General features: G+C 44.1%; 7 protein-coding genes across 15 annotated transcripts; 3 read left to right on the top strand and 4 right to left on the bottom strand.

Annotated features, from left to right (window-relative positions):
* Positions 1 to 17453: 17453 nt before the first annotated feature.
* Positions 17454 to 19460, top strand: prph2lb (peripherin 2-like b). The gene is made up of 3 exons (XM_018727400.2): positions 17454 to 18034; positions 18660 to 18906; positions 19188 to 19460. Exons 1-3 carry the CDS (start codon positions 17454 to 17456, stop codon positions 19458 to 19460), a joined length of 1101 nt encoding a protein of 366 aa, XP_018582916.2.
* A 3121-nt stretch (positions 19461 to 22581) lies between these two features.
* On the bottom strand, positions 22582 to 46072 carry ubr1 (ubiquitin protein ligase E3 component n-recognin 1). 2 transcript variants are annotated; one of them, XM_018727749.2, is made up of 47 exons: positions 45992 to 46072; positions 43042 to 43298; positions 42617 to 42695; positions 42081 to 42191; positions 36884 to 37014; positions 36118 to 36256; positions 35965 to 36027; positions 35491 to 35614; positions 35107 to 35214; positions 34924 to 35012; positions 34674 to 34772; positions 34416 to 34573; positions 34211 to 34310; positions 33216 to 33344; positions 32804 to 32984; positions 32566 to 32627; positions 32305 to 32415; positions 32028 to 32093; positions 31828 to 31929; positions 30718 to 30781; positions 30222 to 30346; positions 30075 to 30127; positions 29874 to 29976; positions 29738 to 29786; positions 29483 to 29637; positions 29212 to 29311; positions 28906 to 29009; positions 28716 to 28796; positions 28426 to 28619; positions 28084 to 28283; positions 27759 to 27852; positions 27497 to 27649; positions 27300 to 27400; positions 26821 to 26917; positions 26593 to 26741; positions 26431 to 26486; positions 26214 to 26310; positions 26052 to 26119; positions 25781 to 25928; positions 25534 to 25621; positions 25302 to 25438; positions 25055 to 25163; positions 24807 to 24863; positions 24632 to 24709; positions 24170 to 24340; positions 23969 to 24070; positions 22582 to 23872 (listed from the first exon to the last, which is right to left on the bottom strand). In XM_018727749.2, exons 1-47 carry the CDS (start codon positions 46034 to 46036, stop codon positions 23731 to 23733), a joined length of 5229 nt encoding a protein of 1742 aa, XP_018583265.2. In that variant the 5' UTR covers positions 46037 to 46072; the 3' UTR covers positions 22582 to 23730. The 2 variants fall into 2 exon arrangements, with proteins under 2 accessions (XP_018583265.2, XP_018583266.2); XM_018727750.2 differs by having other exon boundaries at positions 22583 to 23872; positions 28426 to 28604.
* A 355-nt stretch (positions 46073 to 46427) lies between these two features.
* atxn3 (ataxin 3) lies at positions 46428 to 52424 on the top strand. Of its 2 annotated transcripts, XM_018727814.1 has the most exons (11): positions 46428 to 46494; positions 48500 to 48664; positions 48846 to 48890; positions 49066 to 49151; positions 49416 to 49482; positions 49624 to 49711; positions 49912 to 50050; positions 50308 to 50471; positions 50673 to 50838; positions 50926 to 50990; positions 51120 to 52424. In XM_018727814.1, the coding sequence occupies exons 1-11, from the start codon at positions 46471 to 46473 to the stop codon at positions 51170 to 51172; spliced, it is 1062 nt and encodes a 353-aa protein (XP_018583330.1). In that variant the 5' UTR covers positions 46428 to 46470; the 3' UTR covers positions 51173 to 52424. The 2 variants fall into 2 exon arrangements, with proteins under 2 accessions (XP_018583330.1, XP_018583331.1); XM_018727815.1 differs by lacking the exons at positions 49912 to 50050; positions 50308 to 50471.
* A 3694-nt stretch (positions 52425 to 56118) lies between these two features.
* Positions 56119 to 59424, top strand: serpina10a (serpin peptidase inhibitor, clade A (alpha-1 antiproteinase, antitrypsin), member 10a). Of its 3 annotated transcripts, none has more exons than XM_018727845.1 (5): positions 56119 to 56136; positions 56942 to 57558; positions 57848 to 58121; positions 58309 to 58456; positions 59185 to 59424. In XM_018727845.1, exons 2-5 carry the CDS (start codon positions 56970 to 56972, stop codon positions 59374 to 59376), a joined length of 1203 nt encoding a protein of 400 aa, XP_018583361.1. In that variant the 5' UTR covers positions 56119 to 56136; positions 56942 to 56969; the 3' UTR covers positions 59377 to 59424. The 3 variants fall into 3 exon arrangements, with proteins under 3 accessions (XP_018583361.1, XP_018583359.1, XP_018583360.1); XM_018727843.1 differs by lacking the exon at positions 56119 to 56136 and adding an exon at positions 56224 to 56305; XM_018727844.1 differs by lacking the exon at positions 56119 to 56136 and adding an exon at positions 56585 to 56601.
* Positions 59425 to 59714: 290 nt separating this feature from the next.
* Positions 59715 to 85624, bottom strand: ppp4r4 (protein phosphatase 4, regulatory subunit 4). 4 transcript variants are annotated; one of them, XM_018727839.2, is made up of 25 exons: positions 84696 to 85624; positions 82856 to 82929; positions 73361 to 73463; positions 73115 to 73262; positions 71745 to 71821; positions 71508 to 71614; positions 71067 to 71174; positions 70196 to 70317; positions 69691 to 69813; positions 68694 to 68857; positions 66702 to 66821; positions 66537 to 66614; positions 66331 to 66414; positions 65841 to 66023; positions 65373 to 65478; positions 65029 to 65176; positions 64805 to 64949; positions 62764 to 62802; positions 62597 to 62668; positions 62048 to 62111; positions 61775 to 61855; positions 61091 to 61181; positions 60870 to 60931; positions 60451 to 60610; positions 59715 to 60193 (listed from the first exon to the last, which is right to left on the bottom strand). In XM_018727839.2, the coding sequence occupies exons 1-25, from the start codon at positions 84783 to 84785 to the stop codon at positions 60148 to 60150; spliced, it is 2595 nt and encodes an 864-aa protein (XP_018583355.1). In that variant the 5' UTR covers positions 84786 to 85624; the 3' UTR covers positions 59715 to 60147. The 4 variants fall into 4 exon arrangements, with proteins under 4 accessions (XP_018583355.1, XP_018583357.1, XP_018583356.1 ...); XM_018727841.2 differs by having other exon boundaries at positions 65841 to 66020; XM_018727840.2 differs by having other exon boundaries at positions 71745 to 71818.
* A 12364-nt stretch (positions 85625 to 97988) lies between these two features.
* LOC108919435 (ubiquitin thioesterase OTUB2-like) lies at positions 97989 to 101345 on the bottom strand. Its single transcript, XM_018727398.1, has 6 exons — positions 101147 to 101345; positions 100941 to 101057; positions 100633 to 100748; positions 100411 to 100495; positions 100075 to 100266; positions 97989 to 98195 (listed from the first exon to the last, which is right to left on the bottom strand). Exons 2-6 carry the CDS (start codon positions 101007 to 101009, stop codon positions 97989 to 97991), a joined length of 669 nt encoding a protein of 222 aa, XP_018582914.1. The 5' UTR covers positions 101010 to 101057; positions 101147 to 101345.
* Positions 101346 to 107444: 6099 nt separating this feature from the next.
* Positions 107445 to 113749, bottom strand: ddx24 (DEAD (Asp-Glu-Ala-Asp) box helicase 24). 2 transcript variants are annotated; one of them, XM_018727327.2, is made up of 9 exons: positions 113641 to 113749; positions 112255 to 113087; positions 111368 to 111820; positions 110683 to 110836; positions 109883 to 110398; positions 108695 to 108770; positions 108427 to 108615; positions 108162 to 108291; positions 107445 to 107807 (listed from the first exon to the last, which is right to left on the bottom strand). In XM_018727327.2, exons 2-9 carry the CDS (start codon positions 113081 to 113083, stop codon positions 107557 to 107559), a joined length of 2598 nt encoding a protein of 865 aa, XP_018582843.1. In that variant the 5' UTR covers positions 113084 to 113087; positions 113641 to 113749; the 3' UTR covers positions 107445 to 107556. The 2 variants fall into 2 exon arrangements, with proteins under 2 accessions (XP_018582843.1, XP_018582842.1); XM_018727326.2 differs by having other exon boundaries at positions 113652 to 113749.
* Positions 113750 to 118986: the final 5237 nt, after the last annotated feature.

The following is a 118986-nucleotide window of genomic DNA, read 5'->3' as shown; positions in this document are numbered from 1 at the left end:
CACCCTCGATTACACTCCACATTAAACTGTGCTTCTCGGGAAGAGCAAGAGATTTGATTCGTTCCTCTCACTGCAGATGAAGAAATATTAGCTGCGAAGGGGTGAGGGCGATCAGGTGGCCATTGTCGCCCCACCTTTGGCAAATCAAGCTGATGCTAAACTTCCCTCGCTAGTTTGAACCATTTCAACACGGAATTCGACCTTGAGACGTGCTAGGGACAAAATTCACTGCTCCACATGAGTTCCTTTCCCCAAATATGGGGGAGATGACTTTGCCACCCTCCATCAGTTCCACCTTTAGTCCAGACCCCCCTTCATCCCCACATAATAAATTCTCCCTGATCGCTGGAGCAGAAGTGTGTCAAGTTAAAATGTGTGTTAAGTTATTCAACCCAGTGAGGGATGCAGGGAGGGGGGCTGTAACCTAAATGGAGTCCCTGAGCTCTGTGCAAATACAAGGAGAGATGGCCAGCAGGATGTGAGTAAGGACGGGTGGTGGTGGTGATGGTGGTGGGGAGGGGGGTGCTATGTATTTTTCATGAGCGAGCAAACAGAGCATTTTAGCGCTGGCAAGCATTGCTGACAAATCTCTGTTGCCACAGGGCTCTTCAAAGGCGAACATGGCCGCAATTAGAATGCAGATTATATTGGCCATTTTTTATTCAGCTGAAATAGTTATATGTCTTTATGTGGATAAAAGAACAATAAAACAAGTGAACTGCTTATTTCTGATTTTGACAGAGAATTTTACACATTTAATAATTTAGAGCTTATAAATAATTACACGGATGTTAATTATAGATGAGATGCTTTTTTTTATGTGTGGAAACAGGGAAGACAGGGGGTAGCCCGTCTTTCCTTTGTTCCTAAGAGGGGATGTGACAGGAGGAGATGTGGGGCTGTGGGTGGGGTTGGGTGGGGTTGGGGGGCGGGGGGGTTGCAGCCTGTCACATTTACTCAGTGAGTGTATCCGGAATAAAAAGCAAGATTAGACTCGACCGCTGAGGTCAAACTGACAGACAAAGTGCAGAGGTCAACCTGCACCATCTTTAGTATCGATCATGGATACTTTGATTTGGCACCTTCATAAGTGGGAATAAATTCCTACGTTCTAGGTCACCGGAGGTGGCAAAGCTTGCTTTATTTCTTCATTATGAATAGTTCACACACACAGCATTTCATTTTAGAAATCATGCTGCACGGTTACGCAACGTTTTTAATCTATTCAACTTCAGTGGGAAGAAACGTTATTTGTGTGTATGTTGCAGCAGGGGATTGTGAAATGGCATCTGAGAAAGGTGTCTGAGATGCTGATGGGAACTTGTGAACCTAACCGTTCTCGACGGCCATGCCGACGTAGGACGTTTCCAGCAAACGGTCACACCCCTGTCCTCAGTCATTGCCTGTTCGACCCGGGCGGCTCTCCAACGTGCACGTGCAGGCTGGAGACAGGAGGTCCAGCGTCTCTGAAACGAGGAGACCGAAGGCCACCTCTGCACCAGCCTTCAGGTCTTCTTCACCCTCTTTCCCCACCCGCTGGGCCCCCCTCGGTTGACACCCGCATCCCGCTCCGACCAGCTCAGGAGGAATTTACAGGAGCCTCAAAGAGCCATGGTGTCCTCACCACCCACCTGAGAAGAGAGGGAGACGGACAAAAGCAAACCATTACGCCCAGGTGTTATTCAGGCCCGATGTCATTCCAGAAGAAAAATACCACGCTCCATTCATCTTGCCCTAAGAGCTTGTGAGAGGCAGAGCAAGAGGGAAGAGACGGTGATTAAATGCTTGTAATAGAGGCCATTCGTTTGCTCCGTCAGCTCACAAACCCCACGTCGCTACAAACAGCCTTTTCTCAGCCAGCACAAAGCAAAGCCTTCTCACGCCGACGGAGTCCTGCAGTCAACGTACGCTACAGTCTACTTTCAGCACCGCCAACTGCACACTTCACGGAAACAATGCAGAACAAATCCAAATGTCTCATCTGCCTGCTGCTTCATTTCACTGTTGTTCTGCCGCCTGCTCCAGAGCTGTGTCGTAAGAGGGACCGTGCCGTCGGCGCCAGACACTCCAGACGGAAACTGTAGATGGAGTCATGGCCCAACAGTAAGAACAAAACTGCCGTGCTCCTCCTTGCCTGCAGCTTCTGCTGGCATCAGATGCACAGCACAGCTGGCCCCATGGAAGCTGAAAGCTCAGAGCAGAGCCACCCGCCCTCTGCGAGGAGAACAGTTCGCCGGAGGATTCTCTCGTAGCTGAAGCCAATCCATTTGCACATTTGCATGAAGACTTCATAGCAAAACCAACAGAAGGACCTAGAGCAATTTATTAAATCATAGTATCATTGCTTTAGTCTGGCCCATGTGTACATATATTAAATGTGCAGCCGTGCATTAAAGCCAGATGATTGACCGGATAGTGTCTGCAGTGACAAGCTGGACAGGTTATACATCTGTATTGTATTTGACCATCACTTTTCAAGAGACACTGATTTCCCTCCCATAATCTGTCAATCCATCAGAACCCGAAGGTATCTTCCTCTTCTCATCAGCCACCGGTAGAGACGCACACCAGATTAATGGGCGAGGCACCATGACGGCCAGTTCACCGTTTGCAGCAATGCGTAATGGGAGCATGGATGTCGGACAACTAATAATAAATAATAAATTAATAAACTTCAATCCTCACAAATTCCAAAAAAAGAATGCCGCAGGTGCAGATTACGATATTTGATCCGTTCATTATGTATGATTCGTAGATGGAGCATACTCTCGGTAAGAAGTGACTAGTCATGTATATGTCTGCATTCTTATACTAGATGCGTAAATATTCATTGCTGTGAGATTGCAGCGGCACAGTAATAATTATCATCTTCATCATCATGAGTTAACTTGCTGTTAATTATATTTTGTCTGTCAAGTTGCAAATCATGCCCATGACTCTTACTCGGCAATTAGGCAATTAACTAATTACCTTTGTGCCGCAACACAGTACATTTCTGACTGTTTGACTAAATGGCTCGACGGGGTGTCATACTACAGCTATTCAGTTGCGAGACGTTATATCAAATTATTGTTGTAAATGACATTGTGCGAAACAATTTCTCTGAACAAAATGATGTCGTTTCGGTTTTGAAACGGGCACAGAAACAAGCTGTTTTCCGCTTAAAGAGAAATGTCGTTGTTAGGGGCGGATGTCTGGTGCTTGTTGCTGGCTGTCACTGTGACTGTGGCAAACAACAAGAGGCAGAGGGCAGCTGCTCATGTGGGGGGCAGCTCCAGGACCACTGCAGAGATGGGGATGGGGGGATGGGGGAGGGCTGTTATTGGATGAGATCATTGCCTAAACAGAAGCACAGTCACAGCCTTGAGTAACACTGCCCCCTGCTGTACTGATGGGGAACACCATGGTACCCAATCACGGTTTAAAAAAAAAAAGTTATTCAAATTTAATATATAAACTGTATTCACCTTTGTGAGAAGACAAATTTTACGTTTATAAAAGTACATGTAGTGTTTCAGACCTTAGTAACAGTATTGTTAATAGAAAAATCGAACTGATCCTCTATGTGAGAGTGGCAGAGTCACTCCTTTACCTCGTTGGCCTCACTTTTGTCCCACTTCTGCTTGGCCATGGACTTCGTAAAGAACACCGGGCTGTGAGAGCGTGGCCGTCCGGAGGGATGAGGAGGGTAGGAGCACTTGGCATCTGTAGGGGGGGATAAAAAGGAGAAGAGTGAGATGAGGCTCTTCTGGCAGCTCGAATGGTAGGTACCAAGTGTCATGGATGGGGGGACTGAGAGCCCATCAAGCTAGACTGGCAGTATGACGAAGCACAACCACCTTCTGCTTTACAAACTCTTAATCGGGGCTGACTTGAACTGAGCTTATAGACAAGATCAGCCTTAAATGGACCTGGAGCAGCTGAGGCAACTGTGCTGGATCTGAACCTATGAAAGCACATAGACCTAAGTCAAGCTTTTAGCTTGAAGAATGACACTGTCATTAAAGTGTATTTTGTTTACCCTGTTCTTTGGCTGTCACCAAGTAGGACTACTGAAAGGGAACCGTCTCTTCTAAGTTGTAGTCATGGGGCAGCTGGTAGCGCAGCATTTAGAGCTGCAGCCTTTGGACTCAAAGGTCTCAGGTTCAAATCTCACCTTTGGGTGTAATACCCTTGAGCAAGATACTTACCTTAAATTGCTCCAGTGAAATTACCCAGCTGTATAAATGGGGGGGGACACCCAGGATGGGATGCCAGTCTGTTGCAAGGCACCCCAAGTGGGACTCAGACCCACCAGAGAGTAGGACCTGGTCAAACCCACTGTGCCTCTATGTCAGGCCCATATAGGACAAGTAGTTGCAGATTATGTGTATGGTGTGTGTATAAATGGGTAAATAACTGTAAGCTACTTTGGAAAAAAGCATCTGCTAAATGAGTGAATGTTTCTAGATGTAATTATAGATGGGATTTTTTTTTTTTTTTTTTCCTTTCTTTCTTTCAATTAATAGTCATCATACAATGGCCTTACACACCAGTCATTAAAGTGTCTAGTTGCTCCTCTTGTCCTGAGAGGGCAACAGAATGGTGATTATCATAGCTGAGCTGGGCCCCATCTGGGGTGGACATCACAAATGGCAGGTCCAGCCAGCCCGGCCAAAGGAAGCCAAAGCCAAATTTCATCCTCCACTTCTCACCGAACCCCAGCACCTGGGTCCTGCTGTAACTCAGTGAGCAGCTGCCATGGCATCAGAGAGCAACAGGTCACTGCCACTCAGAACCCCGATCTGCACATATCTCCAAGTCATACAACATGCTGATTGCCTCACGGGAAGCTGCAAGCACCTTAGGACAGGTGCATGCACACAAACGCACACAAGGACAGGAACACAGAGCTCACTGTCCCGAAGAGGCTGTGGGGCCAGCTGGAGCCGGGAGCCCTCCTGCCACTCAGAAGGGGCCAGCGTGCCCGCCTGCCATCTGCCCTCGGCCACTTCGGCAGCTGTCCCACCCACAATGACTGCCTTCGACGGGGGGCTTGTCACCAAGGTGATAAACACAGGAAACCTGCAGCTGGTCCCCCAGGGGACAGCTCGCTCGAAACGCAGCACAGGAAGGGGGAAAAAAGGACGGAAATCAGGAACCCGGGGAACATGTTCCTGCAGAGTGGTCTCCGCAGAGCAGCGTGCCAACAGCGCAGCGCTGGGCTCCTAACGCACAGAGCACACGCAATCGGCTGGGGGACCGGAACTGGCAGGCTGCTCATTATTAGTGATGTAATCATGCGACGTGTTGATCGTCGCCTCCTTTCGACCTTGTTTTTACCATGACAACTAGTACGTGCTGCTAATCAGCAGTTCTCAGCCTATTTCTCGACAGTGCAGAAGAATGAAATTTATAAATGCATAAACCAAAGTAAAACCAGAGGCTAAATTGTAGGGAAAAAGTCAAATGTATCTAGTGCAATTATTCGACAGCCGTCTCAGCCGTGTGCCGTACGGGGGGCGGCAGCGGTGGCCAGCGTACCCGTCACTGCTAACTTTTGGGGAGTCGGGGGGGCAAGTTGCCTGTACTCATCATATCCCAGAAGACCAGGAGCTGCTTCTCCTTCAATTCTGTTTGGTGACAAGACCCTCAGGGACAAGCCTCCTTTAATAAGACCTCATCAATAAACATGGAAATGCCCCCCGCCCCCCCCCCCGGAAGGATTATTACTGTAGAAAACAAGTTTGCTCCTCAGGCCAGACGCCAGATCTGAGGAAATGGACACTTAGCAGCATTCATATCCCAGTCATGTCCCCCCAGCCCCCCATTATTACAGCGACCCACATTGAAAAATGATGCCGGCTCCCCTCAAGGCAACTGACTGGCATTTCCCAGCATGCCCTTCCCTTCCAGCCCTCGGGATCAAACTCAACAGGAAGGTGGTGGGATCTGGTGGAGAACAGGGCATCCTTTTAGAATAAAGAATTAATTCATTTTTGCAGGAGGGAGCATTATCTGTAATGCGTTCTACTGTCCACATTAACTTTTTCCTGTTTGTATCTCCTGTCCCCTTTTGCAATATTTTGTGTGTGTGTGTGTTTTAGAGGAAACTGTGGTGTAAAGACCACTCTATAAGTTTTACCCGCCCAATCTGTTGCATATCAATCATTTCATCTTATTGTATTGCCTGTCTCTCAACTTCTATTACATACCACATCTCGACATTATGATTGATAGTATTATTTGTGTATTCACTGTTTTCTGAGCTGGGGTGGCGCGGACCGGGTCCTGCTTTCCAGTGGGTCTGGGGTTCAAGTCCCGCTTGGGGTGCCTTGCGGTGGACTGGCGTCCCGTCCTGGGTGTGTCCCCTCCCCCTCCGGCCTTATGCCCTGTGTTGCCGGGTTAGGCTCTGGCTCAGACAAGCGGTTCAGATGATGTGTGTATGTAATGTTTTCTGAGCCTTTATTGGTGTGCGGTATTCATATTGTATGCACCTCGGCATCAACTGGGATTTATTAATTTCCACTAAACCAGAAAGGCATGCAGATGAGCAGGGTGGCAGGCAGGCAGACGGACGTAAAAGGTCACACAGTCTGGGTGAGCTGGAAAAGTGGTAATTACCAGTGGCGTTGAACTGGTCAGTGGCTGGCAGCAGGTCTGCGGAGGCCCTCCGAAGATTCAGCGTTTGCTTCCGCCAGCTCCCCAACTTCCAGTGTGCTTCCGGGGGGGAGGCTCTTCTACTGCTTCTGAGAAGCTGACCGGGCTAGAGCGACCAGGGGTGGCCCTGCTGGAGAGCGGGGCCTCAGGAACTAGCAGCTGGCTTGGTTGCGAGGACCTCCGCAGGGGAATGAAGAAATCCTGTAGTGGGAAGGTTTCGTTATACTACCCTGTGGCGCACGTGCTACCCTTGGTCTCCCATCGAGAGACCTTGCCCCGGACAGGACCTGCACTGCAGGGGACTTGGATGCTGGCACCAAGGTGGTCCCTGTCCACATAAGGGAGGTGCATCAAGAGGGGTCGAAGAGGGATCCAAATGTGCCCTCGGTGAGAGTACAGGAAGTCAAAATCTCAGGCTGGTCTTCCGCCTCCTGGTAGTCTCTCCAAAAGCACTCCTCTTCGGGCCCCTGGGAGTCGGATGCTCTCTGCTCATATAGAGGACCAGGTTGGCCAGTTAGGAACCATGGACATCAGGGTTTAAAACTTTGAACTGGACTAGTAAAACAGAACTCACCAGCAGAGGCTTCAGATCAAGGAAGGAATGGAATCTAGAAGCACCCGTGGGAACAGGATCCTGGGAAATGTAGTCCTTGCCTTTTCTCTCAGAGGTCTTGACGCTCCGTGTGATGTTGACATCCATTTCGGAGTTTGAGCCGATGTCTTCAAGGACGTCTTTGGTGTTCACCATTTTTTCTTCAACCCAGAAAAAAGTAAAACATGATAGTCTATACTATCATTGGCACCGTTTTCAGTGTGTAACTGTCAAGTATCCAGCGCCTGAACTGGGTTTACACCTGTTACAAGACGTTACAAACCAAAGTCAGCTGACAGGAGGCTGTCGCTCTCCAACATGGTGTCGGGGGCAGCCGCTTGGTTGTCTTCATTGCTGTAGAATTGTGGAGGGAGGTTCAATCGTCCCCTGAGTCTAATGAAACTACAAAAACAAGAGCACGACAATCAAAACTTATATCCACATCATACCTTCTTTCTCAACGCATAACGTCAACGCTAAACAGTTCCAGTCAGTGTCATCACCTTCTGCCTTCTGCCCTAATGTCTTCAGTTAAGTCTGCAGCATCCCCTGTTGCTTGGAGATGGTCACCAGGTGTGGCACGTGCCAACTTGTCCTCCACACCCCCTGAGAATGGGCCATTTTCTTCAGTTAGCAATAGATAAATTACGTAAAGTAAATGATATCGGGAGGGGGTGGTGTCGCAGTGGGTTTGACCGGGTCCTGCTCTCCGGTGGGTCTCGGTTTCGAGTCCCGCTTGGGGTGCCTTGCGATGGACTGGCGTCCTGCCCTGGGTGTGTCCCCTCCCCCTCCAGCCTTGCACCCTGCATTGCCGGGTTAAGCTCCGGCTCCCCGCAACCCCACTTGGGACAAGCGGTTTCAGATGATGATGTGTGTGTATAAATGATACCACAGGACCTCACTTAAAATTATAACAAATAAAGGAATTAAATCATACAAATACCACAGTATGTAAAGCTTTATAATAATAGAAAGCTCAAATAATTTTTCTCTAATTAATACATTTCATAGAGAATGCTTTTAGATGTAATTGCTTTCTTTAGTTCCTTACGGGCAAGAAGCAGCTCTTCGACAGTATCTTTGCTCAGACTGTTGATGGAAACGGGGTGCGTCACGCCCTCTAGTGTCAACAGCAGGTCAGGGCAGCCCAGAACCGCAGCGTCCAAGGAGGGTTCACTTCTGGAAACGGCCATGTGGTCCAGAGCCCCCTGGTATTGCTCATCGTTTAGTGCACCAACTGTGTCAGGTTCTGGGAAGCTGGGACATCCCTCCCCTTCCTGGACGGCCCGGCTTAAGTGTGATAGTGAGGAGAGCGCAGAGGAGAACGAGGAGCCCGAGTCTGAGCCATCGAAACACACAGATGCATCCCTGCCATCGGCCTGGGCTTCTGAAAGCTCCTGCACGGAGATGAAAACAGCTGAAGACGACAATCATGATGATGACCTGAACCAAAATCAGCACGTAGAACTGAAACGTATCCCGAGTGACAGCTTTCGGCTGGTCGAAAGCACCTCAACGCACATTAACAGACATCTGCTGAACTCACAGCACTCTTGGACCTGTGCATTTCACGTGTCTCACGGTAATGGCTGGGTACGGAGTGCCAGCCAGCGGAACGAAAAGGGACACGTACCGCACCAGGGGAAAGCTTTTCATCCTTGCTGCTCTGCCGCAGCTGGAACCTGTCGGGGAAGGGCCGTGTGCTGGGGATCAAGCGCTGGAGTGACAGCCTGGTGCCCCCTGTGGTCTGCATCTGGAACTGCGGCCACACCGCCTGCATATTGAATCTGAGTGGCAAACAGGGTGTGTCGGAGACCTTCAGTGAGGACCACATACAGTCATTCTGTGTCACCATGGTGAAAGCAAAGCAGTGGGAACTGTGGTATGTGCCAAAGAGCGTGGATGGGGGAAATGAGGCGATAAAGCGTGCTGCAACGCATGGACGAAAAAGGTCATTTCCTACCTCTCCAACAGGGGCCAGTCCTCAAGCTCCACGACAGAATCCCTCAGCAACGCAACAATAAGTTGAGAAGAGAGCGTGCCGGCACCTTGACACCGGAGAAGATGCGAGGAGAGAGGTCGCAGGGACCACCCTGCTTTGGAAGAGAATCGACACATAACTGGGACAGCACCCGAAAAGCTTGACAGCACCAGGTTGCGTATTCTCCAGGTTCTCCATGATCTGATTCGCCGATGACTTAATTAGTTATGGTCTCTACTGAATATTAACCAAATCCCCAAAGTAATTAAAGTCAAATCATTTTTGGAGAAAAGTATATTTTGTAATCCCCTTAAGGCAGCTCACTGGAGGTTAGAACACATCTTATGAACACCAGTGTGTGGTCTACCTATGCGTCTCAGTCCAACAGCTCCCCACACAGGCATTTGTTCTGGATCCTGGTTCAAAGCTTCTCCGGGTGGCACATTGGAGCTTCCATCTGAACAAAATCCTGAAACTTCCTACAGGAAAAAGTAGACAAGCTGTACGTTTATGCAGGCAGATAAATGCCATTTGCTCTCTTGGTTCACAGTAAAGGAAGACCTGTTCACCTCATCTGGCTCCACAATGCTTGTTGCAAGCCTTGTCTGCAACACTGTTCTCACATGCCCACATATGAAGTTCTTCCTGATGTCACTGCCACAGGCTTGATCTATCCTCAGGAGGTCCCAAGCTTCCTTGATGCACCTGAAAGGACAAGGTAGAGGCAGACAGGTAAACCCAAAAGGAAGAGTCAACAACCGGTCACAGAACAGGGAAATCAGTCGGCTAAGGGAGTTGCACCTGTTCTGCAGGAGGACGTCAACGTGAAGCTGGAGATCCTGGACATTTCTGATAGAGGGTTGGATAAAACGCAGGTACTGATGTGCCCGACAAGCTTCTCCATTCCCCAGGAGAAACCGGATAATTGGCCAATGCAGCCGCATGAGCCAAGGGTGTCTGGATTTGGGGCTGAGCAGCAGGTCTATGGAGGTCTGCACAGGGATTACCACGTATTTACTCGCAAAGTTAACGAGAGAGACGTCTACACCAGCTGGCGTTTCACAGAAGAAATTCAGGTTAGTTGAATTTTACAGCCCTTTGGTCTAAAGTTCGTTTTCTTAATTACTACAGTAATTCCTTTTGCGCACGTGAAAAGAAATGCCAAAAATGATCTCTCGGAAAAGATGCCCAGCACAGGAAGGCGTCCACATCCCACGGAGAGTTTCATACGCTCAGCAAACCTACAGATATTTGCTTGCGATCCAGGAGCCACAGTCCCCTGACCTGCTGGCAGAAGCCAGCAGGGAGGCTGAAGACACAAGAGAAGGATCTCAGGAGGTCATCCTCGCACTGGAGAAAGTGCTCCATGTCCAGAATGAAGTACACGAGCTGGCATGAGCTGCTAAAGACAATGAACCGTCCAAAGACACATTGAGCTGTCACTTGAGCTGTCTAAACCCGAACGATTTCAAATGACAGGTGCTCTACACTAATTTGTTGGCACTGCAGCAACTATTAACAATACTACAGAATGACTTATACATGAAGGTATAGTTGCTCCCTGACTTATGGACTTAGGAGTCGGTTTTTTGTTTGGAAAGTTCCCAAGCTGAATGACACACAGAGCGGGCCAGGGGCTCGACATCAGTTGTGTATGCAGCTGTTGTGTAACATAATGCCAGGAAAAACGGCGACACTTGACTTGATGACCGCACTTCAAGAACTACATGCTTGCATCCATCCCTCTTTGTCTGTTGGCGAAATATACTTTTGTTCACTGAGTTGTATGTTGCTTTGGAGAAAAGCATCTGATAAATGAATATTAGAAAGTAAATGCCAGAAAACCGGACAGCTCCACAGCATGGGATATCCCAGCACCAGGAGAAGTCTCGGGGTGGTGTACCTGAGGTTGATTCCCTCATGAACAGAGCGGACAAAAGGCCCAGAGGGAGGCAAAAGTGGGGCTTCTTCGGACATGAAGAGAGCGGTGGAGAAGACTCCGGCTTTCTCTCATTCAGCAGATTGCAAATAGAACTGTGGTCGCCCAGTAGGCAGCTCCTCCCTCTGGTGAGCCGGGACAACTCATGCACACTCCTGGGTCAAAGAGATCTGGACTGAGTGAGAGTATTTTTGTTTTTGGGTGTTTTGTGTCCCCCGGCAGGAGTATTTAGCACAGGTGTAAATGAGAAAGCCCGAAAAAGAACAGTTTCCAGAAACAGACAAGGGTGTTTGCGCTCATCTGCGGCTCCACAATCCTTTTTTTTTTTTTTTTAACCCCTACATGTCACGTGAAACTCACTAATATCCAACACAAGCGTAATAATAAAAAACAAAAGAATTACTATAAAAAATCTTGAAGAAACACTTTAAATTGGTGGCATGGTGGCACAGTGAGCAGCGCTGCTGTCTCACAGCGCCTGGGTGGTGCAAGAGGACGTGGGTTTGATCCCCGCTTAGTCTGTGTGGAGTTTGCATATTCTCCCTGTGTCTGTGTTGCTTTCCTCTGGGTACTCTGGTTTCCTCCTACACTCCAAAGACATGCTGTTCAGGTTCCCCCACGGTGTGTGAGTGACAGAGAATGTGTGTGTGTTTCACTGATGTATAGATGAGTGACATAGTGTATCTAGCAGTGTAAGTCACCATGGTGAATAAGGTGGGTGGGCTGGTAACACTACATAGAGCTCCTTGGAAGCTGCTTTGGAAAAAAGCATCTGCTAAGTAAATAGATGTAATGTAAATTCTATGTCATTTACCTTGAAGCCTGGAAAACAACTGCACATAAACTCAGAGGTATTACATGGAGTTGGAATATGACAAAGAGGTGGAACATCACCAGTAGATGTAGAAACCAGAGGACCTTCTATAGCTTGTTCACCTTTTGTTTGCTTCTTTTCCACCTTCTCAACTCTTGAGAAGAATTCATCAAGTGATACTTCGACAGCTGACTTTTTCTTTGTAGAGCACATAAAGGCCTCGTGGACTGCATGTGAGCCTCTATTACACCTTTGGAGGGATTCCGCTCCAGACAGCGCTTACTGTTCAGGATTGTCATCTGTTAACACATCAGCTAAAGCTGTGGCATGCAGTTTGAAATTGTAGGCTACCCCTATTTTTCAGAAAATAAATAAGTTAAATAAATACAGAATCACACACTCACACACACACACTGGCTGAAACCAATTGTCCCAAGTGGGGTCGCGGTGAACAGCCTAACCCGGCAACACAGGGTGCAAGGCTGGAGAGGGAGGGGACACACCCAGGACGTCGCAGGGCACCCCAAAGCAGGACTTAAACCCCAGACCCACCAGAGAGCAGAATCCAGCCAAACCCGCTGTGCCACCGCACCCCCACTAAATACAGAATACTTCTGAAAAAATATCTGTACCTGTAACAGTCTGTAAGTCATGGAGCAACTGTGCACATAATCAGGACAAAAAGGTCAAGTCACTTCAGGACCACAGACAGCTACACCTGCCTTCAGAACCATGGCCAGGGGTGACAAGTTACCAGCAAAATCGCCTTAGGACGATGAGCAGTAAGGGAATGACTCAAAACTCACTATAGGAGCTTCCTTTGTGCAGGACTCTGGCAGCCACAAGGTGACTCATCACTGCATGGCGAACATCAATTCTGACCCTTCTGCCCAGCCATGGACTCAACTTCTATGAATAACCTAATCAACAGCTCTCTTTCCACACTCAAGTCTTCTGAATGTCAACGCCACAATTAACACACTGACAATAATGACGTCCAAACTATCCCCCCCAAAAAAACTCAACTACTGCTGTACCCGCTGTAAGACCAAGAGACTTCACCAGTAATTAAATCCCCTGTTGTTAAATCATACTATATTCAATTCACGAAGGCTGTATTTTGGGGTGGGGTACAATATCGAACGTGACACATCCGAAAAAGGCATGTTCTATTTGACATTTTTACCAACTACTGGGGAACAACGTAACCCTCGTAAAGTATGACTGTCGAACTCTGCTGCGTTTTCCGTGAAGGATACAAGGGCCTGGACCAACAGTGTGTCAACACATGGAACAAGAACCAATCTCAGCAGTTCCTCGAGACATGGTGGTGGGTAGTTTGGCTGCTCTGGGTCCCCTGAGGTCCAGAGAGGCCCGTGCTTTTGTTCCAAAAGAGAGATCATGCTCTGCACCAATGAGCCACACTCCTCCTTTGGCACCTCCTCTCTAACCAAACATTCAGAGAGGGGGAGAGAGGATTAATACCATCTCATAAAATACCCACCGTGCATTGTTCATTAAACCATGGCTTGCAGGCTTATCTGTTACCCAGAAAAGTCCTGGTGAGCCCTTCTGTGGTTCTCTTTCAGCTCCCGCCACATTCGAGTGATCCGCATCTTCTGCTGCGAGTCTGGAGAAGCGCAAAACAATCACCCAAGGAATGTCTGGATTTAATTGCTGCTCCTCTTTCTATTGTGTCTAATCGCTCTACTGTGAATTTCGTCTGGTAGGCTATCGCTACGGTAACGCAGGCTCATCTCCAATTAATGAAGCTTTTGAGAGGTGCTTTAGCTGATGATATCACAGCAGTCAGTGTTGTGTTTCAGCAGAGACCTGTGTGTTTATGCCAAGAGCAAGTGCTTAAATTGTACTCCTGTGTCCTTGGAGGGGTTTCACTTTGAACACGTTATTGTTTCTGATACAGAGTCAGGGGAGAGGCTGTATTCTGAGCACCTACAAAATTGCCATTTGTTTGATTGGAGAGCAAAGTCTGATTAAAATACTTACTCCCCTACCCTTCAGCTTCAGATGACGTCTTTCGTCAATAAATAACTGAATATACTGTACATACGTACGCCTGAAGGTTACGATGCAATGGACTGGAGAGGCCCTCATATTTAATCAAGGAGAAGAAGAACGGTGAGGAGGGCCTGCTGTATTACCAGGTGGGTGAGGGAGAAGTCCCATGATGCTCAACCACTGCAACAGTCGGCCTAGCCAGAGGTGTCGCTGCAGTGCCCGGTGCTCCTCCTTCCATCGCGCTGCCTCCACACCTACAGCACACCCACAGAGCACCAGTGATCCAGAAGGGAGCAGATACTGGGAATTGTTTTGAATGTGAATATCAGTAGCATGTTGACACAACTACTTGTACTTACCTGTACTATTTACTACGACTACAAATGAACACCTGTAAATATAAACAATTTATACACACGCACACACACAAGTTCACTGATTTACCCAGCCAGTGGTGGTCCAGCCCCCACTTAGTGAGTGATGATAAGTTCCTCAGCCTCTGCAGCAGCTGGTGGACCTGTGTGAGGGTGTGTTGGTCCAGGTACATCCACAGACCCTGACAACAGTTGAAACCTGAAGCCATATGGAGTTCAGCGTAGCACATTGCAGTAAATAAATAGGCTTTCTATAATCCAAGCCATAAGCTCAACCAACCAAATGGCTCCAGTCATGGGATGAACGTGAAGAAAACTTGTCATCGTTCTTTACCCTTTAGACTAGGCTTACATTTACATTTATTCACTTAGCAGACTCTTTTCTCCAAAGTTACGTACATCTCATAGAAAATACAGTTTGTCCATTACATTCGTAGAGAGAGACATAGCTGCAGATGTGCGATTCTTAAGTACAGTTAGTTTCCTGCACCGGCGTTTATCACACAAGTGGCTTATTAGATTCTTATTAGTAGTAAATGTTTGAAAGGATTGAAATCAGAAAGGGAAACACGGTTTCTCCATTTCCATACTCACAGAGAGAGAGTAAGTCTCGCTTGCTGAGATCGGCCATTTTTTCAATCCAGTTACAAAGGCTCTCTAGCTGGTTGCCCCCATCTGTGCTCCCTGGAAGAAGGAGAAGAGTCATCAGGTGTCAGGTGCCATGAGGAAGGGCCCTGCGGTTTTCCCCGGAGCAGTGTGGTCACCTTTGGCCGAGAGGGCCTGCAAACATCGCAGGATGGACCTCACATTGTTACTGCCCAGGGCTTGTGTCCAGTTCTCTTGGTCCACCGAACACATGGTTGGAGACCCCACCTCCAGTGAGTCGTGCCTGCGCCTGACAGCACCTATAAAAGCGATCCGCACAAACAGCGATACAAATACACCACTGGATACCGGTGGACGTAGACCGCCAACATGCAGTGGCTCATGAAATCCAGTACCAGATAAAAGAGCAGACTTAGAACAACACAATGACCTTTTCCCTGCCAAATGCAAGGTCATTTTAACAACCACCGAGCCTGGATCCCTTATGATTTAGAAGTTGTGTTGCAATGAGCGCAATGACCCAGCTCTTGTAATGTTCCTCTCTATGATGTTCCCATCGGAAAACACTTATTTCCTGAAACCATAACTGAACTTGCTAAAATATTGAATCAAATGTACGCAAAATGTCACATACAACTCGTTTGTTGCCTGTTATGGCTCCAAAACCTCAGGCCATACGGTAAGCACTGGGAATCACAAGGTATAGTAGCTAGTATGCAAACTCACCAGAGTGCCTCCAGTTCTCCTGAGTCCAGATACCTTCAAAGGGTTGAGACAGCATGCCCTCCGGTGGTGTCCCTCAGCGGTCAGTTCTAAATCCATGCGCAGAGTTCAGAATTGGCTCTTACCCAGCCTCGAATCAAACCGATTAGGGCATTCCCCACCTGTCACAGTGATGCTCCCTCCTCTTCTGGGCACCACTCTCCTTTTCACATCCTATTCCCAGCCCCCCGGTGTAGTGACAGTGTCCCCATTGTGCGTCCAAGCGTGTTTTCCCTAGACACAAGCTCCTTTAAGGCCTCCTAATCCAGTAATCCCTTTTGGCGTGGCTGCGTAGGAACGCCATACAACTAAACTGTGCCAAATGAGGTTAGCCTGGTAAGCGTAAACACGACTGGAAAGCCGTGGTGACAAACCCCAAACTCCTGGTAGCCTAATTATGAATGGGGCTAATGGAACTTACACCATCTGAAGAGTAGAACCCTTTCCAGCAGGACAGATACAAAGAAAGGTTGTCAGGAAAAGAAACCATCTTGCATACAGGCTCTGAAGGAAGGGAAAAAAAAAATCACTCTTCTCCCTTAGGTTGTTTAGAACGTCTTTGGGACAACAGGTCTTCTGATATGCAGCTCAAACCATCCTCTTTTACCGCATGCGTGATGTTCAATATTCAACATACACACACCTGTGCCCTTCTTACTAGACTGAGATATGCAATTATTTAGACGACATAGAAACAATGGAAAAAGTTCCATAGGTGCACTTTATTACACAAAACATGGAATGAAGGAGAAGTAGGGTTGCGCATCGATCAGAGCTGCCCAGGTGCTTGAAACCGTACTCGTAAATCTTATGGGCTCATGTCTGATTAACAGGGATTACACAGAGGCTAAGAGCAGGGGCATGGAAGTCACTTTCCAGTGTCCAGAGACCGTCTGGCTGACTGAGCAGGTGAAAGAGCTAGCTGGAGATGCTCCTTAGCAAACAGACACACAAACACGCTACAAACAACCCACTTCAGAACTCCACCATATGAGACCTGTTCAAGGTAAGGATCGCTTCTATTCTGTATTGCTGGAGCAGCTGGTAGTGCTGCCTATGGACACAAAGGTCACAGGTTTGAATCCTACCTCCAGCTATAGTACCCTTGAGCAATGTCCATATCTTGAGTTGCTCCAGTAAAAATTTAATGGGTAAATACTTGTAATTTTCTTTGGAAAAAAGCATTATCTAAATGAATAAATGGAAATGTTGGGTCCAAAGCTTTCCACAGCACCTAAATCCTTCCATGGTTGGATCAACAGAAGAGGTTAAACTGATGCAGGGCAATTTATTCATTTATCAGATGCTTTTCTCCAAAAAAAGGTACATCTCTGAGAACAAAGCAAAAAAGTGCATTACACCAGAGAGGTGACTACAAACGTGACGGTACAAAACATGACTTTGGTCTGCAGCGTTTCACCTGTATTCTAGTCTAGCACTTGGTCTGAAGCAGATCTTAATTCTGGGCCAAAATGAGTACTACTAGTTCTAGCACTGCCAACAACATTAACGTACTGCTGAGCTGTTGTCTATTTCTGTTTTTCAAGAATGCTATTGCTTATTAGTCCTGAAGTTTTAAAAATATCCCACCTAAGCTCCTTATGTTGGCCTCCACAAAGTAGGTGCTACCATATAGCCCAGAGCTCCCTTTGACCCAGGTCTTTTCTCCTATCTTTTCTTCATTTATTACAGGAGGGGTGTAAAAAAAAATTTGTACACCATTTAATATGGCAGTCCTGAAGGTGAAGTTCACCAAAAACAAGAGGGACAAGCTGGCCCAAGTGCTTTGGATTGTGAACTGGATATCTGTGGTGACAGGTATCATTCTTTTCAGCCTGGGTCTCTTCCTCAAGGTGGAGATCTCCAAGCAGCAGGAGATCATGCCCGACAGGCAGCTCCACATGGTGCCTAACATGCTGATCGCCGTAGGTCTCATTGCCTGTACAATCAACTTCCTAGGTGGCAAAATCTGCCATGACTGTGTGGACATAGCAAAGTACCTCCGCTGGAAGCTGTTGATGCTGCCCTACATCATCTGCACCTTCTTCTTCACCTTCTGTATCCTGGTGGGTGCGCTCATGTGCTACGGAATGCGCGGTGAGCTGGAGGAGTCTCTGCTGTCTGGGCTTCGTGATGCCATGCGCTACTACAAGGACACGGACACACCAGGACGTTGCTTCCTCAAGCGCACCGTGGACCTTTTGCAGATCCAGTTCCAGTGTTGTGGCAACAACGATTTCCGGGACTGGTTCCACATCCAGTGGATCAGCAACCGCTACCTGGACATGTCCAGCAAGGAGGTGGTACAGTAAGTAAATGGACAAAAGGATAACGGGATGCTGAGAAACAATGGGTCATTTACTGAGTGTATTAACATCTATGTGTAGTAAACTAAAACCTGTGCAGTTTCTACCATTGTCAGTGCTTAGGGTGACAAGAAGAACCATGAACAATGTTCAAGTAATAAGATTAATTCTCATATAGTTCTGTTAGCCATTTGGTAGGCTGCTTAAAGGGGGGAGCACTGATGCCACGACTTATAGTGGTGCTACTTCCTGTTCCATCTCCTGCGTGGTCCCAGAGTGCAGAGTGGACCTCAGGGCACCTCTCTAATGGTTCAGCACATCTGTGATTTTGGGAGACCTTATGAGAAATTCGACAATGCAGCCACATTTTTCTTCCCCATTTTAGTTCCATTATCCCCACTGAGACAGTATAAAAAGCACAAAACCATGAAAGAGGAATTGTAGACCCAATCAATACTGTAGTTTGTTCTACACTGGGGAGGATATCCCCATAGCACCAAGATCTCTCAGTTATAGCATATTGGTGTCATAATGGAGTTGTTCAGTTTAAGGACTTCATTTATATAGATTGATCTTCTGAAAAACGTTTGAGAGTGAAATGGCCTTCTCTCTACTACTTCCCTTCAGCCGTCTGCGAAGTAATGTGGAGGGCAAATACCTGGTTGATAGCGTGCCTTTCAGCTGCTGTAACCCCAGCTCCCCACGGCCCTGCATCCAACACCAGGTGACCAACAGCTCTGCCCACTTCAACTACGACTACGCAACAGAGGAGCCGAACCTGTGGAGACGGGGCTGCCGACAGGCACTGCTAGAGTATTTCACCCAGATCATGCAGTCCATCGGCCTCACTGTCATCATTACCTGGCTTTTTGAGGTGTGTAGGGCAACTGCCAAAAGAGGTAACAATTCATGTAGCAAGAAATATCAATCTTCAACTCTAAGGGTATAACTGCACTCAATTGGGAATTTCCATCAGCTACCACTTTAAAATTATTCTCTTTGACTGTTGAAGACCTAATCAAGATCAAAGCTAAAAAGGGATGCCCTACATTACACAGTTTTGGCTTTAAATCTCAATAGTTTTGGATTAAATATGCAGTAACAGTCATAGGTTGTCATGAGCACCACCTAACTCTCATCTTCTTCTTCCTGCAGCTATCGGTGTTGACAGGGGTGCGCTATCTTCAGACTGCCATGGAGAATGTCCTGCGGAATGGCAACCCTGACTCCGAGTCTGATGGCTGGCTGCTGGAAAACAGTTTTGTAGAAATGGCACGCTCCAACTTTAAGATCATCAAGAATTTGGGCAAGTGTAATCAGATTGACATTTCTGGCAGTGACGATCCCAATATTGATGTTCCCAGTTCTTCTTTTGCCCACTATGGACCTGGCAACCTTCCCACCAAACAAATTCCAGTGTACAGCTAACTCCTGTTGACCCTGTGAGCTGATGGTTCATGGTAAGGGTGATGTCAGGGCAGCCCACAATAAAAGCAACTCTACGGAGAATAAGATCGACAGCTAGGATGTAATATCTGGTGCTCTAAGGGATAAGACGACACAGGTCCAGAGTTAAAAAAAAAGAAAATGAAAGCAAAATTAAAGGAAACATTAACAATGACTGGAAAGAAAATGCAAAACTGATACTAAAAACAAGTCAAGGAAATAGAGGGACCAATGAAAGCTCAGGCTAAGGGTAACGAACACAAATGGTAGAGAAATACAAGCTCAGCAAAAGAGTTAAAAGGAAAGATGCATCATGGGACAACATGGGCAGGCCCTTTAGAGGTCAGTTTGGAACCTGTTTAAACACAGCCAGCTCAGAAAGCAGACCAGTGGCAACAGTCAAAAGGAACTACTTAAACTGCATTCCTCCTCTATTTACAGTTCATAGTGTTTTACAGTATTTGAGTGCTGGCTCATCAGCTTCAGGACTGTTTAAGGACTTCATCCATTTATAAAGACTTTTTTTTTTTTTTTTTTTTTTTTTTACTGAAAAACATCTTGAGTGTGGAAAAATAAGGCATAATTTTGGCAGGAACACGCAACACTTCCGAGCAGTCTTTGCCACACAAAGCGGGGAGTTTGCTTCTAAGCTCTTCTCAGAGCTCCAGTACAGAGCTAAGAGTTGCCTTGTGTCGGTTAAAGAACACTTTCATGCTAAGATTATGAATTTCACCATCAATCAACTATCAGCAATAATTTCTCAAAACTGCATTGAGTTTTAGAACAAAACCATAAGCAAGTGCTATTTTTTGTCATCATGTGCCTCAGCCCCCAGGACAAGTGTAGGGGCTTTAAATAAACACAAGCAAAGAGCAAATATTCTGATGTCTGAACAGGTTAATAAAAATCAGTTAATGATACACCCAGAAAATACAGGTACTTTCCTTCATCTCATGACAAAGCCTTTGCAGATTGAACAACACTGGAGAGACTAAGTAACTAACAGGTCATGTGACCTTTGATATTCTTGCTTTAAATTTAAGAAACACAAAGGATGAACACATTACTTTCATATTTTCATTGAGTACTGAAATTACAGTTTACTGCATCAGTCTTTCCTCAGGATTTAAGTTACTGGCATCTTACTGGAATGCAAAAAGATGACAAAATGATGAGTAGTGTAAAATATTTTTAGTGCTTAAAACTTGAAAGAATGATCTTTTTTTACTTTTTGGTATGAACAACTGAACCCATGACTGACGGGTTCTTTGATATGGACAATTGACGAGTGGAACATATGAAAATGTGTTTATAGCTGTTCATTAAATCTATGAAACAGAAATAAATTTAAAATGCCATGTCATGTTGAAGACTCTGAATGTGATTTTATTACAGTGACATTAATATTATGCATTAGGAAAAAGAAATGGGGCAGATAAATGTGGCATTTCACTGTCCTTTGAGAGGAACACGATTTGAACCAGTTCTGTAAAACTTAATGATGAAATAACATTTGATATTTTATTGTAGCCGATGGTCATGTGTAGAAATTTGAGAAACTCAAAGACAAGAACAGATGTATATTTACATGAGTCAAAAACCACTTTTCATCCAGTTTGAAAATGTGTTGGAATGTCAAAATAATAATTTAGCCTCAGCTTATTTCATCAAATTACATCTATCTAAGACTGCCTAGTACATTCCAGAAGAATGCAGCTGCTCCCCAGCAGGAAAAGAGGTCTTGAATAAAAGTCAGACATTTTCAAAAGGTTCAGAGATCAAACCTGCAAGAAGAACAAGCAATAAATTTACTCTAATGTGGGTTGCAGAGGGGGAGGGAAAAAAAAAAAAAAAAAAAAAATTTTTGCAAACGTCATCATTCTTCCTGTGATGGAATTTCACATTAGAAGAAAAACTTCAGAATAAGACCCAATATCTATTTTAAAGTTTAAGACACAAATTGCTGATTGCTTCCCCCTCCACAGCATTGTGGGGGCAAAAGCAGACAGTATATAGCCCTGATCATAGGTTTAAAAGCTGGGAATGGCACCCTTAGAGGGACAAAGGAATCAAAGAAGTAAGAAACTGAAAACATTGCTAGAAAATGCTCAATACACACTAATATCAAACAGCAGAGATGGGAAGACCCTGCGATCAAAGGTTTTGAAAGAAAATGGAGGAGGACTGTTCAAGATGGGGAACTACAGCATTGCCGTGTCCTGCAGTCTTGGAGAAATCCAGAATGAAGGTGCAGATATACTAAGGGCAACGTTAATAAAAACAACATTAAACATTAAAATGTGCCCACTGTGACATGGAGACAACATACCATAAAATAGATGCATCCATCTCAGGCCACAGATAGCAGCCATGAGACAGACGTGGGATGACTTCTGTTACATTGATGTGGTCATGATTTAGGCTGACAAATCAGGAACATAACCAATCAGAACAATAGAAAGAACAATTGTTCAGATTTTAAATATCAGCTGAGGTCCTCTTCCGTTCCATTTTCGAAAAAGCAACTGCCCCGTCAGCGTTAGGCAGCTTCCCATATTTAGCCAAGAGTTAGCACCTTGTTCAAAGGTACTATAGAAGTAGCAAGGAGTGGGACTTGAACTGACAACTTTCTGGTTACAACTGCATAACCAGGCACACATGCGGTGGTCTCCAAGCAATAAAATTGCTGCTAAAATACAATATTAATATTTGGGAAACACACCTTGACACACTTTGACCTTAAGCAGAGAAACAATACAGATCATCACGTTTCGTACACTTCCTGCATAAGTAAAAAGTGGAAAAACAACACAGACATTATGCTAGTCTGCATATAGCAACCAACCTGCTTTCAGAAAACTGAACCAAACTGGCAATCCTGACACTGAACCCCAGAGATTTAAAGTGACAGAAGTAAGATAAATGAGCTTACACCTTTCTGAAAGGCCTAAGAGCCAAGTGCCGGCATGACCTTCACCCAAGATCAGCTCAATTACCTTTGTGAGAAAGGCTGGTTTCATAAAGAATATATTGGTATTGTTAATTTCCTAAAGTTGCATGTGAAGCACAACAAATAAAAATGGCAAGATAACATCTTTTATTTAAATAGCTCAAGCATATTGTCCAATAAAGGTCACAATGATTTTGATTTCAAAAAGAAACTACTTAATTTTTGACAGAAGGAAGTGAGCTAATTCAGACCAATGCAATATAAACAGGAATCTGATAAACAGTGAAACAGCCAGCGAAACAAACTCCAACTTAAACAAATGTGTACATATTTACAGTTGATTGCACAGCAGTTACATTTCAACCAACTGAGTTTTAGTAAATGCTTTTCTGTGAAATTAATATACTTAAGTACAAAAAAGACAATCCATCACCTGGCCAATTTAGCCCATGTTCTGTCAGATTTAAACCAACTAACATTGCCTATATGTACTGCACTTTTATCAATGAGCGTCAACCGAGTGTGCGTGTGTGTCATTCCAAGAAACCTTCCACGAGTGTCTTGAGTCCCACTGCTATAACCGTAAGTGATGGCAGGGGAAAATACATTTTATAAGCAACCCCCATTGTGTTCAGATGGTGGCAGAGCAGAAATTTCACAAAACTAAATGCATTACATACTATCACTTGAATGTCTCAAATAAACTTGATACTTTTATTTTTCCATATATACACCGATTACAGTTTTGCATAAGATGGGTTTGACTGAAAATAAGTTGGGTCCTTGAAGGCTGGATACATCGATAATTTAAAAACAACGGAACGTAAACATAGAAAATCCATCGTTAATAGTTAAATTCAGGGTGGAAAAAGGTATGCAATGATAATTCTTCATTTCCTGATGAGCCCATTTATATTTATATATACCTTATGAACTGTGAAATATTTACATCACCACTTAGTGCCGACTCAATACGAGTTGATACTATTAAAATGGATGTATTGCTATTTTTATCTAAGTAAGCTTATTGTAAATGTATTGACAAATGTCCGTAAGAAGGGGTCTAAATGTCCACTTAGGATCTTATAATTCCATAGTGCCTGATGATTAAAAGGCAACCGTTTATTTCTTGTTAGTTTGTTCTCTCTTAGCCTCACCTCGTTCCTGTGGGTTCCCGTGTATGATTCAGAACAAAACATGTCCCTTTGGGAGGTCAGTGATACCACCAGTCAAGATGGAGGAGTTGTGCTCCAGAGAGCAGCACTGCTTCAGGAAAGTTGCACCCATCCCCTCAGCTGGATCTCACAACATCTGCCACTCGAAGGCAAACATAACATTGACCACCTCCTGGCTGCGGACAATCTCCTCCAAGATACAGTGCTGTTGCCACAACTGATGGAGCTTTCGGTAGCGCTCTGGGGAGAGGTGCAGAGGGTTGCCCCGCCTGAAACGCCACAATGGCACAGAAAATCAACAGTGCTCCTTGAGGAAAAGGACAAATTTTTAGCATTCAGTAGGGGTAAAGAGGCGTTAGTCTTACCCAAGCTGCGGGTCTGTTTCCCCATAGTCGTCAAGGTAAGGTGCATGGTAAGTGCTGCCTCTGGTCTTGCTGGCCATAAGGACCACTTCACACTCCCGAATCCTGTGAAATAAGGGCAATAAAGGCAAAGACGTGACCACACATGTGATCCAAATGCAGAAAAAGGAGAATGAGGAAAAGGATGCAAGCAGCATTGCCTACCTTAGGAACATGCCAACCCCAGCTCCACAGCTGGCAGCGTGGGCTGTGCAGGCTCCCACCTCTGCTCCATCTAGTTGCTCCTGGCAGCAGGTACTCTGGGAGCACAGCATAGCCCCACAGAACAGGCACAGTGTGGGGTGCTTCCGCTCATCATCAGATGCCTTTGGACACCTATGTGGGGCAGTAAGCGGAAGAGAGAAGTTGACTTTACTCTGCACAACTACTCAATCTGACCAAGTTACACTGCTGAGCAGGCTGATACTCGTTGTGCCAATCCAAAAACTTGCCACTAGTAGCCACCCCATCCCAAAGAGCTTTGTGTAACCATGCCTGCACAAAAGCATATGGAAAGTAAGTAATACATGTAATATAATTACTAGGGGCCTATTAAAGACACATGATGTCAGGAAAAACTACAGCAGACTGGAGAAGAAACAGTGCTGAACACAATGTGCCACTTACTGAAAGTGACAGGCCTGGTTGAGAAGGGTGCTGTAATCCTCTGGAAGGTCAATTAATCGGTTCTGTTTCCTTGGATACCTGGGAAATAAGAGAACCCAATAAGTTTTTAATTGCCCTCTACACATTCAGCCATGGAACCCAAGATGTGGGTCTGCAAACTGCATGGTGTGCTAACCTGATAACTAACACTTCTCCTTTCATGGCTTTAGTTACCACTGGACTTCCACACCACCTGTGGATGTACAGAGTGACATCATGTTGAGTAATGTGCTTTAAAAATGCATAGCACATGGTTTAGCATGAATAACTAGAGAGCAGCTACGAGGACGAACGCTGGTAGAAGCGACAGAGTGACAGTAAAGGTGCTGGATTAGCTTTCGAAGGACAACCAGTGTTAAAAAATTTAATAACCAAAACAGATACCTTTGCAACAATTGAGAAACCACCTCTTTGTGAGCCTCGAACAGGCTGAAGAGGTTGGAGGGCAGTGCCAGGTAACTGCAGAGTGCCTCCAACTGGCTGTCAGAGGAAACTGCAAGGTGGAGATTGCATGTCAATTATAATGTCTCCTGAATACTTATGGAGCCCAGCTCACTGTTTGACCAAAAAAAGCAGACGTGAGCAAGAATTATTTTACCACCTAGTAATATTGGCTCAGGGGGAGAGATACCTGGAGTGTTGGATAGCTCCTCAGGGGGAGATATTCCTGTAAGGCAGTTAAAGAAGAGAGCAGCACAGCGTAGGAAAGGGGCAATTCCTCTCCTCACTTGGTCTGCTACATACCATCCAGGAGCATCTGTCCTGAACCTGGGAAAGGTCACCATTAACCCATCATCACTACCACATGCTAAGTCTCAGCCTGAGAGTGCTGCCTAGAGGAGGAGAAAGTTGTCTGTACTCACCCATCTGCATGCTGTGCAACAGATTTGAGAAGCTCAAGGGCCAACCTTGCATCCTCTCCTTTGTCCTCTCCTGTCAGTTCTGGTGTGTCTAACAGGACATTTTTATTCAAATGTTGTGTTACTGTACCACATGACATTAAGCTCTTTCTTCCAAAACAAAAACTGTGTTTAGTCAATGTGACCAAACAATGTTGGAAATTTACTTTGTGAACCTTGTTTCTATTCTTGCTTTCTCCAGAGGTCTCACCTTGAAAAGACAGCATGACTTGCAATATGTGGGCCATGGTGACCAGATGCAGGAGGTACAAGTGGTTGTAGGCTGTGCTTATAGCTGAAGGTTCCAGATCAACCGTCTCCTCCTGGTACAGTGCTGGAATGGCCAATACCAGTCCCACCTGTACAAAGTTAGAGTAAAGAGAAAGAGCTAGCAGAAACTGCGTGGTGCTGGAAAGTAGAATCTACAAAACAGAGTATTCTAAGTGCCTGCCAACAAAAGACATTTGTCTTAAAGAACATACCAGCAAATGAAAGCAGTCTATTTCTAGGACAGAAGGTGAGTCTTCATCATTCATGTGAGGTATCAAAGCTGGTAGGGAAACATAATTGTGAGAATGAAAATGATTTTTAAAATTACTATTTACATGCTATTCAAGTATTTCATACACAGAATAAAAACCAACCTCCCAGCATGCCCATGAAGTGATTCTGGATGACAGCCTGTGAACTCTTCCGACGCTGTGCTGCAGAAAACTGGACCACAGCCTTCAAACCTGCAAGCTGAATCAGAAACATAGCCAAGTTACTACACAGTCCATCAGTTTCTCAGTTAGTCTGAGGGCTTTGTCTACTTTTCAGTTCACTGAAAACTATAGAAAGAGTGGGGGGAACCTCACTGACCTGCCGATTCTGCAAGGAACCAAAAAGGGGCTTGTCCTCATCCAGCAGCATATTCTCTGTGGGAGTAAACACACCTGAACTGCAACAGCCCTACGATCATTCACTTTCATGTGGTACGTACAAAGAGGTACAGAGGATGTGGTGTTGAAAACAGAAGCTTACCAACAGCCTGGATTGTGAAGGCACAGGTGTTCCAGGACATGATGGGCACACGGGAGTCTAGTTCATTAGGTGGCACCTTCAGGCCCACCCGGTACACAGTGGTAGCACAGACCGTCAGCATGTTACCAATGCTATCTGAGAACTTTTTGCTGTTGGGGAGAAAACAATGTCTTACACTTCTCCAAGGATCAGCCAGAAAGAAGTCACCAAAAGGATGTCTACACTCACGGTGCCTCAACGCCAAAACTCAGGATAGAACGGAAGTCTGGCTGGCTCTGGTCCACGAGCTCATCGTCCATTATGGTGCGGTTCTCTCTCATTTCCCCTATAAATGAAAACAGGATGGCGTCCAAAAACTAAAATGCAATTCCAGAAGCAGGAACCAAATAAAGCCCTTCAATTATAAACACCACACAACGGCAGTACCAGTCAAAAGTCTGAGTACACCTGGACCACCAGGGCATTACTTATATGGGATGAAATGGACATAAGAATGACAGCAAACAACCCACAAGTGTCCTATGTGTATCTCTGGGAATTGCTGCAGTAGAGCTGGGAGAAATGTCAGTGATTTCTTCCTCACTCTTGTTAACAGAATGACTCATGGAAAAGTTCAAATTAGCTTCCGGCAAGTTTTGACAGGGAATGCATATGGTCATAGAAATATTCCAAACAGGAGCATGGTTTTGAGTTGGGAGAAGTCTTACCACTGGCCTGGGTGGCAGCCTTTAACCCGTTGATCCTGGCCATGATAATCTCAATCCAGCGTGGGAATGTGAGAAGCTGACCCACAAGCTCAGCGCTCTCTCTGTGACATAGAAGGAAGGAAATTTAATCCACAACTGTAGGCATTTACATTAGCATTTGAAGGAAAAAGCTGCCACAGAGAAAGGAAGTAACTTACAAGTGGAGTGGAAGGGGATCCAAAGGTATGAGTGGGACCACGGTGTTGCAGAGGGACTTGCACAGAGGGCACATGTACTCCCCATTTTCAAGATCGATGATTGGTTCAGCATGGAGACGACTCCGGGAAGTATTTTGCACAGCTTCAAAATACCTGTGAAAACACACATGTGCAAACACACTCTTCGTGTGTTTGGGACTGTGGCAAAAACACTGACAAGCCGTTGGCCACAAAGAGGAGAAAAGGTCTTGTAAACACTCACTTTTGCCAACAGGATGCATGCATGACATGCCCACAGCTTCCTGTATGAGTCCCCACAGCCAAGTCAGGGTGCATGAAGAGGGGATTGTAGGTTTCTGCCAAACAAGGGAAGAAAATGTGAACATGCACCAATCTTATAGTATAAAAATATGTATAATAAAATCAGTACAGCATGTGCTGCAAGTTACAACCAATAAGCACAGTGCAGAGATTAATTTAACACTGACTCAGAAGAGTTTATAGAAAAGGTTTAATACTTCTACATCAGCATGATGGGATGAAAGGGGAGCCAGTGAAAGTCCTAAAACAGCGTATGGGGGACTAACCTGCTTTAGGCAGACCTTTCCCACGGCACTGGGTAAGCACGGTTGATCTCTGAACGCAGGCTGTCAGAACCATGGCTGGAGCACGTGCCTTTACCTCCTGCTCTTCCTGGCAGAGGATGCAGGTAAGCACCTCCCGCTCGATCAGTGCCACTCCCCGCCGTGGCCCCACTGCTACCCGCCTCTTGCTCATTTCCATGCCACTGTTTGAGGGGCATGCAATTAAAAAAAAAAAAAAAAAAAAAAAAGTTCACTGTTTTTCCCACCCCCCCTTTCTTTGGAGAGCTGAAATCTAGACCATTAAACAAAAGAGCTGAGAGATGCATCAGCCTTACAAATGCTTACCTGACCATGGGGGCTGAGGGCTCCCCCTGGGCCCCACTCTCCGGTACATTCTCATACAGCATCTTGTGCGTCTCAATGAAGTTCTTTTGCATGGCTGACATCTGGGCCATTATTTTCTGGCGGTGCTTGGCTGCTTCGGCCTTCCTCTTACGTTCAGCCTTTTCCTTGTCCTGTATATTCTGTGGGAGTGGAGGCTTCAGAATTAAGGAGGACAGAACTAAGCAGTTGTCACAATTAAGTAAATATTATGCAGCTTAAGAAAATGTAGAAGTAAAGCTTCTCCCAGTTACCTCTTCTGGTTTGGTCTGGTCCATACTGGTGGCAGCCAGAGGGCTGCTCTTCACACGTAGACATTTAACTGTCTCAAACATCTGAAGCATGAACATAACAAGGCCATGGTCACAAACTGGATGTTGAATGCCGGATGAGCACTGCTTCAGAACAGCCGTCCCATTTCCAAAGATGAAAAGGGGTTTCTACCTGCAGGGTCCACTGAATCATGTCCTTCTGGGCCTCCAGTGAAGGAAGCCCCTTTAGCTTGGACAAAAAGTCAAACAAGGACTTGCCATGCTCAGAGCCAATATCTAGGAGAAAGAAAGAAACTAGTCAAGGTGCAGATATTTTAGCAGACAGCTGCCCACAAAAAACAAATCATCTGACATGACAGGTACCTTTACCAAGATAAAAACTTTCACACATCATTATACAAACTTTACTGAGCACATTACAGCAGTCCTGTCTCCATGGGCATCTTACAGAAAAATTGATCAATGGTACGATACTAACCTCGAGCCTTCAGGCTGAAGTCAAAGGTCACATCGTCCTCATTGTTTGCCTCCAATTGGGTCTTCTCCTCCAGGAGCGCTTGAGCAGCGAGGTGCATAGCCTGTGACATACATGTGACTGTTCATCTCTTGATCACTCATCTTCCTCTTAAGTCACTACAGAAGGAAGTATGAACAGTTTTGAGAGACCTAAAAAAGATCTGAACAGGTGTGCCTAGATCCAAGGAGGATCTGACAGACACCAGGATATAAAAACAATGAGGAGGTTTTACCCTCTGGACCATGGCTTCAGTCCACTGAGTGGTGGTGTCCTCCACTGCCTTCTGAAGCACCTGCCGCAGTACATGGAGGAGGACATCACATCTCAGTAGCTGCACGATACTGGAGAAGGCCTGAGAAAAGGGTGGAGGAACTGGAGGTGGGAGGGCTGGGGATGGGAATGGGAACACCAGAGCAAGCGGTCACAGATCACAAGTAACTTTTACAGCAAGCTGCTCTTCACAGCCTTGTCATGGTGGGGAGCTTACCTTTATCACAACCCTCCTGAGCTTTTCTCTTTTTCTGAGCATCTTCTGCCTGAAAGCCAAATAGAGCATTTTTACACATACCCTGACAAGAGCTGAAGCAACAAGCAGTGTGCACCCTTCTAGGGCACAGTCATACCTTACTGCGCTGGGATTTGGAGTAATGGTAGAAGAATGGGTTAAACTCCTGAAGGCACTCCTTCTTCACCTCATAGAGGCCATGGCCTGAAACACCAGGCTTCCTAAAGCATCAGAAAAATCATAAACATGGCTTCCTACACATTTCCACCCAAATAAAAACAGGAAGTACGGCAGGAAGGGGAAATATTTCACCACATACTTGAAAGTAGCAACTGTGGAAATTACATTTTCTAGACCAGTTTCACGGCTTTCCTGTTGAGAAAAGGAGAAAATCTTGTTTACAGTCTTTACGGCATCACTTCATCTGCTGACATGGTACGGATTTCTGTGATGGCTGGTGTCTCACGTTCTCTGGCAGCGCCTTGACGAGGCTACTGTGGGCCATAGGCTCGATGCATAGGAGGTGTATCACCTCCCGCATAGTCATGTCCTCCTTTGTCACACCACTGATCCCTGGGATATAGCGCTCACCTGCTCACCAGAAGACAGGAAGCCATGTTATGTTTGGTTGCTGCCACACAGTGAAACTGGCAGAAAGAGAAGTACCTCCCATAATTAGTTGAGGAATTAATCATGGTTGCTTATACTGTGATAATAATGTAGAGCATTAATGACTCTTAAGAATCCATGACTTTAATTTCCAAAACCTTTGCTCAGCTAAAGCAAGATTTACTGACTTATTTCATAACTCTTTCCATTAAACTGGAACTTTCACTGCAAGTCATTCCAGGTATTTGGAGAATCCTGAGCAGAGGACCTCCAAAACAGTTAAATCCTCTAAAAAAAAGATAAGCCACATAAAAAGACAAGCAAAACTTGGCCAGCATAGCTGGCAGACCTGCCTATGATGATGATGAACAGATGTAGCATCTCCTCAGTCAGTCTGTTCCACTGCTTGAGAAGCTCCTACAGGACAACAGTAAAAACACACATTAGCCATTAACACAAAAAGAAATGGAAAAAGGGTCTGAAGTGTCAGGCAAGTATGAATAGAATGTAAACATCTGGGAAAAAACCATCCCTATACAATGTGTAAAAAAATCCATACAAGTGCTGTTTAAAACTGAAAAGCTGCAATTATTTTAAGGACAGAACGGTAGTGCAGTAGGTAGCATGGTTCCCTCGTAGCCCCTGGGCTGCATGAAACTGCGAGTTTGTGTGGGTTTTCTTCCACGGTCCAAACACACATGTTTCAGGTGAGCTTTTCTAAGCCCAGCTGACTCTAAATTGCCCTTTGAGTGTGTCCATGGGGGAGAGAGACTGTCTTGCATCCCATCCAGGGTGTTCCCTGTATCACTTTCAGGGTAGACCCTGGACCACCAAGTGATTATTGATAATAGATGGGTGAATGCATGATGCATTGATTTTAAACTTTCAAACACACTGATGAGTAGAGCCACCTGAACTAATGTTAGCAAATAATCAGCACCATCTCTTCAGTTTTCACTTTGTTATTGATAATAGTCCACATGAAAACCAAAGAAGGAAGTTTAAGCGAGAGGCAGCTGATGAATCACCTTATCAAATGGAAAAGGTGGTCACCAAAAAAGCCACTAGCAGACTAACTAAAATTCTAAAGTGGGCTCTGGCTAATTTTTTGAAATTCTTCAGAGACTAAACAAATTCAAAGTCAACTAGGAAGGGGAAGAAGCCAAAGTTGTCAAAGAGACAGATTAGCAATGATGCCAAAGGTAAAAGGGAGGAGGGGGGGGGACTTTCTTAGGGCACAAATTGATGGTTGTTGGAAATAAACCTTTTGAGACCAAGTTACAGCACAAATATGATAAGGTTTATGTCCAAAAAAACCTAAATAAAAATGTTGAACATCTGAGCTATCACTGCATCTACCCCATTTATTTTTGCACACTTTGAGCTTGATAAGATTTTTAGTGATCCAAGTTTCACAGGGACAACTGTAGTATGAGAATTACAGTCCAGGGATTGTTTCTCACCTGGTCTTTGGTAGAGCAGCTCCCATTGAAAACCTCAAAGAGCTCAAATCGCTGTAGGACTAGCATCACAAAGTCATTGGGGTCTATTTTCGAAGCAGCAATCTGTAAGTAGAGCATAAAGAAGGACTATAATTAGCCACAATCTTAACCATTTCAATTTTTAACAGAAATAGAAGACAACGCTGATCACATGTACATACCTGTAGCATGATAATGTCCTTGTCAAACATCTCATCCCGGCATTTGACATCCTGGTAATAATATACCTATAAAATAAGAAATGCATCATGGCTCTTGTTGCTGGAATAAACATTGGACAACTGATCTCATGCCAGCTGTGTACAAGCAGGCAGTGCAAAATTACTGGTTAATAATTTATGTTTGGTTTTTGTTGCATACGCACTAAGGTCTTTAAAAGGAGCCGAGTAGCTTCTGAGACAACTTTATCTCAGTCCAAGTACCTGCCCCCAAGCTTACCTGGCTAACAAGCGACAGTCCATTCCGGCGCCACATCTCAGCTGACACCTGAGCAGCAAGCACCAGACAGCGCAGTGGGTGTTCAGCAAAGTAGGCAAAGTCACAATGCGCCTGTAAAGCAAAGAACAGGGCCTTGTTATGTAGCAACACTAATTCTTGAGGGATAGGCACCTTTCAGCTGCAAGGACAATGGCTCCGCAACAACGTACAGCTGGCTGTTTAGGAAAAATATGGCTTCTGAATTATACAATGTACACCCACCGGGTCCACATACTCGTGCAGATGAACAATTGCCCCTGTCCTACAGAGGTGGATGTACAGACCTGAAACAAAAGGGGAAATGCATTAGATCAAGACAGAAGCTGAAATATCCAGAAATGAGCTATCATATAAGTGCTGAAGTAAGATACTATCACATGAGTAAAACTATGGATGGTGGATTAAGTAGAGAGGTCTGTTTGGGGGGCTGACAAGCAGAAACAAACAGACTGATACTCACCAGCCAGGAGTCTGGAGACGGGCAAGTGCACAGTGACTGGCTCCTGGGACACCCTATACGGCCGGGCATGCAAAATGTGCTTGCACATGTAGGAGTCAGTAGCTTCGCCGTGAAAAGGTTGATTGCAGCAGCTCATCAGTGTGCTGTGGCACTCTTTGAAAGCCCTCAGCAGGACCTCTTCCTGGAAGCAAAGTCACATTACATCGATTTTTTTTTAACTGTAATTTAGCAAACTTCCAAACAAAACAACTTAAGCATCTATAACAACTATAGACATTATAATTTGTAGACGTTCCAGTTGAGGGCTTTACTCAAGAGTAAGAGAAGTTCAATAGGCATAGAAAGCAGGCCCGCTTTTGGAAGTCACATATTCGGTTGCTAAGATGTAATGGCCCCATCAGACCATACTCACATCAGAGGCACACCAATCCTGGAACATGGACAGGATGTGCCTGAGCTGCATCTGGATGGAGAATCCTGCCTCCCACTCAGGCTCAACTTCAATGTGTTGACCAAACTGGCGCTTAACTTCCTCCATGCCCTAATGGAGGGAGGTCCACAGAAGTTAACTTGCTGTTCTGTGCTTAGCCACCGCACCGTTTTCCCTTCGGGGTTACAGGTTGTAACCATGGTGATAAATTACAGTTGCTAGAGCACCCCTTATAACCTTCACCATCTTTCAGGGTACTTCACACTCAAAGACTATGCCAGACAGAGGTTAGACACTTCAAAGCCTAGGTGTAGGCGACTTCTAGGGTATAGCACAAGAGAAAAAAATTCTCTCCAGTTCTGTCCAAGCCTTTCCTGTTCTAGTCCTGCTGAAATCTCAGAGTGCTTTTTCTATACTATCACCTGTCAAAAACATTTTCTTTTCACTTCTATCCTCTGATTTTTTTCCCCTCCAGTCTTATTTTTTCCCACCATAATGGTCCCCTCTTGCACTGCCTATTTTCAATAAATCTGAAACACATACAGAAAACTAGTTTTGCCTACTTGAGATGGAACAGTAACAGAATACCCTGTAGTTCACAATAACAAAGTCCATTGTTTCTCAACTCTGGTTCTGGTTACCAATAGCACACACTGGTTATTGTTCAGGCTGAACTTAATTTGCTTTGACTGAGCTGCTTATTGAAGTAATGTACGACTCAAATATTTAACTCATTTTTTGAAATATGTGAAAGTGAATGTTTTCATAAATGACAATTATACTCAAGCAAGTTGTTGCAGGAGTATCTTGAGCCTTGTAATGAATTAAAGATGTAAGAGGAAGAAAATCAAATAGTTACTAATACCACCTCCTTTAGTTTGATTTTAGCACCATTTGCTAAAAACATTTTTAGGTGGGCATACTTGAGGTCAAATTAACATTTCAAAAAATGGGCAGAATACATGTGAGAAGAGTACCTGCATGCAGGCCAGCATTCCCAGAAATGTACGGAAGCCCTCCAAGAACTGTGTGCGGAGCTTATTTGTCCAAATCATGGGCTTGCTGATCAGGATGTACCTGTGTATAGGGATGGCATCAACACCACAAATGTGCCAACCCACACACAGGAACCACATTTCATGATCTTCACTATGTCTCTGCACATTCAAGTACAGAACCCACCTGAGGTCATGAAAGATCACCTGGATCCTGAAGAACTTATCAGAGTTGTACCCTTGAAAGTGGAAACGATTGTTGTTGTCCAGATGCTCAGACAGCATCTCCATCACTGTGTCAATGATCACCTTGATGACGTTCCCCTCCTCGATCAGCTGTCTGGCCTGAGGGCATAGAGAGACAATCAATATGTGACAAAGATCCCTCCAAAGTTTTTTCCACTTTCACACCCGACTGGTAATCTGTTCCCCCATTCCTGCTCACCAGTGTGGGCACGGTAAATATTTGCACAGACAGTGCTGTAACAGATATGCTTCGTTCATGGTCATCGCTGATGAAGTCTTTCTGCAGCTGCTTGTAGTGCTGGGTAGGCAAAGAGAGAATGGGTACGGTCAGCCCTACTACACTTAGCTGAGTCCCTGTGTCTGTGGGAGTAGCCCAATTCCTAATGATGTAGTTGTCACCAGATCTCAAAATCTCTTAAATGAAATTTGGGGATCCATAAGGAACAGACCTTTGTAAATTCAATGGCAAAAAGACGTTTGTATTCAGTTTCCATCAACAAGCTGCAGACGATCAGTTCATGGATGATCTTCCTGGCACCTGAAAGAAAAAGTATTGCAGAGCTGTGGATGCGGCCCTGAAAGCACTAAACGTGCATACATAAATTAGAGCATCTGAACATACCACAGCTCACCTTTGTAGAGCTTGGCATCGTGCAGCATGAGTCGGCTGATAAGGCTGGCTCGACCTGCCGTTGGGCTGGGCTCCAGTGCCACCTGACAGAACACTTGGCGGAGCCCAACTGCACAGCAGAAAACAGGTCTCTCAGATTGCTTCTGCAGGCAGAATTGAGCTAAAGAATTTCCTGTTATCAACTAGTACCACTAAGGAAATGGGTCTAAAACAGGACTGAGAAACAAGTTCTCAGTGAAAAGTTTTATTTCAGTCTGGACAGAAAGTCACTTCACCTCAAATTCCACATCTTAACCATTCGTTAACTATAACGCAAGTTAAACTGAGAAGACTGTTCGACTCCAAGACCCAGTACTCCTGCAAGTAGCCTTGAGTCACAGCAGACCTGAGGAGCTGATGATCTGCTGAAACCAGGTGCCAAGACGCATGCTAAAGCTCTGGTGGGCCATCACAGCTGAGTGCAGGATCTCTACGCGCAGGGGCTGCAGAGAGATCTGCTCAGAGTTCTCCTGAAAAGCATTCCACAAACAAGTCAACACTCCTAACCTGACAGAAAGACACACACAAGGCCCCTAAATCTCACATCCCACAAAACGACACAGACCGGGGTATCAAAGCTCGGAAACGTGTTTCTATATCACAAAAGAGGTAAGTTAAACAATTTTTACATCAAAACAAGGGTGCTGGGGGAAAAAAAAAAAAACGAAATACATCAATGCCACATAAACATTTCCTTCAAAGCAAATGCCTATACACAGGAAGAAGTATGACAAAAATAGCCTTTTTTAAAAATTAAAAAAAAAGCATTTCTCAGTCTAAGACCACATAGATAAACCCCATCCAAAAGGCCCATTTGCACCTGAATAAGCCGCTTGGCTTGTTGACATGACTCATATGTTCCGCGTTTCACTGCCCTTCGTCCCTGGAAAAGCAAAAACAAGGACCTGCAGTTACCCCAACTTCCATACAACATAAGTTACAGTGATTTAAGGCATTCAACCTTAGCGCATACCTCCTTGTCAATGAGGGAAGTGTGCGTGTTCGCCTCCTTGTGGCTACAGCTCACAGCACGCCGCAGGGTGTAAATGACGTGGTCGTACGAGTGGTGCTCGTCATTGTAAAGCACACAGTAGTACGTGTCCTCCTTCACACTGGGAGGAAACAAAGCAGCAGACAGCTGTCGCCCATCATGCAACAACAGCCATCACCTCTCTAAAGCACAAAAGGCACACCTTCTTCCAGGTGCCCCCAACACAATTCAGTTAAGTAATACAAACACAGGTGCTGATGTACCTTGAAGCTATCTTGTTTGAGTAATCATTTTGAACTTTACATATTAATTATGATTCAAGAGAAACTCAGCAGGGACTGTGCAGTCTGAAACACAAAGAATTAAAAACATGCCATGTATTGCATCTATGGGAATCAGGTTAATTAACCTGTTTGAGAGCTTCAGATGTTTTTCATTCATTAATGCTGGTGTTAATGATGTAAACTAGCTAACATGGACAAAAACAAAACATAAACGGGCTTTTCTTTGCCACTGGGTGACAAGTCAAGGCCATGAGGTCTACAGTGGAGTGGCACTCTAACAGCACACTTTAAATGACAGCTGGTGAGCAGACAGAAATCCCTTATGATTTCATCATACTGAGATCCATGGTATGCAGGATGACGAGAAAGGCCAGGGGACTGGAACTCCCCTTCCAACCAGAGCACTTTTCATTTTCGCTTTCCAGCACCTTCAAGCTATACACACCACCACCCGGTGAGTCTACCTGGGCTGAAGCTCGGCTGGTAGAATGTCGTTCTCCTCCCACACCAGCATGTCAGCTATGTACTGCAGCAGCACCCGAAAGAGCTTCTGAGCACGCTCCTGCAGACCGGCCTCCAGGGCACAGTCACTATCCTGCAAGGGGGGAGAAAAGCATGAAGAACTTTGGTCATTATTAGACTTGGGTAGGGCAGTCAAAAACAGTATTCAAGTTGCTTTTTTTTTTTAAAAAAAAAAAAAACAAAAAACAAAAAAAAAAAAAAAACCATCAAAAATTTAGTAAAATTTTAAAAAGTATTAGATTAAAACACTCAAGTGTTCTGAACTAGGAATGTTAAATGCTTCAATACACAATGTCACCTTTAAAACATTTCTCTTTTACATGCATATTTTCAGTAAATTAAAAAATGGTGTACCAATAAAATAAGACCTTGAATGAATAAAAGGCCGGTTTTTAATACAAGATTTAATTTTACATTTATTCACTTAGATGCTTTTCTCCAAAATTTGTGCATTACATTAGGAGAGAGACACAGTTACAGACATATGGTTAAATAAACTTTGTTTCTTTCCACTTTATGCACCGACATTCATCGCACAAGTAGGTGCGCAAAACTCAGGACAGACTAATCCAGATCACCTTCCCCCTTTTTTTTTTTTTTTTAAAAAGGTACACAAACATTTACTTGCAATACAGGAGTAACGGCTGTTTAAATGCTTATCCGGATATGATCATAAAGTCAGAGTGCATGAACATTTACACCATACATGAGCTTGAGAGATCGTGGGCGAAGTGAGTCCCAAAGACACGTATAGGAGTCGACAATGGTAAACCATTCCATTAGTATCTGTTACAAAGAAAACTATAAGAGTTGTAACCATGAGTCAATTCAACTTTTAAATTGCCCTTAGAGTGCAACTATGAATGTGTGCATGTTTTGCAACCCTGTGACAGACTGCCATCCCATTCAAGGGGTATCCTGACAGGCAGAGAACCCTGTGCTTCTGGGAAAGGCTCTGGATGACCACGACCCTTGGCTTGGCGAGTAAGTAAATAAACATGACTCAAAATAAAAATACAGTGTCTCCTCAAACTCCTTTTCCATGCTGACCGTTTTATCCTAAAATGTACAAAGTTTATCATCTTATCACCGAGACTCAAGATAAACTGTAAATGCTGTGGAAGTAAGCTCAATTAATCTGGTCCCATATTCCCTCTCTGTTTTTGTGTGTTTTACTGGGTGCAGAAGTAAAGAAAATTCAAATGAAGAAATTGAAGATTTCAAGTTTTTTTTTTTTTTTTTAAATTCTTAACTTGAATGTTTGGAAAATGTGGACCCAATGTATACCTTCAGCGTACTGCCATGACTCTCATTTTTGACATGTGCAGTTAGCATATTAATATGTTAATTACCAATTCATGTTATAACCTATACCAACTTTCTGGAACTCAGTTCCAAAGTTAGATTTTTAATCATTTCTCTCCAATAGGAGCTATAAGCAAAGTAACTAATGCTAAAACATTAGAACCATCTCTCACAATGTCTCAACATGGAATAAAAATTAACTGAAGAAACATGCATTTTATCAATGTGGGCAGTCAAAATGGAACAAAACAACACCAGATTCTGATTGGCCAGCAGTAATCTGTGTTTGGTTAACACTAAATTCTGACTGGTCTCACCACACATTAACTGTATGGTACTAATGGGCCACTCGTGTTATATCAGTGACAACAGTGATAATCTAAAATGTAAAATTGCTAATGGTACACAATATAAGTGACTTGATTGGTTTTATTGAGAGAGTGTTGAAACTTTCTGAATACATAATAGCCTTAGTTATTAAAAAAAAATGTAAAACTCATGGGAATAGGGTCACAAATGCGACAGAATAAAAGTTTTCTTTTCCACAAATGTACTTAAGTGAAAAGCAAAGATGGCAAAACTATTCTGAAAAATATAATTTCTACATAAATTTACTTAAGCAACAGAAAAAATGTAACTAGTTAATTCTAACCTCAGATAATAAGCAGGATGTACTTAACTCCTTTCATTACTTCCTTGATGATTTTAGACAAATCCCTCTCAAACCCAAACACACAGGAAAAAAGGCCAGGAACTATAGAAATCTCATCTTTCTCTAGCTTACAAAAAGCTCAGCCTTCATAATAATCAGCTCAGGAATAAGTACACAAACACCCCAAAAGAGCTTCAAAATGTTCTCATCAAGCAGAAATTAAAGCTTTTCTTTGGCTTTACAGTAGCCTTTCTGAACACATAACAACTAACTTGTCTCGCATGACGAGTTTCCTACAATTCCTTTGAGTACATTTTTATGCAACAATACATGGCACAGAACTGCGAAAAAGAAACATCTAGATAACTGTGTCCTGCTGCACTTATTTCAAGCTCAGACTACTTTACATTGCTTAATGTAAACACCGTAGTGCTCGCAATCCAAAAACAAAATCATGAATACCTTTTTGTATTATGCCATTGATGTTTGCCACAGCAAAATCGGTTTCATAAAAAACATGAACAGTTTAGCAAATATAGTTCACAAATTAATATTCCATATTACTTCACCAGTCCATCTAGGTTCATGATACTTGGCCAGCACTGCACCTGATCTCACCCTTAACCTTCCAGGAAGTAAGGCCACAAAAATGGATCAAGAGGAGTTAGGTGGGGTGTTTTGAGGATGTAGTAAGAATGCCCCTTTGTTGGAACCTGCTGGAGTTAAACCACGGAGATCCCAGAGCAGACCCAGGATATAGTGGAGCATTACACGTCTTGCATGGTCTGCGGATCCGCCAGAGAATAGCTGGAAACTATTGCGAGGGGAATGAAAGGTTTGAGCCAACCTACTCAGACTGCTACCATAACAACCCTCTCCAAGGCAAGGAGGAGAAAACTAAACTGAACAGATGTTACTTGAACTATGAAGATGAGTACAGTGTGCTGTGATAAAATTTAACTCCAGGATATTTATGGCAATAACTGCAGTCTCCAAGAATGTTACAACAACCTTTGATTACATTCAATGAAAAGTCTTGAGAATTGAGTGACTTCACTGTTTCAGGGAACCAAAAAAAAAAAACAGCCAAAATATCTACTACAAAAGATGATGGGATTAAGACACACAAAACATTTTAAGAACATGCATTTTAAGCCCCCCCAAGAATAAAAACTTGTTTATCAAGAAACACTTTTTGCACTAATTATGAGGATCTGTAATCCTGGATGTGTTTGGTCAAAAACCTATTCTTTATCTATAGCTAGTTACATCTCCAACACCAAAAGGCAGCATGACATTCACATAACATTAGGATGTGATATAGTGCATGAAGGGTTTTGCAACAGTCTAATTCAATTGCAATGTACCTCAGCTCATAGCAAACTAATTTAGCACCAGACATAAAACACAGGTACAGCACCTGCTGCTTATGGAGAGAGGGCTGGAGAAAGAAGCCCCTACAATAAGCCTGATCTTATCTCTGATGACAGATACCCTTCATACAAGGTTTGGCAAAAGGTCTGGCACCAATAAAAGTCATCTGAGAACAGCTCTATGGCTCTGGTTTCGGTTTTGTTATTTAGACCTACAGAATGGAATAAAAAAGTTGCAGTTCAACATCCCTTTTGAAATAACACTGACCTTTTAAATTGCACAGACCTAAACTGGAATGTATCAAAAATCTCTGAGAACATCTAGCTATACAACATACAGCCATCCTCAGATTTACAAGCATAATGTGTTCTTCAAAACTATTTGTAAAATATGACTCAAATGAAAAATCTATTCCATTATTAATTATGGGAAAAAAATACCACATTTCATGTACATACAATAGTGAGAGGTCCTAAAAAGAGTGTTTTGGGAACCACTTGTTTTAATGCATGTGGTTGTTTTGCTCTGGCAAACTAATCCGTTTGGAATAATTCTGAAAAAATGCTTTGAATAATTATTCTAGGTACAGTTACTCAACATCATTGCTGGCATATTCATAAGTATGAGAGCCAGTGTTTTCAGTTATTCCAAGATTTCTTCGATGACTGTCTACTCTACAATATGAGCCATTGAGAACCAAAGCAAAATTCCATGTATGCGTGTGCATACTTGACCAAATCAAATTCTGAATTCATTCTACAACTGAAAAATTTTAAACATGTTAAATAAAAATCAATGGCCTCAATAGAAAGTAGACATCTCAAGGTTTCTAGTACAACAAATTTTAATGACTTTAAATGTTCTGTATTCATATGAACCTTTATAATATACAGTTATTTCTGCTTTATGTTTTCAAAGTACTGACTGCGCGGTTGTCCTCAGTTTTCTTGCTATTCGCACTGACCCTTTTTTATTACTAAAAAATAAATAACCGTAATGACAAGAATGTGCCTAGGAAGCATACTTGTGACAAAATTTCAAGTGGTCAACGTAAAAGAAAAGCTTGATGTCACTAAGTGTTTTGAACGAAATGAAAGAACGTGAGACATCATTTGCCCAAGTGGGATAAAGGAGTCAACTTTATGTTCAAGCCATCTTCACTTTTTTCCCAAGGGAAAGTCTGATATTTACTTCAGTATTTTTTTTTATCTATAAGGAACTGAACATGTTTCTAAACAGTTAACATTTTATTAGGATTGTTATTAAAATTGTTAATGCTTTGGTTATCAGTTTGATGAGGCTTTGAGTGATCTCCCCCACGATTTTTCCCAAGACCTATTATTTGGATTGCTCCATTTTCCATAATGCAAGGTTTATACAGAAGTGTATCTACCGTGTTATTGCAGAAAAAAACTACACTTAAAACTGTAGATCCCATCAGTGCTTCCATGGAATTTAACAGGTCAATTTTACCCACACATAAAAATCCATACTAGAAAGTTCTCAGCAGTTTAACAATTTTAATCATGACAGGATTAAGTTTTTCATTTTTCCCCTCATCTTGTCCTTTTCTCTTTACATACCTCCTTTCTCTAACCTCCCCTTTTGACACAGACTTCCTGTGTCTCATTTTCCCAGGGAATTACTTGTTCCCTAAAGCTGCATCCAAGGTTATTAGGTCAGAGGCAAGTGTTTACCCAAGAGCTTGTGTGACTGGAGGACACTAAGATGGTTCATCACGAAAAGACAAAGCACGCTGACCATGCACTCTCATTAGTCCTATGATTGCCACTCATTATGACACCCACCAACTTAAGTGCAGACGTAGATCCCTGGTCGTGCTTAATGCAGCACGGGCCTGTCTTCCAGGCCTCCAAGTCCCCACAGTCACAGAAGCCCCCACCGGAAGAGGTGTGCATCTGGAGAAGATCCAGGCATAAGAGTCTGTTAGTTGTGGAACACACAGGACAGTTGAAAATCACAGGCTGGCAGACTGCTCAGAGGTAAACCACTAGTGGAATGATCTAGATGCTGGTCCTGCCATATTGACAGAGCAGGCACTGTGTAAACTCCCCCACAGTAAAACATCGCTTTATGTGCTCAGAAGTATACCACAAATTAATGTCTTTCTGGACTGAGGGTCATCAGTAAGGAATGACACAAATGAGTTGCTGTAGCATATGCAGTTTTTTTTTTTTTTTAAGATGACTGGCATGTTTTGTTTTTGAGGAGAAACTTCAGGCACTGGGTACAAAAAAAAAAAAACTTGCTGTAATACCAAATTATTCTTAACCCTCTCCATTAGTGATGTTGCACCATAAAGGTAACATAACTTTGACCTCACCTTGTAGCGATGGCCCTTGTGTATACTGTTTTGGAAGCAGTCCATGCACAAGACACACGTGGGGTCTATAGCACAGTCCCTGGAATCGGTCACAAAGAGAAGTAAGACTGAAACAATATGCAAACATGACAACGAAACATGCCAACACAGACTTAAGACAGCAAACCTGCAAGTGTGAGTGGTGTCAACCAATTAATAATTCAAATCATCTTCTGACTGCTGTGTAGCACTGAAACATAATGCTACATAAATAATGGTACCACAGTCTTTTTTAGACAAAAAAATAAGATCATAACTTGTATAAATAAAGAATAAAGGGTGCATTTAACATAATTCGTCATTAACTCAAACCAAGAGCTGATAAAACATTTTGTATACGCTCGCAGGTGTCCCAACTCGACTCTTCTTGACAGGGGGGGTCAAACCTGCAGGAGTAAGTGGTCTCTCCCTCCTTAAAGACGCGCCCGCAGAGCTGGGAGGAGGCACCGCTCTGCTGAAGTTTCTCTAGGCTAACATGGGGGTCCTCCCCAAACAGGAAGTACTCCAGGGGCTGCAAGAGCAGGCTGAGTGCCAACTCCTCTTCCTGGGGACAGGGTTCTGCCTCCAGGCAGTAGATTCGCGGCACCTGCTCCGCGAGGTAGCGCAGGAGTTCGCGTCCACAGTCCATCAACTCCTGCCATTTCTGTCAACAAACAAGACAAAGCGGGCAAGTACTGAATGTCGATGAATGTCAGAATACAGCCATTGTATTTACTAGTGTTAAAGGTTTCAGAAATTGAACAAATGAGTTCAAAAACAGTCATCTGCTAGTTAAACTTGGCCCACCTTAACTCTGATGATACTAGGGGTCCTTACTATATGATGCTATATGGGGCAGCTGATAAAGTAGTGGTTACAGCTGCTCCCTTTGGACCCAGAGGTCACAGGTTCAAATCCCAAGTGTCACTACATTTAGGTATTTCTTATGATGCTGTATGCATATTATCATACTGCAGTCAATCAGACAAAGTACTACAGAGGCAACAACAAACATGTCATCTCACTGCTGTAGAAAAGACAAACAGTACCATGCTGAACAAGATATTTCCCTGCAGTGTCCCCACTACACCTCTCTACATCTGTAAAGTGAGTGTTGTAAATTTTGAGGGGCCCTTGTTTTTTCTTTACTATATTTAAGAGTTCCATCCTTGCGCTCACTCTCAGGAATCCTTTGCTAGTTTTACACCAGTACAGTATCTTAAAAAGAAAAAAAACTGTTTTGTTTTATGCAAGTTTTGCTTTCAAACTGAAATTATTCCTTTTGCAGGTTGAAACATGTATTTGCAGGGTTAAAGTGTCTTAAGGCGAGGCACAATCGGAGATAAAGGGCAACATATCTGCAAGACAACAGAAAACCCCAGAAGATTCTCTCTCTCACGCGCGCGCGCGCACACACACACACACACACACACACACACACACACACACAAACTGCTTGTCCCAAGCTGGGTCGCAGCAAGCCGAAGCCTAACACAGGGCGCAAGGCTGGAGGGGACGGGACACACCCAGGACGGGACGCCAGTCCGTCAAAAGTCACCCCAAGCAGGACTCAAACCCCAAACCCACCAGAGAGCAGGCACAGGCCAAACCCCACCCTGGAAGATTCTAAGTGATGAACTGTGTGTCTGCTTGACTGCCCTTGTGGCATCCCTGTCTTCAGGGGAACCAGTGCCAGGGTGCACCTGCACTAACTCCCAGCTTGACACTGTGTACCTCTTGTGTCGGCATTTGGACTAGACCCTTACCTTACCTTCACCGTTTCTTTTATGATGTTGGGAACATATGAGTGACTAAGCAGAGCCAAGCCACGCATAGTTTTCACACCTTACTGGACTGTTTCTTTCCGTCCTAAACTGGACTAGGGAATAAATTCTGATCATGCAGCAGACATACAGTCTTTTTGGCATAAATACCTACCTTAGTAGTATGTGTATGTGGGGGAGGGGTGCATTCCTACCGCTAGTGATACTGCATTGCAAGATGTAGAATAAGACACAATGGTGACCATCTGAATTCCGCAGAGCTGCCACTGCAAACTGTTGAATTGCTCCCTATGTAGAATTTGTGCTTTACAGTTAAAGCCACACACCTTTACACATACAGGATGAGAGACTTTTGTGATTTTTTCATTGGAAAGCAGCAATAAAGGAGTAGAGATGAACCGCAAATTGAGCCCCGCAGCAAGAGACATCTCAAACAGATGTAAATAACACACTTAGAAAGCACGGATCTCACACTCCTCTTTAGCCACCACAAATTTCAGAACTTGACACGCTTGTGCTTCATTAAGCAATATATACTGGAGCTATTTTATAACGGGGGGGTGCGGTGGCGCAGTGGGTTGGACCAGGTCCTGCTCTCTGGTGGGTCTGGGCTTCGAGTCCCACTCGGGGTGCCTTGCGACAGACTGGCATCCCGTCCTGGGTGTGCCCCCTCCCCCTCCAGCCTTACGCCCTGAGTTGCCGGGTTAGGCTCCGGTTCCCCGTGACCCTGTATGGGACAAGGGGTTCAGAAAATGTGTGTGCGCGTATTTTATAACACCAAACAGCACATGGTGTGTTAAAGAAAAGGTTCCACTGACTATACTTCAAAACCTAACCCGGAAAAAGTAAATAACCTGCCAGGTTCTTCAATAATATTACATGAGTCATGGGCATTAAGACTGTTTTTGTACAAAAAAAATCTAGAATTGTTCCCCAACTATTTCAACAGATCACACATTCATATTGTTGACTTGTACTAAGCCTTAGTCTAAGGGGCAGCTGGTAGTGCAGTGATAATTTAGAGCTAATTATCACTGCACTAGCAGCCGCCCCTTAGGTTAATTTGAAAAGGCGGACTAAGCAAGTGAAATAATAAGGCAGCGGGGTGAGTGGCGGTGACAGAGTCATGTGCGGAAGTTGGACGCTGTGTCCTGCAGCGCTGCTGAGATTGAGAAGGGAGGACAGGCGTCCAGATGTCGCACCGCAGTCCTTACGACAGCGCACCCGCATTACGTTACACGCCAGTAGGGGGCGCCGGAGGCCCCAACATGCCCAACACATAGCTAACAGTAACAACAACCAGCGTTAGGCGCCTAACCCCTATTTTTAGGAAAGCTCAGCGCGGCGCTAACTAACATTAGCTGCACAGTGAGAGCCCGGAAAAACAGAGTCTGTCTGAGGGGAATTTACTCCGCTCGGTACCGTACAGTAATTATAATTAAAACAAGCACGGTTCGGTACCAATATTTTCATAGTCAACAGGTGCTCATCGGTCCAGCGCCAAACAACACTCGTATACAACCGCAATTCCTCGATAACGGACAAGAAACAAATACGAGGGTTATAGGTTTACCAGACTGAGCTCAAGTCCGCTGACTGTCCCTGGTCCTTCCGCCATCTTTCATCTGCCGTACAGCGTTGCCGGGGAAACGTGCTGACGTGATCGATGTGTTTTTACGACTTCCCGAACAACGGAGGTTAACACTTTTTTTTGTTTTATCTAACAGTTTTGTAAGTTTTTCAAGAAGACCTATATTTATATACCTTATATTTATATATATTATTTATTTTATATATTTTTTTAAAGAGAAAACAATTCAACATCAGGTATAAATGTGCACATTTATTAAATTATAATTATTAAATGTGTACATGTATTAAAAGTCAATGGATTAATCAAAAGACATACCCCCAAGATCAAGTCATCCCCCGGTTGGCGCGCGCGCACACAGAGTCACGTGGCTCATGACAAGCGGAGCGCCGATTGGCTGCCTTCACTTGAACTCTTGGGGGTTGAAGTTCAAAGGACGAAGTTACACAGAAAAGCCGAGTATGGAGTCCATCTTCCATGAGAAAGTAAGCCGCTCCGTTACTTGTGTGTTGTCACCGGCGCGCGCGGCGCTGTGTTAGCGCTGTCGTTAAGTGGGGCTCCGTCGAGAAGCGGGAATGTCCGCTGAAAGGTCACGGGCTCGATTAATAGCCACTAAAAACAGGGCCGTAAGAACTGCTCTGGAATTTTTGGTGGAGCTAGTTAGCGTTATCATACAACTAGTTATAAACAAACACACACAGTGGAGCAACGCTTAGGTTGTGTCAATATGGATATTTAGGGTCACGGCCATGTCCGCAGGAAATGGGCGAAAACACTGAAGCGCTGCTTTTTACAAAGAATGTTCTACAAAGTACAAACAAATCATCATGATGATGTGTTCATTGATTGAAAACCGTGGTGGTAAAAAGATGTGCCACTCGCTGTGTACACAGTTTTACACTTTACACTACAGTGTGTGTGGTAAAGTACTCAACTAGTTCAGTTCAGTAACAGAAACGCGAAAAATCCGTTTATCACGTGGCTGAACATTAACCCCCCTCGTGCCGCCAGTAACCTGTTTAGGGAGGTTTTCAAACTAAACTAAACTTTAGTTTAGTCTAAACTAACGCCTGGTGGTTTCAGTCCAGTAACTAAATCACTTCCCTGTCGCTTCACATCAGTCTCATTTCAAATTTCTGAGCATCTTTCGTTCCATAAAGAACCCTTTCTGTCTCTTTTCAATTTATTCAAGTTGTTGAGCTAAACTGTACAATATTATACACAGATAATATAGTGACTCTATACTATGTAACTCAGTATATGATTGGAAATATAATACAGGCACGTAATTTAGAATATATAATTATATTTTAGATAATCAGAACAAATTATTGTATACAAATAGTTTTTTATATTCTTTAATTCATATTAATAATTATTGCATATAAATGAATAGGAAGGTTGTTAATTAGGTTGTGTGTGGATGCATATATAATAGAAAAGGAAGCTGTAGGAATAGAAAAGTGGAGGAAAGTATATAGTTGACTGGAGAGGCTCCCCTTGCATAAGAAACTCATGAGAATTCAGACTTGCGAGGGTTTTTAATTTGTGACCTGCATGACTTGCATTGTCTCGTGAAATTATCCCTTACAAGAACCAAAATTTGGATTCAAAATAGGAACCTTGGAGATGAGAGCCACGCGAGGCAAGGAGCCTCCTTCGTCCGCGTGGCTCGGCTTCTCCCGCCCGTCTCCGCCGACTCGTAGCCTTGTGTCCGCTTGCGAGCATCTCGCGGAATTCTTGTGACTTTTTCCTCGTACCGTAAAGCCGTCGTCTATCGTAATAATAGGCCCGAAAGCTTAAAAAAACTGAGAAAGTGCAAAAGGAAATCGAAAAGGCAAAGGAAAGCCTTAACTATCGGTTTAAAACTGAAGAGATAAAATGCGTAGAATTGTCTCGAAAGGGAATATCAATGAATTACTTTGTGAGATTTGATTTTTCATTGCAAATTGTACTTTACAAATATCTCAGCAGAAATGAGTTACGAGGGTTACAAGTGATGAATTACGTTGCAAGAAACTCCTTGCTAGTACCACTCTGATATATGTGTTTGTTTGTTTTATAAGGATTCACTTTGTGAGCATCAATGAGGGTGGAAGAGTGGCATAGCGCTGCTGCTTCGCAGTGACTTGACAGTTTGTGTGTGGATTCTAATCTGATTGAGTCTGTGCAGAGTTTGCATGGTTTTCTTCTCCGGCTCTGGTTTCCTCCCACAGTTCAAAGACATGTGTTCCAGGGACTGGTGTGTGATTGTGATCGAATGAGCCTGTGTGTCTACTTCCACTGGGATGGATTGGCATATGGTCCCGGGTGTAACCTAACTACCATTGCACCTTCCGTTTTCGTGGTGTCGCTGTAACTCGGACTTGAACAAGCCGTTAATGTTAGTGTGAGTGAAATTCAGGAATGAATCATGCTTGCTGTATGAGGGAACTCTTTAGCTGATTCGAGACATGATTGCGCTCATTTAGAAGTAAGTGTTACTTGCAGCAAGAGGGTTCCTTGTGCGCCCAGCACTGCCTGAACAACCTGCTCCAGGGAGAGTACTTCACCCCAGTGGAGCTCTCCTCCATTGCACATCAGCTGGATGAGGAGGAGCGCATCAGGATGGCTGAGGGAGGAGTGACCAGCGAAGAGTACAGGACATTCTTACAGGTATTTCTCCAGTGAGGTCAAGATAGGGGCGATTATAATGCAGGTTGACTACATGTTGGTGTTTTATGTGGTTTCTGTGTAGGAACAGAAGTGTTTCCCCTTCAGGTAGCATTTATAATTTCAGCTAATTGTTGACATTCATTCTTGCCCCTCTTTCCAAATCTTTCAATATTTTCTACAGCAACCATCAGGGAACATGGATGACAGCGGCTTCTTTTCCATCCAAGTGAGTCACAGGCCAAACCATCTCTTCAGACCAGATTACTTGACGTGTCCTGCAGAGACAGAGATAAATTCTGGATCTTACTGTCATGATAGTAAACGCTATCATCAGTTAGTTACTGTGATAAGTTGCATTGTGTTGGTTGGAAATGCAGTATTACGCCTTTGTTCTTTTTCAGGTTATCAGTAATGCACTACGGGTTTGGGGCTTGGAGTTGATTCTCTTCAACAGCCGCGAGTACCAACAGCTAATGATAGACCCAATGTAAGAACACAGAAGTGTTTGAATAACAGCATCATGAAGTGACCACATGCTTACATTTTCTCCTGGGTTTCTACTGCATGCAGTAGTTAAGGAACTGCATATATTACTGTTAGTGTACAGGTGCAAATTTCTAGAGTAGTACTCTTTTTGTATTCTTCTTGTCATCTAATCCTGCTGTCTGGCTTCCCCATGCATTTTACAGCAACCAATTTAAGATACATGATTTTTGTTTCTTGAAATACTGTATTTTTCATTTGTTTGCAGAAATGAAAAGGCGTTTATCTGCAACTACAAGGAACACTGGTTTACAGTGCGGAAACTTGGACAACAGGTGGATTACTGAAAAGCTAGGAGTGTCACCCGTCTCATTTGCTTATAATGCCAATTTTAACGTTTGAAGTTTAAAGTAATCTATTGCTTGGTCTAACATCTTCTAGAAGGGTTGTTTTTAACTTTTTCCCCCTCTGTGCAGTGGTTTAATCTGAACTCCTTATTGACGGGCCCAGAACTGATATCAGATACATATTTGGCTCTGTTCCTAGCACAGCTACAACAAGAAGGTAAAGCAACTAAACATATGTTACTGAACATACTACCTGTGAAAACAGTAAATTCCCTTATGAGAAAATCAAATGCAGATAGATGTTTAAATAACAGGATGAAGTTTTCTGCACTACAGGCAGGTCTTATAAACATACTTGTAAGGAAGTTTGTTGCTTCTGGGATAACCTGTGTGGTGCATGGCTATTGGCTTCTTCAGGGTATTCCATATTCGTGATCCGGGGCAACCTGCCTGACTGTGAGGCTGAACAGATCTTGCGGATCATGAGAGTTGAGCAACGGCAGAGGCCCAGGCTGATTGGAGAGGAGGCTGCAGCCCAGTCCAGGGGCAGCCAGGGGTAGGAGAGCTAAGGGTCAGGGGCCAGCACATTGAAAGCAAGATAGCAGTGGTCTTGTTTAGCCTCTAGGTGTGTGTTTCCCTGTAAGTGTTTCCTCACAATCTGTTTTGCTTATGTTCATCTCTATTTAAAAAAAAAAAAAAAAGACCTTTTTTGGCATTGTTCGATCTGATTTCTTTTGTTCAGAGAGTATCGAATATTGTCCTCTTTATTAAAACCTGCAGCTGCAGTTCATTGGACTCTCTCTTCTGCCACAGTATGTCACTGCAGAGGTCAGTGGAGGTGGGACAGGGCTTAGAGGAGGGCATAGTGGATGAGGATGAAGAAGAACTACGAAGGGCCCTCGCCCTGAGCCGACAGGATATGGAGGTGGAGGATGAAGAAGCTGACTTACGCAGGGCCATCCAGTTAAGCATGTTGGGTATGGAACATTACAAATCACCCAAGACTGCATAGGGACTTCAGGAGTGCTCCTGTCTAGTTATAACAGAAGTAATAGAATCAGGTGGCACAGGATGGTGTCTGAAATTTTAGCCTGTTTAGTTTTCTCTTGCTGGACGTTGTGTGGGTACATCACATCTGAGTTTCACTTTGCAGCCATTCTTTTCACAACCACTTCTAGGTGCTGCAGGTACTAGTAACACCACTGAATCCAGTCATGGAGGTACCAGCCAGACAGCTAAATCTACTCAGGCCCAGGACGTACCCTCTCAGACACCCGGAGGTACTCAGAGTGAGAAGCTCAGTGCAGAGGAGTTACGGAAAAGGAGACAGGCATATTTTGACAGGTGGACCATCACTTCCCTTAGCTGTCCTTATTTTGATGTGTCATGATGCAAAGGGCGTTATATTGAACCTGTGTGTTGTTCTTGCAGGCAGTCCCAGCAACAGGCGCAATCCACCTCACCCCAGCAGAACAGCCAGGGCACAGGACGGCCAGGTACCAACAGCCGTCACGGCACACTGAAGATCTTGGCGATCCTAACCAGCTTGTGTTGTGAGCTGAGTATCTGTAATTAGAGTACACACCATTGATGATGTTATGCATTTATCCCCTTCTGTGTTGTAGAGTCAGAAAAAGGTTCCCAGGCCCATGATATGGACACAAAGCACGCCCAGTGAGGGAGCAGAGGTGGAGTCACGAAGCCTAAGATTGACTGCTCTCTGCCACGCCCGTCCAAGTGCTGCCCCACCTCTTTTTGAGGGCCAACTTCTTCCCCCTTGCCTTCTCAAAATGCAAACAACCAGAGTGCTGATCCACGCTGGAGTTGCTTGCAGGCTGTATTAAAGAGAATAAAGTAACCAGTAGTGTAACATAACAATGGTGACAATATGGTGTGGGGGGTGGGGGGTATAGGATTCTGTTGCAGTTATTTCATGCCTGCAATGGCCTTCTACCACAGCGCCTTCAATTCATATTTATTTGCAATGTATTTATTGTAATTTTCCCCCATTCATGGGGAGGTGGACAAGGAACACAGGTTAGTGTGCTTTTTGCACCAGAGTAAATAAGGTGAAGTAAGGCTGGCATTCCAAGAGGGGCTGACTTACAGTGTACCGGGGGGGCAGTGCCCTTCCACAACTCTTTTGGAGGTCCAACATGTGGGACCACCTGGGGTCTTGGGGGCTCCCTGTACCCTTGCCCTGGCTTTCCCTGGTCTACTCTGACATGACCAAATCCAAAGTAGGCTGAGAAGTTGTGTATTAATTAATTCAAGGGACTTATTTTTTCTACAGGTCCTACGTTTAAGAAGGTTGTGTTTGAGAGGCAGTAACATAAGTCTCATTGGCAAGATCCATGCAGTTCTGATTATTTTGCTGTTAGGAGTAATTGAAAGTGGCCGTCGTAAAGGAAAAAAAGATGTACCGTTTATAGCATTTATTTGTTTATTGCTTTATTTGTTCTTTTACAAAACCTACTTTATATACTGCAGTAAATCAAAGGAAAGTTGCTTGGGACAATAAATAGTCATGGGCTGGTGCGGACGTAAATGTTTACATTGGATTTGCTAATAAAGTTAAGTTGCTGAATGATGTAGGTGGTGCCAAACTGAAAAGTGAGTTTTTACAGTAGTGTCAAAAACTTGAGAAAGTAATATTTTCAGCATTTCTTGAATTTTGCACATATATAAAGTTTTAATCAAGGGTCCATGCTTATGGCATTAAAGTATGTTCTGTTGTATCAGTACATTGTTTGGACCAGGTTTGATGTGACATGTAAGGGTTGGGGCATTTGTTGTGACATCTTATTTTGCAGATTTCTGAAACCTTGCGGTAGATAACAAAACTTACATTTCTGAATTGCCATGTAACAAAATGCTACTTCTCTGCAGCTAAGTTTTTTTCTCTCTCCATCAATAAACCATTTTCCACTACAGCCTCTTGTTTGTAATCTCGTGTACTTTTTCAGGAATGTCCATCCATCCATCCATCTTCCTCCGCTTTTATCCGGGGCCGGGTCGCGGGGGCAGCAGTCCGAGCAGAGTCCTCCAGACTTCCCTCTCCCCGCACACCTCCTCCAGTTCCTCTGGGGGAACCCCAAGGCGTTCCCAGGCCAGCCGGGAGACATAGTCTCTCCAACGTGTCCTGGGTCTGCCCCGAGGCCTCCTCCCAGTGGGACAAGCCCGGAACACCTCCCCAGGGAGGCGTCCAGGAGGCATCCGGAACAGATGCCCGAGCCACCTCAACTGGCTCCTCTCGATGCGGAGGAGCAGCGGCTCTACTCCGAGCTCCTCCCGGGTGACTGAGCTCCTCACCCTATCCCTAAGGGTGCGCCCAGCCACTCTGCGGAGGAAACTCATTTCTGCCGCTTGTATCCGCGATCTCATTCTTTCGGTCATGATCCAGAGTTCATGACCATAGGTGAGGGTAGGAACGTAGATCGACCGGTAAATTGAGAGCTTCGCCTTACGACTCAGCTCCCTCTTCACCACAACAGACCGGTACAATGACCGCATTACTGCGGACGCCGCACCGATCCGTCTGTCGACCTGCCGCTCCATTTTTCCCTCACTCGTGAACAAGACCCCTAGATACTTAAACTCCTCCACTTGAGGGAGCAACTCCCCCCTAACCCGGAGGGGGCAATCCACCATTTTCCGACTGAGAACCATGGCCTCGGATTTGGAGGTGCTGATTCTCATCCCCGCCGCTTCGCACTCGGCTGCAAACCTCCCCACTGCACGCTGCAAGTCTTGATTTGATGAAGCCAACAGGACCACATCGTCCGCAAAAAGCAGAGACGAGATCTCGCGGCCACCAAAACAAGACACCCTCCATTCCCTGGCTGTGCCTAGAAATTCTGTCCATGAAGATAATGAACAGAATCGGTGACAAAGGGCAGCCCCGGCGGAGTCCAACATGCACCGGGAACAGGTCTGACTTACTGCCGGCAATGTGAACCAAGCTCCTGCTCCAGTCATACAGGGAACGAACAGCCCGTAGCAACGAGCCCTGAACCCCATAATCCCGAAGTACCCCCCACAGGATGCCACGAGGGACACGGTCGAATGCCTTCTCCAGGTCCACAAAACACATATGGACTGGTTGGGCAAACTCCCATGAACCCTCCAACACCCTAGTGAGGATATAGAGCTGGTCCAGTGTTCCACGGCCAGGGCGAAAACCGCATTGCTCCTCCTGAATCCGAGGTTCGACTATCGGACGGATTCTCCTTTCCAGTACCCTGGCATAGACTTTCCCAGGGAGGCTAAGGAGTGTGATCCCCCTGTAGTTGGAACACAATCTCCGGTCCCCCTTCTTAAAAAGAGGGACCACCACCCCGGTCTGCCAGTCCAGAGGCACCGTTCCCGAACTCCACGCGATGCTGCAGAGGCGTGTCAGCCAAGACAGCCCCACAACATCCAGAGACTTGAGAAACTCGGGGCGGATCTCATCCACCCCCGGAGCCTTGCCACCGAGGAGTTTTTTGACTACCTCAGCAACTTCAGCCAGGGTAATGGACGAGTCCCCCTCCAAGTCCCCAGCCTCAGCTTCCTCTACGGAAGGCATGTCGGAGGGATTGAGGAGATTCTCAAAGTACTCCTTCCACCGCCCGAAGACATCCTCAGCTGAGGTCAGCAGCGCACCACTTCCACTGTAAACAGTGTTCGTGGAACACCGCTTCCCCCCTCTGAGTCGCCGGACGGTTTGCCAGAATCTCTTTGAGGCCGACCGAAAGTCTTCCTCCATGGCCTCACCGAACTCCTCCCAGGCCCGAGTTTTTGCCGCGACGACTGCCAGAGCCGCGCTCCGTTTGGCCCGTCGGTACCTGTCAGCTGCTTCAGGAGTCCCATGAGCCAGCCAGGCCCGATAGAACTCCTTCTTCAGCTTGACGGCATCCCTTACTTCCGGTGTCCACCACCGTGTTTGGGGATTGCCGCCACGAGAGGCGCCGGAGACCTTATGGCCGCAACTCCGAACCGCCGCCCCGACAATGGAGGCATGGAACATAGTCCATTCAGACTCGATGTCCCCCACCTCCCTCGGGACCTGGTTGAAGCTCTGTCGGAGGTGGGAGTTGAAGACCTCTCTGACAGGGGCCTCCGCCAAACGTTCCCAACAGACCCTCACTATGCGTTTGGGCCTGCCAGGTCTGTCCAGCTTTTTCCCACGCCATCGAATCCAACTCACCACCAGGTGGTGATCAGTTGACAGCTCAGCCCCTCTCTTCACCCGAGTGTCCAAGACATATGGCCGAAGGTCAGAAGAAACGACTACAAAGTCGATCATCGACCTCCGACCTAGGGTGTCCTGGTGCCAAGTGCACTGATGGACACCCTTATGCATGAACATGGTGTTTGTTATGGATAAACCGCGACTAGCACAGAAATCCAATAACAACTCACCGCTCGGGTTCAGATCAGGAAGGCCGTTCCTCCCAATCACGCCCCTCCAGGTATCACTGTCACTGCCCACGTGGGCGTTAAAGTCCCCCAGTAGAACGACAGAGTCCCCAGTGGGAGCGCTTTCCAGCACGCCCCCCAGGGACTCTAAAAAGGCCGGGTACTCTACACTGCCGCTAGGCGCATAAGCACAAACGACAGTGAGAGACCGTTCCCTGACCCGAAGGCGTAGGGAGACGACCCTCTCATTCACCGGGGTAGACTCCAACACATGGCGGCTGAACTGGGGGGCTATTAATAAGCCCACACCCGCCCGCCGCCTCTCACCTTGGGCAACGCCAGAATAGTGGAGAGTCCACCCTTGATCGAGAAGAGTGGTTCCAGAACCCAAGCTGTGAGTGGAAGTGAGCCCGACTATATCTAGACGGTATCTCTCAACTTCCCGCACCAGCTCAGGCTCCTTCCCCGCCAGTGAGGTGACATTCCAAGTCCCAAAAACCAGAGTTGGCGCCCGAGGTTTGGGTCGGCCGGGCACTCGGCCCCGACCACCGCTCAAATCACAATGCACCGGCCCCTTACGGTTTCTCCGGCAGGTGGTGAGCCCACCGAAGAGCGGCTCCACATCATGGCTTCGGGCTGAGCCCGGCCAGGCCTTGTGGGCATAGACCTGGCCACCAGGCGCTCGCATGCGAGCCCCCCCCCCCAGGCCTGGCTCCAGGGTGGGGCCCCGGTGACCCCATACCGGGCGGGGTAAACGAAAGCCTTGATTTTTTCTTCATAAGGGGTTTTTGAACCGCGCTTTGTCTCGTCTGTCATCCAGGACCTGTCTGCCATGGGAGACCCTACCAGGGGCATATAGCCCCAGACAACATAGCTCCTGGACTCATTCAGGCACTCAAACCCCTCCACCACGGTAAGGTGGCGGTTCACGGAGGGGTTTTCAGGAATGTGAGATGAAAATTTGACTGTGACCCTCCGGTTCTGAAATGCGTATTTCCTCATGAACCCTATTACAAAATTCAGTGAGATAAGAAACCACGTTTCATGTTCTTTTATCCATAAGCACCAGATTTCAGTTTTTCAGCTCCTATAATACCACCCTCTTTCTGGGTGAAATACCACCTGGAGTAGAATATTGTGTAAGTGTTCGCTGTCTGGTGCTGTGTGCAGCAAGAGGGACAATCTTTGCCGTGTCATCTGCCGAAAAGTGCACCTTTGCAAGGAGGTCCATGGAAAGCAAAGGTAGTTACTGCAGTACAGCGAGTAATTCCTGTGTTTTTCTGATTCTTATGAATATTTGCACTTTGAATTAAACAGCCTCATGATGTCTCTGGAATCCAGTTAATAGATAACCCCGAAAGCAAACTTGTACTTTGCCTCCCAAAAACACTAAGTGGAGACCTTTTGAAAGGTAGGTTGGGTGACAAGGGGCAGTTTACGCTACCATTTTATAATTTCTTAAACATAATATTCTATATTTAACGGGTACTTTGTTCAGTGAGCAATTGCTATTTAATACCTACGTCTAGCTGTTTTCGCAGTAGTGTGCGTTAGTCAAATGTTTGTTAGAGACACGTTTCTGATGTAAATATGATCGTATACATATTTGAACAAGTAGATATGTAATCGGTTTGAATTTATGTAGTAATTAGAACATGTTGCGTTGGATGATTCAGGACAGATTTAAAAGCCATTGCAAGGATGTTGGTAAGTGTTTGGCAATTGTGTTTGGTACACAGTGTAATAGATGGATCGCACTGTCACCATTGGAACAGAGTATTTGGAATGAAAAATTATTTGTTTAATATGTGCAAATATATCATATGACAGTAGCATTACTAAGCAGGGACAGATGTGCGCAGTTCCAGGCGTTCCAAGGCTTGTTGCGCAAATTATGTTCCCGCTCATTTCCTGAGGAACTGGTCAAATATTTAATGTGAGGACCACTCTTAAAAAGGACACGCGGGTAGTGAAAATATCCAGCAAACTCGCCTGGGTTACTGTGTTTTTGCGCACTGCAGATAGCAAGTCTGTCTTGACTTTCCAGGGTGAATCGAAAAAAACAAAGTGAAACGATGAAGACAACATTCATCCTCCTCCTGATATGGGCTGCCCTCTTGACCCCGTTTGGTGGAACACAGGAGACCAGCCCCAACGTGACTGAGCTGTCCACGAAGAACATAGACTTTGCCATGGACCTTTACCGCCTCATTGCCAGCCATCACGATGACAACATCTTCTTCTCGCCCTTGTGCATGTCAACTGCCTTCTCCGTGTTGGCCATGGGGGCCCGGAGCTCCACCCGCGAGCAGATACTCAAGGGGTTACGGCTGGACGTGCTGGACCGGGATGAACGACCTGAGCTGCTTGCCAAACTCTTCCGTGAGCTGCAATCCAACATCACCCAGGATGGCGGTCTGCAGCTGAACCAAGGAACAGCCCTGTTTGTCCGGCTGCAGTTTGAGGTGTCAAAAGCCTTCAGTGACCAGATGCAGGAATATTTCAACGCTGATATCCTCAACGTGGACTTTGCCAATTCCAAAACCAGCAAGGCCACCATTAATGACTACATTAAGCACAAGACTGGAGACAAGGTGACAGATATGATCAGTAAGATTGATCCTTACACTCAGCTCATCCTTGTCAACACCATTTTCTTTCAAGGTGAGCGGTTTCATTTAGTTTTAAGAAATAAAAATTGAGAAATTGAGAAATTGTAACATCACTAAAAGGTTGGCTTTGTCAGCCTTCATTTTTTCAGCATTTCAAATGTTACTGTAAAATCTTTATACTTTCTTAGGCATAACAGGATACAAGAAGACATATCAGTGTGATAGAATGAAACCTTTGCTGATTTATTTCTAAAGTAGATCTTATCTGTAAAACAAGGCTGAAAAAAGAAATCCTGCAAACCTGAGTATGTCTGTGCTAAAATTTTTTTTCTTGTTCCTAGGAAATTGGGAACTCCCTTTTATTGCAAAATCCACAACAAAACAGCGTTTTTATGTGGACAAATACAACATTGTCCAGGTGCCCATGATGTACAACGACAATAGTTTCTATGTGGCCAGGGATGCAAACCTTAAAATGAGATTACTGAAGCTTCCATATCTGGGAGGGGCTGCCATGCTTATTGTGCTGCCAGAGAAAACCGAAGACTACACCGCCATTGACGACCACATCAACGCGGAGGTCTTCCAAGGCTGGCTCAAACAACTGAAGAAAACGTTAGGGCCTCATATCAACAGACACCCAATCAGTCATGCCAGTTACAGATAAAAGTCCCAACACTAGCACGTAGTGACAGTGAACAAATACCAACTGAAACTAAAGGGTTCAATTCTCACCTTCACCCACAACTGAGGAACTTCTTGCCCATTGTTTTTACACTGCATTTGCTCTTTCTGCTCTCAGGAGAATGGAGGTGAACCTGCCTCGCTTCAAGATGGAGCAGTCGTACGAGATGCACAAGATCCTACCAGACCTGGGCATAAGTGATGTTTTCACGAACAGCGCGAATCTCTCTGGGATAAGCACTGAGTTTGGCCTGAAGGTGTCTGAGGTCAGAGCCGCTGCTGCACACTGTGATTTGCTCATCTCCATAAGGCAAATGAAGGCATAAAAAAAGGAGGAGCAAGGAGATCAAATGTATTTCATTCATTTCACCACCTTGCTGGATTGGGTGCCCATCTGTGGTTACATTACACATTTTTATGATGCGGGCAAAAGAGGCATGTGACAGTCAGAGTACTGACCCTTTGAAAAGATTAAGATGCAGTTTATTGGCACTTTGGAATTTTTTGGGATTATACTTTTACATCTATTTACTGACAATTTATTGTCTTTTACTGACATTAACCTAAAAGGGATTTTAGAAAGACTTTTGGTTACAAGGATGGTTACTACAGTGGCGTTATCTCTCTGTTAGTCGTTAAGAGCAAAGCCAACAGGCCCCAGCAAGACATAACTGAGCTTTTTAGTACATCTCTCAGATAAACAGAAAATAAGATTAAAACCAAAAGGTAAGGAGCACCAGACAGAAATATAACTGGTGGTCCTTGTATTACACAGAAAATTTCCAGTTTTTTCCTCCAACTTGCCGGGAGGAAAAAATTAACTCTTAAATAACCACGGAGATACCATGATATAATCAACAGATGGGGACAGCCAAGAAGTGTGATGATTATGCATATGTCTGTTTTGGAGGATGGGTGCGCTTGACTGTAAAACGTGACGTACTCATTTCCCTCAGGGTAGACCCCACTTTAAAAACATGTTCATTTCCTTTAGGTGCTGCACAAAGCCGTGATCGAGGTAGACGAGACCGGAACCACAGCAGCTGCTGCCACAACAACAGGCATTGTCGCCAAGTCAATGCCACTCCGATTTGTTGTCGACCGGCCGTTCTTCTTTTTCATCTACCATGAGGTCACCAATACCATTTTGTTCATGGGCAGGGTCATTGACCCCACCAAGATGTAACTAGGCTTGGGCTTATTCATCAACACAGTAAAAATTTCTATAGAATGATAATGTCTTTTAGCAGCATTTTTTTACACCTAGTTACCTGGAAAAAAGGCTTGATTTTATGTAGCCATAAATATGAGGGTATATATATGATTCAACCAAAAGAAAGCAATGTTTTTCTCCATAATCTTTCTTACCATTTCTCACCACCAAGAAAATTCAAATCTGGTTAAAATGTTTAAAATAAAATAAAATAAAATCAATCAAAGGGGTGTTCAAAGACAATGGCTGTAAAAAGGGAGCTTGTTTAATCAATGTTCAATAAAACATAAATATTTTATGCTGGCATAGATTAATCAGGTGTTACACCAGGCACATTTAAAATTGGCAGATGGCATGTTTCAGATCCCCGGGGAAGTCTACTGTGAAATTCATCTTTATAAATTTCACAAAATCTTAAGTGAGTTGCAGCTCTAAACAGAAGAAATGCACATTTGCATGCTCTTTTACAAAAAAAATTGAACAAATAAATAAAACACACACTGTACAGCTGTTATTTTAACAAACAGGAGAGTAAGGCAGACATGGGTGGTTGTAGGCTGATTCAGACGCTCCCAAAAAGCCAAGGTTAAAGAAATACTGCTTTTATTGTGTTATTAGTTTATTTGTCATGATTTTGACAATTTTAAATGGGTATAGGACCTTGTGGAAATTGAGTGATTTGGCTGCTGGCTCCATCTCTAGATCCAGAAGGAAGAAGGGTGGGGGTGGGATCCCATCTTCCCATCAGTCTCGTCCCGACTGCATCCCAAAAGAATTTGACTTTCTTTGTCTGCCTCCGGAAAAAACAGAAGACTAGGTCTGCGTGTGTCCCATCAAACAGCTTGACCTCATCCAAAGTTGAGACCCAAACCTTAATCAAAAACTACCAAAGTCCTCCATCAGGTTACACAGACAGTCTTACAGTTCAGACAGATTCTAGCCTTATTCCAACTGAGATGTTTCCACAAAAGCCATCGCAGCTTTAACTGCAATCATGTCAAAGTTCTGGTAGGACAGACCACACCAAATCAAACAAGAGACACTTACACATTGAGCTTCCTAGACTGCGTATCCTTCGGGCCATTGGTCCGGTGTTCAGTGGAATTGGTGGTGTTGCTGCGAATCAGCACTGGCATAGAGGAGGAGGATGTGATAGGCGACATCGAGGTGGAGGCTGTGCTGAAGTGGTGGGACCTCAGCGTATCATCTGTCCAGCACACAGACACCAGATTCACCACTGCCACAACAACTGCACTGCGACAAAATTAACTAACGCTCTCACTCTTTGCCTCTTAATACCTTTACATCATAATAATCTTATTTAGTTGCTTTATCCCTGTGCTGTTATCTGGATAACTGACCTTGGGATGTGCAACTTTTTCATCACAAGTCAGTTCCTGCACAACTATACAACTTTTTGTCAAATAGCAAATGTTGTTACGTGGGGGGTGTTATTCTGTGGTTACCGTTTATGGGGAGCAGAGTGTTTTTCCCCATTGCTGGGCAGCTTCCTGACTCCTTCACCTTCCTGTAAGATGGGCATGGGACACAATAGTTCATTTCAGTGCTTAACATACTTTTAAATGAACTGAACGTGTGGTACTTGAACACAAATGGAAACATTTTCATCCCTTTTCTACTGGAAGCTGTGCAGACATAAAGTTGGGGTGGTGACTGTAGCACTTACACTGTTTTTTCTGAATTTACCATCTTGGATGTGGATGGATGGCTGCTGAGCGATCGGCTGCGTGCCAGCTTGGCCTTCTTCATCTCCTTCCCTTGAGATTTAACAGGGATAAGAGTAAGAGCTAGTCATCACATTCCTTCATTTAGCTGATGCTTTTCTCCAAAGCAACTTACAATGTTACCTTACAGTGATTTACCCATTTATAAAACTGGCTAATTTTTACTGGAAGAATTCATGGTAAGTACCTTACTGAGGGGTACAACAGCAGGAGGTGGGGTTTGAAACTGCGACCTCTGAGTCTAGGAGAGCTAAGCGCTATGCTACCTGCTACCGCCACTCTTACTATTCCCACAGGCAGCACAAACCCACATCGGTACAAAGAAACACACACAAGACACCTCAAAAACGTGGCGTGACGTAAAAGAATTAGGAAAATCAAATGAATCACCAAAAAACTATCGTGGTGTATTTCAAGTCACGGATGCAAAGAAAGAAAGAAAGAAAAAAAAAAAAAAAAAAGGGAAAGTTCATCCTAATGCCAACGGTGAAGTTCCATGTTGAACGCTAGTTGCAGTTTGTTCTACAGATATTACTTAAATGAACAACTTTAGCACAAAGGGGGTTAATGTCAGTTTCCCGTGAAACCGTGTGCTATGGACAGATGTCATCCCGGACCATTCTTACCAGCTGAGGTGGACAAAGTTGCTCCAGACGTAGACCCTGACATGCTTTTGGTTACAGACAAACCAGTCTTACTGTCCCTTCCTAGAATGACCACAACACCACCATTACTACGGTACACAGGCACACGCCACTGCAGCTAAGCTGACGGGGGCAAAAATAATTCAAAACCTAAACAGGAGACACTTTCCATGTACACTAGCAGACTTGTAAATGAGAGACAGTTTGGCAGAGTGAAGGTGGAGCTTGAGAGGATCCTAAAACCCGGGCACTTACGTTTCTTTTCTGTATGTTTATCAATTGTAAGCTTTCCATCTGTCTGTTGTCTTTCCAGCTGCTCCTGTCGAAGGGACACAAAGAGACAGGATGGTACAAAAACGAGCAGAGAGCGACAGCAGCAAGGTGTCGACGTCGTCATAGTGGTCCTAACGCAAAAGAGCACATTCCGTTTCAAGTAAATCATAACCGATGTTAAATTTAAAAAGTAAAAGATGAGTAACGACTTCCTTTCATTTTAAAATGAAAGCCATTTGAAAACAGGGCAAAGAGAAACCGTGATGAAAGTGATTAATTACGTAACAGTATTACAAGGACCCACAATGTACTTAAGCACTCAGTGAGTCATCACATTTTCAAAATAACAAATACACAAGCAAAGGAAAAAGGTAGGTGGCAGGTCTTATATATGCAGCTGGGACTAAATGGACATGACGCGGCGTGGAGTCGACCTGCGTCTCGACTACTATTTTCGTGTTGCTAATACGGAGTTAGTATAACAAGCAGTTACGCTAATAACCCCTCTCGTTTTGCCATTTGTCTTCTCACCATTTCCAGAAGGAGAATCTCCTCTGTCTCCTTCTTCTGGTCGAGCAGGTCCCGCTCGTGCCTCTTGTGATACTGAAGGGCAAAGAGATGCAGCGAGAGCTCAAGATGTGAACGACAACTCCAGACACGCCTGCAAGCATTCGGGGGACTCGGGCAGGATCGCTTACTGGTTCTGTGATGTCCATTTTGTCCAGATCCAGTACTATCTGAAAGAAAAAAAAACGCCCAAAGGAAAAACTGTAAAGTCAGCATATCCTACATCTTCATCACAGCACATCACCTCAAATCGCCAGGCTGCCGCAGCCACGGAGCAGACCTACTGTCTCACTGACCCACTAATACTGAAACAAAGTGTTGTAACCTCCCATGAAACATCCAAACCCCTGTCATTCCCCACTGTTTCCTGAATCTGCACTCTATCAACACTATACTATGCCATAGTGTACCATAATTTGTCCTACCACACAGGCACTTTAACTTACTGACAACTTTCAGATTTGTTTTATGCTGACTAACTTGTACTTGCCATGCTGGATGATTTTTCTTTATACTCCATGGGATATTTACAAAGACCACCCACAGAGAAGTAGAGTCACTTTTTCTACATACGCTCGGTCCTCGAGTTACGAACGTCCAGTTTATGAATTTTCAAAGATACAAACATTTTTTTCCATACATTTATTTAATTTAATTTCCTGCACTCGTTTACTTTCGTAATTTCGTTCGCGGTGCAGCGGCTGTCACGCGCAGTTCTGTGTCCACAAAATGAGTTGACAGTAAAGAACAGCTTTACTTCGCCCAGTTAGGGCAAAAAGTGAGAACAGATTAATTAATTAATTAACTCTCTTCCGCAAAATTTACAGCTCATTTCTGATGTTTCTGAATCTCAATGATCAATACCAAATCGAACATTATACATCTATGACATTAGTTAGTCAAAAGTTGGCATTAAATGAGAATTTGTGGAGACTATGTTTATATTTTTACACACACACACGCACACACACGCACACACACAGAGTCTGAAACCACTTGTCCCAAGCAGGGTCGCAGCGAACCAGAGCCTAACCCGGCAGCACAGGGCGTTTATATTTTCAGTTATTTTAAATTACTTTTCATTGTAATGTAGCTCAAAATTAAAAGAAAAGTTAATATATAGCTCTTGCTGCATATTTTTTTTATTTATTATAGCTATATCCAAGAATTTTACTGAACCTACCCAGCGAAAAAATTAAGCTACTGTATGTTTCTATTAGGCATTTGCATCTTTTGATTTGTATGGACAATGAAAGAAGGCAGTTCACAGAAATGGAACAAATAAAGAGTTTAGAGTTTTTATTTAGTAGCTTTTTTACGTTCTTACAGACTCACACCTATAAAAACAGCTGGTAACGTAGTGGTTAGAGCTGCTGCCTTTGGACCCAAACATCACAGGTCCAAGCCTCACCTCCAGCTGTAGTACCCTTGAGCAAGGTACTTACCTGAAATTGCTGCAGTAAAACAACCCAGCTTTACAAATGGGTAAGTAACTGTAGGTAGATTAACATTGTACGTCGCATAAATGAATAAACAGAGCCATTTGTATTATTATGTTTTCGGTGGTTGAAGTTGCAAACAAATCAAGCTACAAATAGCCCTGTGGTCATAATTTTGTTTGCAAGCTAAGGACCTGGTGTACCTGTACGCAATCTATCTTACAGTGAACCAATGAACACATTTTATTATGGTTTTGTAAACATATACGAACAGATCCACACTTAAAAGGCTCTTCTTTAAGTTCTCTTTATGTCACTGCATGGTTTGTCACACTAACTTGTATGGTTAAAACTAAGCTAATCAGATTTATATCTAGAAATTCGTATGTAGACTGTTTGATTTTGTAAAGTTATTTCAGAACCTGATCTTAATCTCCAGGTTGTGGAGTAAGCAACCATAAGTGACCATAAGCTTCACTTATTTTTATACATACGCTGATTGTTTCTGTCACGATGCATCAACTCTTCTACACAACGCAATTATGTCGTATAATTCCTTTCTCCTCTAAAGAATAAGGACTGTTTTGAGTAAACAAGAACTGCATAGTATAAATGTGGCACTTATGGAACTATGTTTGGGGCTTATGCATTTTCAACCCCACTGACCCCACAGTCCTCCCTAGTGCTGGTCAGCTGGTTGTGTTCTTGGGTCATTTTCTAAATGGTGCCTCACCTTGCGGACGGTGGCCACTACGTCCTTGTCCTTCTCTCGGCACAGCAGCTTGCGCACGCAGAACTCAAGCTGCTGCAGTAGGTGTTTGTCCCCCGGGAGCCTGATGCAGGCCTTCAGCCTTGGCAGCATGCGGCACAGCTTGTACCTGAGGACATGGGTCAGGGGTCACACTGTGGGTGACACTGCACTGAGCAATGCGGAGGGTCAGGGCCCCACAGATGTACCTGACATTGGCAACAGGGTCGTTGACCAGCTCCAGTGCTGGAACCAGGAAGTATTTGCAGAAGTAGGACTTGGAGAAGAGCTCCATGGCAATTTCACAGAGGTCCAAATACCGCAACCTGTTCCAATAACTCTTTCCTTGGGCCAGCTCTAGAACAAGACAGTCAGTCACACTACCATGAGGGACACACACATTCAGGAAACATCTCATGCTTTACTACTGCACTTGGCACTCAATGACAGCTGTGTTCCAGTTGCTCATTGCTCCCTCTGCTGTCTGGGCTGTACTAATGCAGAGAGGGAAGTCTACAGAACAAGACCTCGAGGGACAAATGACGGCACTCACGTTCCACAACCTTGCCAATGATCTCCTGTCGCTGCTCCTGCTTGCGGTTGTAGCGCAGGAAGACGCACAGTGTCCGGGCTGCCTCCCGTTGGACAGGCAGAACGTTCTGGAAAGGGACAACAGGCAAGTTGAACACCACACTGGTGCTGTAGTTCACACGCTCGTTTTAGCAACCAGTCACAGTGAAGTGCTACATTTCCAACCAGAACAGCAAGCTGGGACTTCACACCCCCTGCCCTGTTCTGTCCCTCCAGCGATAATCTACACACACACCAAAAACAACCATTCGCAGTGTTTGTATTCATACAAATCCTGCTTCTGAAATCATTTTAAAATATACTTAATGCAGTTAATTTATGTACTAAACTATACACTAAAGGTCTATCAAAAAAGCAATCCAAACAATACTCCAAAGTGTGCATTAGGAGATAGTGGGGAACAGAAGGTGCACTGAAGGGCTGCCCTCACCGTTGTTGTGACAATGGTGAACATTCTCTGCAGGAAGCGGAAGTAGATCTGGTCTCCGGCAATGATGCGGGGTAGGCAGGCATAACTCCGCAACAGCTTCTCGTAGATTCGCCAACGCAGCGAGGCAGCAGCTTTCTGCTCGGCAGCTGCCAGGGCTGGGATCAGATCGGGCACGCTTACCTGCTGCAGTGCGTACCAGAAGGAGAGAGAGAGAGAGAGAGAGAGAGAGAGAGAGAGAGAGAGAGAGAGAGAGAGGCCAGTGTCAGGCATGCACTGCTGAGGTAGCTCTGAACATTACAACAGTATACACAAAGTTTCCTATAGCTCCCAAACTGGGCTATAAATGTCTATACAAGTGGATGAGACACTGAATTCGAATCAACAGCAACGATTAAACTGTAAACAAATGGGTGAGGTGAAGGAACACACTGAGATGCCACGGGGGTTTGGAATCAGTGGTGTAGCTTCATGCTGTGAACCCAGCTGATACCTTGCTCTCTGACCCAGCCCCTTCCCCTCTTGATGTGGCAAGCTCCAGTGTCTCCTGCAGGGAATTCAGCAAAGCGTCCAGAACCTGCACAAGGGGAGAGCTAGTAACCCATCCATCCTGTAGCTCACATGGGCTGAAGGCTTCTCTGGATGTCTGTCTAATGTACTGTGCCCCGCTGACTGCAAATGATCTCGTTGTGGCCTTACCTCCAGAGATTCGTCCTGCAGAAGCTCCACTAATTCCTTGTGAACGTAATGTACATTGGGGCCTAGGAGTTTAACAACCTGCAACACACAGTAGAATATAAAATTCGAGCCTTACCACCCACCCCCAGCCAGGAAGATTTCACCGTATTCTAGTTTGAGGCTTACTTCATGGAAGCCATCGGCCACTGTGCGTCGAACAGAGATCTCAGGGTCGTGACACAGGCTGGAGAGGGTGGGATACAGCTCCGCCAGGAAGCATTTAGGGTCTGCAAATAACACCATAGCCTGGGGACAAAAATCCCGGAAAGGATTTGATGGAATAAGATGATCTGTTATATTTCTAATCCCCTAATATGCCAAAGTATAAATCCAAACTGCCTGAAGTGTAATAAATTCAAGCTGATTCAGCCTACAGTGTAATAAAAACAAAGTCTGCTATGATCAATATTCTACTGATGTTTAGCAGCAGTAGTAGATATGTGAGGACTAACCTGTGCCAAAGTCCCTTAAAATAAAATATGTTCAGGCATTTATGTAAATTAACCAGATTGACATGATTGATGAGTGCAGGTGATTGAGTGCTTTAGGGTCTGAATCTGAAAGGTTTAAATGGGTTCCAGAATGTGTGAGTCTAGTAATACAGAATCATTCTGCAGAACATGCACCAGAGCAGGATCCATCATAAGGATCCATAAATGAGCGCAGGGCTCATGTATTGAGGAGTTTGCCTGATTCACCCCTACTATGAGCCATGCCAGACATTATTAAAGAGGAGAATATGCCACGTGAACCTGTACACAGATCCGGGAGGCCTCAGTGCCAGGCGGCCCCAATCACCGCGCCCATATAAATAGTTCACTGTATAAACCTCATGCTACCAAATGGCTGCATTTACACAATGTAATAGTAACAAAACATATAATAAAAATCAATCCATCAATCCATTATCAATAAACCACTTATCCAGTGCAACGTCACAGTGGTCCAGAGCCTACCCTGGAAACACAGGTCAGGAGACAGGGTACAGTTTGGGCAGGGCACCAGTCCATCACAGGGTAGTCACACACACACGTGCACACACTAAGAACAATGTAGAATGATCATTTCACCAGAAACACGTGTCTTTGGACTGTGGAAGGAAACTGGAGCATCCACAGGAAACCCAAAAAAACACCGGGGAAACATACAAACTCCACACAGACTGAACTGGATTCAGAACCATAGTCCAGAAACTGTGAGGCACAACTGCTACCTCTCGCATCATTGGTCCACCCCATGAGTAAACATTTATGAAAAATAGATCATAATTACACACACACACATTGACTGAAACTGCTTGTCCCAAGTGAGGTCGCCGCAAGTCGGAGCCTAACCCAGCAACACAAGCAGGGCACAAGGCTGGAGGGGGAGGGGACACACCCAGGACGGGACGCCAGTCCATCGCAAGGCACCCCAAGCGGGACTCGAACCCCAGACCTACTGCAGAGCAGGACCTGGTCCAACCCACTGCGCCACCACGCCCCCCTATCACAATTACTCAATAATTAATAAAAGTAGAAGCAGTTAAAAAATCTACACAAAAAATACATCCTATAGAGTTCTAAAGAAATGTACATTGTGTTCAGAGGATTTTTTCAAACGCTGAAATCCATTTTTGCACATTTTTTCCTTCAATTGATATTATACATTACATACATTTTTCAAGGGCACTGCACTTAAGTTCGAAAGAACAGAAGCAGATTCAAAGTTGAAACAGCTCATATTTCCTCCAGCACATTAGAATACTGACAAAGAGTTTGGCAGTAGAGGGACAACCTGCCCTCTTGCTGGGTGCTCTATCTGTGTATTCTGTAAATTGTAGCTGAACTCACCCTCTTCTGTCCAAGATGTGGCCCCACACACACACACACACACACACACACACACACACACACACACACACACACACACACTTCAACAAATTACAGATCATAAATATACCAAGCTCTGTCCATCCCATGCCAATACAGGCCAGGAATACAACCCTCTGATTGTGTAAAGGTCTAAATGGAGGCTAACACCTATGCAGTATGTGCCTGTAACAGACATGTAAAGCAGGTATACTGTAGCTCCAGCAAAAACTACATGCAGCATGTTCCATAAGACCTTGGCACTCACTGGGAAGTTGTATGCACAGTTCCTTCGCACAGTCTCGTATTTCCGCTCTAGTTCCAGAGGGTATGCTTGGCTCTCACAGTGCCCGTTCTCCAGCTGCAGGCCAAGGACACTCAGCTTCTTGTAGAACTCCAGGAACCAAAGGTGCTGCTCTTCTGAGAAGCTCCCTGAAGGGCCACAGCAGATGATGACACTCTTGCATCTGCTATGTTATCAAGATCACTATAGCACTACAGGGTGACTATAGTACAGACACAACAAAGCTTTCTTTCACTGCGGGGGTTTAATGAACTTCCTTGTGGTGAAACACATTTACATCTATTTAGTTAGTGGACGCTTTTCTCCAAAGCGACTTCCAATGAACTCTATGTAGTGTTATCAGCCCACACACCTTATTCACCATGGTGACTTACACTGCTAGATACACTACTTACACTGGGTCACTCATCCATACATCAGTGGAACACACTCTCTCTCTCATTCACACACTATGGGGAACCTGAACAGCATGTCTTTGGACTGTGGGAGGAAGCCCACGCAAGATACGGGGAGAACATACAAACTCCACACACTCTGAGCAGGGATCGAACCCACATCCTCTCGCACCACCCAGTAATTGTGAGACAGCAGCACTACTCACTGTCCCACCCTCATTCAATAGGTAATAGCGGCACAACCGTGATCACAACCTTGATTGTTGTTACCAGTTTTTGTCAAAGTACTACCAGACTCATTATCTCAGCCCTAATAAGTGAATTTCCTGCAGGTAGCACAAAGTTTAGGCTTTCTGCCTTGTGACTCTAAGGACTCAGGTTTGAATCCCATTTATTACTGTAGTACCCTTTCTCAAAGTACTTATCTAAATTGCTCCAGGAAAACCGTGTGCCGTAAAAGGGAAAATCATTCCAAGTAGCTTAACACTGTAAGCTTCTTTGGAGAAAAGCATCTTATAAATTAATATATCTAATAATTACATGGAGACAGAGAGAGAAGTACCCACCTGAAAGACCATGACAGAGCCTCCCGTACTGAAAGGACAAGGAGGCCAGAACTGCCTCGTCAGCTTTGAAGCACTTTTCGCAGAAGGTCTTCACCAACGGAAAAACAACATGAGTCCTGTCATCTGGAAGCAAGAAGGTGACAAGACAGGACACAAACTGCCAACTGAGTAAGAACCTGACTAGAGCAGGAGCTCTCCAGTCCCAAGCGCCATTCTCAACGAACAGTGGATTTTTAAACAAAGTTGTATCACATTCGTAACTTCACTTTGACTCCATAAATTCCATTACTGCAAGTGAAATATTCAAAGACTATCAATCCAAGGTGCACTTCAGCAAAGCAGGGGCCGAAAATTAGAACATAAAATATAAAACTTTAAATATAAAAGTGAATCAGTCAAAAGGTTTGAATCCATTTTTAAAAGTGAAGTGTAAATTTAAAGGGTTTACTCCAGAGACATCAGATCTGAGGACTTGTCACTTTTACACTGTGACACAAAGACTGACCGCTGTCAAACATCTCCAGCAGGTTGACAACGGTGTCAAAGGCGGCCAGCCGCACTGTGCTCCCTTCGTCCTGGGCCAGTTCCACCAGCTCCGGCAGGACCACCGCTTTGGTGTGTTCCATCCTGCGTGGAGGTCAACGGGGCCATGAAATACACAAGATAACAAGCTTGCACTCACCCACACACATACATACACGTTAGAGACATACATACAGTACTCGGTACTCATAACTGCTTTTCCAACGCTGGGTCGCGGAGCTTCACAGCCAATTGCAGAAGCATAGAGAATGAGGCAGGGTACATCCTAGCTTGACACCAGCTCATCGCAGGGATGCGGTACTCTGTTTTTGTTACCATTTATTATATATTTTTTTCTTATATAAGGCCGACGCTTTCGTGTAGGGCGACTTACAATATTAGGTTTCTGAGCTAAGCAATGTAATTATTAACTCTATAAGATGCATGACGAACTGGGGGAAACCAGTTCCTCATTTTCTTTTGCACTCACACACGCTTGCTCTGCAGTCACGCTCTAGAAACTCTCGTAAAGTCTCGAAAACACTAATATTCAGTGATACCTGCTGTCTACTTTAATTAGGCCTGAATACGTGGCTTCTGAAGGCACTTGAGATGAAGTCATGATATGTGGAAGGATTAGAGATTACTCCAGTTCTCTGGAGCAAAAGTTCAGTGGAAACCCCAGCCTCTCATACCACACAGGAACCAATTAAATGTAAGCACTGATCAATAATGTTTTTTTTTTTTTTTTTAAGAATTCCAGTGTCAGGAAGCCTTTTTTGTTTCCCAGAATGCTATCAAAGAGAGTAATGGTGATTCCCATGGAGGGAAAGCATGAACTTTTTTCTTTTTACCCGATTCCCCTTGCGATGTTCTCCAGCTGTCGACACATGCAGGAGCGCACCTCGTACTCCACATCCTGACACAGTGACCGGACCAGGGGAAGAAGCTCCTTCTTCACGCTGCAGGGTACACAGGGGTTTGCTCACTACATCTCAGTCACTGACAAGCTGGCCTTCACAAGAGCATGAGTGAATAACATACTCCAAGGTGAGCATTGTCAGAATCCACCAAAAACACTAGAGACTACACTGCTCTTAGAGAAAAAAAGACTCCTGTTACAGGTGATGCAACTGCATAACTGCACTGTGTAATCAAACGTAGTTTGTTATGCTGAACTGTCTTGCCTTTTTTTTTTTTTTTTTTTTTTTTTAAAGTATTACTTTGTGTTTACAGCACATTTACACTGCATATACTCTCCCAGATTTCATCATACAGCATGCGCAGCCACTCACACTGCAGACTCAAATTTGGTGGCTGCCTTCCCCAGGATGCGACAGCTGGCCAGACGTGCTTGCAAAGACTGTGACAGCTGTGCCTTCGACACCAGTGGGCCCAGGATCTGTTGATCGGTCATGATGAGATGGGGGTCACTTAGTTTAACGACGCGCTCTCTGTTTTTCTTTTTTTTTTTTTGGCTTAGCAGGGTAAGATCGAAAAGGTGGTCCGGGGTTTGCCCTTAGTTACCGTACCTCTTGCCTAATGGTCTCCTTCGGCAGAACATCAACAGCAGCCAGGAGTGTCTCCAGCCAGGCGTTGCTGACTACTGCTGAACACAACAACGCTTCAGTTGAAATTCATGCAGGCCACGTGGATACCTCCTTCAAAATGCAGTATGAGTCACAAACAATTTAATATTATTGCTTCTGCCTCTCTAACAGCTAGGTGCAGAATATTGTGAGTATGGAAATTTCCCAGTACCCCCCACTTTCTTTCTCTGACCTTGAAGCATGCTGTTCTTTCTCAAATTTATCAACAAGATCACTTTGGAAATTTCTGTTAATCGCTTTTACACTAATTAGAATACTTTACACGTTATAGAATACTTTGATGCCTCAGCTGATCTGCCTCCAGAATGAGTGCGGAGCCTCGGACTCGGATGAACTCCACTGAGGCCCGTTAGCGATTCCACCCCCCAAGTAGTTTTTTCATGAATTTGTGTATGTATATTGTTTTCATAATTCTGTTTATTTATTTAGTTGTGTAGTTATTCTCAACAGCGTCTTCCCCCCCGTTTTGAGTTTTTTTTTTTCCCCCCTCTTTCTCGAAGTTCTGACTGGAGTTTGCTGGTTTGGGGTGGGTGGGGCGGGATATGTTTGCCGTTGTCGCTTTTGTTGTTGTGTTTCTATGCAAAATTCCAAACTTAAAAAATTCAATGCAAGTCAGAGGAAGAGGAGGTGCTTCTTGTGTAACCGTAATGAGAGGAGGGGTTGGGGCAGAAGTGTCCAGATGCCAGGGTTCCCTTGGCAAAGACAAAGACAGTTTCCACACTGCCGGCCCCTCCCACTCGTTGACAGGAACTGTGAATCCCACCGGCAGCAGCTACATGTCTCACTCTTGTGCAAAGAGGAAGAAGACGAAGCAGAGGACCACAGCAACCACCCCCATCCTCCCACTGATATCCCTCCCTTTTCATATTTAGCCTTGGCATCCTAGCAGAGAGCAGCTGAACACCCTGTGACACAGTCTACGATCCCAGATTTTAATACCAGAACTGTCACTTCCTGTTCTAATGCCTGCTTTAATGAAGTGTGGTATACTTGAGTAATAATGGCAATCTATGTGGGGGGGAAAAAAACAATACAAGACAGTAGTCTCATTAGATAGATGCCTGCTCTAGATTCCCCTTTTCAATTCACTGTAAGTGTTGGCACAATGGGAATTATTACACTACATTTCATCAAATCTGTCACAGGGATAATTCACCAGAAGAAATTCTTGATGGGTTGGCTTAAAGGTTTAACAGCCTCGAAGCAGAATATTTCCAGTTAAAAATATAGCTGCTAGACCATCTGACCACAGTCATTCTGCCTCAAAACCCGAAGGCTCATCCGCCGCTGACCTGTATCCCGGTGATCCAGATTGAGCAGCACAATCTGCAGGATGGAGTGAGTGTGCGTCTGGATTAGGACAATGTCGTCTTGGAGGATGGTGAGGAAGGAGCTGGCAGCGGCCAGCTGCAGCTCTACTCCCGCCACGTGCAGCACCTCCTGCGAGAGGCAAGAGCACACGTCTGTCAAACCGCACAGCTCTGTGTTTTATAAACACTCTCTCTTTCGACTACATACAAAAGTGGAGTTTGGCCCACCCGGACTTTTGGCACTACCCTCCTGAAGGTCTCGGCTGGGTTCTGTCGCACCAGGTTTGGCAGGTTCACCACCACGCTGGCCCGCTGCACATCCTGTCCCGAACTGAAAATCAAAACCAGGAACAGAAGTTCCACTACAGTGAGCCGCACAAAGAAACAGGGCACATGTACCTTAAAACATTGTTCTTTTTATCATTTTATGAATACCTTGTGCAGGATATAATGCATGTGCATTAAACATGTATGGGGGAGCCAGAAAAACCTTGAAGTAGGTAACCACAAAAATATTCTGTTTTCCTCATCTGGAATAATTTGTGTGGCTCTGGACTGATGCTTGACTAAATCTGCATGGTCAACAATTTTAAATTGTGTCTACAACTACTGTATGCAAGGAACATACAGTGCAAACAAGATAGTCATTGTGAACACACAAGACTAACACACCTTTCAGTGCTCCGTTGGAGCTTCTACAATTTGCCAGCTTGGCTTTTAAAAGACCACTTAATTACAGCAATTAAAACTGGGAACAAAAGGTTCCACGGTTGGAGCTTGAGTGAGGCTCAGCACCGTGTTGCCATGGGAGTTTGTCATCATGGATGGGGGTGGGGAGAGCTGCAAGATGTTTGGTCGAAAGCTTCCTGAAATGCCTCGTCTTATTCCAGGAGGGAAAGTGAGACAGTTGCTCTGAATGTTAAGAACACGGAGACGATCGACCCCTCAGAACCTGATCGCTGGATCTTTGAACAGTACTGTCACAGCAGACTCTACAATACACACATAGTATCTGATTACTACAATCACACAACGCACAAGGCCATGATTCCCACGCTAGCCCGTTTCTCTGTTTTCGGCTGATTTACAGCTATGGCTCCAGCAATGCTAGGCAACCAATTCTGTTAACTATGTAAGGTCTTTGTTTCCATACACTGCAGAGATCATAAGAAAGTCTTTGATTTCACAGCGAGAACCAATGACCCTATAGCTTTTTGGCTAATGCCAGCACACACTAGAGTTACGCAACATATATGGCACACAGCAATTATAGTCACAATTTGCCTCAGACCATCTGCCTGTCCTTCTTCTGAACCAGGTCGCCTCCATGAGCCAAAGCTCTCAGGGCATTTAGCTTTCAACAAGTACAGTTGTTTGTCTACGGCTATCTTTTCCTGTGTTCTGCCACCCCCCATATTAAACCATTATCAGGTATAAATTTCTCTTCAGAGATAAACTTTCCTCTGAGAAACCTTTTGTTCATGGAAAGTTAGTTAATAACTAGGAAACAGCCAGCACTGTTGCCAAGACAGTCTGGAACAGAGCCAAGTGACAACTGGTCACAGCTTTTCCTCCTCTAATATGAGAAGCCTTAGCCTTTTGCTGCATATATACTCTCTCACACACACACACACACGCACACACACACACAGTGGCTGAAGCTGCTTGTCCCAAGCAGGGTTGCGATGAGCCAGTGCCTAACCCAGCAACGCAAGGCCTAAGGCTGGAGGAGGAGGGAAACACCCAGGACGGGACGCCAGTCCGTCACAAGGCACCCGAAGCGGGACTCGAACCCCAGACTCGCCACAGAGCAGGACCTGGCCAAGCCCGCTGCACCACTGAGCCCGCCGCATATATATTCATTTACTTAATATCTTCAACAGAAATGTGTGACACTAAACCACTTTCAATGTGGGAACAAGACTGCCTTAATCATTTAAGCCTTGGTACATTTAAGGTCAGGTAATCCTACCTATGCCCTCAGGGATGCTTTGGTCTCCCTGCGAATGCCTGGGCACCACTAAAGTAAAAAGAGCCACATTGACATTTGTAATAAGTCTCGCAGTACTGACAGACATGATGGGGACTTGGATTACAAGTGCCAAAAAGGGGGCAGAGGGTCACGGGATTCTCTGTCCTTTCAGTGACCCGGACAGAACCAAAGGAGACAGCGGAATAGCAGCTTCTCAAAACAGAGGAGGATGATAGGTAGTATGGCATCTGTCAACGGCCACCTGTAGGTGCAACCACATTGTCTGATGCCCTGATGGCCCAACAGTGGGGTTAGCGAGACCCTGATCCTTAAGGTTATGGCGCTGAAACACTAGTATTTGCACTTGCTGCTCAGAAGCAATGTACAGGTACGATCCCTAGCCACAGCTACCACTTTTCTCAGAAGATCTGGAGGATAAGGAGGAAAGGAGATGAAAGTCTGTGGGAGCCTCTCAAGCAATTAGCATCCATTCAGGAAGACTGCTGACCTGGCCTCAGAAGACACCACTGCAGATGAGGAATGGAATCACACATCACATTCCACACTGACCTAATGCCTTTCTGAGACCTGGTTAATTACTGGTCCGACACACATTTTCATTTCGCACCCGTTGAGCAGCTGCTCCTCTGTTCCCCCTCCTACCCCCAAAGGGCATTCCTCTGGTTTCCATGGGGACGAGAAATGACTACTAGGCTGGTAAACAAAAGAAGCTGGCACCAACACTCACCTGCCGTCCCAGGAGAGAGAGTTAATGGGCCACATTGTCAAAACAACACAGACGCTAATAGGAAACAGAAAGAGACACAATTTCTTTCTCTTTTTCACACACAACATGCAAGACATACGATGCACTGCTGTAGTCTTTAGTCTTAGAGTAAATTGGCAATATAAACACTCATTATCCTAACCCCCCATTTGGCTGAGTCTTCAGTCCACAGTATCTTGTAAATAATCTAACCCCTTAACTGCTGACCTCTCCATGCTCTCTAGAGTACAGAAGCCACATTCGTTGCTAATCAGGACCAGAGGAATGAACAAATGAATGGTAAGACATCTTGGTCATGACTTGGGTTCAGTGCTTGGCTCCTAATCACAAATCAACTAGAATTTGTATGGGGACAGTGTTGTGGTTAGCACTGCCACCTTGCACTCAAGGGCCCCAGATTCAAATCCCACCTCCTGCTGTAGTGCCTTTGAGCAAGGTACTTAACCTGAATTGCTCCAGTAAAAATTACCCAGCTGTATAAATGGATAAATCACTTTAAAGAGATTAAAATTATTTGCTTTGGAGAAAAATGCCAGCTAAATGAATAAAAGTACAGTTTCAATGGTCAGTCCGTATGATTTCTGTCGAGAGTAGAATAATGGCCCTGATATGACAAAATGCTGGTTAATATACACTTTAGGTCACCTAAAACAGGAGCTCTTAATCTGGGTTCACAGACCCCTTGGGGTTCTATAGATGAGCTTCTGGTGGCCCATGAAGTGTAGGCTTACTTTGAAAATAGTACTGACTAAAGGTTTTCTTTTTTTTTTTTAATACGGTACCACATTGTAACACTCTTGTTACATAATTCTGTGTGAATTGAATCAAATTTCAGAGCAGTAATCTGAGGGTAATATCTTCTCTTTATTTATGGACATTTTTCTCAAAATAAGTTCTTAGCTTTAATCACATTCTTAAATGGGTCCATGGCCTAAAAAAGGTTAGAAACCTCTGGCCTAAATTGTAACCTATTCATGAACTTTGTTCTTGTGCCACATATCGAAACACCATGGTTTGTGGACTGTATTTTTCCTTTAACTGTGTTTCAACTGATATAACTGAATAAAAGCGTACCTTCAAACCCATCACACTGAAATTGAAAGGGCACTTAATTAAAACATGTCAGAGGTCACTTGATGCTGACCACTGAAAACCTGATTTAGGGTACAGTTGAGTTAGTCTGGATAATCTGCTATGCATCACAAGAGCGATAACTTGAGCATCCAGACTGTGGTTTTTCTTGTTCTCCTCACTGACCGAATCTACCTCCCTACCTTCACTCCATCTTCAGTCTTTGAATCTAAAGGCATAGACGGACATCCCTTCTCTGGTTATGTTTAATATGCTTACAAAGGGACTCAAAAAGGGAATAAAAAGCACTTGGATGGCAAATGGATGTAAGCTAAGGAGCAAATCCATTGGTACTGGAGCCATCAGTATATTTGAGGATTCAATGTGTCCCAGGTCAGAGCCTTGACATGAGTTGGGAATAGAGAACTGATAAATGTGGAGCCATTAACAAGACAATGAACTGAACTGGGAAAGATTATCTAAAACCCTTGGAAGGAAGAGAGGATTATACCTCAACTGGATGTGCTCTATGTTGTGATGACTGTAATGATGGCCCTTCTCTTTGTAGATATTATCTTACTGAGTGAGTGAGGTATGACACAGGATCTGGGGCATCTACTTTCATATTGCTACACTACAGCTAACCAGCTTCCTCCACCCTGCTTGGGGTGGCATGGTGGCATAGCAAGTAGCCCTGGTGTTTCACATCCCCTGGGCTCTGCCATTGGACATAGGTCTGATCCCTACTTAGGCTGTTCAGTTTGCCTGTTCTATCAAAGTTTATGTGGGTTTTCTCCCAAAGTCCAAAGACGTGTCTCAGGTGAACTGGTGAGTAAATTGCCAAAAGTGCATGAGTGTGTACACGTGATTCTTTGCTCCTCTGTATAAACAGGTGACTGATTGAGAGGGAGTTTAGTGAAGTGTATTTAGCATTTCAAGTCATCCTGGACAAAGGAGTTGGTTAAACACTAGTTAATAATCATCATACGTCACTTTGGAGAAAAGTGTCTGCTAAATGAATAAATGTAAATGCATGCTGCACTGCGATTTCATAAGCTGTCTAAAGAAGTAAGTAATATGGAACTGGGTCTAATAAATACATTTGCTGAGCAGCTATATATAACCACTGGCACATTCTACAGCCGGAGCTGGTGTTTGCTGTACTAACTCCAGCCTGAATGCAGAGTTGGCACGGAAGTCTGGCCAGTCTGCTTCTTCAAGTAACAAAGCAGCAAGGTTATCTGACCAGTATGAGGTTAACCTCTTGTGGTCTTTCTGTAAACTAAGTGGTAGATAAAGCTGGAGAACAAAAAAGCTTATCCAGAAAACAAGACACTGACACGTTTTCAGTAACGGGAAAGATGTCTCTCCTTCGGAAAATGTTTTTATGAATGGGCAAGAACCAACCAACCAATGTCAACAACCACTTGTCCCGAGCGGGATCACAGCAAGCCAGAGCCTATCCGGCAACACAGGATTCTATGCCCAAACGACACATCCAGGACGGGACGCCAGTCCATTGCACGGCACCCCAAGCAGGGCTTGAACCCCAGACCCACCACACGGCGGGCACCAGCCAAACCCGCCATGATGGGCTAGAACATAGACCTCATTTGAGAGAATGGGTTCTTGAAGGTTTTCTCCCCAGAAGACATCATAGACTAAGGCTCAAGACTTGATGAACATGGTACACAGAAACAAAGCAAACTTCTATTCCATTTCTTACCAACACAGGAAAGGGAAGCTGGCTCTGCCGGCACCAGAGTTAGCTTCTGCAGTAACAGCTAAGCCATCCTGGATTGCAAGGTGTTACATAAAGCTCAGCAGCCCTGCCAAAGCTTTTGGTCAACCTACTCCTTCTGATAAGGATGGTTGTGGGTGAATCATCGTTTCAACCATGTCTGGAGAAGATTTCCCCTTACCACGGTTTACACTGCACACACCCTCCTGTCTGCCAACACAATGACGTCATCTCTGAAAGCCCATAGCACCCGCCTCTTGACTGTTACAGGTGACTATTTATTTAATGTTTTGCTATGAAACGACTACCATGGCTAACACTTCTACACTTCCTTCGACTGAATTTGTTTCTTATTAAAGCAAGGTAAGCGGGATGGGGGGGGGGGGGGGGGGGGGGGGGGGGGGTTGGTGCAGTGGCACAGCACAGCGGGTCCTGCTCTCCAGTGGGTCTGGGGTTCGAGTCCCGTTTGGGGTGCCTTGCGACGGACTGGCGTGTGTTCCCTCCCCCTCCAGCCTTACGCCCTGTGTTGCCGGGTTAGGCTCCCGTTCTCTGCAACTCCACTTGGGACAAGCAGTTTCAGTCAATGTGTGTGTGTGTGTGTGTGTGTGTGTGTGTGTGTGTGTGTGTGTAAAGCAAGGTACCGTATCCTTCCTAAGAGCAAAATAAGAGGCCCAAATTGGCTTGAACATTTAAGTCATCTTAACTACTTTAACTGTAATGATACACACTACACCATTCTCAGACCTAGTTTCCTACACAAAGGGACAAGAGAGGTGCCAGTGCTTTCCTTAATTAGTTTAAAAATTAGGACTGTAAGTTTGCAGGTCACTGTACCCTTGAGTATTGGGAAGCCAGTCTCGGCATGAAAACCCATGCAATCCTAGAAACCCCATTTCTGAGCAGCAGCTGGATGGGTTCCACAGATCTGGGACTCCCTACCCTGTCTCAAGGTCAGATCTTACTCTTGCACAGCAACAGTATTCATGCTATATTTCTGAAGTGTACAAAAATGGACAACACAAACACATAAGAAATTCTTAACTTTAGTACAGGTGAAGAAATGTATAAGCTTAATACAAATAAAAATTATATTATCAGGAAAACACTCCAGAACTCTATTCAGACTTATTTTAGACTTCTCATATGATTGATCTCATGAGTTCCTGCTACCTGCAACATTTCTTCTCACAAGTATAGCAAGTACGAAAATTATCATATTTACAATAATATGCTAAACATAGATTGTTACAGACATCACTTAAAATTGATGACATTAAACAAGACCTGTTACCCTAAATGCTTAAGGAAAAATATGACCTTTAACTGTTATGCAAACTGAGAGGCATTTATGTTAGATATGCATGGTATAATATAAAATATTAAAGCGAGTGAGGGGCAAGAAGTCATTCCACCTCTAAGAGGACAGAAAAGAAGAAAGAAAAAAAAAAAAAAAGAGGGCAGAGGTCACTAATGGTATTTTTACATTTACATGTATTCATTTAGCAGACACTTTTTTCCAAAGCGATGTACATCTCATAGAAAATACGTGTTCATTACATTAGCAGAAAGAGAGACTTTGATGAAGACGTGTGATTCTAAGGTACAGTTAGTTTGCTGCTTTCCACCATTTCTAAGGACAAAAGTTTTTAAACTTAATTGTAAATTTCAGTTCCCATTAGAAGTTGTGTGTAATAGACCTCATTACTGGCTGGAGAAAGAGGCTATAACACAGATCCCAGTCCATGTCTGCATCATGACCCCGAGTTCAATTTCCTCTCCCAATATCACAAATCTGTTTTGTTCTGCTAACTAGAGAAGCTTTAAAGTTTACTTTGAAGACTCAGCACCAAGATCATGCGACAAAGCAGCTGGGATAATTGCAAATAATGTCTGTACAAAGATGCCTTTCAAAAACCTGATCTGAAGGAGCATGGCATGCACATATCTTTCATACTTTTTTGGTAGCAGACATGAGGAATTCCTTGAGTTCAACGTATGCCGCTGGGAATCTCCACTAAATAAGAGATACGCCAAACAATGACGCCCAAAAAGTATTCTTTCCAAAGGTTAGTGTTTTCTTGCACGTGTCAGGCATACTATTTCCTATCAGGGTGAGATAATCTCTTCCACACTGCAGTGAATAGCAAAAGTTAGAGATGATTGCCAGGTCCTTTTAATGTGACAGAAGCTATATTTCTTCAGTTAGAAGCCAACACTGCATTCACCAGATGAGGAACCCACTGAATTCTTGGATTTTTGCGTAACCTAATCAAAGTCATTCTAGTTTATAACTGAAATTAGGCCTAGCATTATGAAGACAACAAGAAGTTAGTGACACACTAGCATTAGTGTCAGCATGAGCACTAACACCAGTGTTAGGATTAACATCAGGGAAAGACCAAAGACTATAGGAGCATGCCTGGCTGCGCAGAGACTCCAATTGAGGAACCAAAGCATCACAATGAAATATTAATGAGCAGTATTGAAGTCCTCACCCGTATCAGATAAGTGTTCAGGCGGTCACGGTGGTGTTCGCCACGCTTCATCGCATGAACTGTAACCAACCTTGGCAGACATTGTGAGAAAGTTCCCAACCAAGTAGCATATGGGAATTGAGGAATTGAGAGCACATGCAGGACCACAGCAATGTACACTGACGCTACTCTTATGTCACTAAGGGGTACACTGTAAGCCACTTACATGCACCAAGGTGGATTTATGGAAAACATCATTATGAAACACTAAGCAATGAACATACTTCTAACAACCATTGAAAATATCTGCATAGAGAACAAAATTGCTTCTCTAGCAGAAATCAATAAAATCAGAAAAATAATTTTTGGGTAAAGGTTTGAAAATGCTGGTATGATGTACAGAGATGCCTAGGTTGCATTGGCAATTTATCTCAAGCAAGGAATGACAAAATCCCTAGTAAATGTGTTTCTTTCCATATGCAGAATAGCAATGCGGTGGTGCCAAAAACCGGTGCATTAAAATATTTAAATTGCATGAATCTGAAATACAGCTAATCCTGCTAAACTCTAAATTCGTAATATTTTCAGCGTGCTTCAGATATGTCATTCTCCATCCAAGGACTGGACATGTTGGGAAAGACTGCCTTAAAAACCAAGAAGGATGTCTCCTCCAGACTACCCCAACAAAGGCAAATGAGTCCAGGTTATAAAGAGTTACATGACGAATAAGGCAAACCCCATTCAAAAAGAGAACACTGTCCATATTCCTACTTGATGTCTTGATTCTAGGCATGATTCTACTTTGAAACGTCACTTTCATGGTGCCACTTCATTCTTACATAGGGTTTATCTAGCTATATTTATAGAATGCCTCCCACATTAGCAATGATTCTGCACAGCCTGGAGAAGTTACACTATTCTACAATCAGCATGGAGTAAAATTAAACAAAGCATGGTCCACCTTTAGAAAGGCATAGGACAGCTGGTTATTTATTTTTCCCTCACTATTTTTCCATTCTTTTATTAAAACAAGCTTCCATGCTTGAGTGAACTTGTTCATTACTTCTTGCACTTTGACCAGTCACAATCTGAGCCATAGCAGAAAGCACAAAAATGTTTCAGTCTCTAACAAGGTGGAGCTTGATATCCTGGGAAAGCTGAGATTTGTCTTTAAGGTTGCCAGATTCTAAGAATCTTGTATGTTGGCACAGGTCACATCAGAACATCAAGGTACAGGTTTTGCTTGTCAACTTATTTGCCTGGGCCTTGGAAGATGTGTCATTCCCATAAACATGGTCTTCTGCATCTGCAACACTACTGACCGTTGATGGGATCACATATGGCACTGATGCACTCACAAGTAAAATGCTATGATTTCAGATTGAACAGAGAAGAAGCACATACTGTAGCACAGGATTGCATGTTTCATTTGGGGTCTCTGAATAAAGCTTAAAAAGCATTAAAGTTCCTCTTTTCCATATTTTGTCTGAAACAGCTTCTCTTTTTGACAAACTTGCCTAAACATTTTGTATGTCCAGGACAAAGAGAGCAGAGGTCATTTGTTATAATGAGAAGCTACATCAATAGGAACACACAGTCATATGAAGAACTACTGTTCTACTGATCTGTACCGTTTCAGATGATCCTGCTTTCTTTACGCACCAAACATTCTCTTTACCTGAGGAGGTAGACGGCCCGCTCAATGTCATTCAGATCTTCGTCTACTGTGAGCTTGTCAATCTCCTCTGCTGTCTGGGGAATGAGACAAGAGTGAGGGACTAGGGGCTTCTCTGAAACAGCAAAAAATGGATTTTAACAATGGCAAACCACTGAGAACATCAGCCAAAAAGAAAACAAGTTAAAAAAAAAAAAAAAAAAACACAACAAATCTACTCTATTTTTTCCCCTAAAAGCACTAAAACAATTTTTGTATGACATCCCATTTTATTCTTGTGGCCCTTAGACAGAGTCTGTCACATTTCTTTCCTTCACACTTATGGATTTGATTATTCTGACTACAGGTAAGCTGTATGATGGGGGGTGGGAGGGTTGCGGCTCTCGGGGAACAAGGGGGCTATAATGCCACCAGCTCCGTCGTTGCCCTGATCGCCTCCACCTCCCTGACTGGCATAAGCGTCAGGAGAGTCCGCCAGCCTCTGAGGTTCCATCATCCCACCCCCGAATGACTCAACTTTACTCCTCTCCCTCCCTGGGAAGCACGGCGGACAGCGTGTCAGTCCCCCGCTGCGGGGGAGGAGCGCGCGGGGGAGCCGCCAGCATAAGCACAGCCTGTAGCTTTAAGGCTTCTCTCATTAGCCATGGTGCACCTCTAGATCCCGGAGCGAGACCACTGAGGCAGAACACCCCCAAGACAAGATGTGCTCTCCCTGCAGCCGGAGCTGGACTCTATTAAAAGTGGCCTCTCCACCATTTGCTGGCAAGGCATAAAAACGGCCCCTTGCCTGCAAAAAAGCCGGGCAGCCAAACACTGGACACAGCAAGGCAACAGATGGACAGAAAGACAGGGAATCTAAAGGGAATCTATCATGCCTGCAATCCTAAAAAAAGACATTTGTTTTCTTGACAATCTGGCAATGCACGTTAATGAGTACAAATCACCGCTCAGGAGTACTCTCTGCTGCCGTCACTTCCATTTTTGCTGCTCGTAAATACGGTAGTGCACAAGAGCGCCTGGAACCTATACTGTCCACAAATACTGTGAGGTTGGTAGGTGGATTTACACGAGGAACCCTGATTGTAACGCTCAACTGTAATACCGTTTTCTTCAGGCCATTAGTGCTTGTGAAGCAGGGAGAGAGAGAACCCAGGGCTCACTGAAACTGCGTCACGCAGGAAAGACAAGTAGGTAACCCCGTTACATAGATGCCTCAAGTGCTAGTTTTTCTACAAATATGGTCTCGGCAGGCAGCACCCTGTTCCACTAAGACACACCTGCAATGGACATATTTGCACTAGATGCGTGGTGAGGAACTGGACATTACCAATAGCGATGCTGTGATAATCGGAAACGTACCATTCTTGCTGAGCCCCGCTTGCTGCAAACGGAACCTGACATGAAGCGCTATTAACGATACCAGCGCAGAAAAGGCACACATAGTCAAATAGGTCCTTTGGGAACTCATGTGTATCCAGATCTGGCTCTTTCACATACAAAATAACATGGACAGAGATTCAGTATCTTGAACAGGACAGATTTCAGAGCTACACCTAACGCTGCTACCCTGTGTGTGATGTTGAAACAACCAGCAATACAGACAGAACCGTGGTAAATGACAGGCACAGGTCAGATGAACCGTTTCTTGTATCACAACACTACAGACAACATTACATACAGATATAACACTTTCCAAGACAATGAATGTAAGGGCAGGAAATGAAAACAGGACAGTCAACATGTGAAACTCGTGTGTGATGCCTGCCAGTCGGTGGTGGAGTACATGACAGTCTACATCTACTACATGACATGATGTGTGATGTGTGTGTGACAGGGTGGGTACCTTCAGGCTCCTCCGGATGGGTCTCTCGATGATGGCCAGGTCCTGCAGGTCCTCCATGTGTCCTAGCAAACCGGACGGGCTCGCGCTCATGTCCCCCGCGACCACGGATCTCTGACTGTTCTCTGCCGCCGGTGTCGAGCTCGCTTGGGGGGCGTTAAAGCGCCATCGTGACCGCCGCTCCGACACAGCGGATGATGAGTGATGTTGAATGGGGGGACAGGCTGAAAGGCACACGGTCCACCCACGGAGGAGGCTCTGCTCTGCGGGCTGCTCCCTCTCCACGCGAGGATCGCTGCGATGATGTTCGGTCACCGCCGGTGGTGCGCCGCCTGGCTGGACTCGACACGACTGCGTCCGTCCGTCCGTCCGCCCGCAAAGCGCGCTCTGCTGCTGAAAACTTAATTCATTAACACTGTATTGTCTACATTGCAGCTGCCAGTCTGAGACAGCAGAGTAGCGAAACCCGTCGTTCTGTAGCGGGTTCTGCTGCCTTTTCCCCAGGCTTTTCTAGCAGTCCAGACGGGTACAACGGAGCACCATGAGGACAGCAGCAGGTTACCTCAGACGCCAAAACGTGCGGCTCTGTTGTTAATCTCTTTCTTTCCGTCCAGCCCAGTGCCTCATCATCAGTTTTCTGCAGCTCCTAAAATTCATCCACAGCTAATTCATATCACATCAATTCACTAAAACAGTGTCGGCCGAGAAGAGAAGAGACTCTGTCTGAGAGTGTGTCCACACACAAACCGCAGCAATTTGTATGTAACGTCAGAGGTATGATTGTTAGGCACACACAATTCGCTCCTTCCACCTTCGTCTCAATGCGACACCGTGAGAGGGATCTCCTGTTGAACATTCACAGTCCACGCACACGCACATACCACGCAGAACAGAGTCCGCTGGCGCAGCAGCTGACTGGTCGCCATAGAAACGGGCCGCTGAAGGGGAGAAGCTGACAGCGGAGCTGCACTGACGTACGTCATTACGTACTCAAAATAATATAACACACTGAATAGACACACAAACGGAAAAACTGATAGCAAGCATGTTTACCGAGTACATCATTTATTAATAAAATGGGTCCAAACCGAAGATGGGCTACTTTTTAAATCTCTATGCCTCACACATTCCGTAATACCAACACTTGACTGTTACACACTGACAACTCTTCGGCAAACACGAGTATAGCCACATATAACCACCATTAAGGTAGTTCTTTATAGCTTCATTAAGCCAAGATAATTGCTCTGAAGCATTCGGGGGTAAATCGTTATTGTGCGTGCGAAGTTTGTCAATAAAGTTATTCAAATCTTCAATCTTGCGATTGGTCAACTGCCATCCACTGATTTTGGATTGGTTTATTGAGCCCACGTGATCTCACCTCGACTGGCTGCGTCCACCTGTCATGTGTGGGAATCTCCTCATATAAGCGTCAATTTAGGGAACACTTTTTAATTTAGGCAACGCCCCCGAACAACCTTGTATAAGTACACTGCGAGGATAACATAAGGAATAGTTGCATACTGGTTCTTTCACATGCACTTTGAAGTGAAGGCTGTGGAGCATAATGTGTATTATTTAGTTTGATCACTCATTTATCTACTTTCTAAAGTAGATGCTTTTCTATTATTAACATCTGAATGGATTTTTTCCATAGTAACTGTGTTATAATTAGCAATAACCCAGGAACCAAGGGGTTAATATAATCAAGAGAGGTAGGGATGCAGATTGCTGGATTTTGTCATAAATTTGTTGTCAGTCATAAAGCTTTTCAAAATTAACAAAAAACTAAGTGGTTTTGTATATATTTAATTTAAATTTCAATGTTTAATAATTACAAAATGTTTTTTTTTTTAACAAGACAGGTAATTAGGTTCAGTACAATTTTTTTCAGAATGATTTAACATTGTATGCAGATTTTGTAAACAACTGATTCAATCTAAGGAGGACTAATGAATATAAAGATACCAGAAAAGTGCAGGATCCATGGGATACCTGAAAGATGAAGCAGTAAGACTCTGGTCTTTTCTTCAAGGAGAACATGGAAGGACATCTACTACCTTAAAGAGACAACAGTCTTGTGGCCCTCACCAACACTGCCCTCAAAGTGAATGATATTTAGCCATTTAGCTGACACTTTCCTCCAAAGCAACTTACAATTATTTACCATTTATACAGCTGGGTAATTTTTTACTGGAGCAATTTTAGGGTAAGTATCTTTTCTCAAGGATACTACAGCTGGAGGTGGGATTCAAACCTGCAACCTTTAGGTTTAAAGGTAGCAACTCTTACTCCTACGCTACCAGCTTGACATCAAGGGGCAGAAAAGAAAAGCAAGTGACGAGGGAGCAGAAGTGGGTGAAAAGGAGGCAAAGAATCTGATGGCCACACCAAACAACAGATGGCACTTCAAAAGTCTCAAAATCAAGTTAAAAAAAACTTGGAAAATCCACACAGACACCAGTTACAAATAATGGCACCTTCAGGATGACCTGCTGCAATTCTCAGAATAGTCAAAGATTAGACCAGTGTGAACTACTCTGACTCCTCAGGCTACGAGACAGACATGTTTGCATGGAAGGACCTGTCTGTCCCAGAACCAGTCCTGCAGACTCTGCACTGCACATGGATGTAGTTCACCAACGTAGATCCAGGCTTGTTTTCTGTCGCCCCTGCCATCAAGGACTGTATGGACATTGTGGGAACAGTTTAAATTTATGAGCATATACCTAGTCACTTCACCAGTCTGAAACTCTCTTTTACTGAGCTGGGGATTCGCATCAATGCCATTTATGGACTTGTATTTTAGTTCTGTAGTAAGGCTTATACAGCCTATTCAACTGAACCTTAAGAAAAATTTAAGTGGCTACATATTACAAATGTTGTCTGAATAGTACTTTGTGCTTCTGGTCCAACCGCACAATTTTGTATAGGCTTTCTGATAAAAATGTTTTGAACCAAGTACTGAATTAAGGGTAATAAAAGACTCAAGCAGCCTTGTACTTCAGTGTTTCCATGGGAACAGCAATCAAGCTCTGTGGGCAGAAGTTTTTCATGATTATTTTTACCTTATATGTTCATATGTAGATTGTTGTTAATGAAACCAAGTAAAAATACCAACCACCCCAGTACAGAATAATAAACTGATTGCTCTGTGATCCGTGCAATTCCTTTTCTTGACAGAAAGTGCCAAAATACTGTCACTCAGAACCCAAACCATCTTGGAATAGAAAAAAACAGGAGAGAAGCCTGTGGGGGGTGGGCTGGAACTGACATAAGGACACAGGTGGAGTCTCTGCCTGTCTGTGGTAAGGTACCCACCAAGACTGTCCCACCCAGCACAGAAAAGGGCAGAAAAACAGAACAATATCTCAGCTGAACTAAAAGATGAGGCAAAAGGCAGCAATGACAACGATGACAAATAGAAGTACGGACAGAATGAAAACAAAGGGCAGAACTAAATGTTCATGACTATAACTTTAAGATCATGCCTGGATAAACCTTTACACAGCTACTCCTGTAATGTCATGTAAATGTTTATTCATCTCAAAAAATATATACATTATTACTCGGAAGGTGATTTGGAATCGTGGACATTCAAATAAAGTTTTATGCAACTACTCGTGATGAAAATTGGTTCATATAGTGGAAAGAAATTAACTGTACTTAAGAATCACACGTCTGAAAGTGTCTCTTTCTGTTAATGTAATGAACACATTGTATTTTCTGTGAGATGTACGTCGCTTTGGAGGAAAGTGTCTGCTAAATGAATACATGTAAATGTAAACGATCAGACAGATGAAGAAGGCAGCAGTGAAGATGATAATGAACAGGATGTAGATGAAGATGGTATGCAGAATGTTGATGAGGACATTTCTCAGCAGCTTAGCTGTGTTAAAGTCATAGATGATGTAGAATCTGGGTGGTAAGACTGGTTATTTGAATTCCCAAGTCATTCAGAAACTGCCATTGCTGGGACTGGTCCTTTCCCCAGCCAGGGAACTGAAGGTTCAGGTGATGTACCATATAGAGCAAACAGTCCAATTCAGGTACATTATTTGTTTTAACCTTTTGCTGGAGTGTGCGAGATACTCAGCAGGCCAGAGACAGTACACTCTGATACTTTCTGATATGCCAGTTACTTTATTTACAAACTAATGGTCACACACTGCTCTTAAATAGTTCCTGGCTCAGGAAAAGACACATTGTTGAGGCACAGTTCCACAGAAACAGGCTTAAAATAGAAACTGCCATACTGTGTCAGGTGATACTGCAGAACCTCAGTGATATTCACACCTGCAGAAGCAAAGGCAGTTCAGGTACATCCCGAACCTACAATCTGAAAATTAATTAATTGCATATAAATCACTGTGACATTATGCTCTCTAATTGTAGGTGATATGCAGTGTAAGCAATGCTATTGCCAAACACGCAGTGACAGATTGTTATGAAAATGTATATTAGCATTTAGTGATGAACAAGATTGCTGGCAGCTGACTAAACATAGGTAATCATCCATTTGTCTACCCATCACAATCTTAGGTTTATGCTTACCTCAGCCTTGTGGTTGGATGAGAAGAGAATTAAGGACTAAATGATGGAAAAACTCCTCCGTGAACCGCCACCTTATCGTGGTGGAGGGGTTTGAGTGCCTGAATGAGTCCAGGAGCTATGTTGTCTGGGGCTACATGCCCCTGGTAGGGTCTCCCATGGCAGACAGGTCCTGGATGACAGGCGAGACAAAGCGCGGTTCAAAAACCCCTTATGACGAAAAAAATCAAGGCGTCCGTTTACCCCGCCCGGTATGGGGTCACCGGGGCCCCACCCTGGAGCCAGGCCTGGGGGGGGGGCTCGCATGCGAGCGCCTGGTGGCCAGGTCTATGCCCACGGGGCCTGGCCGGGCTCAGCCCGAAGCCACAACGTGGAGCCGCTCTTCGGTGGGCTCACCACCTGCCGGAGAAACCGTAAGGGGCCGGTGCATTGTGATTTGGGCGGTGGTCGGGGCCGAGTGCCCGGCCGACCCAAACCTCGGGCGCCAACTCTGGTTTTTGGGACTTGGAATGTCACCTCACTGGCGGGGAAGGAGCCTGAGCTGGTGCGGGAAGTTGAGAGATACCGTCTAGATATAGTCGGGCTCACTTCCACTCACAGCTTGAGTTCTGGAACCACTCTACTCGATCGAGGGTGGACTCTCCACTATTCTGGCGTTGCCCAAGGTGAGAGGCGGCGGGCTGGTGTGGGCTTATTAATAGCCTCCCAGTTCAGCCGCCATGTGTTGGAGTCTACCCCGGTGAATGAGAGGGTCATCTCCCTACGCCTTCGGGTCAGGGAACGGTCTCTCACTGTCGTTTGTGCTTATGCGCCTAACGGCAGTGTAGAGTACCCGGCCTTTTTAGAGTCCCTGGGGGGCGTGCTGGAAAGCGCTCCCACTGGGGACTCTGTCGTTCTACTGGGGGACTTTAACGCCCACGTGGGCAGCGACAGTGATACCTGGAGGGGCGTGATTGGGAGGAACGGCCTCCCTGATCTGAACCCGAGCGGTGAGTTGTTATTGGATTTCTGTGCTAGTCGTGGTTTATCCATAACGAACACCATGTTCATGCATAAGGGTGTCCACCAGTGCACTTGGCACCAGGACACCCTAGGTCGGAGGTCGATGATCGACTTTGTAGTCGTTTCTTCTGACCTTCGGCCAAATGTCTTGGACACTCGGGTGAAGAGAGGGGCTGAGCTGTCAACTGATCACCACCTGGTGGTGAGTTGGATTCGATGGCGGGGGAAAAAGCTGGACAGACCTGGCAGGCCCAAACGCATAGTGAGGGTCTGTTGGGAACGTTTGGCGGAGGCCCCTGTCAGAGAGGTCTTCAACTCCCACCTCCGACAGAGTTTCAACCAGGTCCCGAGGGAGGTGGGGGACATTGAGTCTGAATGGACTATGTTCCGCTCCTCCATTGTCGGTGCGGCGGTTCGGAGCTGCGGCCATAAGGTCTCCGGTGCGTGTCGCGGCGGCAATCCCCGAACACGGTGGTGGACACCGGAAGTAAGGGATGCCGTCAAGCTGAAGAAGGAGTTCTATTGGGCCTGGCTGGCTCATGGGACTCCTGAAGCAGCTGACAGGTACCGACGGGCCAAACGGAGCGCGGCTCTGGCAGTCGCCGCGGCAAAAACTCGGGCTTAGGAGGAGTTCGGTGAGGCCATGGAGGAAGACTTTCGGTCGGCCTCAAAGAGATTCTGGCAAACCGTCCGGCGACTCAGAGGGGGGAAGCGGTGTTCCACGAACACTGTTTACAGTGGAAGTGGTGCGCTGCTGACCTCAGCTGAGGATGTTCTCGGGCGGTGGAAGGAGTACTTTGAGGATCTCCTCAATCCCTCCGACACGCCTTCTGTAGAGGAAGCTGAGGCTGGGGACTCGGAGGGGGACTCGTCCATTACCCTGGCTGAAGTTGCTGAGGTAGTCAAAAAACTCCTCGGTGGCAAGGCTCCGGGGGTGGATGAGATCCGCCCCGAGTTTCTCAAGTCTCTGGATGTTGTGGGGCTGTCTTGGCTGACACGCCTCTGCAGCATCGCGTGGAGTTCGGGAACGGTGCCTCTGGACTGGCAGACCGGGGTGGTGGTCCCTCTTTTTAAGAAGGGGGACCGGAGATTGTGTTCCAACTACAGGGGGATCACACTCCTTAGCCTCCCTGGGAAAGTCTATGCCAGGGTACTGGAAAGGAGAATCCGTCCGATAGTCGAACCTCGGATTCAGGAGGAGCAATGCGGTTTTCGCCCTGGCCGTGGAACACTGGACCAGCTCTATACCCTCACTAGGGTGTTGGAGGGTTCATGGGAGTTTGCCCAACCAGTCCATATGTGTTTTGTGGACCTGGAGAAGGCATTCGACCGTGTCCCTCGTGGCATCCTATGGGGGGTACTTCGGGATTATGGGGTTCGGGGCTTGCTGCTACGGGCTGTTCGTTCCCTGTATGACAGGAGCAGGAGCTTGGTTCGCATTGCCGGCAGTAAGTCAGACCTGTTCCCGGTGCATGTTGGACTCCGCCAGGGCTGCCCTTTGTCACCAATTCTGTTCATTATCTTTATGGACAGAATTTCTAGGCGCAGCCAGGGAACGGAGGGTGTCTGTTTTGGTAGCCGCGAGATCTCGTCTCTGCTTTTTGCGGACGATGTGGTCCTGTTGGCTTCATCAAGTCAAGACTTGCAGCGTGCACTGGGGAGGTTTGCAGCCGAGTGCGAAGCGGCGGGGATGAGAATCAGCACCTCCAAATCCGAGGCCATGGTTCTCAGTCGGAAAAAGGTGGATTGCCCCCTCCGGGTTAGGGGGGAGTTGCTCCCTCAAGTGGAGGAGTTTAAGTATCTTGGGGTCTTGTTCACGAGTGAGGGAAAAATAGAGCGGCAGGTCGACAGACGGATCGGTGCGGCGTCCGCAGTAATGCGGTCATTGTACCGGTCTGTTGTGGTGAAGAGGGAGCTGAGTCGTAAGGCGAAGCTCTCAATTTACCGGTCAATCTACGTTCCTACCCTCACCTATGGTCATGAACTCTGGATCATGACCGAAAGAATGAGATCGCGGATACAAGCGGCAGAAATGAGTTTCCTCCGCAGAGTGGCTGGGCGCACCCTTAGGGATAGGGTGAGGAGCTCAGTCACCCGGGAGGAGCTCGGAGTAGAGCCGCTGCTCCTCCGCATCGAGAGGAGCCAGTTGAGGTGGCTCGGGCATCTGTTTTGGATGCCTCCTGGACGCCTCCCTGGGGAGGTGCTCCGGGCTTGTCCCACTGGGAGGAGGCCTCGGGGCAGACCCAGGACACGTTGGAGAGACTATGTCTCCCGGCTGGCCTGGGAACGCCTTGGGGTTCCCCCAGAGGAACTGGAGGAGGTGTGCGGGGAGAGGGAGGTCTGGAGTACTCTGCTCGGACTGCTGCCCCCGTGACCCGGCCCCGGATAAAAGCGGAGGAAGATGGATGGATGGATGGATGGATGATGGAAAAAAGGTAACTTTACCAAGCTCTGCTCCAACAGATGGACCTTTTTTAAAACCACATGCACTAGCCATGTAAAAAGGGTAAGAAGAAAGAAGCTGGATATCTTCATTGAGGAAGATGACATTAAGGCCAAGCCTAAGGTTACTGACTTCTCCTAAAAGGCCATAGTGGAACCACTGGCAGACACGCATCTGCCGTGACAAGAATGATAAGGACTTCTCCCTGTACTGCTCCCTCAATCAGTCCTCCAGCTGCACCATGGTTTACTCCATAACCATCAACTGCATAAAGTGATTCACATCCATGCTCCCTGTACTGGAATTTGCCCCAATACCCCCACATGCCAACATGCACCAGAAACAGTGCTTCAAGAATCTAAATAGGTTTCCCTAAAGAGAAGTCTAATTCATTAATCTATAACTACAATAAATCCTGATCTGTGGGTTTACTGTTTATGCCTTATTCTCAGTGGATGTTTGATGGTGTATTCATTGGGACATTGTAGCAGTGCAGGCTCCTGTAGCCAATCATTTTAACATTTAAGCAAAGTCTTCACTCACATGTTCCCCATTTCATCTGCCACCAACACTGGAAAGGTATGTTCATCACAGCAGTGACACAACCAGATCCATCAAATACTGATGTGAGTGATGTGTTGAACTTCAAAAAATCAACATCCGAAAAGAACAAAGATATGCCTGTGTTTCCCGTAAAAGTGAGATGCATGGCTGCAAGTTATGTATATCTTCCAGTCTTGAGAATTTACCTCTAAGTTACACTAATAGTGTGCTTAATGTGATTTCTGGAGATGATACGTACATAAAGTTGCTACCACTGTCCACCTTCACAGGAGCATGTCAGCCTTTTTTGAATAATTAACATTAAACCTTACAAAAGCTCTATTACAGCTGTATCACAAATCCTGGTTCAAAAGAACTTGACATAAAATTGGACAATGACATTCTGAATAAGGGTCCCTACTAATGTATTGGTTATCTTAATCAGTGTAATAGGGCTGTAAATTGTATATACAGCACAATCATAGACCTGGGACAGATTTAAAAACAGACACTGCCTCATTTTGTATACAAGGGTGAGCAAATATTCAAAGCACAAGAGTTCTACAATATACGTATAGCTTTCATTTACATTTATTTATTTAGCAGACGCTTTTCTCCAAAGCGAATTCCAATGAACTCTACGTAGTGTTATCAGCCCACACACCTTATTCACCAAGGTGACTTACACTGCTAGATACACTACTTACAATGGGTTACTCATGCATACATCAGTAGAACACACACAGTCTCTAATAATGAGATGGCAATGTAATATTATGGCAATCGTTCATTTGTCAGAAATGAACAATTGCCATAATACTATAAAGGCTAGAAGGTAATATAGCTTTTAAAAGGCATAATCTAAAGGCTGCTGGTTTAATTGAAGGGGCTCCCCTTAGTGCTATTATGCTGGCTGTTGAACCTCCCCCACTACATTTTATAGATGTATATTTCATGTGTCTGTGTGGCTTTTAGTTCAGTGAAAGGATGAGAATGAAGGGCAGCAGCAGTAGAAAATGGTGAAGGGCTTGAAGCTGCTGCAGCAGCTCATCTTCCAGAATACCATGAATACCAAATAGTCCACACAGATGGGGAAGCTTACCCTGCTACAACTGCTACCGGCCAACATGGGAGACCAAGCTGGACAGCCTGAGCAACCAGAAACACAAACAGACAACAGACTAATCATTTGAAATAAATCAAAATAAAATAAATAAAATAATTTAAAAAAATAAGATAGCTGACTATATACTAGAGTAATATATTACCCAGGTGTGGTGGCGCAGTGGGTTGGACCACAGTCCTGCTCTCTGGTGGATCTGGGGTTCGAGTCCTGCTTGGGGTGCCTTGCGATGGACTGGCGTCCCGTCCTGGGTGTGTCCCCTCCCCCCTCCGGCCTTACGCCCTGTGTTGCCGGGTTAGGCTCCGGTTCCCCACGACCCCGTATGGGACAAGCGGTTCCGAAAATGTGTGTGTGTATATTACCCAGGCAGTTATTAAAGCTATTAGTATGCCTACTGGCCATGGAGGAAAGGAACAAAAAACTCCCAACTGAAAATGAAGGTAGGAAAGAAAAAAAAAAAAAAACCTCTGGGGGTCACAGTGCCAGTGGCTAGCCACCCCTCCTGGGCATTCTGGATCAAAAAAGACTTTTAATTCAATTTACAAGTAATGATAACATTGTAACTGAGTGTTAACTTGATATCCCAGTTCACACAAGTACATCTCTTCCATCACGGGAGCTGGTCAACAGCCTCAGTCAGCATGGGGTGCTGGTATGGCGGCCGGCCGGCCGGCCTCCACAGGTCTTATCATAAGCACATATTAAAATACTCTATAAAGATTTTAATATAATTTTGTAAATTATTGCAAATTGACACCACTAAAATTTGTGTCCAAAAACTTGCTACCAGTGTACCAGTGATGGAACTTCAAGAACTTTGCTGAGAGTGCAAGCAGTAGAGAGCTCACAGGCTTTAGTATATTGGCTATGCTCTTTATGAGTCAGTAAAACCATTTCATTTGATACACTTCAATACAAATACTGGCCACTTTCACAGGTTGGTACTAACGAGGTGTATTTACTCTGTTAATCTCTGGAGAAACCATACTCTCCAGAGTCATTTTTATCACTGTTTCAGTAACCGCTTGTCTTCACTGAAGTGGTCCACAGCCAATCCCTGAATCATTGGGAACATGGTAAAGGGGGGGTACAACCTGGATGGGATGGCAATCAGTGACAGAGTAGTCCCAACCCATACACACACGTACTTATGCGCATTATGGGCAATTTGGACCATCCAGTTCACTAGAACTGCATGTCTTTGGAGCATGGAAGAAACCCACACAAACTATTATGGACCGGAACCTATGCCTGAACAGCCCAGGCACTGTGAGGCAGAGCGCTACCTACTGTACCACCATGCTGCCTAAAGTCTTTTGTGATATTGGTAATTTTTTTCTTGAGTAAATGTGTAAAGAAAAAGTAATTTTTCTCTGTTACATTTCTGTGACCTTCTTTTTGATACTTTTCATCACATTTTAACTTTCTGTCCTTAAAAGCAATAATTTTACTGCAAATCATTAGCAACATCACCTTACTGTAAACTGTTGATGGATATCTATGGATATTATTGGTCATTCTTTATTGTTGACCAGTCAAGAGTTTTGTTCTATCTTGGCTGACAACCTAGTTCATTCGCCTTTCAGTGATGGTAAATCAGAAGAAAAAGCTATGTTTAGCTTTAATAAGTTAATAGCTTTTTCCATATTGTGAGAACTAAACTTTACACGCATTTGCCCAAATTGTTCATGAACTGAGTAACAGGGTAAGTCGCCCCTAGTCTGTTAAGCATTTGAATTATGATAACAAATAGTATTTTGCCTTTTACTAACATGTAAACAGTAAGACTTGTAAAAAACTGTAAAAACCTACAAATTTTTCAACACTTGGAATTCAATTAAATTTTGCATTTCTAGTAATTATTTTGAGTTGTTCATAACTCCTATTTGGGAAGTTTATTAAACACCCAACTTTAATACTAAGTTAGAGATGTCACAGAGGTAATGCTAATTAGTACTTTATACACATAACTATAATTGTAAACAAGGATGTAATTGTCAGCAACATAAGTACACAAGCTATATTTCATGAAGGTTGATTTTATTATATTTTGATAGTATCTATTTCCCTTTACTGAAAAAGATACAGATGGTAGTATTATGCCAGATGTTGACTTAGGATAATGTGATAAATCTTTGACAATTGATTCTGTGGACTTGGTTCTTAATTGATATTCTATTTTGAATGTAACTTTTATATGGTGTAAAGACATTTTTGTAGTTATATAGCAAAGCTGGACAGTTATTCCCCTCTTTAATCCTGTTGCTCTCTGTGGCCCCCTATGCTAAATCTCACTGGAACCCACAGTCTGGATATGGGTTATCCAAACTCAAAGGAATCATCATATCCCCTTCATGTCCGTTGTTATCCTTGTTTGCCAGTGAATGTTAATCTTAATACACTTGAACTTCACATTCACTATAAAAAACATGCTACAGTAAGTCGTTTCTCTTCTTTTGTGTAGCTAGATTGCTAACTGTTCACTAACCAGGTACAATTCTATTTATATTAGAACTTCAGTGTGAACATTAATAAATGGAATATCATTTAGATGGTTAATTATGTATACAGCAGATTATTTATTTATTACAGCAATTTAAGGTAAGCACCTTACTCAAAGAGTACTACAGCAAGAGGTGAAACTCAAACAGAGGTCCTTTGAGTGCAAGGTGGCTGCTCTAGCTACTACACTAGTTGCTGCCCCTAGTTTATATCAAATTAGCTGAATTGACTGAGTAAAATAAGTTCACAGAACATAAGCAACTCTAAAATTTTACCTTTTTTCAATTTTGATAATCTGAACTGTATTTTTTTGTTAGTTATTTTAATAGCATTGTTTTGTGCTTGGGCTTGCTTATTACAGCACAGACTGAGGGGTGGTTAAGGAGTGACTTGCAACTCAACAGTACTGTCTTTGGCAGTACAGCCTTTGAGCAATATGTTTACCCTGAACTACTCCAGTGTAAATATTCCGCTGTACAAAAGGGTAAAATCCAAATCCTTATCCAAAACTCTTCATGTTAATGTAGTACACTTTTTGTATTGTTCTGAGATGTATGTCGCTTTGGAGAAAAGTATCTGCTGAATGAATAACTATAAATGTAATGTAACAGTAATAAACTGCACTGGATTAATGCATCAGCTAAACGGCAAATGTTCATTTGGGGCAGAAGGTAAAAAGGTGGTTAGAACTGTCACCTTGCAATCAAAGGAGAAGTTCAAATCCCTTCTCTTGGTATAATACGCTTCATCATGAATATTTAACATGAATAACCGTAGCAAAGATTAGTTTCAATATAAATGGGTAAACAATTTTTTTAGTGGCTTACTATACAAAGCTGACTTTGTAAATTTCCTTGGACAAAGCTGTGTCAGCTAAAGATTAATAATGCCTATGGTCACCATTTGTTTTGTATTTATGTAAGTCTGAATGACAGCATTTAATTTTATTGGTACAGTAAAACATTAAAAACTAATTTGAATAAAAAAATAACAACACTTGAGTAGTTTGTTTGACCAGATACCTACATCAAGAAAGGTAAAGTCTTTGAAGTACTTTCACTTGAGTAATTTTTAAAGTAATAGTACTTTTACCTGAGTATTTGTTTTGTTGACCAGCATCTGATCACTTGTATTAAGACTGAGCAACTTGGTAAAGTATGTCATAATGGGAATGTTTGTATAGGAAGTGCAAAATGGGTTCTGTTCCAGTTGGAATTGTAATGTGATTAAGGTCCCCATTACACCCCTCCATGGAAACAATTCGTATGCCCACACCCAGGGCCTCTGAAAGGGCGACGATCTCCACATGGTCACACTCCATCGCCATGGTCTCCACTTCCTAATAGTTCAAAACACACAGCAAAATTCAGAAAGCAAAAGCAAAAATACTATTAGTATATTTCAAATCCAGACAGAAAATTTAATGTTTATGATTTGTTAAAATTTGTCTTTCTGAGACAAAGTCAGCAGTAAACTAAAGGAAAGTAACTGCCTTTTAGTTGCAAAACCACAAGAGGGCAGTAAAGACAAAACTTTCATACCAAACTATTCTTGGCTCCTCAGCCTATGGGTACAACCTAGACCACAAGAATGCCTAACAATTCATTTCGTTTTAACACTAAAGTCACCTTTATACTAAATCACAATTAATAAAACAGCCACCCCTTGATTTATTTCTAGGTTAGGTCTTGTAAAAACTTTGAGTACAACTATATTAAGAGATACCCTGTAACACCGATTACTTTTCACTTTAACTTTGACCTAAATTAAAAATCATGACTAGATTAAAATTACTCAAAACAAACAGACTCAACAAATTCCCCTTCAGTGCTGATGGCTGACAGATTCATTCCATAAAGAGGTGCAGTATAAATCATATTCTGCTCACTTTGCTCTCTGCAACAGCAGCAAACCTCTTCTTAGCTGATTATCAGTTAGAATTGGAGTTACATTTACATTTATTCATTTAGCAGATGCTTTTCTCCAAAGCGACATATATCTCATAGAAAATATAGTTTATGCATTACCTTAGAAGAAAGCGACATAGCTGCAGATGTGTGACTCTTAAGTACAGTTAGTTTCCTTCCTTCACCATACGCACCGGTGTTCATCACACAAGTAGCTGCATAAAACTTTACCAGAATGTCGGTGATTCATAGTCACCTTCGTAGTATTTTTTTTTTTCGAGATACTTATTTACATTACATAGCAGGAGTGGCTGTGTGAAGGACTGATCTGAGCATGATCATGAACATTTATACCCTACAGGCATGAACTTTTATACCTTACATGAACTTAAGAGATCATGGGCGAAGTGAGTCCGAAAGAGATGAGTTTTAAGACCCTTTTTAAATGTGGACAGATGGCTCCCTTTTTAAAGGGAGTGACGGACTACCAAACACTTTGCATTCACTCTCCAAGAAATTTCATAAAATACATTTTAAAAAGGTGGTATTCAGGGGAAAATATTTTTCCAAAATGTATGTATCTTTGAGATGTCATATAGCAGTTGTTTGTAAGTGCAAGAGTCAAAAAGTATTATAGGTTAATGAGTTCTAAAAGGATTGATGAGTAATGCAAGTAGAACATCTACTAACATTTACATATTTAGCAAACGCTTTTGTCCAAAGTGACTTCCAATGAACTCTATGTAGTGTTTTCAGCCCACACACTTTATTCACCAAGGTGACTTACACTGGGTCACTCATTCATACATCAGTGGAACACACTCTCTGTCACTCACACACTATGGGTGAACCTGAACAGCATGCCTTTGGAGTGTGGGAGGAAACCAGAGCATCCAGAGAAACCCAGACAACATGCGTCAGACCGAGTGTGGATCAAACCCACGTCCTCTCGCACCACCCAGGCACTGTGAGACAGCAGTGCTACTCGCTGTGCTGCCGTACCACCCCAGTTATCTGTTTATGACAGAATATGTTAAGTTACACGTATTCCTTGTATGGACAGCTGGTAGCGTAGCGGTTTGCGCTGCTGCCTTTGTACCCAAAGGGCCGAATCTTACCCTCAATTACTCCAGTAAAATTTCTCTGCTGTATAAATGAGTAAATAACTATAGGCAGCACAACATTGCAAGTCACTCTGGAGAAAAGTGTGAGCTAAATGAATGAATGTAAACGTGTCGCTCCATCCCGTGATTTTTGAAAACTTGCGTCCGCCGGCTTAGAAATACTCTCTTTGATTCGAAAAGTACCGACCTGGGTGCAGTACACTTTCAGACTGGGTGCCTCTACGAACTGCTGGAAGAAGTCGCTGTGGTTCTGCAGGTAGGCAGAGGTGAGGTACCTGAGGTACTGAACCACACTGTCTGAGGTGCTTTGCTCGTTGAAGAGTTCAAATAATGTGCTGTGGTTGTCTTCCGCCTCACAGCGCTCCAAAACATTAACAAACTGAAGGGGGAGAGACAAGCAAACACAGTACACACGTTAGGGCTGCACTTTTCTCATGCGTCTACCTAATCTCCCAATATAATATTCAATAAGCAGACAGAGCTGCTCTTCGAGAGGGTAACGAAGGGGAAGCCGCGCACTCACTGTATCGAACAGGTGTTTAAAGGCGCTCTCGTCAAAACCAGCCGACAACAGTTCTGCGGGACCGCGCATCACCGCCTCTCTAAACCTGGAAGACAGAGGCGGTGTGCGCATGCGCGTCTTTCCCCGACAGCCCACCACCAGGTGAGGTCACGTGTTCACGGCAGCACAAAGAACCGAGCACTTTTCGTGCTCGCCGTTACGTAGAGTTGCAGTAATGCTCACTTCTGCGCTCCACTTGAGCTTTTTACTGCTTCCAGACATCCAAAGGCGAAGGCTCGATAGAAACAGTTACCGTCTCCTCGGATTCTTCTAATGGATGCGTACTCTTTAAAAAGGTTCTGTGAAAAGAGAACGTTAACATTTTGATTTTCCACACATACTTTTCTAAATTAGTAAATACTGTTAACTCACATAATCATGATAGTGTCAATATAAAGAAACATTATATTTTTGTGTAAGTCAACCTTTTACCAAGCTTGTGGACCCGTCATGTGATAGAATTGAAATACCCAGACTCGTGTCAAGTGTACCTGGTACTTGCTTTCATCGAGCAGCACTGTCGATATTTCCTGCGTTTTGGAAATGTATTTCTCATCCATCTTGTAAAATAAAAGTTAGTAGTTGCAGTCTGTACCCAATTCAGTCGTCTGTGGTATTACAAAGTAAAGTATGCCTTAACATAATGAATCGAATAAATTATTCGATTTATTTAAATGTGTGTCATGCTGCTACCTACTTTCGTTTCAGTTTACTGACGACACCATAGGTTAAAGTCAACGGGGGTTCAACCTGACAATGTCTGAAGAAAAGATAGAGACACCTCAAGCCTCCTTAACGTGAAAAAACTACTCCTAATGAAAATATGTTTGCTGCTTCCCCAAACATAAGATTTCACAGTGACGCGGACACATTAGCAACAGCAGCAGTCCTCGAGACGGGCGGATGTGGCCAAAGCCACGTGCCACCTCTTAAAGACACAGTACTGATTTGTTCAAAGCGCATGCAATACTTTTTTCTTTTAAATTCTGCTTTCATATCCATTTTCTATAACACACAGCGCTGCTGGTAGCATAGTGCTTAGAGCTACTGCCTTTGGATCCACAGGTCGCAGGTTTGCTCTCCAGGTGCAGTACCCTTGAGCAAGGTACTTCCCCAAATTGCTCCAGTGAAATTACCAAGATGGTAGGTAAATAATTGTAAGCTTGAAATAACTGTAATGTTTACATTCATTGTAAGTTGCTCTGGGGAAAAGCATCATTTTAGTTAATATACAGTATAACAAAGTTCTTAAAAAAATAGATGACAAAATGGCAAATGTTTCACTTGCTCATTCTTCATTCAAGATACACAGGACAAGATGTTATACCCTATGCGTATTTATCATCGGCTGTACACAAAGACCCAATCCAACCAAGATGAAGCCACAGAGATCATGATCCAGCAGAGCCAACAGACATCTCCATGGCCTGAGACCAAGAAGCTTAGCTACCTTTTCCAACAAATCCACCGAAGCAACACACTGAACCCACGCCCACCAAATTCTAACAATACCCTGTGCAATCAAGGTGTTTGCAATGCACATATAAAGTATTTTTTATTTTTCTGGGACATCTGAGTGACATAATCACAGCTTTGCAATTTTGACATTTATGACAGTATTTTACTTTGCACTCATTCCAGTCCAAGGCAATGAATGTTGAAAAAAGACTGGTTTACAAGGCGTTCCAGCACAGATGTGTAACAATCAAAAAAGTTAGACCAAGTAAATAAAGTGCTATCATTCCTTTTTATTAGCTTAAGATTTGCAGATATTGATGACATTAACTGTGTGCAATTGTAGTTTAAGGAAACATCTTTTCTGTCAGAGAAATCAGCCTGAGATACAACCCGGTGTTTATGGCCACAACCCATTTTCCAGGCTTTTCTTCCTGCTGGGCAGGAGTGGCACCTTACCTTTCTTTCCCTGTGTAAGTTTCCTTTGTCAGACATCAAGGAGCAATGATCCCTCTTATTTCTAAAACACTGTGTGTGGAATTAACACTTTTTGCCATAGCTGAAAAACATATGTCATGATGACAAAGAAGTAGAAGGATCCACTTTTATAAGGCTGAAAAGATACAACATCCCCAAAAACTGTAAGACAAAGACCATAAGACTACAGTTTGGTCTGACAGGAGCTGGCAGCCACCAATGAATTCACAATAACTCTCCATCATACAGAATTCTGATGATTGGAAGGTAGGTGATTTGCGTGTGGGGGGTGCGGTAGTGCAGCGGGTTTGGCCGGGTCCTGCTCTCTGGGGGGTCTGGGATTCAAGTCCTGCTTGGGGTGCCTTGCGATGGACTGGCATCCCGTCCTGGGTGTGTCCCCTCCAGCCTTGCATCCTGTGTTGCTGGGTTAGGCTTCAGCTTGCCCCGTCTCCACTTGTGACAAGCGGTTTCAGTCAATGGGTTTGTGTATGCTGTTTTTTTTGCCATGTGCACATGCAAACAGCATAGAGGGAACAGTCACAGAGCCCTATAGTACTTGAAGAATTCTCGACATTTTCTTCACTTGTGATTCCTCCACAGCAAACTCCTGTGGGTGAATAAGGTGTTTCTGCGCCTAAAGTACTCTATGTAGGTAAACAAACAACATGTTGAAAGAATATTCAAAATAAACCATCATGAGTTATGCATATGAAAAACATACAGTTTCAAAACTGCTCAACAAGTATAAAGTCCTGTGAAACAGTATTTGCCCTCCTTTTCAGGCTTCTGTTTTCTCGAGCTATTTCACTGCATCTTTTTCCCATTCCTAGTAATATAGGCAGTAGGTACTGCAGTGATTTGAGCTCTCTCTTGATTTAGAGCTCAAAGGTTCAAGTTTAAACCACTGCTATAGTGTCCTTGAGGGAGGAGCTTACCCTGATTCGCTCCATTATAAGTTACCCAGCTGTACAAAACGGTAAAAATTGTAGGTAGTTTAACATTCTAAGTTGCCTATATAAATATATATAAGGGGTGTGTGGTGGCACAGTGGGTTTGACCAGGTCTTGCTCTCTGGTGAGTCTGGGGTTTGAGTCCCACTTGGGGTGCCTTGCGATGGACTGGTGTCCTGTCCTGGGTGTGTCCCTTACACCCTGTGCTGCTGGGTTAGGCGCTGGCTCCGGCTCCCTGCAAGCCTGCATAGGACAAGTAATTTCAGATGATGTGATGTGTGTGTGTGTGATGTGAGATATATATGTCTATATGTATGCATACATATATATATATACACACACACACAAAGAAAGAAGTACATTAATGGAACCTGAATAAAACTGACACCAGTATTACTTTTATGTCATAATGACATATGAAGGCATAGGTGTGAAGAAGTAATTATGCCTTAACTTTAATTATCATAACAAAGGGGGCAATTAGAGGTAGTTAGTTAGAATAAATGAAGTATGTATATAAGGGCGTTTTTTTTAATAGTAACAGTGATCTCCCTATACTTTTTAAAAACTTTTTATAACATTATTTGTTCTGATCACTGACAACTTAATTTGTTTCTGTAAGGACTTCTCAGAAGTGGTGTATAGCAGGATAATAAATAAATAGGTAAAGTTTGTTAAATTCTCATACATGAATGACTCTAACACAGAAGTCAAAATTATTTTCAAAATTATCATTAACTTCCTCATTGAAATTTTTGTAGCCTGTTAAATAGCCCTGGAGTAAATAAATATGGATAGTAAAATCATCTAATTGTACAGTTGATGTATGATTTATTCTCAATTTGCTGGTCCAGTTGCTTCTAGACAATACATGCAGAAAATTATGGAATAAAGAAATAAATGATTCAGTCCTCATTCCTTTGTCTCTGCCTTCACCTGATAAATTTGGTATATATCTGATATTTATCACAAGTTCTATGTGTGTAGTAAGGCTAACACTATGGGTGGCACAGTGAGTAGTACTGCTATCTCAGAGCACCTGGGTGGTGTGAGAGATCGTGGGTTCGATCCCCACTCAGTCTGTGTGGAGTTTCCAGGCTTTTCCTGTGTCTGTGTGGGTTTCCTTTGGGTGCTCTGGTTTCCTCCCACACTCCAAAGACATGCTGTTCAGGTTCCCTCATAGTGTGTGAGTGACAGAGAGAGTGTGTTCCAGTGATGTATGGATGAGTGACTCAGTGTAAGTAGTGTATCTAGCAGTGTAAGTCACATTGGTGAATAAGGTGTGTAAATGCAGAAGACAGTTTTTTTCCAAAAAGCAAGGATTTTAACAATGCAACATCCCGGCACGTCTTTAACTGTGCATCCGTTTTTAAGTTGGGTGTATAATGCAGCCTCTTTACATACTAACATGATCATGGTCACAGGGTGTGACGTAATGAGCAAGCAGCAGCGTCTTGCAGAGATACTATGCAGAGATATAGAAGGAAAGTCACAAATAATCTTCCTTATGCAGTGTTACCAAAATATGATTTTGTTTTATGCTTCTAACAAAAAAATGTGGATGGATATTATGTTGCAGTATAAAAGTTCTCCATTTTTACTTTGTCCTGAACTGTACTGGTGAACAGTTTGTCTTCCTACAATTTTGAAAATAAACACTCTGATCCTGGTATATGTGGTTTTATAGGTTGCCTGTCTCCTCCAGCATTCCCCTGGTAACTGTTGCTGTAGAAACAGCAGAACGCTGGCAGGTCTGCGTGTGAACTGTAGTTACAGCAACTTCCCAAGAGGCCTTCTGATTCAAATACAAACTACTTATTGGCAAGTACACTGGACATTGTTGAAATCCATCCCTGGAATACTGGCAACTAGAGACACTCTGGACAAAGAATTCCTAACAGTGTTTGGAATCATTTACAGAAGTATATTAATGTACGCTGCTTCTACAATATTATTGTGTTAACCTTTTTAAGAGAAAAGATGCATTTGTTTAACATTTTATAACCCCTTCCCCAGTTTAAAAATGCTCCTGTTTCCGAGTGGTAGCCGCTGCCGTATTTTCTCTGTTCTAATTCCCTTCTAAATTTAGAGTCGACTTCAAAATCCTCCTTCTAACGTATAAAGTTATTAATGGCCTCGGTCCATTTTACCTTAGCGAGATTACTAATCCACACATTCCAGAGGACTCTCTATATTCTTTAGATGCTAGATGTCTTATAGATGCTAGATTACTTACTGTCTGCATTCTTTAGGACGTCTTTTAAGATTTCTGTAGGATGTCACATCTTTACCTACAGAGGACCTAAACTCTGGTATGATGTGGTAGATAGTATAAGGGATAACCCTTCCCTCTCAATCTTTCAATAAAGCCTTAAGATTCATTACTCACTTCACCTTACCCATTGTAGAGCTACTGGTTTGTTTATATATACTGCACTCACATTTGCTAGTTAATTTGTGTAATAAACCTATCTTAGTGATCATGTTGATGGTAGTATGTTAAATACTAGTGATTTCTTGTTGACTCTTGGTGATCACATAAATAAGAATGCATTCTGAAGCTTCTGTCCTCCACTTGTCTTTAGTGTTGAAGGTTGTGTCCATTGTCACTGTGATCAAGTTTGTTTTTTTCTATCTGAAATACCCTTTGTAGGTCTCCTAAAGGTGGAGACCCTTGGGTCAAATTCAAGACAAGCTGGGAAGGTTATACCTCCAAACTGTCCTGGGAACACTTGAAGATCCTAGAGGATGAATTGGAAACTGTTGCTATGGAAAGGGAAGTACTGTATTATCTACTTGGTTCAGCATGTTGCCACTGCAACACTCACCAGAATAAAGGGTTTGAAAATGGATAGATGGTCAAAAGAATCTGAGGAGAAAGCAAATATTTTTAGTGGTGCAGTCCCTCGCAATTCTTTTCCACCGGTTTTGAGGAGAGCGCATTCAAAGATTTGAGACAGTGAGTTTACAGCTGTCCCTCTACTACTTTTTTATATTTGCGTTCTAGGAATGTCACTAGGAGCACTACATTTTCACTGGTTTTTCTGAAGCCTGTTGATATTTTAATGTATTTAATGTATTTATTTCTAAGGCCGACATTGAATACAGCATTATATTCAGAGATGGGGGGTGCGGTGGCGCAGTGGGTTGGACCACAGTCCTGCTCTCCGGTGGGTCTGGGGTTCGAGTCCCGCTTGGGGTGCCTTGCGGCGGACTGGCGTCCTGTCCTGGGTGTGTCCCCTTCCCCCTCCGGCCTTACGCCCTGTGTTGCCGGGTAGGCTCCGGTTCCCCGTGACCCTGTATGGGACAAGCGGTTCTGAAAATGTGTGTGTGTGTATTCAGAGATTTGAAATCGCACATGAATGTAATAGAGAATGCAATAAATACTTGGTGTATCCAATTGATACTTTATCGGAAAGTTTTGTTTTCCAGTGTCTTGGAGCACTGCAAAGGAAACAATCCTCATCATATTCGAGCTTCTTAACATGCAGAATATCTAGAAAACTGCAGTTCAGTACCTCAGGTTCTTGTGCCTGAAACACACTTCTTTCAGCTGTTTACAGAAGCGTTTCAGTACACAGGATTACTTTCCAGGATAGCATTTTTCGTGAGGGTAAATGCAATCAACTTTCATGGAGAGGTTCCAGCAACAGATGATTTCCTACCTTCATTTCTATCATCTTTCTCAAGCATAACCCATAAAATATAGCTGTGGATATATAGTGATGGAATGTGACAAACTGAGATTGCTCTGTTGAATGTGAGTGTGGACATAGACATGGCTTCCACCGAGATGGTGAGGTTGGACTCAACCACTTTAAATGTCTGGAAGGAAGAGAACTGTTATGTATCAGGTTGCCATTGTCCAAGAATGTCACAAGGAATCGGTGCAGCCAAGTAAACATCAAATGGTCTTCCTTACTGCACAGGAACATAGCCAATGTACCAAAAAGCTTGTATACTTTCTACTGCTAGTACAGTAGACAAAATTGCTGAAATGCATCCCTGAAAATACTGGCAACTAGAGATACAACTGACAAAAAATTCCTAACAGTGTTTGTTACCATTTAACAAAAGTGTATTAAACTCTTGTATCACTTTTACAATATTATTGTGTGAACATAAGAAAGTAGCAGAGGGACAGATAATATGCATTCATAAAACATTTTTTATAAAACATTTATAAACTCCTGCCCAGTTTAAAAATTATGTTTCAGAGTGGTAGCTACTGCTGCTGTTTCTGATTCTTCTTCTTATGTCCTTTCTGCTTCTGTTTCTGTTTGCTCAGGCTGTCCAGGGCGGTCTCCACATTGGCGAGTGGAAGTTTAGGCAAGGTAAGCTTCCCCATCTGTGTGGGGTACTTGGTCTTCATGGCATTCTGGAAAATTGGCTGCTGCAGCAGATGCTGCAAGTGTTTTTTAAGGCCCTTAATCATCTTCTGTTGCTGCCTCTCTTCAGCTTCATCTTTCCCCCGTCCTAAGAGGCACACAGACGTGAAAAGACATACCAAGTTAAAAACCATGATCAACAGCAATAAGGGGGATCCCTCCACTAAATTAACCTAGCAACCTTTAGGATTATTCTAAAAACTATACTATCTGCTGCCCTTTATAATATGCCAATCTAAATGTTGTTTGACAAAAGAGTACTCTATAAACTGTGGAACTTTTGAGCTTTTAATATTTACTGACCTTTGCATACATGGTTTACAAAGCAGTGTCCCTCTAAATCCATCCCAGATCTATGACTGGATTATTACTTAAAATTTCCCGCTGCATAATTCAGGTATCAATGCAGTACAACAGCGACTACATTCCCAGGAATCCTTACCCAGAAGAACATCATCATCCAGTTCTATGTCAAGTTCTTCTGCTGCTTGTTTGAACCAGGAGTTGTGCTGCTTCTCCCTGCTGTTATGGTACTCAATCTTCTCAATCTTCCTAGCAAGGTTAACACGCTCCTATGAAGGCATCTTGTGTTAGCAACTCGGTGTGCATATTACCTCAGACCACAAAAAGTACACTAGTCACATGTAACTTTGTGTTTAACTCAAGATCTGCCAAGAGTCAAAATAATGGCAGAAAGAAAGACAAACCTTGACTGCAGCCATGCATCTGACTTGTATGGGAAATATTGGTAGATCCTCATCCTTTCCAAGTGTTCTGTATATTTTTCTAAAGTTTATCATATCATCTGGACCAATCAGAAGCAGGCTGAGACCCTCTTTACTAGCCCTGGCTGTGCGGCCGCTGCGGTGAACATATGTTTCCGATGTTCGTGGCACCTGAAACAGCGAAGAAGTGGGTAAACGCTTTGCTTGAAGGCTGTGATAACTGGCTACAGAAACTTCCACTGACACAGACCTGGTAGTGGATCACATGCTGGACGTTGGGAATGTCCAGACCTCGAGCTGCCACATCGGTAGTGAGGAGCACAGAGCTGCACAGGAGAGAGCATACCTTGCAGTTAACATATGTATTTTTATTGGCCCCGCATGTTACAAAATGTTCCAGTTATAAATTTTGAAAAATACTAACATTTTCAAATTTAGTTTTTTAAATCGTATTTTTATCACCGTACTCACACAGACACACACAGACACACACACTGTCAGAACCGCTTGTCCCATACAGGGTCACGGGGAGCCGGAGCCTAACCCGGCAACACAGGGTGCAAGGCTGGAGGGGGAGGGGACACACCCAGGACAGGACACCAGTCCATCACAAGGCACCCCAAGCGGGACTTGAACCCCAGACCCACTGGAGAGCAGGACCCGGTCCAACCCACTGCACCACTGTGCCCCCCGTTATCACTGTACTGTTTCATAAAATATATGTTATGGAGCAAAGTCGTACTTCCGTGTACAACAGTTAGCCGGCAGTGAAATGCAAACAAACAGAATAGCAGTGCGACTCCTACAATGTTTACACCTCCTGCCTAATATTCATCAGAAATGCTGATCAGTGACAAGCTGAGCAACACTGCATATTTATGAGATGAATCAGTCAACAAGTCAGCTGTGAATCAAAGTTTTATGGAAAGGTGCTTTTATTTCCATTCATTTTAAATTAGTTTTAATTCTATTGCAACTTGAAGTTCATCAAAATGTTTAAGTGAAAAGTCTAGCAAAATATTAATTACAGCTACTATATATCCAAGATTTTTTACAGAAACTTACTTGTAAATAAATTGAGGGACATCTATATTAAGCTTTCATTTATTGTATTAATAATGAATTGGTCATCAATTAGCATTAAAAAAGGGATTATAGAGATTATTTATTTTATATTTTCAGTAATTTTAAATGAATTTTGTTTTAATGATGTCTAAAGTTAACAAGTGTTACACTGCAATGCTTTGGTATCCTGTCCAGGGTGTCCCATCTCACTCCCTATGCTTCCTGAACAGGCTAAGTGTTAGAGTATTTTTATTATAGCTTTATCTGAGGATCTTACAGTCAAAAAGGAGTTAAAAAACAATGAAACCAAATGTCATGGACTACACTCATAGCTCATTCAACGTATCAGCAAAACACCTGATTGAATATTCACCTTTCTTTCTCAGCAAACCTCTCCAGATTCTTAAGGCGTTGCTTCTGGTGCATGTTGGCATGCAGGGGTAAAGGGGCACAATCCAGTATAGTGAGCAAGGACGTGAGTCGCTTGATGCAGTCAATGCTGTTGGCAAACACCATGGTGCGGCCTGGGTACTGCCGTAGAAAGTAGTACAGGTAGAAGTCCTTGTCATCCTTGTCACAATGGATCCGTGTCTCGGTCAGTGTCTCCACTGTGGCCTCCTTTCGGGTGAGATCTATGATCTTGGGCTTGGCCTTGATTCCCACTTTTTCCATGAGGATCTCCAGTTTGCTACGGTGATCCTGCTTTTTACCCTTCTTTTTCTGCCAGATGCGACTGGGCAGCTGGTGCACCATGGTCAGTGTTGCAGAGAACACAAAAGTCTGCCTGTTTGGACTGAACTGAGTATTGTTGAGCATCTCTAGCAGATTCTCCAGCTCTGCAAAGTGACCTTTTTCAACCATTCGGTCTGCCTCGTCAATGACAAGACACCTGTGGACCGAAATCAGCTTATCACGCCTTGTATGACAGCGATTAACAGAGTTTACCTCAACAGTTACTCCTCTGACCAACTACAAGGCTATGGTAAAAACAAAACTTTGACCCGTTTACTTCTGAATGGTCAACCACCAGCAGTCTTCCAATACACATTTCCATAAGTCTCACTCTGTACTTCCCATCACATTGTATGCACAGTGCAGGTAAACCTTCATTCAGAAAACAATGTAACATGATGTATGGGTAACATTTAAATAATTTTCAAACCTGCGTTATACCTGAGATGCCCGAGGTTCTGCAAATGGGGATGTCCCTCCTTAATGAGCTCCCAAAGTCGGCCAGGGGTGGCAATTACTATTTCAGGTTGTCGCTTCAATATCCTGTTTTGCTTCTGCGGAGCCATACCCCCGACAACAATGGCAGTCTTTATACCTTGGCCATAAAAGAAGGGTTAAACAACTTTGTTACTGTCAGCTATCAGCTATAATTTATTCAGCAAGAACAGCAATTCATAAATAAGCAATGAGAGATCCAATCAGTGCTAATGCTCCTTAAGGGCCCTATGTGATCTTCCATTTTTAAAGAAAGTACTTGTCTTAAGAGTTTCAGAATGTATTGTCTGTGGACAGTTGAACCTCAAGGAGAACTATAAACACTTCAACTGAAGGCAAAATTCAGAGGAAGTATTACACCCCCCAAAAAAATGCTGCATGTAGCACTGGTGCACCACAGCTCCCAGGCTGTGGATTTGAGGCAGGCTTAGTCTATGTGATTTGCATGTTCCACGGGGGTTTCCTCCACATGCTCCTGTTTTCCCCATGGTGTTTTAGATGAACTGGGGAATGTAATTTCCCCATAGTGTGCATATCATGGTGTATTAAGCGCTGCAAATTATCTTGGACAAAAGTTAAACGGTAGTTAACTTTCTGGAGAAAAGTTTTTTTTTTTTTTAAAAATACATACCTGTAAACTGGGCGGCAGCATCTATGTGGTGCTTCACTTGAACGGCCAACTCCCTGGTTGGGGTTAGAACCAGTCCCAGTAATGGCTGTTTCTGAATGGCTTGGGATTTCAAATCACCAGTCTTACCAGTGATGTCAAAGTCAAACTCCACATCTTCTATGACTTTAACACAACCAAGCTGCTGAGAATTGATGTCTTCATTGTCATCATCCTCCATATCATCTTCTGGTACATCTTGTTCATCATCATCACTGCCTTCATCATTTAGTGTATCACCACATTCCTCTCGTCCTATTTCCTCTGTGCTTGCTGGCTGCTCAGACTCGGATTTGCTGACAGCCTCGGTCACACTTTCATCTACAGTCCCCTCTTTGGGCTTCATATTCTGTGTTTTCCTCCATTCCAAGATGGAATGGATCATGGGAATTCCAAAAGACAGTGTTTTCCCACTGCCTGTGAAGAAAAGGAATCAAACTGATTACAGCAGAGACAATTTTCTCTTCTTTTCTTTCTTGTGAGGTTGGTAATTTTGCATGGTTTGATTAACAAAACAAAAATATGAATACATGATGTAAAAATTATAAAAAACATCTTCCCACAGTGGTTGATCACTGCTGCCAAGGCTAACCCTTTCATTTTTCTTCATCCAGTAACTGATTTAAAACATTTTCATCAGAAAGTCAGTACAAAAAAAAAAAAAAAAGCTGCACCAGATGCAAAAAGTGAAAGAATTATTCAGACAAGATACATAGATCATGTGCCTTAACGCTTTTTTGATGTTCAGGAAAACAGGCTGTATTAGCCATACTATAAAAACTAAAATATAATCACATCAATGCCATTAATATAAATCCCCAGTTCAGCTAAAGAAGGTGTCAGCTGCTTACCAGTCTCAGCTGCTCCAAGAACATCCAACCGGTCCCTGATGGCAGGAGGCAGAGCAAGAGCTTGGATTGGTGTTGGTGAACTAAACCCAAGACAACACAGAGCATCCAGGACTGGTTCCGGGACAAACAGGTCCTTCCATGCAGACACATCTGTCTCATGACCTGAAGAGCCAGAGAGTGCAACTTTGGTCCAATTCTTTGTCTTCCTTTTGGAGAATAATGGAACTTTGGCAGGTGATCCTGAATCACTAGGTACCTTAGTATTAGATGTAGTTTGGCTCTCTGTGGATGGTTCCTTCAAATTTTTTACCCTCCTTTTTTTCTTGATTTTCTCAGAGGCTGCTGAAGACTCCAGTGCTGGACTGTGTTCAGATTTTTTATCCTGTTTTGCTTTTGCACCATTCCCTTCTACAGTGGAGACATTACCAACACTATCATCTGTTTCACGCATCTTTCTCTTCTTTTTTTTGGATGGTGTTTCTGACTCCTCTTCCTTCTCCTCCTCCCCACCTCCATCATCTGCAGCCTCCTGAATGCCCGCTTCCATTTCATCTCCATCACTTGCTTTTCTTTTCTGTCCTTTCTTCTCCCTCTCTTTCTTTTTCTTCTTCTTCTTGTTATCCTCTTTCAGAGCAACCTTATGCGAGTCCACCAGACGGTAGTCTGTTAGCTCCTCAAAGCTTACAAGCTCCCCTATGTCCTCCTCTGGGAAAAGACTGGGATCAAGCTGCACTACCTTCCAGCTACCTCTGACATTGATCCCACGTTTAGCCGATTTCTTTAAATTCATGGAGCCCTTCTTCTTGGACTGGAATTTGTTGGTTTTCATTGCCCTGGGGAAAATAGCATTTTAAGCAGTTTAAACAAAGAGCATATAATGTTATATCACAGTTCACCTTAAGAAACTTGTATGTACCTAGCCTAGTGTGTGAACTTTTTTAAATACTGATCAGGCATTTCAATTTAAACACAGAAAAATTAGATGACTAAAAGATAATATTTAACTTTGGAAACTTTCTGGTCATAGTACATAGATATCCAGCAATCTTGAATCTACTCAGTCTTTCCACTCTCCCTGCCTGGGTTATTATTTGCTACTTAACTTATCATTTTTAAATAGACTGCCCATTCCAGTATTAATTCTGACATACTTATTATTTTGAAGAAACAATTTCATCATCACAGATGTTAAGAGGACATCCGTTTTACAGACATTTTGGACAGATGACCAGAAGAGACTATTTCGTATTTGATTAACAAACTCACACTGAGCGGACGATTAACACGTCATAATAGCACATACGGAACTTTAAAATCACAAACGTAGTCAAGTGACATCGAAAACACTCAAATTCGGCGTATAACTATTCCTTACGTCATCCTTACCGTGTACTTACGCTATTCTGAGGTAAATACTGTTCCCTAACGCGTCTCAAGTGTAGCAAAAACTACCACACATGGCACGAGGAGGCAGCCATTCGACACGAGATCACGTGGCCCCAGTAAACCAATCCATGACCACAGAAAGACAGTCGCCCAATCCTGTGTATCCAGTTTTGAATAACTTTATTGACAACTTTGTACAGACAATACAGTATTGTAGCTGCTTGCGGTTGGCGGTATTGCCACTGTCTAAAAAAATCACTTATATTTAGTTTACCATATAAACAATGTGAGTTATGGTACCATAAGCTTTCGCTTACTCGAAATGATAATAATAGTACGTTTGCGACAAAACACGCTGTGATCACCAATAAAAATGGACAGTTACATTTTATTTTTTCTCCAGGAAAGGACACATATTCGGTCGATACAAACTAAGGAACACTTCACAACAGACGAAGAGCTTTAAATACAGAGATGCGATTACATTAACATTTATTTATTTAGCAGATACTTTTACCAAAGCAACTTCCAATGAAGTCCATGTACTGTTACCAGCCCACCCACCTTATTCACCAGGTAACTTACACTACTTACACTCATCACTCATCCATACATCAATGAAACACACTCTCTCTGTCACTCACACACTATGGGGGAACCTGAACAGCATGTTTTTGGACTGTGGGAGGAAACAAGAGCACCCCAAGACTTACACTGCTAGATACTCTACTTACACTGGGTCACTCATCCATACATCAGTGGAACACACTCTCTCTGTCACTCACACACTATGGGTGAACCTGAACAGTATGTCTTTGGACTGTGGGAGGAAACCAGAGCGCCCAGAGGAAACCCACACAGACACAGGGAGAACATGGAAACTCCACACAGACTGAGCAGGGATCGAACCCCTCTCCTCTTGCAACACCCAGGCAATGTGAGACAGCAGTACTGTTCACTGTGCCACCATGCCACCCGATTATTCTTGCAGGCTGTTTGCCTGATGCACATTGCCTGCAAAACATTACACAAATAGCTGCCTATGGAACTGAGTCTGAACGGAAATGCAAAAGTAATCCGACAGATGGTGTGTTAGAGATTTATTGAGCTTTTCCTTGCGCCCCTCCCTTTTCCCGGATAGACTCCGGACCACCATGACCCTGAACCACTGAGTGTTACCATTGCTGGATGGAACTGTATATTGAATATTACTTCACCGTAGGCCTACTGAAAATGTCTCAGACTAACAATCAGTTTGTTGGAGTAACAGAGAACCCCCTTTAGCTGTGTGCTCTTACTTCTGTTTTCAGGCAGTTTATCAGTGCGGAGGTAATGTGTGGTCATACAGTTCATGAATGCACAAGCCAGAGAAATTCAAGAAGGATCTCAATGCCCTCTTTGATTTGGGCCAATGAGAATTTCCTCTATGAATACATGAGCTTGATAAACGTGCCGTTAGTTCTTTATGAATACAGTGTATGTGTTATACTTGAGTATGTTATGATGTATGTTAGAGCAGCTCCACTGTCGGCTTCTCCATTCCAGGGGCCGTTTCCATGACGACCAGCCAGCTGCTGCACCAGTGGACTCCATTCTGCGTGGTACATGTGTGGCTCATCAGTGTCCAGTAGCAGATCCCCTGCACGGTGTCTCATATAAACAAAAGTGGAAGGGATTAGGGGGTGTGGTGGCGCAGTGGGTTGGACTGGATTCTGCTCTCCGGTGGGTCTTGGGTTCGGGTCCCGCTTGGGGTGCCTTGTGATGGACTGGTGTCCTATTCTGGGTGCGTCCCCTCCCCCTCCAGCCTTATGCCTTGTGCTGCCGGGTTAGGCTCCGGCTCCCCGCGACCGTCTATGGGACAAGCGGTTCAGACAGTGTGTGTGGAAGGGATTACACCTTTGCACACACACACAAATAGGTGTGGCTTATACAATAGCTCAGGATGCTTCATCAATCCCTGCAGGGGAATTCAATTGTCCAGGCCACGGTAGACAGGCTTGAACTGCTAATACATGTAATTGTTACATTATGACATTAGAGGGCAGTAATTTTACTGTTTTAAAATCAGACTGTTGATGAGGAGGGGAGATGGAAAAAAAAAATCTGTAAGAAGGTGATCAGGATTAGTCTATCCTGAGTTTTGTGCACCTACTCCTGTGATGAACATCGGTGCATGAAGTGGAAAGCAACAAACTAGGCTTAGTTAAGAATCACATATCTGCAACAATGTCCCTCTTTCTCCTAATATAATGCACAAATTGTATTTTCTCTGAGATGTACATCGCTTTGGAGAAAAGCATCTGCTAAACACACACACATTTTCAGAACCACTTGTCCCATACAGGGTTGCAGGGAACCAGAGCCTACCCAGCAACACAGGGCGTAAGGCCAGAGGACATACCCAGGATGGGACGCCAGTCCACCACAAGGCATCCCAAGCAAGACTCAAACCCCAGACCCACCGGAGAGCAGGACTGTAGCCCAACCCACTGCACCACCATGCCACCGCACCCCCTGTGCTAAACGAATAAATGTATGTAAATGTAATGAACAGTAGCACCTTGGCAAGTTGAACCCAACCTGTGCCATAGCATTCTGGATCAGCTGGGGAGGCTGAAAGTCCAGACAGAAGGGATGTGCAATAATCCAGGAAAAATATCACCAGAGGCTTGGACCATCAGCTGTGTACTAAGATTTACATGACTGAGTTATGGGTTCAATGTTTACATTTGAGAATGAGTGAATGAGAATGACGGGGGGTGCGGTGGCGCAGTGGCGCAGTGGGTTGGACCGGGTCCTGCTCTCTGGGGGGTCTGGGGTTCGAGTCCTGCTTGGGGTGCCTTGTGATGGACTGGTGTCCCGTCCTGGGTGTGTCCCCTCCTGTGTGGCCGGGTCAGGCTCCGTGACCCCGTATGGGACAAGCGGTTCTGAGTGAGTGAGTGAGTGAGTGAGTGAGTGAGTGAGTGAGTGAGTGAGTGAGTGAGAATGAGTTTTACTGGCCAAGTGTGCTGACAAACACAAAGAATTTGCTGTGGTTTTTGATGCTTCTAGTATTTACAGATAACAAACAGCTGACACAAAATTACAGAATAACTAACATATTTACAGATTATACACGAGAATATAAATAATAGCGTACATACAAAAATGTAAATAAATAAGAAGGAAATTACAAAAGTGATGGGATATTGTTGCGCTGACACGAGACCTATAGGGAGGGTTAACTATTCATGAGAGTGATGGCCTGAGGGAAAAAACTCTTCTTCTATCTGGATGTTCTGGTGGACAGTGCTCTGTAACACCTGCCAGAGGGGAGAAGTGTAAAGAGTTTGTGTCCATGTGCACTTCCTCCTTCTGGACTTGTACAGGACCTGATGGGTAAGCCGGGGGTGTACCACTGATCCTCTCAAAAGTCTTGACTGTCCTTATTCATTATGCCAATGCTTTTCTCCAAAGGTACTTACATTTATACAGCTGGATAATTTTTTTGCTGGAGTAGTTTAGAGTAAATACCTTGCTTAAGGGGACTACAGCTAGAGGTGGGAAGTAAACCTGTTTCTTTTGAGTCCAAAGGTAGTAGCACTAACCACTACACTACCAGCTGTCCCCTTTTGTTGGGTAGAGTAGAGACTCGAGCTCATTGTTACTCCCAGGATCTTGACCGATGAAGCAGATGAAATGATAAAATTTGATAGTGATCCTGATGGACCTGCTGGAAGATACAGAATCTCAGTCTTGGAAAGGTCTGAGTTGTAGATGGAGGCCAGTCACTCAGAGCTGAGTGTCACCAGTGTGGCACTGATCAGAGAACCTGTGAGAGGTGATGACAGAACCAAAGCATTACGTTTCGATGGAAAAGAAGGGGCCCAAGACCAGCACTGTTTCAAATGTGCATTAAACTGTTGCTTCTGTGGCCTCTTGGTACATTTCTTCCATATCTGGAGTCTGCGCTACTAATGCCTGATTCCTTAATTCATTCATTCACCAATCCTCTTCGCTCCAGGTGGAGCACAGGGCACTCATGAATTTCCACCAGTACCTGCAATCCTGGGCTAGTCAGCTGATTTCATTCCAGGTCTTGCCCATCTTCTTTATCTCTTCTTCAACTGTCCTTCTCCAGGTGCCCAGGGGTCTACCTCTCTTTAACTTGCTGGGTGGTGTCCATCTGAGTGCTACATAGGGGTGTCCGGTCATATTCATGCAGTATGTGGCTCAACCATCTCCAACATCTCTCTTTCATCTGTAATGATGTTAATGCCCATCTGTTCACTTATTTCTCTATTACTTACCTGTTGTTCCCAGCAGGCCCTGAGGATTCATCAGAGGCATCAACCTTGAAAACCTCTGACCAGCCTGTCAGTCTTTTTGTTTATCCTCCAGCAGGACTGAGCACAAGTTCACACACACACACACACACACACACACACACACACACACACATTTTCAGAACCGCTTGTCCCAGACGGGGTCACGGGGAACCGGAGCCTACCCGGTAACACAGGGCGTAAGGCCGGAGGGGGAGGGGACACACCCAGGACAGGACGCCAGTCTGTCGCAAGGCACCCCAAGCGGGACTCGAACCCCAGACCCACCGGAGAGCAGGACTGCGGTCCAACCCACTGCGCCACCGCACCCCCGAGCACAAGTTCAATTTATAGATTTTCAGTTTGGTCCTGGCATGCAGCACAAATGACTTCCAGATGTTATTAAGTCTGCTGAAAACTTGCACTGCCAGGCCAATCCATGTAGAAATGGTTAATGCTTACTATTATTCATTTAGCTGGCAGTTTTCTCCAAAGTAACTTACACTGCTAGATACACTACTTAAACTGGGTCACTCATCCATACATCAGTGGAACACACTCTCTCTGTCACTCACACACTATGGGTGAACCTGAAGAGCATGTCTGGCACATATGGGAGGAAACCAGAGCACCCAGAGGAAACCCACACAGACATGGGGAGAACATGCAAACTCCACGCAGACTGAGCAGGGATCGAATCCATGTCTTCTCGTACCACCCAAGTCCTGCGGACAGCCGACCTGCAGGCTCCTTGCCGCAGTCTCCATAGCTTCTTCACACTCTTTTACAGGGTCCATTAGGACCGTATGTTCAATTAGAGGGTGAAGAAGCTCTTGGAAAAGGAAGAGTTAAAATCAGTGTGAAACGTAGCCACCCCCAGGTACTCCAGGACACTCTTACCACATTTGCTCATTTTATTTTATTTATGTTGGGAAAATAGCTCTTTTCCAGTTTTACTATACAATTTCCTTAACTTTTTTGAGTGATATTTCAGATTTTCATATATGCATACCCCCCCTTTTCCCGATTTCAATCCAAATAT

Source organism: Scleropages formosus, chromosome 15 (assembly GCF_900964775.1).
Source record: "Scleropages formosus chromosome 15, fSclFor1.1, whole genome shotgun sequence".
Classification (NCBI taxonomy): Eukaryota; Metazoa; Chordata; class Actinopteri; order Osteoglossiformes; family Osteoglossidae; genus Scleropages; species Scleropages formosus.
Note: the sequence above shows the minus strand (reverse complement) of the source record. Positions and strands in the feature narration are given on the sequence as shown.

Coding starts and splice junctions, on each gene's coding strand:
- prph2lb (XM_018727400.2), top strand. CDS start 17,454: ATGGCAGTCCTGAAGGTGAAGTTCACCAAAAACAAGAGGGACAAGCTG. Junction 18,035..18,659: donor TCCAGCAAGGAGGTGGTACA/GTAAGTAAATGG, acceptor ACTTCCCTTCAG/CCGTCTGCGAAGTAATGTGG. Junction 18,907..19,187: donor TCATTACCTGGCTTTTTGAG/GTGTGTAGGGCA, acceptor TTCTTCCTGCAG/CTATCGGTGTTGACAGGGGT.
- ubr1 (XM_018727749.2), bottom strand. CDS start 46,036: ATGGCGGAAGGACCAGGGACAGTCAGCGGACTTGAGCTCAGTCTG. Junction 29,787..29,873: donor CCAAATCCCAGCGCAGTAAG/GTATGACTGTGC, acceptor TTTGGCTTTCAG/GCAGAAGATGCTCAGAAAAA. Junction 26,918..27,299: donor GGCTGCCACCCAGGCCAGTG/GTAAGACTTCTC, acceptor TTTCATTTATAG/GGGAAATGAGAGAGAACCGC.
- atxn3 (XM_018727814.1), top strand. CDS start 46,471: ATGGAGTCCATCTTCCATGAGAAA. Junction 46,495..48,499: donor AGTCCATCTTCCATGAGAAA/GTAAGCCGCTCC, acceptor TGTTACTTGCAG/CAAGAGGGTTCCTTGTGCGC. Junction 50,991..51,119: donor CCAGGGCACAGGACGGCCAG/GTACCAACAGCC, acceptor TCTGTGTTGTAG/AGTCAGAAAAAGGTTCCCAG.
- serpina10a (XM_018727845.1), top strand. CDS start 56,970: ATGAAGACAACATTCATCCTCCTCCTGATATGGGCTGCCCTCTTGACC. Junction 58,122..58,308: donor CTCAAACAACTGAAGAAAAC/GTTAGGGCCTCA, acceptor TTCTGCTCTCAG/GAGAATGGAGGTGAACCTGC. Junction 58,457..59,184: donor TTGGCCTGAAGGTGTCTGAG/GTCAGAGCCGCT, acceptor CATTTCCTTTAG/GTGCTGCACAAAGCCGTGAT.
- ppp4r4 (XM_018727839.2), bottom strand. CDS start 84,785: ATGAGCGCGAGCCCGTCCGGTTTGCTAGGACACATGGAGGACCTGCAG. Junction 62,112..62,596: donor AGATTCTCCTTCTGGAAATG/GTGAGAAGACAA, acceptor TCCCTTCGACAG/GAGCAGCTGGAAAGACAACA. Junction 60,611..60,869: donor CACTCTGCTCCCCATAAACG/GTAACCACAGAA, acceptor TGTGCTGGACAG/ATGATACGCTGAGGTCCCAC.
- LOC108919435 (XM_018727398.1), bottom strand. CDS start 101,009: ATGGATGAGAAATACATTTCCAAAACGCAGGAAATATCGACAGTGCTG. Junction 100,749..100,940: donor TCGATGAAAGCAAGTACCAG/GTACACTTGACA, acceptor CTCTTTTCACAG/AACCTTTTTAAAGAGTACGC. Junction 100,496..100,632: donor AGCTCAAGTGGAGCGCAGAA/GTGAGCATTACT, acceptor TCTGTCTTCCAG/GTTTAGAGAGGCGGTGATGC.
- ddx24 (XM_018727327.2), bottom strand. CDS start 113,083: ATGAAAACCAACAAATTCCAGTCCAAGAAGAAGGGCTCCATGAATTTA. Junction 110,399..110,682: donor CAGAACCTCGGGCATCTCAG/GTATAACGCAGG, acceptor TTCGGTCCACAG/GTGTCTTGTCATTGACGAGG. Junction 108,771..109,882: donor AGGTTTGCTGAGAAAGAAAG/GTGAATATTCAA, acceptor TCTCCTGTGCAG/CTCTGTGCTCCTCACTACCG.